At 34.8% G+C, this 144179-nt stretch overlaps 2 protein-coding genes across 3 annotated transcripts; both read right to left on the bottom strand.

Moving 5' to 3' along the window:
* Positions 1-10378: 10378 nt before the first annotated feature.
* Positions 10379-17780, bottom strand: LOC138715623 (uncharacterized). 2 transcript variants are annotated; one of them, XM_069848698.1, is made up of 4 exons: positions 17720-17780; positions 12695-13550; positions 10775-11866; positions 10379-10567 (listed from the first exon to the last, which is right to left on the bottom strand). In XM_069848698.1, the coding sequence occupies exons 1-3, from the start codon at positions 17720-17722 to the stop codon at positions 10842-10844; spliced, it is 1884 nt and encodes a 627-aa protein (XP_069704799.1). In that variant the 5' UTR covers positions 17723-17780; the 3' UTR covers positions 10379-10567; positions 10775-10841. The 2 variants fall into 2 exon arrangements, with proteins under 2 accessions (XP_069704799.1, XP_069704797.1); XM_069848696.1 differs by having other exon boundaries at positions 10775-13550.
* A 21161-nt stretch (positions 17781-38941) lies between these two features.
* On the bottom strand, positions 38942-119913 carry Proc (Proctolin). Its single transcript, XM_069846840.1, has 3 exons — positions 119790-119913; positions 101842-101970; positions 38942-39437 (listed from the first exon to the last, which is right to left on the bottom strand). The coding sequence occupies exons 2-3, from the start codon at positions 101968-101970 to the stop codon at positions 39312-39314; spliced, it is 255 nt and encodes an 84-aa protein (XP_069702941.1). The 5' UTR covers positions 119790-119913; the 3' UTR covers positions 38942-39311.
* Between the last annotated feature and the right edge of the window lie 24266 nt (positions 119914-144179).

The raw sequence follows: 144179 nt of genomic DNA, 5'->3' as shown, positions 1-144179 counted from the left end.
ATCTTCCCACGCCGCTGACCGCTGTCCAGCAGAGATGATGTGTGATTTGCGTAACGTGTCCAGCATTCCACATGCGTACGCACTGTTATATAACGCGTATGTAGGTCTGAAAATCTGCCGCCTCAAGTCACCTGGCTTGCTCAACAGCTGAGTAAGTGGCGCAACGTGGAGACACACTCTGCTCATCACGTGTTGCTGTCCTCTTACTTTGCTCTTTAATGATTCAGTTCAGTATCAAATATCCATAACTTACTAAATTTAGAACTGTACGTAATTTTATTCAGTCTTTTTAATTTTTCTGTTATTTCCAAAATTGTACCTCTCTTCCTGTATCTCTTCTCCTTCTACTACTTTCTCTTCCTACAGAGCTTCTGTTCCCTTTCCTTATTCTTAATTTCTTTCTACTATATTCTCATATCTCTTAGTTTAGTCTTTCTTCCTCAAGTTCCTTTCTTTTCACTACATCTTCATTTTAATCCTTCTTTTTCTATACGCCTCTTGTTTCTTCTTGTTTAATTTTATTATTATTTTAAGTGTTACTAGCATTATATGTTACTAATATTTGTTATATTTATCTGATTCATGTAACCTATAAGATAAAACATTGTAATAAATATAAAAATATCATTTTCGTAATTAATAACAGTGTATGTTTCCACGTAAATGATTTCTTAGCATCGCCACAGAAAAACACTTGATTATACTTGTCACTATCTCTGTCACTAGGGAGCTTTTAAAATTTATATTTTTCCCCGCCATTCATAAAATATTTGTTATGATACCTCTTGTACCAAAGGGGAGATCTGTAACTGAAACTTGAATAATATATTTCAGTATTATTATTGTATTTATCCTGGTAATAATGAACAGTTTGACTCCTAGACACTTTGTTTTTTCAGCATTAACTTCCTATGATTGTAGGTTAGAAGACTCGAAAAGAACGCTAGGATGTAGACCTTCGGCTTCCCCCTCCTACCAATAATGCATAACACAATATAAATACGGCGGTTGCTGTAGTCTGCGACACAACGAACTTTTTTGTTGATTTCGAGTTTGTTTGTTTGTTTGTTTTTTTTTTTTTTTGGTATTATACCTATGCTTATATAAGTTGTTAACTCTCGCTAAGTGATTTTATATTTTATTTTATCAGTCTTAGTTATTATTTTATTGTTAATATTCTTGTTTTATTACTATTATTAATTAATTAATTTGTGTTACTATCTTTGTATTATCTCCGTCACTGTTATTCTATTATTATTATTATTATTATTATTATTATTATTATTATTATTATTATTATTATTACTATTATCTCTATCATCAACATTATTATTGATGTCAGTAAAATTTATGTAGACTCTACTGAACTGTACCCGAGCACGAACATATGCTCATTTCGGGAATCTATTCAAATGTACCGTTTCAAATGTAAATTATGAATATGAATAAGTGAAGCTTCTACTGTACACTTTTAAGGCTAAATTCTACAATCTCTGGCTAAAATTATAAATAAATGTAGTTTAGTCTTTTTAGTCTTTAAGTCCACACTTGTGGAGTAACGGCTAGCGTGTCTGGCCGCGAAACCAGGTAGCTCGGGTTCGATTCCCGGTCGGGACAAGTTATCCGGTTGAGGTTTTTTTTCCGGGGTTTTCCCTCAACCCAATATGAGCAAATGCTGGGTAACTTTCGGTGCTGGACCCCGGGCTCATTTCACCGGCATTATCACCTTCATCTCATTCAGACGCTAAATAACCTAAGATGTTGATAAAGCGTTGTAAAATAACCTACTAAAATAAAAATAAATTTTTAATCTTTAATTCTCACTGTATATATTGCTCTGTGTCACTTATTACTCTCTGCCCGTTCTTTCAACCTTTCCACCCTTAAACTTTCCCTTTCCACTTCTTTCTTGTTCATACCCTTGCATACTATCTTCTTACCTTTACTTCCTTCTGACTCATGCGTCTAACCCAAAATCTTTCGTACCCTTACATTATTTTGCCTTTTTCACCGTTTTCCTTCTTTTTTCTTGTCTTTTGCCTTCCTACCGATCTTTATCTTCCCCTCTTTTTTGTTCCTTTCTTTCTCCTCTTCTAATTACTTTCATTTCATATTTTCGTTGCCTTTTAGTTCTCATTTCCTTTCTTTTCTTCAAGATGTTTTTCTTCTTCCCTTTCTTCACTTTTTATTTCTCTTTACTTTTTTCTTTTGTTTCTCATTTTACCCTTTTCCTTTTATTTCCTTTCTCCTTCTTTTCGTCTTTTCTCCTTCTATTTTCATACCCTTCCCTTTCCTTCCTCTGCGTACTCTTGTTGCTTCTGTTTCATCGCTGCTCTTTTTTTCGTCTTACTTCTACTTCCTCTTCACATACTGGACTCCTAAACCTATATTTGCGTACACAGATTCTGGTACATTGATTCTCTGGTAATCAGCAATGTTTGACTGAAACATCAGAACGTATGGGAGACATGATCACCGACTACGCGGTACATTAAACCTTCACTGCCCTCGTTCCCTAAGAAACGAAGCAAAGTCTTCTGGAATTGTAGATAAGAAAATTATCACTAATAAGATACGTTGAATCTTAATTTAAAATTGGCGTTCTCAGAAAATAATGTTGAATTATAATTAAAAATTATTACGTATAACAATTTTTAGATTAAAAGTGAATTCAGATACGCGCAACGCAAACTGTAACAGTGTGAAATAAAAGAAAAATAGGAAGAAACTCAGCCGTATTTATTCCATCAGCTAACAACCTGTCTCCTATAGAATTCATAGTAGACAGAAAAGGTACAGTCACAGTCTACTATATACAGTCGCGAAGCTCAATATGTAGTAAAAATGCAAACATGGATAGTTGCCCACCACTAGGATCGCTACTATCGCCTCATCATCGCAGATCTCTCTCCTAGCAGACGAGAAAATATGTTACACTTTCGTTGTCGTGTTCTTTTGGAAAAATTAACACCTTGCTTCCATTATTGAAATATTAAATGCATAAAGTTAATTTATTATTTTAATGAAATATATTAAATTCCACCATAAACTCGAAGATACCTGCAAGAAATAGGTTAATATTATTTTTGCTTGTGCAAAACGAACTGAAATATACTATAATCGCTTCACTCATTCAAGATTATAGCGATAATTAACTATTAAACCAATAAATATTAATTTGCATTTCCCTTTACAACAATAATAATGGAAATATGAATTAATGGAGTAACTTACGTGTACCGGTACTTGTAGTGTAGATTTACGTAACTAACAAAGTGGGATGAGGTTAAGCAATAATAATCACACCAGAATTGGAAATAAAACGTGATCAATAAATTTTATTGCAACAGACTTTTTCTATGTCTCTAGTAAAGTAACAAATAAAAATAACAACAAAATTAACAGCTATAATTAAAAACACATCCTTTGAAAAAAAAAAAAAAGTAGGCCTAAGCAATAATAATCCCACCAGAATTGAAAATAAAACGTGATCAATAAATTTCATTAAAACAAACTTATTTTTTCTACGTCTCTAGTAAAATATTATTATTCCAATTATTGTATTTTAGCCATTAACATTTTCATTACAACCAATAACGAACATTTCACAAGCATCAATGTGAAATACGCAACGAGCTAGCACTCGATGGAAATACGGCACAGTCCAAAGTCGATCGTGGACAGTCTATTGTTTCTAGTTGCTAACCGCTTGGAGCGCTTTATCACGAGATTTGCAAAAAATCACCTCAAGCTTCGCGACTGTATATAGTAGACTGTGGTACAGTAGTGGCAAAAAAACCGGACCGACCCTTGTAGCTGATTTCAGAGCCTTGTTCACTCCAGAGCACGATAGACTGGTAACTAAGACTTTCGTGGTTCGAATCCTGACTGGGAAGGAAACTTTTTTTTGTTTTCTTATTCAAATTTATTCCCAATACTTTTCGATTGCAGCGATATTTACTACTTAATTAACTTATTATTCTCATAACGTGAATTTTATCAGCAATCGAAAAGTATTGGGAATAAATTTGAATAAGGAACAAAAAAAGTTTCCTTCCCAGGTAGGATTCGAACCACGAAAGTCTTAGTCACCAGTCTATCGTGCTCTGGAGTAAACAAGGCTCTGAAATCAGCTACGAGGGTCGGTCCGGTTTTTTTGCCACTACTGCACATATTACGTTAGGTAGACAAAATTAACGTGCGGCAGGTTCTATAGAGAATTTTAATTCTTCCGTGAATACTCGTAGTACCTATTCCTCTTACCTTACTGATGACACTGATGATTTTTGGGCGTTAGGGAGTAAGATTAAGTAAAACAGTGACTGGACAAAAGAGGGTACGATGTAAGGATTTTCAGAAGTTTCGTGACTAGAAATGACCAAACAGAGTGCTTGCTGTAATGAAGCGAAATTGTCCGACTTTCCAAGAATAAGTGATAAACATGCGCAGTTGCGTAGCGATTGCGAAATCAGGTGAAATATTTGATTGTCCCAATCTTCTCTCTGTTTTTTTTTTAGAAAAAAATGTAAAGTTGAATATAGCCTATGTTGTATAATATTGCAAAACGTATGTTGCAACGAAGATGGTGCAGCATTAAAATTTAGGAATGAAACTAGTTTGAAGTGCCCCAGGCCTGTCTCTAATTGCTGTACCTGTTAACCCAGATTTAATAAAGATGCTGCTTCTTATAGTTTTGATGCTTACTTCGCTTTCATTCCTCTGATTAATATTTTTTTAGATACATATATAAAAAAGAAGGACGTTGAGAAGTTCCAAATATAAGAAGGTAATCAGAAAGTAAGAGAAAGGATTAGAGCTAGAAGTATTGTGTCACACGGGAATGATTTTGTTCCGTCGAGGCCTGGGATGAGGCTCTCAAGTCCACGACTTGAAAGCCTCTTGAAACTTGAGACGTCAGATCAATAAGGCACTCCATCATATTCGGTAGTTACGCAATATTTGGTGAGGGGATTAAAGCACAAGGTCTTGTGGAACATTTCAGTAAATCAAGAAATTTCAGTGATCAGACTAAAGATATCGGACTACGGTATTTTAACATTAAAATAGTCGAAATTTACAGTTTTTCGTAGAACGATAAAATAATTTGGAACGAGTATAACATTTTCCTCGTTTCACAAACACACGAAGGCCAAAAACATGACTTCACGAATGCCAAAAAGAAAAACTTTACGAACTTATATCATAAATAACTATTTTTCATGATATGTTAGAAATTTATTTTTTCAGTCGTTGACTTTACTACTTTATATATTTTGTTAGATGTTAACCTTTACATAATAAGTTGTGTGATGTATGAACGTTTTCGTTGAGCATTTCAACATCATCAGATATAAACTGTCATTTTACAATATCAATACTCTGTGTTACCTACACAATCTACACATACAATATATGGTTACAATCATATGGGGATAAAACCTATTAAAATTATGTATTGTATGTGTAGATTGTGTAGATAACACTGAGAGTATTGATATTGTAAAATGACAGTTTGTGTCTGATGATGTTGAAATGCTCAACGAAAACGTTCATACATCACACAACTTATTATGTAAAGGTTAACATCTAACAAAATATATAAAGTAGTAAAATCAACGACTGAAAAAATAAATTTCTAACATATTCATGGACTTTTCTGAAAATTACGCAAAATGAATTGCAAAATATTTTTCATGAATTTCGGCTAGGATTCGTATGCAAATGCATATTTTTACTGGCCAGCCGAAATTCATAAAGATAGTCATTTATGATACAAGTTCGTAAAGGTTCTCTTTTTGGCACGAGTGTAAAATTTTCTTTGTTTCACAAATATACAAGGGCCAGAAACATATTGCAGATGTGTATCAAACAATGTTTCTTCTACGATAACAAAAATTTACATTAAATAATTATTTCAAGATGGAGAGGTTATAAGATCACGATGTCATGGCCGTCTAAACTCCATTAATAAATAAGTATTCTTAGAATTACAGCCTGTTTTATTCATGATCACGATTTCATGGCAGTCAAAAACGTCCATAATTAAGAAAGGAGTTAAGAAAAGTTGAATGCTACATCTGGTTGCAATGAAAACTACAGAATATGTAACTTCAGAATAATGCGGGCTGAAATGTAAATACGAATGCTAAATGTCTTGCTTATTTCTGTTAAGTGTACTAATATTTACGTCATGATAGATAGAGATATTGCATTAATTTTTTGTTGAATGAATACTCCATTTTCTTCGACAGTGCGTAAAGTAATTATTTACTTTTCACGCACTAGTGTTTTAAAGGTTCGCTTTACGCACCGGTAACAGTGGGTAAAATGAAACTTTACTCACTATCGTAGAAATACATTTTTGTGCGAGATCGTGCGTATTTGCTTGGTTTCCACACAAAACCAACCCGCGGTAAGTCTAAAATTCCACATTCAGTATTCCCAACCGAACACACAACAATTTTCCTCTTACCGCTTAAGTGACATACTGATTTTACTGCTTTAGGCTTTTAACATATTATTTTTAGAGACGTTCAATATAGTAATAATTATAAATTGGAAACTTACCACTACAATTTCACCTAAATTGCACTGTTAATTATTGTTTTTAAATATTTGAAAGAATTAAGTAAACTCTATAACTCCACTAAAGTTACTGCATTCGTGATGCAAGTAACATTAAGGAAGTCGTGAAAAAATCAACAAATCAACTTGCCGATGTTATTACTGCAATATGTTATATAAATAATATTGTTAAAATATTAAAATGAAAAATAAATCATTACATAACCTTACCGTTTGTTTTAAGTTCGCTCAACTACGTTTCGCTTTTTCAAACTTTTCCTCGAACATGAAAACTTCAACATTCCGCTCTTGTAACGCATATTACTATTATGATACAAGTTCGTAGAGGTTCTCTTTTTGGCACGAGTGTAAAATTACTTTGTTTCACAAATACACGAGGACGAAAAACATTTTGCGAATGTGTATCAAACAATGTTTTTCGTACAGTAACATACTCGTAATTTCGGCCTTATCTCGTCAAATAGCATCTCGCTATCACCAATCGGAGATGGAGAGGTTATAAGATCACGATATCATGGCCGTCTAAACTCCATTAATAAATAAGTATTCATAGAATTACAGCCTGTTTTATTCATGATCACGATTTCATGACATTCTAAACCGGCCGTAATTAAGAAAGGAGTTAAGAAAAGCTGATTGTACATCTGGTTGCAGTGAGTACTACATAATATGTAACTTCAGAATAATACGGGCTAAAATGTAAATACGAATGCTAAATGGCTTGCTTATTTCTGTTAAGTGTACTAATATTTACGTCATGATAGATAGAGATATTGCATTAATGTTTTGTTTAATGAATACTCCATTTTCTTTGACAGTGCGTAAATTGAATAGCAGTGCGTAAAGTAATTATTTAGTGTTTACACACTAGTGTTTAAAGGCTCATTTTACGCACCGATAAGTGGGTAAAATTAAACTTTACTTACCATCGTAGAAATACATTTTTGTACTGTACAAGCAAATGACATGTCACACAAACATAGGTGTAATTCGGAACTACTACTACTACTACCACAGTCTACTATATACAGTCACGAAGCTTGAGTTGTGAGGGTGCTAGAAACAAGAGACTGTGCCGGTACTATTTCGCATTGTCTGTAGTGATGCGATATTAGCGATCCTAGTGGTGAGCAACTATCTATGGATGCATATTTACTAAGTATTGAGCTTCGTAACTGTATATACTAGACTGTGCTATTCTCTCTCTCTCTCTCTCTCTCTCTCATAATTGTAGGGGAACAGGCTACTATGCTCTTTCATGTTCTGCACTGTCCCGATGAGGTGCTCTTAGAAAGTGAACTTATATTTTACGAATGACATTAATTGGATGGCTATTGCACGTCTCGTTTATAACCATATGATGCGATCAAGTGATCAATAAGTCTGTATTAAGCACGTATGGGGCTGCGGTTTGTGACGTTCGCATACGTGCACGTATCGTCTTCACTTCGGAGCGGACGCAGACTTTCTCCTGCGATAATGCGTAGGCACCGAGAGGAACTTGACGTTGATGTCCGCTTAGATTTATTATTTCGTGCCGTAATTATTGATTCGACTGCAGACGTCATTCAGAAAGAGAGAAAGACGGTTATGAATTAAAAAACTGGACTTCGAAGGAGTCGTTTTGACTACCTGAGAAATCTAATTAAACATTACCTCTGAAGAATAAACAAACCAACGTCTGTCTGTTATTTGTCTCAAGTATTAGGCTAAATCAAATGCACAGAATATGTGCAACCTGATGACTAAGCGAGGGTTCGATTCCCGCTTGGGCTGATCACCTGGTTGAATTTTTTCCGAGGTTTTCCCCAACCGTATGGCAAATGTCAGGTAATCTATGACGATTCCTCGGCTTTATCTCGCCAAATAGCATCTCGCTATCGCCAATCGCATCGACCCTAAATAACCTCGTAGTTGATACAGCGTCGTTAAATAACCTAGTAAACAAATACTATCATGTGGAAAACCTAGGCGTGGATGGGCGGACTTCTTCAAACAGAGAGCAGACCAACAGTGGTCTCGAGTAGCAGGAGGAAGAAGTGAATGGACACCAGGTGACCCGCGTTCGAATCACGGTTGGGACAAGTTACCTGGTTGAAGTTTTTTCTGGTGTTTTCCCTCAACCAAATATGAGCGAAATGCTGGATAACTATCGGTGCTGGACCCCGAAGTAATTTCACCGGCATTATCATATTCGTTTAATTTAGATGCTAAATAACCTGAGATGTTGATACAGCATCATAAAATAAAATAACCCACTAAAAAGCACCTCGACAGTCATCTGAGCAGTGTGTGGAAAATGAAACAGTACGAAGATAATCATACATTACCAAGAACTAAAAACTCACTACTGTATAATAAAATTCAATAGAAAATCAAGCACAACTTGTAACGCGAATTAGGTCGCCGCGTTAGAAAAGTTTGTGCTTTCCCTCGAGCAAGAGGCCTTTGCCTTTCACGGGACACAATAGCTATCTTTATCTTTTATCTTTAAGGTTGTCTCAATTCTGTGAATGTTTTCGAATTATACCAACTCAAGCAGATTATGTTCTTGAAAGAACTGGGCTTATTCTAGAACGGTCCGTACCTGTGGAGTAACGGTCAGCGCGTCTGGCTGCGAACCCAGGTGGCCCGGGTTCGAATCCCGGTCGGGGCAAGTTACCTGGTTGAGGTTTTTCCCGGGGTTTTCCCTCAACCCAATACGAGCAAATGCTGGGTAACTTTCGGTGTTGGACCCCGGACTCATTTCACCGGCATTATCACCTTCATATCATTCAGACGCTAAATAACCTAGATGTTGATACAGCGTCGTAAAATAACCCAATAAAATAAAATAAATTCTAGAACCGAATACAAGGAGAAGTTTCTCTCTTTCATCTAAAGAGCAATTACGAGTAATATTTTCATTGGACAGGAAATGTTGCTCAACAACTTGGAGTTGCAATGACTACTGATATGCAAAGACTTTGAAATGAAATGAAAAGTGCAAGTGCAGAATTTTCTCTAATAATTTATAAGGGGCAGAAAGACTGAAATGTTGCGAAGCTTAATGGTGGAATAAACCACAGATTAGTCTTTTTCGTTTTAAAAAAATTTTTTCTCGAATATTTTAGAGATGATTATCCAATTCGACCCTCCCAAATACTAACATTGTAACTCAGTTTTTTATGGTTTTGAGTTAATCCTGGTTAATATAATCTTAAATTGTTTCTTTTCCTTCCAGTACTATCATTGTAGCTCTAAACCTTCCCAATCGTATGTAAAATCTTATTGTTACTATCTGTATACACTGATTTACATGATCATTTTAAAACTTCATTTGCTTCTCCTGAAAAATGGAAGAAAGTAAGTTACAATGTTAATACTTGTGTGGGTCGAATTGTTCTTTTAATATAGTCAATACAAATCTTACTCGTATTTATTATTTTGTTGAGAGCGAATATTGACAACTTCATTAATCGAAAATCTTCTAGAAATTAATACTGATGGCTTTCAGACAGTAAATCATGTTGTTGATCTAGAAATCCAGGCAGAACACACAAGAAAAAATATAACCAGAGATTGTAATAGGCCATTGAAACATAAAGAATAACCGGTTGGTCGATTATGATGATTATATTTATGATGATGATACTGCTTCAAATTTAAATATCATACTTAAGCACCGTTGGCTCAGAATTTACTAAAATCATATACCGTAATTATATTTGAATATCATTAGTTGTGAATGTTTTTTAGGAAATCATGCACATGTGTGTAATATATAAAAAATATATTTATTATAATACTTCTACTGTGAATAGATACAATATACAATAATTATTTACCACATATTAATATAAGTTAGAAGTGTAAGTAAATTCGCTAAATTGCAATAATTGTCCATGTGTACAAGTACAATATACACAAAACCTAGTATTGCAAAAGTCGTCTTTAACATACGTCACAGAACGATGACGCCGGTGAAAACAAATACTGCGATCTGAAAAGAAGATAGAAAGTAAGCATGAGTTTATTACGCTAAGAGTAAATTTGAATTTTAAATTCTAAGCGAACCCGGTTCTATGAATATCTCAGTTAACATAAATTTAACATGTAGTCAAACCGAATGCTACTTTCAATAGGAAGTGTTACCTTTCTTGTTCCTCTTTAGAATAGTTTTCACAAAAAGGAATCCACTTTTACTTACGTGAAACGAAACGCCTTTTGCAAACTGCAGTAGTTGTTTGTACAGCTACTTAAGAGTCTTGTTTTGTTCATCTGTACCCGCTGTGGAAATCTCCTGTTTCTGAATGTAATCTCGCTTCCTCGGAATCCTCTGAAGATGCCGCCGTCGCTGATCTTGACTGTTCATTGTTTTGTAAATTGCTGGTCGATCTTGGGGCGGAGTGATCCGGTTCACGTCCTTGCGTCGCCTCTTCTTTTACCATTTGCTGAGCTCTTTGGAATACTACTCTGGAATATCCGCTCCCCGTAGCAGCTGCCAGTGTAGACGGCTTGAAGTCGCTTTCGTTCGAGAATGGTTCTGAAGGGAGCGTGGTATCAGATCGGGAGTTACCGAAGTACGGACCACCTTGGACATGATTTGATGAATCTGAATAGGATGCTCCCCTTTCTAGGGAGTACCGCAGTGCATTTACACTCTCCTGTGACTGTTGCGGCACTAGATCTGTTTTCAGTGAAACGTCTGTGGCAGAATGTCCTGCATTGCTGTCGATAAAGTGTTCGTGGGAATCTGATCTGAATTCTGAACTTGGTTGACTGTCTGCTATATTGTAGGACAGGGTTGGTTGTCCGTAAGAGTTCACGGGAAAACGAGGTTCTGGTGGAGGATTTTGGGAATTAATGGGAGAATTTTCTGGTTGAGAATTTGGAAAGGCAATTGAGGGAGAATGTTGTTGAGGTGACACTTTTGGTAGATAGAATGCTGCTGGCTCTTGAGGAACTCCATATGTACTTATCGGGGGTGGCCCATAGGTTGATGGCACTGAGGGTGGATATGGTGCCACTTGAGGTGGCCCATACACTGGGGGAGGGTAAGGTTGTAGTGATGGGGGAGGGTAAGGTGGTGATGATGGGGGAGGGTAGGGTGGTGGTGATGCGGGAGGGTAAGGTAGTGATGGTTCAGGTGGTCCGTATTCAGTAGGAGCTGCCGAGCTTGAGTACTTGATGACGTAAGGTTGTTTAACGCCTGTTTCTTGGAATTTAAAATTAGGTGGGATAGAGATAGGAGGTAGTTCAGGCAGTTCTAGCAAATTTGGTTCTGCTTCTGGAGCCGTGCCTAGAAAAAAATTTGAAATAGCACTTAAAATATTTCTTCCTGTCCTCGAAGTGCTTTTTTTATTTTTTAGTTTACTCCCCGTCCCTGCGTCGCCACCAATCACAAATTTACTATCCTCTTCAAACTTGGAAATAATTTTGTTTTTTACACCAGCACCAACTATAAGAGGGAAAGAACCTTTGAGACCCAGTATTTCTTTCTTTAGCTTCTTAAATTTCACAGATGCAATCTTTTTCAAGGGCCATGTAATGAAGGCGTATTTAACACGTTTCAAGTCTTTAGCCAAATTTATAACACTATAAATAAGACGACCCTTTATCACGGCTGAGCCTATGACTAACTTGAGCGGAATGTAAGCCTTGAGAATACCAAATTTAACTAATTTCTTAATTTTAGTTAGAATGAGTGCCTTTACTATTGCCAACTTTCCAACTGTTTTCGCGACTTTGAATTTCCCCACTTTCGCCAATTTTGAAACAATGTGCTTCTTTATCGCGAAAGGAGCTTTTAAAACTGCTGTTTTGAGTGAGTGTTTCAGTAACTTTTTCTTCAAACCAAACTTACCTAATTTTAGTAACTTAGAAACTACGTGACCCTTTGCATGTATTGCAGCCTTCAGTGGCTTCTTAATGACCGTTTTTCCCAGGTCTTCTAATATATCGTGCTCATGTAAAATACCTACTTTTACATCATCCTTAACTAATCCAATTTTACTGTCAGCAACTTGCTTATTTGGTTTAGGACCACCACCTTTAAGATCACCACCTGTTAGGGATTCTACAATAACATTGTTAGGACTTAGATACCGAGCATACCTAACAGACGCACCTTCAGACTCTTCAGAATTCGAAGGCGAGAAAAGTTTCAGCGTGTTGATGAGGCTTGAAATGAATGCAGGTTTCTTGGACAGAATACTCTGAACAGTCGACAACAACGAGGAGTCACCCTGTTGAGGTAGCAGACTGGCCAGAGACGCCAAAGTAGACAGATCAACTCCAGGTGACGGCGGACCGTACTCACTCGCCGGTTCTCTGGGGGACTTCTGTTTAATGAGGTTCGCTAGAGACGCTAGTGCTGATAACTGTTCAGGACTCAAACCCTTCTTTTGTGGAGGACTGGACAGAGAGCCGAGTACAGACAGCAAGGATCCACCAGACGACCCCTCTTGAGGGAGTAAGTTAGCCAGCCCGCTGAGGTTGTCTAAGGCTGAGAGCGCTGCCGAAGTATCTCCGGGTGCTTCTGGACTAGGAACTGGAGGTGGACCATAGGATTCTACGGGTTGCGGAGGCGGTGGTCCGTACTGTGCAGTAGGCAGGGGCACGGGTCTTATGTCTATCCCCTGGTACTTGTGCACCCTCCACAATGGGTGCTTGTTCAAGGGTAGGGCTTCTCCGTCGGCTGGGGGAGTTTCTTTTTCTTCCTCCCCCTTGGATCCTTCGAATATGGAGGATATGGAAAAGGAGCGAGCTTGCGCCGACTTGGGAACAGTTGTGGTGTTGTCAGTGAGAGAATCTTGTGCACCGTGGATGGTTCTAGATGATGCCACCGTGTGTCCATGGCTCTCTGTCAGGTTGTTTCGGACGTCTGTTTTATCCTGGATGTAAGCAACTTGTGACGTCTCTGCGTTCTCTGCTGTGGTGACAGATAACACGAGGAGAGCTGCCAACAGAGTCTGTTGCAGTGCCTGTATCGAATAAAATAGATTAATAATAATAATAATAATAATAATAATAATAATAATAATAATAATAATAATAATGTTGCTCAAGCATATATATTATTTTAAATATTATTTTATTTTATATATTATTTTATTTTAATGTACCGAAGTACATATGTATTATTTTATAATTATTTTAATGTACGAAGTACATATGATATTTCCATGCAGATATTCTGCGTCATCATACGATGAAAGAGTAATGGAACGGAGAATAGTATATATGATATGCGTAAATCACTTCGTGATTTAAGACGGCGCTTATTCCGTCGGATCCCGGCCAACTAGTCACTCATAACGAGTGCACCTCAGCACATGTGTGGACTTCGGTCCTACGTTCATAGGCATCTATGACGTAGTGCAGAGGGCGGCCACTAGAGGGAACCCAAGAGTTGGAGCTTAATCTGAGACGATTCTATCCGACGCTGGGGAGGTATCCGGTGTGGCTTAGTGGATATAGCATCAGCACGTAGAGCTGAAAACTCGGGTTGAAATCCCGGCGCCGGAGAGAATTTTTCTCCGTTCCATTACTCTTTCATCGTTGCTCAAGCAGTAAATATTGTAGCTTGAAATCTAGCAAAGTAAGGTTTATTCACGGTCACCGTTAAAATAATAAAATTATTAGAGGCTTCAGTAATCAATGAGACCGAAAGATAATTGTATTTTGCTCTTTTTTCCCGAGATTATAACTCGGATCCGCTGAGTTGGTAATTACATTAATCAGGGACGTCGCTAGGGGGTTGCGAAAGGGTGCGCAAGCATCCCATAAAAATCGGAGCACCCCTTTCTGCACCCCAAAGGGCAATTTATTAACGAAATACTAGGCATAAATTATTTTGAAGAACAAAAACAAACAAACAATTTCTTGGATGTGAAAAAAACTACGTCCCTTAGTGTATTGTAATGGATGTGATGAGGAATAATAATAATAATAATAATAATAATAATAATAATAATAATAATAGTAATAATAATAATAATATTATTATTATTAATAAACAGATGTATAGTATGCGCGCAAGTGCATGAGAGAACATTTTGGATTTTTTATGTACCACATTTTTACAGCTTGCACCCCATTTTTAAATCTCGCACCCCATCCGCACCCCCCTTGCTCTGATCCTGGCGACGTCACTGACATTAATTACCACAAAAGTCATGTCATAGCAGTGGAATTATTTGTGCTCCAATGTACAGCTTATGATCAACTTATGATCAGTATTTTTTAAGTCGTTGTTCCTTGAAACATAAATGTGTAATAGTTAGTTACACTCACAAGAAATATATATTTAACGTAACAATATTATTTGGTAATGTTCATTTCATAAAGGAACATATGATAGCAGTTGAAGTTTCTCTGGCTGGATTATTTTTGGAACATGGGAGGAGGCAGTAGGAGGAAAAAGAAAAACTTAACAAATTTACAAAAATTTAAACGAATGCAGACTTCTGAGCAACTCCTAATATATCGAACTACGTATTTTCACAACTGCATTACTTTCTTCATTGTTCGTTAGGAAGAAAGTAGAAACGGGCGGAATTTTAAGTAAAGAGACATTTATTCGTTCGAATATACTCGTAAGACATACTTGTCTCTCTTACTTTATTACTTCTGTTACACACAAACTTCACTGTAAATGATGTTAGTTCTCCTTTACCAGTCCTGATATCCCGAGTCACTTCCCCCAGTCTACTGTAGCAAGAAAAAAATTTAAAAAAGGAAGAGGAAGGAAGAAAATCCGCTCACAGGTCATTAGTTTCTGGAAATCATGACTGCCGAACAATGAAAGTCACGACAAAGAAAGAAACAGTCTGCCTTGATTCGAAAGTGTTAACAAGGTCAAATTAGCAAAAAATAGTCTAATTTAATTTGATATTAGTAGGTTATTCAAATTAGCTGCACCTTGTTCTCTCTCTAAAGAAAACCCATGTTAACATTTTAGTTAAATCAGTATATTGTATGATTGTTTTGCAATTTTTTTTATAAGTAACTTTCTCTATAAACCGCAAAATACAACTAGAGAAGGTTCAATCCAATCACAGTAGTCTAATTCACTGTTAAGTATGAATATTAGTAGCAGTGGTTTGGAAATTACCGTTTTCCATAGGAAGTGAAAACGACTTTTGTTCTAGGTTTATAGATTAAAAATCTAAACTCTGAAAAAGAAACGAACGTCGACAATATCGACCATTTCTAAAGAAATGAACTCGTCATTTAGCCAAAATTTGCACTGAGATTCATATGAAGTCGTGAAAGCAATAAGCTTAAGAAGAAGAATTGGTGGTGGTGGTGGTGGTGTGGTAAAGTTCCTGGGTAGGTCAGTTAGTAGAGCCTTGGTGCGTTTAGCTAAAGGTCCCGAGTTCGATACTCGGTCCCTGAACAATTTTTTCCTTGAAATTATTCACAAAAATACATTGGTCTATAGTTAATTTGCGATTCATTGCAAGAAACTAGCAGTTATTGCATAGAGACGCAACCCAACACAGTAAAATAAAACAAAACAACAAGACATGCCATCGGAAAAATAGTTGATCTACCAACATGGTTATCAACCCACCACTTATTACACCAGCTATTCGTTTGTTCAAGTTATGACACCTGTATATGCGTACAAGTATGAAACCTAAGAACGAATATTGGGGAAAGCGACTTTTGACCCACCTCGTATTTTACCCATTGAAGATGATCTGCATAAATCTACAAGGAAGTAGGCACTTGAATGCAAATGTCAGTTATGCTTTTATAAGAAGGTTATGAGAGAAATGACGTGCGTCCATACAATATAAAAAAATATATATATATGAACAAATTTTGACAGAAGGACAAGTTCTGTGATTGAAAAGATAAGTAATAATTTAGATTTTATGAGACATGTCGTACTTTCAGCTGATGAAACTTTTTGTTTAAATCTCAGAGTCAATCGTCATAATTTTGTGTGTTAGTCTTCAGACAGTCTTGATTCGATGACGAAAGCGCGCAATGAAAGTCGATGCGTGAACATGTTTAGCGGGAAATTGCAAAATTGTTTATTTTTATACATAAAATCTAATGCTGATTTAAAATACAGGCACTTTAAAATAAATTACATGTTATTAAATATTTTTTTCACTCTCTATACGTGAAAAAAATATTTAAACGCTTGCAAAATAATCATTTATATCGAATACATGTTGTATGGATCATTTTTTGGTAAAACTAAGAAGCATATAATTACAAGAAATATGCAGTACTTTTCATACACCCTATGTAGCACATTTCTAAGAAACAGCGGTGTGTTTTTTTCGATGCTTCTATCTTAATGTATTACAGTTTAAATGTGTTAAAATATTGCAGCTCACGTTGTACCGCTAAGACTATTTCGTTTGTATGACGTCATTCCATTTTCGGTCATTGAAGTGTAATGAAATTTTGAATTACAACCAATTACATTCATACATCGCGATAATTTCTGCAGCTCGATTTATCACTATCAATTTATCCCAGAGTCGTTCTTTTGTTTAGTCAGTGTCGCCAACTGTCTCCACGTAAATCGATGAGCATGAATCCATTGTACTAAATAAAGTGCGACATCCTACTTCCACATATACAGTACATTTTCATATTCTATTCCATGTCCATTGTATTTAAAGAAAATGACACTCCTTCATAACAATTTTTCATTTAATTAATGTATTAATCAGGTTATTTGTAATTATACTATAAAATGTTCAAATTGAACTATGATTTCAGCAGATAATGAAAAAGTAGTTCTGTTATAATAACAAGGAAAAAGCGCAGTACATGTAATTAATATTTTTAAACCTCTATTTCACTTTTCTCAATTGGTATCACTGAATAGCATTCAATTTCTTTTTTGCGGTAATTGTTATTCATCTATTTCGACTTCACAATGTCTGAATAGGTTAAGTATTCATAAATATACAATTATTTATTAACATTTTATGAGCGAATTTTAGGGATATATTATTTACATTTTTATTTTATTCACGAAATAGTCCTAATAAATGTCACTCGAGGTCTGAGATTTCCCAAATAAATCCACTCACTTCGCTCGTGGATTGATTGTCAAATCTCAAGCCCCTTGTGACATTACTATAGATAATTTCAAAAAATACTTTCGGCATCTACTTACCATATCAATTCAATGGCGCTACCTTGACACACTCTGTCCACAGACTTTACATAAACTATTTAAGCGAGCGCTTACAGAACATGTCTTATATATATCCTCCGTTAGAAATTTGCAGGGTGTTTCCAACCCCGTTTGAGCTACAAAACTAGGTCTCTCGTTGTAACTTTTCCCTTGGAAATGAGGTCGTCACATAACTGTGAATTTATAGTGACTATCTAGAACTAAATATTCTAATATTAATAATACTTGTTTTATACAAAGTTTTCTATCAAATTATTACTTAGTTTGTTTGAATTTATCTTCATTTGAATCGTTTTGTTAACATGATATGCCTTAAGACTTGCGGGTAGCCTGAAAATCAATTTTAAAGCTATGTGGAACTTTCAATTAAGAATTTCCTTCACCTTCGAAACATGAACATTTGTCTATTGTCTGAGCAAGATCCTGTTTCGTCTTCGGTGGAAGCGCAGTGTAATTCACACTTAACGGTTCAGAAGTTTCACTGTCCTTACGGTTACTGTAAACACGAGAAGTAACAATAAATATCTCCTTAAGGTGAGCGCTCACCAACCAGAACGGATTCGTTCGCCGCGTTCAGATTATTATTCTTTGCACTATTTTAAATGGAGCATCGTCAACTTGGCCATATCGCCTCTGCCCGCATGACCAGATTCCGTCCAGAATAAAATATGGCCAGAGAATTCTAGAGAGTTTGCTTACGGGCAAAGATTAAAATAAAAATGTCATAAAAATAATTTTTAAAATGTACACTAGTTTTATTTTTAAAATATAAATTTACTCTGTTATTTTAATAATTGCTTCGATTCACATTGATGTGATTGTTTGACGCTTAGGCCTAGCGCGTACGAGCGGATTTTTGTCCGTGCGGATATTTAGCCGCGGCGGTAAGAAAACAGCTCTCTTAATTTGAGTGGGCACACGAACGGTGAAAGAACAGCTGTTTTCTCAGTCTAGCTCTAGCAGATAACACCCAAGAAGAATTGTGGGAAATCTGTAATATGTGCTTTATATTACGTCTCCGAAAACAGCGAAGAAAGAGGAATGTGCGTCCATCCCCTCTTAAACCAAAGACTACTTAAGGGACAGATTCATTGTACAGATACGGAATTAAAATTTGGAGCGAGTCTTGATGGGAGTCCGCCTGTATGTAGGCCTAGGCAGTAATTTCGCACGACTGTTCACAAGTACCATATATACAGGGACTCTTGTTTACTGTACAGCGTGCGCAGTGTATTGTAAGCGAAACTTACACAATAAGGGAGCTCCAAATTTTATTTCCATCAAATTTTATTTCCATATCATATCGTAAGAAACTGTCTGGATATTTTAGAATGAGTAAAAATTCATTCAGCGTATGTATTATTAAACTTCATACAGCAACACACAGCTTATGAGGTTACGAACAATTATGAAAAAAGCAGTAGCACCAGAAGAAAGACTAGCAGTCACCGTCAAGTTTTCGAAAATTCGGCAATAATAAGAGCAAGAAGGATTTATCTTCATCAATTTCTTCTGTTCTACCGTCTTTCAGAATTTGTATGTGGGATTCTTCGAAACTAGGCTTCCTCGACATTAATTTCTTTTGCCTCTTTGTTTCCTTACTTGTCGAATACTTTCCATTGCGTTGGGATAATATATTACAACTGCATCATTAAGCGGTTGTTTTGCAGCTCGTGTGCACACTAATATATTGTGACACGTGTTTCATAATATTGCGCGGTTGGCGCTCCGCTCAGAAAATAGAACATGTTGCGTTTTTAAAACCGCTGCTGTAAACTATCCGCTCGTGAGTTCACATCAATTTCAAGCAATGTGTTCTGTCAAAGCGGTTTTCTAACCGCGGCGGATAAGCGGACGAAAAACCGTCCGTGCGCGCTAGGCCTTTAAAGGCCTTGCTCGCACGGACGGTTTTCCGTCCTCTTATCTGCCGCGGTTAAAAAACCGCTTTAATAGAATGCGTTGCTTGAAATTGACTTGAACTCACGAGCGGATATTTTATAGCAGCGATTTTAAAAACGCAACCTGCTCTATTTTCTTTTAGCGAGCGCCAACCGCGCAATATTATGAAACACATGTCAGAACATAGTGTGCACACGAGCTGCAAAACAACCGCCTAGTGATGCAGTTACGAAATAATATCCGAAGATAACGGATAACTGATAATAATCGAAATTGAGAGAAGGCCATCTCTCTACAACACACATTTGAAAGAATATAGTGACGGAAATGTGAAAGAAAAATAATGGACAGAGGTACACGAGACGATTGTATAAAACTGACGTCAGCTGGACGAGGAAGAAAGAGTTGCATTGTATTTGATATTTTAACACTGTATTACATGAAATGTAACATTATACAGGACGCTGTTTCCTTTTTTCTAATAATAATAATAATAATAATAATAATAATAATAATAATAATAATAATAATAATAATAATAATAATTGATAGCCGTCCCAACCAGGGTTTAATAATCGGCCTCCTATTCAATTCTAAATGAATATTTATATTTAATTTAATTTTTTATTTAATAGAGACTCTAGTTAGGTAGGCTATCATTGAAAAATTTATTGGAAATGCAACAAACAATTTAGGCTACAAGACAAATTTCATTTTATAAAGAATATAAATGATGATTAATTATGCAAATCGATGACTTCAGTGCAGTGGAGGATATCATGTGCAAGGTGCTGTCAGGAACTTTTAATTTTCGGAAGACTTCTAAGGACTCCCGTGGGATTGTGCCTCTAGCCCCAATCATAATTCCTATAAAGTCCCATGTCTTGATGTTATATTTTGTCCCCAAATCGCTGCATCATGGCAGATAAATTGCCCGTTTTTCTTTGCAGGCCTCTCTAGGTCGTTCCTCGCTTTTCTCAAAACGGACTGTAGGATCGAGAATGATTCCACAATTTTTTTTTTCTGTGTATAATAATGATATCTGCTCTTCGAGTTGAACCGTCAGCAGAAAGGCACCCAATTTCTTCGTACACCTCATACTTACCAGTCCGGCGAAGTTCATTGGCAATCATGGAGCGAATTTTATTATGACGGTCAGTTCTCAGTAATTCTCCCTTCCAGTACATGGGCTAAGGTTTCTTGCTCATCGCATCTTCTGCAATGGGTAGTACCAAGGCTTCATAACTGAGGCGCTCAGCGCAGAAATGGTTAAGCCACAAAATTAGCATATTGAGTATATTGCTTTATAAAGCTGCTTATATTGTTCTCTTCAAAGTCAAAATCGGCCTAATCATCATTCCCAGTTCTTCAATGACATTTTAGCACAGGTTTCGTGTATGTATCGCATTTCAAGAACTGTTACAAGAAGGTAAAGTGTAGATATAATTTTGTGGATTGGGCCATTTGTGCGCTGAGCACCTCAATTCTAAATCACTGAATTATACGCCATTATTAATTAATGCTGGGACCAAAGGCTTAATCATAAAGCACATATTCCATTTTTTTTTTCACAAAATTAATGTTTCTATTTTTGAAATTATCTGCTAGACTGAAAACATGGCGGCTTTCTTTCCGTTCGTGCGATCATTATAATATATATGGGCTATTTTCTGACCGCCACGCCGCGGCTAAATAACCGGACGGACAGAAATTCGCTCGTGCGAGCAAGGCCCTAGAATTACATGTAACTAAACGTGTCTTCATTTTGATTTTACTACAGTTGTTATTGTTATTATTATTATTATTATCATTATTATTATCATTATTATTATTATTATTATTACTATTATTGGTGTATTGTTCCTGTATTGCTATTATTTTTATATCTACTAAGTGTTCTTGCCATTCTTTGTGGAGGCCCACAACAGTGATCTAGGTGTAAACGGATTGGTGTTTATTCTGTAGCAGTGAATTAAAAATAGAACTCCCTCCCTTCTATGGGAGGCAATTGCCCTTTAGGGGTTTTTTGGTTATCTATTATGTGTTCTTATACTGATTGAGTAGAAGAGAAGGCCTTGTGGCCTGATCTCTGCAGTACAAATACATCTATATCTATACTAATAATAAATCTGTACCGTAGCCGAAATTTTTCTGGTAATTTTCGATTTTCCAAAAATAATTGGTCCTAACATATATAATTAACTACCCTGAACCCGAAAATCGCTTTTTTGAAATTTTTGTTTGTATGTATGTATGTCTGTCTGTCTGTATGTTTGTTACCTTTTCACGCGATAATGGATGAACAGATTTCGATGAAAATTGGAATATAAATTAAGTTTGTTGTAACTTAGATTTTAGGCTATATGGCGTTCAAAATACATTATTTAAAAGGGGGGTTATAAGGGGGCCTGAATTAAATAAATCGAAATATCTCGCTTATTATTGATTTTTGTGAAAAATGTTATATAACAAAAGTTTATTTAAACATCATTTCCGATAAGTTTTACTCTTTGAAAAATTTTGATAGGACTGATATTTAATGAGATAAATGAGTATCAAAATTAAAATAACTGCCATCTAAGGCCATGTAATGAAATAAAAAGCAAATGAATTAGTCTATAAGGGGCCTTGGACAACAACAATCGAAAGTATGAAAGATAGCCTACAGAGAATGTTTCTTGTTTGTATGAAGTAATATCGGAAGCTAAATTAACCGATTTGTATAATTAATTATTATTTCACCATTGGAAAGTGTAGTTTCTCTAGATGGACATAATGCTATAATGTTATTACAGTAACTTCTGAGTGAATTGAGGACAGGTAAGATTAAAATAGCTTCTTATGCACAGAAAACTTGATAGGTTATTCTGTATATTCATTTCCTGTATTTATTAAAATAATGTTCATGTACACATTCATTTAAATCTAAAGAATTAACGAACAACGAGAGTGTGTTGATTTAGTACGCAGTAATAGTATGTTAGCTTAGCATTCCATTATTTTATAATCCAAATTTTAACTGTGCTCAGTTGAAACGTGTTAAAATACATAAAATCCATATGAATTAAATGCAATGCAATAGTGGGCCAAGCGTTATTTACTGAATACGTAGAAAACAAGGGTTAAAATTAAGTTATTACCATAATTCAATGGAAACATATAACAAGTAAAATAAAATATACACATTAAATCTAAATGATGTCAATGTTCATTAAACTATGGTTGCATGTAATAAAATTTAAAAAAACATGTTAAAGGAATTGTCATTGCACCAAATGAGTGCTCTCTAGACTAAAATGATCGCATTTTAATTATTTGAGTACAATTTAAATTAAGTAACATATTAAACGATTTATCCTTCTATCAGACACGAATGTTCCCTGGATCAAACGTCCTATTTTAATTATGTAATTACTTTATATTTATTTCTAACGGGTGCAGCGGAGCGCACGGGTATGGCTAGTAATAAATAAATATATCGCAAGGTCTCCAATGGTGATAATCCAATCAGGAATGCAGGAAACGCGGTAACATGGAAGGGGATTTTATGGCTGCACTTACCGGCGTCGAGCTTTCAGCTTGTTATTTTTATCGATTGTCTTTAAATTGTTGGCGTTTCCTAGGTTTCAGTATTAATTTTATTTGCCTGATATATTTTCTCCTTTCTTCCAGCCTATGTCTCCTTGAAGTCTACGATAGTACATAGCCGTAACGTTCTAGGTAAGTGTTCCATTATGCTCATTTTTATCAAGTTAAATGTTGTTGGTATTTAATTGCAGATGTTTGCGCATTTTTTTCAGTAATAATAGTAAAAGAAGCTAGATTTGAAACCAATTCTTTTCAGAACGCATGAATGTACTCGTATTTTATATTGTGTTACCAGTATTTCATCGCAGTAGATTGTCTGTTTTTTACAAAATAAACGTATAAGAAGTCAGGATTGAAATTGATTACTTTTAGAAAGCATGAATGCGTTGTATGTTAAGACTTGCTGACAATTCATTATAGAAGACAATGTTGATTAGGCCTACTTAATAATATTCGTATAAGAAGTATGAAATGAAGTAAATTATTTTCAGAACTTAACGTATTACAGTGTAATGTAACTCAGAAAACCATACAAAAATAGATGCTGAAATTGACATTGTAGTGCAGTAGTGTCAGAGTTGTAAGCTCCGAAACCGGTTGTGGTGCTAGAGACGTCCAGTCGGAGTGTGAACTTGCTTATGTCTGTGGAATCACCGGAGCTCGCAACGAGTTATAGTGGAGCGCTCCGCTCCGTTTAGGCTGTGTCTGACAAAGCTGCTGTAGTGAGTAATATGAATCATTCTAAGAATTTTAGTAGCTGAAGAATGACTTGCACACTTAGATCTTTATTTTTGTCTTGAAAAACGATTCTCAAACTTCATGATTAGGTAGGTACTAATACGGTTACAATATTTGCAGCAGTTATTTATAAGAAACAAAATGTTGTTTTCTAGACGATAATAGTGTAAATCTTGAAAATATAGCTTTACTTCTTCATCAGAATTAAATATGCAAGTACGTCCACGATACAATGTATGGAAAATCGTTGACAAAATTATCACAGAATTATTTTCGCATATAGGCCTATTGCAGGTTATTGTAGGCCTATTCATATATCAGGATTGTAGTGATAGAATGTCATGACATGACAGATTAGATATTACTATGATTTACTGAAGTACATATATTTCCGTGCAGAAATTCTGCATTACCATATGGTGAAGAATGGAGAAAAATTCTCTCCGGCACTGGAATTCGAATCCGGATTTTCAGGTCTACGTTCTGACGCTTTATCCACTAAGCTACGCCAGATTCAAGTTCCGATGCCAGATTGAATCGCTCCCATTGGTCAAGTATACACAAATAACATCAGAATGTGTAATATCGACTTTACATTTCGTTATTGGCATACATATCGATATGCATAGTCGTTTCCGTTCTCGGTTTATTGTGAATTTTCACGTACACGTCCTCTGCTTCTCGTTCTGGTACTCGTTCCCAGTTTATTGTGGACCAGCATTTAATCATGAGGTAAAATAAGACTGACGCTGCTTCGAAATTGCGTAGTGGCGAAGGTCGTCCCAACGTGGATGTTCTAAAAAATTGAACCTACGACCGCCAATATCTCCTAGCTTCAACTCCTATGTTTAGACTCCGCGTATGTATATTGTGGCTGTATTTAGGTAATATTCTGTGTAGGAATGATTCGGCAGTTATGAAAACATGTATCTTTTGTATGAAAGCCGCTAATTGGAAATCGAATTGGCTGAAGGAGCTGGAACAAGAAATAAGCAGATTAGGTCTAAATTGGCTATGGAGAGAACTAGGGTCTATAAACACGAAAACTATTGAAAGAATAGTAAAAGAGAGGGCAAACGAAATTTCGAGACAAGATATTTTTAGTAATATTAAAGACCTAGGATCACTAAAATACTATAGGGAGGTTAAGCAGTTTTGGGAACAGGAAGAATAAGTTAGACTAAATTCAAGGGAAGAGAGAACAGGAATGGCATGGTGGAGATTAGGTATCTGGAGACTCAAGAATAAGAGAGGGAACGTAGAGAAGGATAAATGTCCTTTGTGTGGACAAGCTGAAGACGCAATGCATATTGCACTAAAGTGTCAGGCAACGAATGTTTTGAGACACAGTTGGGTAGATAAAAAATTTCTACAAATAAACGCTATAGTAGCTTATAATATTTATGGTACTTGTGAGGTAAGTGCATCTTTATTGCACGAGTGGAAAGATTTAAGCACGAGGCGTCAGCCGAGTGCTTAAATTACACGAGCGCAATAAAGATCACGCTCACAAGTACCATACGTAATTTTATCCATGACTATAACGAAAAATTATGTTTTATAAAAGAAAATATGTTGAAAATAAGTCCTCATGTAATCACATAGGCCTACCATGGCATGGATTTTAGAATCAATACGTGTACTAGGTAGGTCATGATGTAGGAGGCCATGATTAGTAAAGAATGGTATCTAAGGCGTTGGATAAATAAGAAATTATAATTAATTATATAATTGTAATATATATTTTTTCATTTTAAACGTGTACTTTCGTCTTTTTGAAGTTTCAGGGATTATTTAGAAGTGTTCACGGAACTAATGTGATTAAAATAATTTCACATTTTACTTCTGTAAGCTTAAGAGGAATATTAAAACTTAATTAATTATCGTGTGTCTGTTTAGCTCAGTTGGCTAACGCGTGTTCTTTTAAAATCCTATAAACCCAACTTCGCAGGTTCAAGTCTCCTCGCATCCCAAAAGGTAAATTATTACAAAATTTTAAAAAGATGCATATTAGATATGGATGAAATGTACAAATTACGACGTAGCAGATAGAGAAAAGAGAAGGAGATTGAGTGTATGTATATTTAAGAAATGATAATAAAGAGGTAGAGGTAGTGACATCTAGTAACTAATATATTAACTTCTTGAGTAATAGTTCAATGGAAAATATACGTGTGTACCCGGTTACTAGGAAAATACTAATGAACTGTGAGATAAAGTTCAAACTGTGAGGTAAAGTCTTTATCTCACTAGTGAAATAAAGTAATGTTGAATAAAAGCCTACTTTACAAACGCAAAAGTATTTAGTAAAGGCATGTTTTTCGTTATGGTCATGGATAAAAAAATGAATGGTCACCTAAACGCCAGCAATTTGCATAAATTAGGAAAATTTCTTTTTAGAGTTAAAATTAAATGGGAAGAGAAAGTCAAAGCTCTAACGGAGATGGAATTATAAATATTGAGTAGTCACACGATAAGAAACTACGAAGAGTAGTCAATGAAGTTAACAGAATAATTCTTAAGAGATTGAGCTTAAAAAATGAAGAAGCTTAGGTAGGAGTTTTAAATACATGAGCTATAATTATTATTAGTGGTGTATTATTATTATTATTAGTTTTATTATTATTATTATTATTATTATTATTAATATTATTATTATTAGTTTTATTATTATTATTATTATTATTATTATTATTATTAGTATTATTATTTAAACAGAGGATGCTTATAGGTTCAATATGTATTAGTTTTTGTTATATTTGTATAGAGAGTGATGGCGGATTAAGAACTGGAATACATCTAATCCGCCATGACGTGAACAAAGATTGATGAAATAAATAAATAAATATGAGAGTAGAACAGAATATATGAGAATAGGACAGTATATGAGATTAGACTAGAATATATGAGAGTAGAACAGAGTATATGAGAGTAGAACAGAGAATATGGGAGTAGAGTAGAATATATGAGAGTAGAACAGATTATATGAGAGTAGAGTAGAATATATGAGAGTAGAACAGAGTATATGAGACTAGAGTAGAATATATGAGAGTAGAACAGAGTATATGAGAGTAGAGTAGAATATATGAGAGTAGAACAGAGTATATGAGAGTAGAACAGAGGATATGGGAGTAGAACAGAGGATATGGGAGTAGAACAGAGTATATGAGAGTAGAACAGATTATATGAGAGTAGAGTAGAATATATGAGAGTAGAACAGAGTATATGAGACTAGAGTAGAATATATGAGAGTAGAACAGAGTATATGAGAGTAGAGTAGAATATATGAGAGTAGAACAGAGTATATGAGAGTAGAACAGAGGATATGGGAGTAGAGTAGAATATATGAGAGTAGAACAGAGTATATGAGAGTAGAGTAGAATATATGAGAGTAGAACAGAGTATATGAGAGTAGAACAGAGAATATGGGAGTAGAGTAGAATATATGAGAGTAGAACAGATTATATGAGAGTAGAGTAGAATATATGAGAGTAGAACAGATTATATGAGAGTAGAGTAGAATATATGAGAGTAGAACAGAGTATATGAGAGTAGAACAGAGTATATGAGACTAGAGTAGAATATATGAGAGTAGAACAGAGTATATGAGAGTAGAGTAGAATATATGAGAGTAGAACAGAGTATATGAGAGTAGAACAGAGGATATGGGAGTAGAGTAGAATATATGAGAGTGGAACAGATTATATGAGAGTAGAGTAGAATATATGAGAGTAGAACAGAGTATATGACAGTAGAGTAGAATATATGAAAGTAGAACAGATTATATGAGAGTAGAGTAGCATATATGAGAATGGAACAGAATATATGAGGGCAGAACAATATATGGGAGTAGAATAGAATATATGAGAGTAGAACAGAGTATATGAGAGTAGAGTAGAATATATAAGAGTGGAACAGAGTATATGGGAGTAGAACAATATATGGGAGTAGAACAGAATATATGAGATTAGAACAGAGTATATGAGAGTAGAGTAGAATATGAGAGTGGAACAGAGTATATGAGAATAGAATAGTTAGGCCTATGTGCCATTATTATTATTACTATTATTATTATTATTATTACTATTATTATTATTATTATTATTATTATTATTATTATTATTATTATTATTATTATTATTATTATTGGAAACAGAGGATGCTTATAGGTTCATTATGTATTAGTTTTTTATATATTTGTATTGAGAGTGATGGCGGATTAAGAAATGGAATACATCTAATCCGCCATGACGTGAACAATGATTGATGAAATAAATAAATAAATAAATAAATAAATAAATAAAATAAAATAAATATTGTGGCTGGTTAAAAAATATATTTGCTCACTTTTTTGTCATTACATTTTGCTTTCTTCTCGCAGTTATGAGCCAATTAAAGTGAGAAAAATAAATCCCTTCTACCCGCCAGCTATTAGTCTTGAGATTGATGTCTATTTTTTTTTCGTAAATAGATGTTACATCACGAGGGGCAGAGGTTGTGACCAATGCGTAATGCGTTATCTTCACGCTCCTTACAAGAAGACCCCATTAATAGAGTCGTCTAGATGTAATGGACATTGTTAGATCACCACATCTACTATGACGCAACAGCTTCATTTCACATCCATTATTTTCTTTGCCTCGTCTTAAAAATTATACGTTGCGCAACAGGTCACCGTCTGAAACAATTTTCCGCACTTATATCAATCACAGACTTACGTAATGGGACAGAAAATTACAGTTATATCGGATATCTAATCGACATGCAGAATTTCGCCCTTTCAGTTCGGTTTAAAGTTGATACTTGAGATCTGAATCTAATTTCAGCAGCTGTGATTGAAAACTCTCAACTTTAAGGTCATATTCTCATGCTCTCGCAAGCATAAGCTATCAATTCAACTCATTTCAATTCAATTCAATTTATTAAACACGTAATGGGCTCGTCAGATATGATACATTTAAAAAATACAAAATATAAATAAAATTAATTAAAACAATTCACACACGATATATTAATTACTAACAAAATGTAACTAAATTGATTTATTAAAAAAGGAATAGGGTTCGTCATTTGAAAACACAAAAATATATTAGAACTACAAAAATTAATTAAAATAATTTTAATATATTAATAATAAAAAATGTAAATAAATTATTTTATTAAAAAAATTTTCTTGAGAATTTATGTTGAAAAAACTCACCAACGGAGTAAAAAGGATTTTTTGATAACCAATTATAAAATCTAGTTTTAAAGCTTATGATTGGTAACTCATAATATTGACTGGGAAGCTTATTACATAATTTCATCCCCATAACAGAAAAGATTGTTTTAGTCTTACGTAATCTACAGTGTGGAATATTAATATGTTCACTATTTCTAACTTCACGATCATGTATTTTATATCAGCCACTAATGAGTAATTTGTCGATATTATGTCGAGTGTAAAGGACTAGATCATATATATATACAAATTGTATGAAAAGTGGTCGACAATGATCGAAATAGTTTGATTTACAGCTGAGGAGTCCACACCTGTGGAGTAACGGTTAGCGCGTCAAGCCGCGAAACCAGGTGGTCCGGGTTCGTTTCCCGGTCGGGGCAAGTTACCTGCTGAAAGCAGTAAAATTCTACCGGATTGCATTCTAGAGGGAAGAAAATGAATTTTGAAGTTATTTTGTGCCTGGTTCCTCGAAAATCTTGTTGGCTCCTAAATTTTCAGTCAATTTGTCTAGTTCTGCTCTATATATATTCATAATCTTTTCTTCCTTTATTCGTTCCTTCCTCATTCACTTTCTTGATCATTTCATCCTTTGTTCATTTCTTCTCTGAATTCTTTCAAACCTTCCTTTATTTCCCTAGTTCCGTCATGACTTCTACCTTTCCATCTTTTTATGTAAGTTCTTTTACCGTCATCATTTTTTCTTTCTTCCTGCAATCCTCCACTTCAACCCCTTCTTCTCTTTATTTGTACTTCTTACCCTCCCTTCGCTTTGTCTTTTATTTCTTCTTTATTTTATTCTGTTCTGATTTACTGTATTTCATCGTAGCTATATGTAAAAATTACAAGACTTTCGTACTTTAAATCTGACCTAAATGCAAATTCTATCCGCGCGCGGAACGATGCAATAACTGGTTGTCATTGTGTTGGACTATTACACTGTTCATAGCATTCATGTTACGTTGATGTAGAATGTCGCAGTTGAGTTTGTACAATGGCTCAGAGTAATAATTGTATCCATTAAATTCGGCTCCCAGTGTCTGGCTGGCAATCATGACAAGAGAGACATTTGGCGACCAGGAAAAAAGTTTCTCGGGTGAGGAAATTGTTGGCTATAGCTGTACACGTTTGTAAATAGCGTGTGTAATAAATGCTAACGAGGCTGCTGTCTTACACTTCTATGCATAAGCGATTATCTATTTTGTTGGCTCAAGCCACTCGCTCACAAGCACTTAATAGTGAGCACGAAGAAGAATCCTCATTTGAGGATCATCCTTTCAAAATGAGCTTTCTCCATCTTAGTATTACTTTTTTCGTGGGGTGAAAAAATCTGATCTGCTCCGACCAACACTTCTTTTTAAGATCATATTAAGATGAGAGACAACTTTTTTTTTTACGTTATATTTGAATTCTGCGTTCATAGAATGTAGAAAAATGCTACTTGTTCGACTTTTAAGAACGGAAAAAACACGTTTCGTAACGATGTTCTGCTTGTCATTTGTTCAGAGTAATTCTAGGACTTGCTGCGTCCTCTATTCGAGCTTTCGTGTGTAGTTTTTCATTCTTTTGTGCATTAATTCTTCATTCGCGTGTGCATAGATTTTTCATTCGCTCGTACATTGACTTTTCAATCTCGCGTTAATGAAAAATTTCATTTTCGCGTCCATTGAATTTTTTACTTGGATGTCCATTAATGTTTTTCATTTGCGTATCTATTGCGTTTTTATCCACTCCTCAATTGATTTTTTATTCGCGTGTCCATTTCATTTTTATTCGCGTGTCCATTCCATTTTTATTCTTGTCCATTCCATTTTTATTCGGGTGTCCATTGCTTTTTATTCGCGTGTCCATTCCATTTTTATTCGGGTGTCCATTGCTTTTTATTCCCGTGTCCATTCCATTTTTATTCGTGTCCATTCCATTTTTATTCGGGTGTCCATTGCTTTTTATTCGCGTGTCCATTGCTTTTTATTCGCGTGTCCATTCCATTTTTATTCGTGTCCATTCCATTTTTATTCGGGTGTCCATTGCTTTTTATTCGCGTGTCCATTCCATTTTTATTCGGGTGTCCATTGCTTTTTATTCGCGTGTCCATTCCATTTTTATTCGCGTGTTCATTCCATTTTTATTCGGGTGTCCATTGCTTTTTATTCGCGTGTCCATTCCATTTTTATTCGAGTGTCCATTGCTTTTTATTCGGGTGTCCATTGCTTTTTATTCGCGTGTCCATTCCATTTTTATTCGGGTGTCCATTCCATTTTTATTCGGGTTTCCATTCCATTTTTATTCACGTGTCCATTCCATTTTTATTCACGTGTCCATTCCATTTTTATTCGGGTGTCCATTGCTTTTTATTCGCGTGTCCATTCCATTTTTATTCGTGTCCATTCCATTTTTATTCGGGTGTCCATTGCTTTTTATTCGCGTGTCCATTCCATTTTTATTCGGGTGTCCATTGCTTTTTATTCGCGTGTCCATTCCATTTTTATTCGCGTGTCCATTCCATTTTTATTCGGGTGTCCATTGCTTTTTATTCGCGTGTCCATTCCATTTTTATTCGTGTCCATTCCATTTTTATTCGTGTCCATACCATTTTTATTCGGGTGTCCATTGCTTTTTATTCGCGTGTCCATTCCATTTTTATTCACGTGTCCATTCCATTTTTATTCACGTGTCCATTCCATTTTTATTCGGGTGTCCATTGCTTTTTATTCGCGTGTCCATTCCATTTTTATTCGTGTGTCCATTCCATTTTTATTCGCGTGTCCATTCCATTTTTATTCGCGTGTCCATTCCATTTTCATTCGCGTGTCCATTCCATTTTTATTCGGGTGTCGATTGCTTTTTATTCGCGCGCCCATTATTTTGTTATTGATGCGTACATTGTTTTTCTTTTATTGGCGCAATCATTGACTTTTTATTGGCGGATTCATTCATTTTCTTCAGTGGTGGGTTCGTTGATTTTTTCAATGATGGTTCGTTGATTTTTCTTTTCAGTGGCGCGTTTCTTGATTTTTTTTTTCTCCAGTGGCGCGTTCGTTGATTTTTTTAGTGTCGGGTTCGTTGATTTCACTCACTCGCTCTTCGATTTATTCAGTTGTGCTTTCGTTAAGTTTATCAGTGGCGCATTCCTTGATTTTTTTCGGTACCACTTTCGCTAATGTTTTCTGTGGCGCGTTCGTTGATGGTTTCAGTAGCGGGCTCATTGGTTTTTCAGTGGCGGGTTAGTATTTTTTCTGGGCATGTTCGTTGATCTTTCTGTGGCGCTTTCGTTGATTTTATTAACTGGCGCGTTGTTTATTTTTTTCAGTGACGGTTTCGTTGATTTTTTTCTGTGGCGTATTCGTTGATTTTTTTTTTTCAGCGCAGCGTTGTTTTACATTTTCAATGGCGGTCTGTTTGAATTTTTCACTGGTGCGTTGTTTAATTTTTCAGTGATGCGTTCGTTGATTTTTTTCAGTGGCGGGTTTCGTTAATTTTTTTCTGTGGCGTATTCGTTGATTTTTTTTTCAGTGCAGCGTTGTTTGATCTTTTCAATGGCGCGGTCTGTTTGAATTTTTCACTGGTGCGTTGCTTAATTTTTCAGTGATGCGTTCGTTGATTTTTTTCAGTGGCGGGTTTCGTTGATTTTTTCTATGGCTATTCGTTGATTTTTTTTTCAGCGCAGCGTTGTTTTATCTTTTCAATGGCGGTCTGTTTGAATTTTTCACTGGCGGTCTGTTTGAATTTTTCACTGGTGTGTTGTTTAATTTTTCAGTGATGCGTTCGTTGATTTTTTTCAGTGGCGGGTTTCGTTAATTTTTTTCTGTGGCGTATTCGTTGATTTTTTTTTTCAGTGCAATGTTGTTTGATCTTTTCAATGGCGGTCTGTTTGAATTTTTCACTGGTGCGTTGTTTAATTTTTCAGTGATGCGTTCGTTGATTTTTTTTCAGTGGCGGGTTTCGTTAATTTTTTTCTGTGGCTTATTCGTTGATTTTTTTTTCAGTGCAGCGTTGTTTGATCTTTTCAATGGCGCGGTCTGTTTGAATTTTTCACTGGTGCGTTGTTTAATTTTTCAGTGATGCGTTGGTTGATTTTTTTCAGTGGCGGGTTTCGTTAATTTTTTTCTGTGGCGTATTCGTTGATTTTTTTTTCAGCGCAGCGTTGTTTCATCTTCTCAAGAGCGGTCTGTTTGAATTTTTCACTGGTGCGTTGTTTAATTTTTAAGTGATGCGTTCGTTGATTTTTTCAGTGGCGGGTTTCGTTAATTTTTTCTGTGGCGTATTCGTTGATTTTTTTTTTCAGTGCAGCGTTGTTTGATCTTTTCAATGGCGCGGTCTGTTTGAATTTTTCACTGGCGCGTTGTTTAATTTTTCAGTGATGCGTTCGTTGATTTTTTCAGTGGCGGGTTTCGTTAATTTTTTTAGTGGTAGGTTCGTTTGTTTTCAGTGGCGCTTTCTTTGTTTTGTTTCAGTGACGCGTTGATTGACTTTTTCAGTGGTGTCTTTGTGATTTATTCAGCGGCGGGTTCGTTGATTTCTTTCAGTGACTGGTTCGTTCAGTTTGTTTTTAGTGGCGCGCTCGTTGATTTTTTTCAGTGGTTCAGTGATTGATTAATTCGTGTATGTAATCATTCCTTAATAAATAATATAGTAAATTTGTTCACTTGGATTTGCTTAGGTCTATATGGGCACTTGTATTCTGCAAGCTGTAAGTATGCATGTATGTCGTTTCCACTTCTTCGTTCCACAGAGGTTTTTCATCAGGCGCGCATAAGTTCAGTTTAAAGTATTGAAATAACTTAGTTATAAGATTATAGCTTTGTTCTAGTGAGCATCATCGTACGAATTGGAGAGCAGTGTTTTCTTAATCTCTTGAACCTAGATTCCCTCCAAATTGTGTAAGAAGTCCAGTCCTGATATAAAAAAAAATCCCGTTCTCATACCATACTTAAATATCAATAAAACAAAGCTCTTAGATTGTCTTGAAATGTCAAACCAATACAGCTTTGAGAAACAATGCAGATCCTAGGTCTACTCAATTTAACAGATAGCAATAATCTATTAAGCTTCTATGTCCACGCTTTTTGTTGTGAATGAAAAGTCTGCATAAAAATTGTAAGACCATCTTAATTTTATTTTGATTTTCGTCTCTCACAGTAAACATATCGATGATGTTGAACAGCAACCTCGTAGTATGTCAAAAATATGTGACCCGTTGCGCGAAAAGGGACCTAAAGTCGTGAAAGGAAGTTTTACAGAACAAAACAACTATTTTGCTGTGTATAAACTGCATTTCTATGTTTTGACAGTGCTTCTTAAATACCTAAATCTTTCTTATAGTTGCTAAGAAAACAAGTGAAAACTTTAATTGCATTTTTCTCGGTAAGTACATAATAAAATATCAACATTCAACAAGCAATATATTAAAAACTATAGCACCTAGAATCATGAATTTTTTTTTAATTCTCAGTATTTCATTCTCTTTTTGAAACCACAAAAAAAAAACAAAAAAATTAAAAAATCCGACTTTAGGTCCCATTTCCTGCATATAGTCACATAATCAGTTTTATAGAAGAGGGGGGAAAAAACCATTTTAATATCTTAATAACGAACAAATATCTGACATAATAGAATATGTAAATATCTTCTGCTTTGACATCAGATGTGTTTGCAGAAAATTCAGATTGAGTTTTTTTTGGGATTAACTGAAATCTCATTTAATTCTTTTTTTTTTTTTTTTTTTTTTTTTTTGGCATACCGGTATGATGTTGCTGTTGAATACCATCGGTATTCTATGTTCAATTCAAAAAACTTTCTTTCACTTATCTTGTTTTTTCTTATGCTTACATTATAAAATTACATAGACAATTTCTTAGGTTGAATTGTAATGAACATTCAAGTGTAATGTGACCCCTTAAAATAAAATATGAGTAAGACGAATTTCTACCTAAGCGTGAATATGATATCCATTCTTGTAGACGTGCAGAATCGCTCTGTATGAACGGTCAAAATAGAAAAGCAATTGGTGTGAAAGGTATAAATAACATTAAAAATCTTGAAGTGAACATTTATATTACGGTAACATCATCGCTGCTAATATTGTAAGTAAAAATAAATAATACATAATATACTAAAAATCCCGAATTTGACCTCTTATTGCAAAAAATTCCCACCTTCCCTACCCGTACCTAAAATTCCCGTTTTGTAGAACTTTTCACGCCATCTGACAACACTGTAACGGTGAGGCTCACAAGTACAAGACGTGAAGTGTAAATTAAGAAATTGCAACTGTTGCCAGTGAAGTGCACTTGTTACTTTGCTTTGCTTTCCCTATATGAGCTCATACGGCGCTGTCACATAATTCAATTAACACTCTAGATTCAATTAACGCGCACAGTTCGTTAGAAAGTTCCGCTACACAGCGAAAGTTGAGATTTGTTTGGTTCGGAATTTCCATAGTTACATTTAACGAAAAAACCCCGTTAATTATGCGTTGAATGCGGACTTCCAGGGGTGAGGGTGAGTGAATATGTGTGTCAGGTACTGTTATCGAGAGCCGACAAACACGCTCTTACCCGCGACGGCAATGTATACAAAACAAGTCGGTTGGCCTTGAGCATCTTGCAGGCTTTCGTATCTAAGTTCCGTAATCAAGGTGATCTATTATGATGTGGGCCATCAGGGCTTTTTTCTGTACTCTAAAAGTATTTTATTTGAATCTGCAACATTGGTATATAGTCCCACAATTAATTTATTTCATAATTGTATTTCATTTCGTATCTAATCTGTTATAATTTGACTAATATGACTTCCTTTCCTGTAGGGAATAAGAGATTTTTAAATTTGATGACGAATTTTATGAAATAGGCGTGGGGTACTCTGGTAGTACAGTAGAACCCCGATTATCCGTCATACTATTAACCGATTGGCGGATTATCCGACTGTCTATATCTCGCGCTTTTTTTCTTCAGAAATAAATAACTTATATAAAGTACTGTTTTGTATATCATATTAGTAGCACAGTCTAGTATATACAGTCACGAAGCTCAATAAGTAGGGAATATGCATCCATAGATAGTTGCTAACCACTAGGATCGCTACTACTGCCTCATTACAGACAATACGAAAAAGTACCGACACAGTCTATTGTTCCTAGTACCCACACAACTCAAGCTTCGTGACTGTATACTAGACTATGTTAGTAGGTTCTACATATGTTTTTGCTATAGTGTTTTATTGTTATATTACCGGTTGTTCTTTATGGTTGTGAAACTTGGACTCTCACTCTGAGAGAGGAACATAGGTTAAGGGTGTTTGAGAATAAGGTGCTTAGGAAAATATTTGGGGCTAAGCGGGATGAAGTTACAGGAGAATGGAGAAAGTTACACAACGTAGAACTGCACGCATTGTATTCTTCACCCGACATAATTAGCAACATTAAATCCAGACGTTTGAGATGGGAAGGGCATGTAGCACGTATGGGCGAATCCAGAAATGCATATAGAGTGTTAGTTGGGAGACCGGAGGGAAAAAGACCTTTGGGGAGGCCGAGACGTAGATGGAAGGATAATATTAAAATGGATTTGAGGGAGGTGGGATATGATGATAGAGACTGGATTAATCTTGCACAGAATAGGGACCGATGGCGGGCTTATGTGAGGGCGGCAATGAACCTTCGGGTTCCTTAAAAGCCATTTGTAAGTAAGTAAGTTATAGTGTTTTATTACAAGCCTTTATCGTCACACAGCATTGTTTACTGTTCGAATTGCCATTATATAATATAACTTGTATATAAAATGTCTTCCACGGATGTTAACAGAAAATGTGTTGCGCTAAGTATCGAAAAAAAATGGAGATAATTGAATGGTTTGAGAAAGAGAAACTGTGACTCATCTCGCATCAGAATACGAGGTTGGAGTTACAACTGCGCGATTTAATAAAAAAAAAAACAAGGATAAAGAGTAAAAAAAGTATGTAAATCTACAACATGAGACCTCCTTCATTCATATCTTTCCTGAGGCAGTCATTACAAAGGGCTTCCTTGTCCTTTAAAAACTCGTCGTTTATAACCAGATTTAAATTAGTGAACTTCTGATCCACTACATAGCGAGTTAAATACAAGACCATGGAGGAAATTACAAAATCTTTCACGGTACGGATTATCCGATTTTTTCGATTAACCGTTCAGTCCATCACCTTCATTACGACGGATAATAGAGGTTCTACTGTATAGCAATTGACTACGAACTGGAAGGTTCCGGGTTCAATCTAGAATTGCTAATTCCAAACAAAAAAAAAACCGGATTTATTTTGCATCAATTGACAACCGGACACACCATTACGGTCAGGGTTGCCACTCGTCCCAAATTTCCCGGGACTTTCCAGAATCTGAGGAAAATTTCCTGCGTCCCGAATGAAAGCCTTTTGGGAACTGATTACACTGCTTTAACTAAATGCAGTTAAGTTCTTCGAAGATTCAGACTCGTAACTGTTTTTCAACTTACATACAATTGGGACAGTCATCAAAGATAACTCTAAATTTATATAAGACACTGCAGCCAACATAAACAAATATACTTCTTTCACGCAGTGAAATTCCTTTGATAATTATTATATCGTAATATAATTTTTCCGAGAAAAGCTTTTCGTTATTTAATGACGCTACATCAACTACTAGGTTATTTAGTATTGAAGAGATTGGTGATAGTGAAATTGTAGACTTATCTGCACAGACTTGCTTTCAGGGAGGTATGTCTGAATTGGATGTCCACAAAGAAGTCGTCAAAAGTCGTTGAAATCAATAATTCCCTGTGGAGAAATGCGATCACTCGAGAAACGCCATTCCTCCATGGTTCTGTGTTCATACAAATGTGTGACAATTGTTTCTCAAATCTGTACTTTGATATATTGCCGTCATTTCTCTACAGACAACTTCTTGAAAAACAAAACAATGACAAAATCTTCACCACATGCTCGACAACATAGTTTGTTCCTATGTCTATTTTTTTCTCCTGCTTAATTTGGAGAGCGCTACAGTTGGCAATAATCAAGCAGCCGCAGAACTCTGGAGACTTACCTCAAGGCCGAAGTCTTAATACTTTACGCCCAGACACGAGGGGATTTTTCTGTGGATTTAAGTTTGTACAGTCTTACCTCCAGAAAAGTACTCTGAATGTATGTGATCCTTAAGGGAGACAAGTTTCCTGTCAATGTTCGAGAGATATAGAATGTTATGTATCAGAAAGACTATTCAAAATTACACTCTAGAATAACATTCCACGTTTCTTCGAAATACGAACGTGATTCAGGATCAGAAACGAGAAATTTGGATAGAGGATTCATGATGTGTAGGTTGGAAGTATAATGACGTTAGGATTATAGGAATATATTGAATTAACATGTGGAATGCATGCAAGTTTATTTAAGGAAATCATTAAATGAAACATTATAACTACTTTATTTTTTCACATGTTAATTTCTTCAACACAATGACAATAGTTGTCTCAAAGATATATTTAAATGTGACTTATAAAAACTGAACCTACCCAACAACACATTGCCTATGTGTAGAATATTCTCTGACTCCAGTTCATAGAAGTCAAGGCCGAAATCTGTTTATGAAAAGTTGGGACGGCTGTACATTTATTAAAATTCAAATTTTGAGGGAATTGACACGTATGATTTGACTTATTGAGAACATGAACTTCCATCCAAATCAAATTCCATCTTCTGTATTATCAGAGGAAAAATTATTTAATTTTGACTGACCATTCAAGGTAATGATCCTTTATTGCTCAGTTTGCTTTTAAAAAAGCGTCAATGAATCCGAATAAGTATTGCTTTTGAAAATGAGGGCTTTGCACTTGATATTGAGTGTTAAATGTCATTCTGCGACGATATTTTGTTTCGTAATATCAGGAACACTGCCTCATGGAATTTCGCTTTGGGCGGAAAATTGTACAAAGTTATTTGTAACAAGTTTAAGTTGTTTTAAAATCCATTATACTCTTTTCCAGTCTATATTATTAAACACATAAATACACAGAAATTATAAAATATTTTTATTATATCAGGTTTATTTTTCAGAGAAGTAGCTTTCTCGTTTTATTCCATATCACTGGCCATGTCGTCAACCGTTGTCGGATTTCATTGTTGTGCAGACACGAGTGGCAACTGCTGCTGTTCTGTGGCAATCATTGGGACTTCCCTTTTGTACAACATTCGCCTCTCGTAGTTGTTGACGTTGGACTTCTCAATCTCGCTCTCTAGAAGCTGGAACAAAAGAATGAATCATTGTTACTTTGATTGTAAAAACTATATTTGGATCCTTCAAGGTTAAATTGAATAGTGTGATCCCAAAACTCGTTCAGTTCATTTTTATGAAAGATCTGGGCTAGTTTTTTTTATCCACTGTCTACGGACAGAGCAACTTCTCAAGTGACATGCACAATACCACAAATTTTTGGAAGAAAACAAGCTTAAAATATAATGATTGAAGTATATAAAAATAATATATATGTAAGATCATAAAAATGGCCAAACGGACTGAGCGTGTTTTGGGCTCACATCACACCCTTCAACTGCAATCTCTGCTAATGCCACTACTGTTTCAATGTCTCCCGGAGAAATGATAATTCTGCTAAAAAGTATGAACAAATTAATTATTTGGTTTAGTGCAAAACGGCTCTTCAATAAATTCCCAGTTAAAAAAGGTGGTGACAATTCTGATGAAGTTGTCAAACTTCTTGGTTTTTACATTGATAACAAACTCTCGTGGACTCATCATACGTAGAATATTTATAAAAAAAAATTGTCCAGAGTTCTTTATAACTGAAGAAACTTTTTTTTTACTAATGGCGGGTACTTGACTTTTCGTCATTCACTCACATGAATTCAGGGACACACATACGAACCTGTCTTATATATATATATATATATATATATCATTGTTCTATGATACTGGTCTCCCAACTTATTTTCTTTTACCTCATTGTACCGGGTACACCTTGGCTATAATTGCAAGCATGGTAATCATTAGGATTTCTCGGACAATAATAATATGATAAAGTGACACGCAATATAATATCGAAATGAAAATGTCTTTAGGAAAAAAAAATTTATTCTGAGAGAATTCTACCACGCAATTACATTATATATCAGAAACAGGGGTTTATTTCAGGCTAGGTAGACATTATTTTTCGAAGTCGGGAGATGGGCAGGGCACTTTTCTTATTTTCATATTACTGTCAAATTTTGAATTTACAAGAAGCCAAATTTTATTCATATTTAATCAATTCCATAATGAAATCTTCTCCACAGACCTAACAACCTACATATTTAGATTCGAGCCATGTATTTTCGTCTGACATTCCACAAGTATTCCTGTGGAAATGGTGAGGGTGATGATGATGATGATGATGATGATGATGATGATGATGATGATGATGAAAGCGACGATGACAGACAACTACTACCGATACTACAGAAATCCCTGATCCAAGTCATTTTTTTGTTTAGAAATACACCACTGATTAAAAATCTCTTAGAATCTATCGAATGTCAAACCCTCTGTACCTTCAGTCAGACGTCACCACTTGACTGAGCTACATCCGATCGGGTTCTTGTTTCTTTAATATGTCTTTCGGCGTGTAAGAGGGTAAACGTTATTAACTGACACTACTGAAGAGTAAGTGATGTTAGCTTTGCAAAATTATATTATATTAAATGTCATAATGGACTCGTCATTACAGACACTATAGCTAGTACTTATAGGACTAACGTCAAGTGATGTTAAAATTGCTATGCGGCGTTTCAACGACTGAACAATATCGACGAAGAAGTAAGACTCCTCCCGACAGGTCAGGTCAACGTAAGAACTGTTATTTACCTGTTGCACACCTGGAAATAATGGTGATAGCCTTATAGGTGCACAAAAAGGAATGTAACTGCGTTGATTCAAGGAACAACTTGCACGTCTTATGCGGAACCTATTATAGCAAATGCGCTGTATTCAAGACAGTACGTATCATTTACGTAATGCTTGACGAAAGCATGGTGATGTATGTCGAACGTTAACAATATACTCGTATTTCCTGGTTATCATATTTGGTTTCGCCCACAGTCATGTTGGACCTAAATTATCTGGCTCTTGCCGAAAGATTGTATGCTATTTATTATATATTTCAACAGTGAACCATTATAATATTGAAGTTAAAATATATATTTTTGATCTATCGCTGTTCAATTGTATTGTTCAACGTTACTTTATGATAAATGTCTGTTTTCAGGTCGCAGTGACACGTTATTTATAAAAATTGAATGAGTGTTATGACGATAGCAACTGTTTCCTACATCGTTGCATGAGAAACTGTTGCTATGCATTCCGTCGACTTTTAATTTTCAATAGCCGTAGTAGAATGTAATAATTATTTGTGCGAGATCGTGCGTATTTGCTTGGTTTCCGCACAAAACCAATCCGCGGAAAGTCTAAAATTCCACATTCAGTATTCCCAACCTAACACACAACAATTTCCCTCTTCTTACCGCTTAAGTGACATAGGCCTATTGATTTTACTGCTTTAGGCTTTTAACATATTATTTTTAGAGACATTCAATATAGTAATAATTATAAATTGGAAACTTACCACTGCGATTTCACCTAAATTGCACTGTTAATTATTGTTTTTAAATATTTGCAAAAATTAAGTAAACTCTACAACTCCACTAAAGTTACTGCATTCGTGATGCAAGTAACATTAAGGAAACCGTGAAAAAATCAACAAGATTCCATAGACTGGGGGGGGGGGAAGACAGACTTATATCACGGCCTGCTGGAGTATAGTAAACACAGAAAACATTTTAAAGCAACAATGTTGAAGATAGATATTTTTGTTTTGCAAATTTGCCGTCATTGAACAGAAACCAAGATGGAGATTTCATTGCAACTAATTCGAAATTCCTCTTTTAGGTATGTAATAAACGATCTTCGCACAAAATAATGTACGATACACGAGCGGTATGTTTTCTTTCAATTCTCGGAAATTAATAAAGCTCTACTACGTTTCGCTTTTTCAAACTTTTCCTCGAACATGAAAACTTCAACATACAGCTCTTGTAACGCATATTATTATTACGATGAGTAATATGAAGTTACGATAAGTATATCGTACAACGTTTTATCCACATCGATAAAAAAATTAATTTTGTTATAAAAGTAATTGTATTATTTTTATTAGTTTTGAAAATTTCTTTTGTGAAGAGGCGATTATATTATTACTAGTTTCTTCCTGCGTGAGGAGATTCGTTTATGTTTGTTTCATTAGTTTTGAACACGATATATTTTCGTTTATAGTAGAAGAACAGCAGTAGGGCTTACTAGAATAAATAAAGAAGCATTGTTAAAACGAGTCCAAACGCGGATTCAGATATTGAAAATACTGCAAATTCTACTATTCAGTCTTTTGTAGCATCATCAACTGCAAGAATTAATATAAGAAATTTTGAACATATTGTTGTTGATGTTTATAATAAATAAAATTAGTTGCATTTTAATTTAATATGTTATTCACATTATGCAACCAGTTAGGTAATAGCAGTATCATTACTTAACTTGATAGTTGCATACTATAATATTATGTTATATGACGAACAGTTTAATAGAATCAGTAAAGTAATGCTATATCTGTGTGTGTTGTTTTTGTAAAATTATATATTCATACGTGCAAACTAATTGATTATAAAAAAAGAGATGGATTAAAAATGTAATCCGCGCTAGTACTTGTCACAAATTTTGTCGCGAGCACTGAAGGGTTAATTAACTTCGTCCAATATTACAATCATTATATGCCGCTACTTCACTTTTTCATTCTTGTAGTTCAAATATTTGTTGAACAAAATTGATGACAATCTAGGTACCTCCTTGTTTTACTCTTTGATTTGTATTGCTTCATTTCGTGAATTGTGTTTCTTCTTCTTTTCCTTTATCATGCATTAGGCTTAGTGGCCTGTTACGGTCTCAGTCTATCGTTTCATCGGACGTACAAAGAATCCTATCTCGATTACTATTCTGTTTCCATACCTTGTATCGCTTTTATCGAATGTTATAGATATCAATAATTATTGTTATTGGTATTTGTGATACCGTATTACGATTTTCACGGATAAACGCTTTTTCATAATGTACGAAAGCCAGCTATGTCTGTTGGTTAAATTCTCTGTTTTTTATTATTATTTTATTATATCGAATATTTTATATATACTAAATAGAACAAATAGGAGCAACAGTAACAAATATAAATGATACTCGGGAGGAAATTAAACGCAGAATAAATATGGGAAATGCGTGTTATTCGGTTGAGAAGCTTTTATCATCTAGTCTGCTGTCAAAAAATCTGAAAGTTAGAATTTATAAAACATTTATATTACCAGCTGTTCTGTATGGTTGTGAAACTTGGACTCTCACTCTGAGAGAGGAACATAGGTTAAGGGTGTTTGAGAATAAGGTGCTTAGGAAAATATTTGGGGCTAAGAGGGATGAAGTTACAGGAGAATGGAGAAAGTTACACAACGCAGAACTGCACGCATTGTATTCTTCATCTGGCATAATTAGGAACATTAAATCCAGACGTTTGAGATGGGCAGGGCACGTATGGGCGAATCCAGAAATGCATATAGAGTGTTAGTTGGGATACCGGAGGGAAAAAGACCTTTAGGGAGGCCGAGACGTAGATGGGAGGATAATATTACAATGGATTTGAGGGAGGTGGGATATGATGATAGAGACTGGATTAATCTTGCACAGGATAGGGACCGATGGCGGGCTTATGTGAGGACGGCAATGAACCTTCGGGTTCCTTAAAAGCCATTTGTAAGTAAGTAAATAGAACAAATCATGGCTATCCTTGATAACAAGTTATTTCCTTAAATTAACTCAAGAACAAAAACGTATTTACGACAATATGCAGTATATCGGAAACGCCGGTTCCACTGGTACTTCATTATTTTGGTAATAGGAGGATGTAATGGAACTTTTACAAGCTCCAGCCATTTTTCAATCCTTTGATAAACAGAGTAGGCTACTCAATTTTATAAATACAGAGTGTACCGTTAAGTTATGGAAATCGTAAAATACATAAAATCTCGTCTTTACTTGAGTTTCAACCTAAATTCTTAAGATCCATTAACTGTCATTAGCTTCAAAGCTACACGTTAAAAGAATCTTCCGTCTTGCACCACAGTTATGTAATAACAGCATAGGAGGAAGATTAAATTTCTCCTTTCTTTTTTCGCCGTAGAAATTGCACGCAAATTAATTCTGGTGAAATGTTGAAAACAGATAAAGAAATGGCCAGTAAGACATCATGCAGAAATAGCGGAAGGAAGCAGGATGTTCGAATTAATACCGTAGATGGAATGAAAAAAGCGCGTCTGTACATTACAGGATTGGAAAGTCGGCATGTGCATGTGTCTATTAATGCGGCGCAGTACAGTAATTTGAAGACAATAATAAAGAACAAGATCTGCGGACGAAGCAACTGTATTGCCTCTTTATTACAACGCTATGTGCAATGACTGTCACGTCTATGATGATGCGCTAACGGATACCCTTCGGTTGATCGATATATATATATATATATATATATATATATTTGAAGGTACAGTCACAGTCTAGTATGTACAGTCGCGAAGCTCAATACGTAGTAAATATGCAAACATTAGATAGTTGCTCACCACTAGGATCGCTAATATCACCTCATTACAGGCAATGCAAAATACAGTAGAACCGTCACAGTCTATATTGTTTCTAGCATCCTCAAAACTCAAGCTTCGTGACTGTATATAGTAGACTGTGGTACAGTAGTTATACCCAACTGGGATGTAAGCAATAAAAAGTAATGAGTTATGGCTTCAGAGTACTGGTGAACCATCTGAAGAATCACTATCCTCTTGATGTTCATGAGTTCAATTTGCTTTCAAAGCTCTTTAATTTTGTTTAAAAATGTATCGTGCTTGCAAATAGAGATATACGTCAGTGCAGAAAAATGGCAGAAGCGAATAAGCTAATCATGGTTCCAGTAGGCCTACTCAAAAGCAATAGAACGGAGGTAGCAGAAGGAAGATTTATAATAGTATTTAAGAATGGAAGGATAATAAGAATAAAGCAATAGGAAACGTCAGGAAACCCATACATAGTAAAGAACTTGACATTTAAGGGAAGTCCGTCCCGAACCTTAACAAACATTGTAACATGTGTTCATGTGCTTTCTCATAATATTATGTTATAATATCCTTATTTCTGTTAACCCTCGCAACTTAGCTGCTCTAAAATTTCATGCTACTTACCTGGAGTCTTTTTTGACTCCAAGGAATATATTCGTTAATAAATAATTAGTATATTTTATAGCTTAATGGATTTTATATAAGTACAGTATAAGCAAATTGGAAGTTTTTACTGCACCGATTTACTCATTATGTCTAAACAATTAATGAATGAATTGAATTAGTTTAATGACTGACTATTTATTCTGTATCTGTGCTTTTTTTCATTTTATCAGAGAACACATTCGCTTTCCTTGAAATAAAACAAAAAAGGATATTGTTAGTGCATCAAGTGTTAATTATTATACTTACCACTTTTATTCACATTATTATTATTACTATTGTTATTATTATTATTATTATTATTATTATTATTATTATTATTATTATAGTAGCGGTAGTGGTATAGTAATAATAGTGTATTAGTTTTTAAGCAATTTATGTAAATATCAGGAATATTGGACACAGTGTACTGGAAGAGAAAATAAAATGGACAACTTAATAAAGAGAACAAAGATAAATGTAGGACATAATAAAATGTGAACCAAACATTCAGAGGACAAAATAGCACAATGGACATTTAAATTTGGACGAAATAATAGTGGACATAAAACACCAGAGGACGAAAAAATATAGTGGACATAATATCAAAGGGACGTACGAAATAGTGGACGAAATATTCGTGGACATAGCGTCTGGGAACCATTAATTTACTTAGTAAATGGAAGCAACGGACGATATTGTATAGCCAACATTATTTTTGGAATCTTTAAATTGTATTTAAATCCAGTCTCATAAAGTATCCCAACAAAGAACCCACATAATAAAGTAAGAGTAAGCGCTTAAACGGCTCGGAGAACCTTAATCTAAGTCCACATCGGGACTTAATTTGGACATAACATTATTTTTTATAAATACAGGAAAATTCTCCACTAACAGTCAGCACGTTGCCACGTTTTCGTCAGGATACCGCATTATCAAAGTACATCCATGTTCATGAGTATGGTTTCCATACAACGTTAATGACTACTGTGAGAATTGGCCGTTACTTACACTGCTAAAACCAATCAAAACTCGTTCAATTTCGTTAGACTAGAAGTAAGGTGACCAGACGTCCCGATTTGGCTGGGACATTTCCGGTTTTCAGAGTCATGTCCCTTTGTCCCTGCCAGGTTTGGCCGGGACGCTTGGATGTTCCGGTTTTCAGAGTCATGCCCCTTTGTCCCTGCCAGGTTTTGCCGGGACGCTTGGATGCTCCGGTTTTCAGAGTCCTGTCCCTTTGTCCCTGCCAGGTTTGGCCGGGACGCTTGGATGTTCCGATTTTCAGATCCTGTGCCTTGGTCCCTGCCAGGTTTGGCCGGGACGCTCGGATGTTCCCGTTTTCAGAGTCCTGTCCCTTTGTCCCTGCCAGGTTTGGCCGGGACGCTTGGATGTTCCGATTTTCAGATCCTGTCCCTTGGTATCTGCCAGGTTTGGCCGGGACGCTCGGATGTTCCCGTTTTCAGAGTCATGTCCCTTTGTCCCTGCCAGGTTTGGCCGGGACGCTTGGATGTTCCGGTTTTCAGAGTCCTGTCCCTTTGTCCCTGCCAGGTTTGGCCGGGACGCTTGGATGTTCCGGTTTTCTGAGTCATGTTCCTTTGTCCCTGCCAGGTTTGGCCGGGACGCTTGGATGTTCCGGTTTTCAGAGTCGTGTCCCTTTGTCCCTGCCAGGTTTGGCCGGGACGCTTGGATGTTCCGGTTTTCAGAGTCCTGTCCCTTTGTCCCTGCCAGGTTTGGCCGGGACGCTTGGATGTTCCGGTTTTACCAAGTCAAATGAAATAACCAATGGTTTGAGACTTAAACAAAATTGTTTGACTTTCTACACTAGTGAATAGTTACGAGTATAGGCTGAGTTAGGACGTTAGTGTTAGATTAAGTCGTGGGTAAAAAAACTTGTGTCTTGACGTTAAATTATATACGGGCGTAATAAAAGAAGACATATCTCACGTAAAAGTATTTCGCATTTCATCAAGTAAGCCCAATTACAAAAATGAATCACTAGTAAAATTCCTGGTATGTTATATATGCCACTTTTGCATTTAATAATAAAACATGACATTGTTTAACCAATTTTACTATCATAACCCATAAGATAATTCGCCCCCGTAAAGTGCAGAAGCATAGAGGAATCAAGAATCAGTTATAGCTGCGTGTAGAATAGTATTGTACCTGATCGGCAAAATTACCAAGAGCAGAGGGGTTCTTGCGATAGTTACCTATTTGGTACGACTCTGAGGAATGTGGTCACTTTACTAGAAATGTGAGCAGATATTGCGTAATTTTATTACTCGAAGTGGTTTACTTCAGTTACCGGTAATAACATTTCTGTTGCAAGTTCATTGTGTGCCTGCACTTCTACTGGAACGCTGGTAACGACAAATGAAAGGCGTCTAAACATTTAAACCAAAGAGGGATGACTTGCGAGAACAATGGAGAAAGTTACATAATGACGGTCATGATGTGTCTACGTCATTAAACAGTCTGCAATATTAACATTGCGAGTGACGCATCTACGCCTACTCATTACATCTTTTAACACCCTTTGTTGCAATCCAACACCAAGAACTGTGTCTTCACTTAGCTGCAGAAGAGTGACAATGGTTTGCAACAAAGTAGGTGGCCACCCTGTTCTCACGTAACTCCTTTTCTTGTCTGTCGCACATACGGTGGCGTTTGTAGCTGTACATTTAGCGGATCCTGTTTCAATGCTGTCTGGGAACTTGAGATTTACAGTTCGTACCAAAAGCTTGACACCCCTTCAAAAGTGATGTTTCACTCCTATCTTTATACTTATGTGAAACCCTCTGATGCCTATACAGGGATCAAATATCTGTGAAAAATGAAGTTTTTACTGCAAACAGCTTCCAAACTGTGGATTTTGTAACTTTTTTTTGTTATGAAAACTTATTGAAAAATTAAATTTTTTGTAGGAAAAAAATTAATTACTCCAGGATGGATTTACTTACATCAGTGAATTTTGGGATAGAGTTAGACATATGAAGAGTCCACTGCAAGAATGATGGATGTCACTTTCTTGTCGAAAATGAACCAAGACTGTCAATGCATAGCTTAAGACATAGAGAGTTATATGGCATTAACACTGATAGTCATTGTCCAGTAATGATCGGAAAATCACAGTTAAGCTTTGAGCGCTAAGCATTTCAAACTTTCAATTGCTTCTCCTGCAAAATGTATTCCAAAGGACATCCATCATTCTTGCAGCGGACTCTTCATAACTGAAAGACTTCTTGTGTAATGATTATTTTTTGTTTAAAAAAACTTATGATAGCTCGTTCACTCATTATAATCCACATTTTTCTTTTTTTTCCTTTAGGACAAATTTTCATCTTCTAAAATTCCCTTATGTTTGAAATTCGCTGAAAATTGACTCGGGACCGCTACTGCCACTTACATCATAACGTTGAGAGTTGGTAATATTGGTCAATCAGTTTATTCCCTCCATATGTAGAAATCAGCTGTGGAGTTCGCTACAAGTGTAGGAAGGTTAGATTTCTTCCTTGAAAAACCGAAAATGGATCGAAATTCATTGAGTGTGGACAGGAAGTGGCAGATTATTGGGATGTGGAGAAATGACTAGAGATAAAATCTCTCTATCAAAATTCATTAATCTAAGTACATGTCCACACCTGTGGAGTAACGGTCAGCGCGTCTGGCCGCGAAACCCGGTGGCCCGGGTTCGATTCCCGGTCGGGCAAGTACCTGGTTGAGGTTTTATCCGGGGTTTTCCCTCAACCCAATATGAGCAAATGTTGGGTAACTTTCGGTGCTGGACCCCGGACTCATTTCACCGGCATTATCACCATCTCATTCGGACGCTAAATAACCAAAGATGTTGATAAAGCGTCGTAAAATAACCTACTAAAATTAAAAAAAAATCTAAGTACATCCATTCTGGGGTAATTAACTTTTCCCTACACAAAATGTGATTTTTCAGTAAGTTTTCATAACAGAAAAAATTGTTATATAATTCAGTTAAGCTAGAAATATTGGGTTTGCAGTAAAAAACTTAATTTTTCACAGGCAGTTGGTCCCTGTGTAGACATCAAAGGATTTCACAGAAGTATAAAGAGAGAAACATCTCTTTTGAAGGGGTGTCCTTAAACATTTGGTAGAAGCTGTATCATCCTTATGCAGGAACTAAATTGTGCGCTATGTCTCTATGCACTGTACTGTGCCTGGTCTTATCGAGAGCCTGTTTGTATGTAAGAGACATAACGAAGTACCGCTAATTGGGAATGTCTAGTTAGTTTCATAATCGTCTGGATAGAAGATAACAGAACACAGTTCAGGTTGGATGATGATAATGAGGAATAGGAGGAGGAGATGGAGGAGGAGGCGGCTGAGATTGTTTACGACAGGCCGAGGTTGAAAATGTTATATAACGAAAGATTATGATATGGATATCAAAGCATGTGCAACGAATACCAGATTACCTAGATGGGATGAAGATAAATGCAAATAAGACGAAGAGCATGGTCATAGGAAGAGAAATACAGAAGATAAACTTGCGAATTCTAAATGAGGCAGTAGAGCAAGTGGAGAGCTTCACATACCTGGAGTGTACTATAAGCAGTAACATGAGTTGCTGTCAGGAAGTAAAAAGGAGGATAACAATGGCAAAGGAAGCTTTTAATAGAAAAAGGAGCATCTTCTGCGGACCTCTGGAAAAAGAACTAAGGAAGAGACTAGTGAAGTTCTTTGTATGAAGTGTGGAATTGTATGGGGCAGAAACATGAACATTACGACGAAGTGAAGAGGAGTGACTAGAAGCATTTAAAATTTGGATATGGAGAAGAATGGAACGTGTGAAGTGGACAGACAGAATAAGAAATGAGGCTGTGTTGGAAAAAGTGAGTGAAGAAAGAATGATGCTGAAACTGATCACGAAGAGAAAAAGGAATTGGTTGGGTCACTGTTTGAGAAGAAACTGCCTACTGAAGGATACACTGGAAGGAATGGTGAACGGGAGAAGAGTTCGAGGTAGAAGAAGATATCAGATGATAGACGACATTAAGATATATGCATCATATGAGGAAACAAAGAGGAAGGCAGAAAATAGGAAAGACTGGAGAAAATTGGGTTTGTAGTGAAAAATCTGCCCTTGGGCAGAACATTAAATGAATGAATGAAGTATTATTTACGTATTATTAAGTGATAATTATTCATAGGTGGAGGTAAACCTTTCGTTGCTAAAGAAAATGGAATATAGGTAGGTAGTTTTATTTGTATTTAAGGACAGGAAATTAAAATGAAGCCAATTTTTCACTTCGTTAATTCCAATGTTAGAATTTAAATAAGTTTTATCTCAATTTTCCCCATTTAATGTTAGTACAGTATCATTAACACATTACCACCATATTTATGTAGATCAATTTTCAACAAATTATTAAGATATTATAAATAAGATTGGTCCTAATACTGTACCTTGCAGAATTCCAATATTGATCAATTTATAATTGCTTAAATAATTGTCAGTTTTAAACTATGTTTCTGTGTGTTTGCGTATGCATCACTCCCCATGACAATACTAAACTAGAAACCATAATTGGTTTGTGTCATCCTCTATTAAATACATAAAAGACTTGAGAAATCCATCATAATGTCCATTTCGTCCAGAATTAACTTTGTGTCTTTTAACAACGATTGATTCAAATAGTAATTGATCGAAACTAGAAGACGACATTAATTTTTTTTATTACTTACTTACTCGCTTTGAAGGAACCCGGAGGTTCATTGCCGCCCTCACATAAGCCGCCATTTGTCCCTACTCTGAGCAAGATTAATCCAGTCTCTACCATCATATCCCACCTCCCTCAAATCCATTTTTATATTATCTTATACTAAATAATTATCGGTACGTGGATTTTTGTTTTCTTTCCTTTCGTGTTTAATTTTACAGCATTCCTGGTTTGGAAATAGTGTTAAATTTAATTAGATGCATTTCCACATCAGTCCGTAATTTGAAAGCGAGTTTCAAATGGACTCCAATTTGGGGTATCACCGTTTCTATTGTCTGCAGTGTCACACGTCCGTGTTGTCACACGCTTTTAAAAACTAACGACATGCTGTTTCGTGCCTGGTGTTTTGTGAAATGCGCGATTTACATACACTAAATTTTATTATTGCATTATTTAAAGTTTCACATTTAATCAAGAGTAAACATGTGGCTTCAATTTAATTTCCCAAGCACTCGTGTAATTAAAAGACACAAGCTTGTGTTAATTATACGACATGCGGCATGCAAGAGGTTCTCAAGTCTACTGTGTGTTTTGGCGGAATTGACATCTAGCATAAGGAACCATGCACTTCCTCACACCATTATTATATATAAATAAAGTAACTTATTCCCATGTCTAGTTTCTGCACCCAGTAGAAATTGTGTGAATTTTTTTCAGTTTGTTTTTTGAAAGGTTCTTCCTTAATGGCTCAAGAGGTAGTCTTTCCCCCCTTAAATTTAGCAGACTCGGGTTTGAATTCTTGCGAAGAAATTGTTTATTTAATATGCCTACTAGTATTTTAGAGACACTTTCGAAATGATCCACAAATTTTTCCTTGAATACTTAAAGTATCAGAGACTGGGTTATCTTAAATGCCGTTAATGTAGGCCACAATACGGGACCTACTGATTTACCTCCTATCAAAGATTTTATCGTCTTCTAAATCCTGTCGCCTTGATCGAATTTGAACCTGCGCACTTCGAATTCAGCGGCTAGTATGGTGTCCGTTAGACCAACGAGGATTTCATTCGTACAGAGTTGATAGGGATATTCAGTCCTTTTGAGAGATGAACCAATCCAGTGAGTTCAACGTAAAGTCATTATATTATTGTGGTCTTTTGTGAAAAGGTTTTCGAAAAAGTAGCATTTTTAGTTCAATTTTGGAATGCGTATTCCAGAAAACTGGAAACATTGGAGAGGCGATGTTCGGGGATTTTGTAGAGTAATTATAAACAACTGTGTTCTTTATTGGTTTGTTGCGTAATATTGAAGGTTTGACCATAATTTAATTGAAGATCGGTAAGCAAGTGTGTGACAGGAAAACGTGGCAACCATGTATTCAGTGACTGTAGAAGAATTTCAGAAGTAAGATTAGAGCCAGTTGGAAGAAATGCATAGCCACCATTGTCCCTCTGTGCCACCTTTTCTCCAGTTGAAATGGAATGGAATTTACGGGAGGAGGAAGATCTATTGCGCTGACCCTCAAGCTAGGCGCATTCCCAAACCCACACCGGCTGACTACACTAAGGTTCGCTGCAACCCCAATCGTCCCTAGGCCAGCCCCCTCCGTGCGTCACCAGCCAACGATCGGGGAATGCTATGGAATGATGACGAAATGGAGAAATGATGATAGAATTATCTAGATGCCTAATATGGGGAAAACGGGAGAACCCCGAGAAAACCCCCAACTGCAACCATATCCGCCACAAGTATCATTATGGATTTTTCAATGAAAAATTCCGCGCTTAAATAGGACTCGAACCCAGGCCGCCTGAGTGACAGGCCGGAGGTCTGACCACACAGCCACCGCAGAGTGTATAATTTAAAATTCAACTGTTACTGTTACGTGAAAATATGTTGCAATGTTGCCATTTGTTGGTTTTTATTTTTATAAATATCTCAAAAACCCTTCACAAACAACCCCAATGATATCAGACTTCTGTGTTTCATTTCTCTCCCTGATTCATCTCTCAAAAGGTCATATTAATTAGTCCCCTTCCATAGATATTATCGTATTACATATCCGACCACTTGATTCAGTTTATGGACTGACTCGTCAGTATTGTCTTCCGATGAACCTATTATTAGCTTGTCGTCCGCATATATTCTTCTATTACTTAAAATATCAGCCCATTTCTTGATTTGACGATTATATAGTTTCAGCTTCAAGTTCTTTGATAATAGCTGGTTAAGGGGGAAGATAAGCCATTGCTTGCAAAAACTTAGTGAAACTTATATCTCAGCTACAATAAAAGCTAAATGAACAAAACTTTTCATGCTTAATATACATACACTACACTTTATAAAATACTATTCAGAATATTAAAATAGTTAATAATTACCTGTAAAAATAATGTCAAATTTGCATAACGTTTTTTACAACCGTAAATCATTTACATAATAAAATAATACAATTAATTAAATATCTGCATGATTATTTTACTGGAATACTTTAAAGACCTACATCAACAACATAGTCCAGGATCTTTTACCTATTCCTTCACGAAATATTTTTTTATTAATAAAAAATTTGAAAAAAATATATATTGAAGGTAACGATTAAGAAAAATAATATTTCTGGAAGGAATAGATAAAAGATTCTAGACTGTGTTGTTGATATAGGCCTTTAAAAATTCCAGTAAAAGAATCATTTTATATTTTATTATGTAAATGTTTTGCGGTTGTAAAAAAACTATGCAAATTTGATATTATTTTACAGGTAATTATTAACTATTTTAATATTCTGAGTAATGTTTAAGAAAGTGTAATGTATGTATATTAAGCATGAAAAGTTTTGTTCATTTAGCTTTTATAGTAGCTGAGATATAGAAAAAATGAATTTAAAGAATTTTTGCAGGCCAGTGGTGTATACCTCCCTCTTTAAGAAAATGTGTCCCTAAATGAAGGTCGAGGAACTTAAAATACGAGACCATAGCTTCATGCGTGAATATTTTGAATGTAAACTGTAAGCTTAATGTAGTCCATCAATGTGTACATCTATTCAACATTTTTTGTAAGTTTGACAGTCATATTTAAAAATAGAAAGCGTCCAAGTTATATAAGTGTCTCCAGTTATGATTTCATCTTGAAATAATTTGAGTTGATAGGTTTACTTTCCTATAAAGTACCTGTACGATAACAAACTATCACTTGGGTGTAATTCTAAGTTACATGAAAGAGGAGTAGATGCCCATTTCAGCCATAAGATTGTGATTTATGTGTTTTTCTCGACTTGATGAAGCTCATATTTATTCAAGGCTCAGAACGCCGAAATTGCAGTTACTTAATTTATTCCCAAGATGCTAAGCGATGAGAAATGACCTACAGATATTTGATGACCCCTGTAGTTATGATGCATGTGTATATTATACCAGAGTGCGAGGAACTGAACAGGTTGCTTTAACTTACATACGTGCTGTACGCAATATCTTACAGCTTTACGCTGTATAGAAGCGAGGTCCTAGGTTCGATCTCTCTGATTTAAGTCGGAGAATTCCCATCGCTTGTTCGTGTAGCAAGTCGTGTAAAATAAAACGGAAACGAAGTGGTATCCTTCAAAAGCTGTCAGCCCACGTAATAGTAATATTAGCCTATATACAGCGTAATGGAATTTTAATAACCATTACAAGCTTGAAGCAAGACTCTTCTCCATCACTATAATCTTATCACTGACACAAAGCTTTCAACTTTAAAATGCTATAATATGTGAATGATGGATTGGAAAATAAAACTAATACCTTATTAAATTTCCATTAGTGTTAGAATAGTACTCCTTCTTATATATTAAAAATATAAGCACCAAAACGTCCTATAGAGCGTTCGGAGTGTAGCAAATACCATTGGATATATGAGCGTCTTCTTAGCGGACATCCTCCCCTATTGTAATATAACTAAAATAAGTCATTTATACGCATTTTATAACGTATATAAAATAACAGAAGTTAATCTAAACACTGTAACTGAGCACTACTTCAAATATAATTGCTTTATATTGCTTATAATAGTATATCATGTAACGAGACTATGATGGTAGTAATTAAGACTCGAGTATGTTATGAAACGAGGAAGTTTATTAGTGAAGAAATATATTGACAAGCCATAATAATAATAATAATAATAATAATAATAATAATAATAATAATAATAATAATAATAATAATAATAATAATGTTTTATTTTCGCTGGCAGAATTAAGGGCATAAGGCCTTCTCTTCCACTCAACCAGCCTTAATCAATACAATACATATTTAAATTACAAATATTTACACTACACCTAAAAGGTTCTCCAGCAAAATTCTCCAGTTTTAAAGACTAGTAGACAACATATTTATTTAAATTTAGATAAACCTATAAGGTAAAGTAGTAATTTAATTTGAGATAATTCAATTCAATTAATTATAATTAATTTAATATTTGAGATAGCTAGTAAAATGATGAAAATTAATTTAATATAAGCTTACTAGGACTATGTTACATATATATATATATATATATATATATATATATATATATATATACACGAGGCCTGTCTAAAAAGTATCCGACCTTTAATTTTCCCGCGCAAAGTAGTGATTCTAAGGCGGCGCCACTGTGCATGGTGGAAGTAGGAACCGTAATGCGCATGCTTGAATTTTTTCACCGCATTAGCTTGTGCAAGTCACTGGCTGGTGGTCGCCAAGTAAGGTGCTGTTCTAAGTGTTTGTCGGATTTAGTTTTCTTGCAAGATGACTGAACGAATTGAGCAAAGATACTGCATCAAATTTTGTCAAAAGCTTGGTGATTCTCAAAGTCAAACAATTCGTAAGATTCAGCAGGTGTTTGGGGAAGATGCGATGGGTGTAACACAAATTAAGGAGTGGTTCAACCGATTCAAAGATGGCCGCACATCAGCGGACAGTGAGCAGCGTTGTGGCAGGCCCCAAACTGCTCGGAGTGCAGCTGTTGTTGAGAGGGTGCGAAATTTGGTGATGGCAGACCGTCGTTTGACCGTGCGGGAGATTGCCGAAGAGGTTGGAGTGAGTAAAGATTCTGCACATGCAATTTTGCGTGATGATTTGAACATGAACCGAGTGGCTGCGAAATTCGTGCCCAAGTTGTTGTCCCCGGAACAAAAAGACCTCCGTCGTGACGTTGCACAGGACCTTCTGGACACCGCCAACACTGATCCTGGGTTTCTGGAGATGAGTCATGGGTGTACGGGTACGACCCAGAAACAAAAAAGACAGTCGTCGCAATGGAAGCATCCTGAGTCTCCAAGGCCGAAGAAAGCGTGGCAGGTGCGAAGCAAAATCAAGGTGATGCTGACTGTTTTCTTTGATGTCCGTGGAATTGTGCATCACGAATACGCACCGGAAGGACAAACGGTGACAAAGGAGTACTATCACGATGTTCTCTGGCGACTCCGTGATGCAGTTCGGTGCAAAAGACCAGACATGTGGACGCAAACAACTGGCACTTGCATCACGACAACGCCCCCGCACATTCATCCCAATTGATCCACACTTTCTTGGCCAAACATGGAATTAAAACCGTTCGCCAACCTCACTACTCTCCAGACCTGGCTCCTTGCGACTTCTGGTTGTTTCCAAAATTGAAGACACCACTGAAAGGATCCCGTTTTGAGAGTAGAGAAGAGATAATGCGGAACGCGACGACGGAGCTGAACATCATTCCAAAAGAAGACTTCCAGAGGTGTTTCCGGCAGTGGAAGGATCGGTGGGCTAAGTGTGTGCAAGCACAAGGGGCCTACTTTGAAGGGTATTAGGGTCCCAACCCCGTCAGGTATTTGAAATATTGTTTCTGGCTAAAGGTCGGATACTTTTTAGACAGGCCTCGTGTATATATATATATATATATATATATATATATATATATATATATAAATCTAAAATATATTTCTATAATGAGAATATTAATGTAATTGCCATTAGGGTTTTGTAAATCTATTTGGAGAAATTAATGATAATAATAAGAAGGGACAGATGTTAGTTCCATTATAAGTAACAAATATTAATGAGCAATTAATCTGTTAAGTAAGAATTTATGTAATTTTGACCTAAATGAAGTTATTGTCCAACAACCCCTTACATCACTCGGAAGCGAGTTCCAATTTATTATTTGTAGTTTTTTGAAAATGATCTTACATGATTCCCTAGATTTGGCACTTACTATTATTCTAATTACTCTTTTTTTGTAATAGAAATACACTGTTACTGCCTGTAGAATTTCTCCAGAATATTATTCCAAAACATTACTGAGTGGAAGGATGTAAAGTATATTGTTTTTAAGGTATTGATATTTACTATCTCTTGCATAGATCTGATAGCAAAATATGCTGAATTTACTTTGGGAGTAATCTCTTTCATATGATTTTTTCAATTTAACACATTATCGATTTGTAAGCCAAGAAATTTGGTTGTTGTTGTTCCTATTAGGGACCTATTGTTAATTATTGCGCTTGAAATTTGCGAGGTTGAATTTGAGCAGGATTTAAATTGAATTATGTTAGTTTTGTTACTACTCGTAATTTATTGGCTGAGAACTAAGCACACATTTTGAGGAGAATTGTCTCTGTTGAAGATTGGAATGTGTTGGAGTTATTGGCTGTAATTACCATACTTGTCATCTGCGAATAATATGGGATGACGTACATCTTTTATTAGGGGACAAGATCATTTATGAACACTAGAAAAAGTAGGGGACCTAATATTGGTCCTCGAGGAACTCCATTAGCCACAATTCTCGCAACAACATGGTTCCGAGCCCTAGTACTTTTATGTGATGGTCTATTCATGACATTTTTAGTTTAGAATGCATGTGCTGACATTAAATTTTATAATATTTGTGATTGGGTCGAAAATGTCAAAGGTAACGAACCCGTAATAAAGAATTCTTCCGGGTGATGTCTTAAGAACGCGAAATGTAAGTTGTTTCGAAACTTTGCGAAAATAAATCTCAGTGCATGGTTACAAAATCAGAAGTATTCACCGTAAAAGCCTGACACAACATACTCATGGCGTTATTTCAACTTTCAGATTTTAAATTTGCATTAAATCCCGTTGACGACTGGCAGTTAGCTTGGTTATTAATCTCCTACGAAGTGAGACGCGCATAAAGTCATCCTCAATACAAGTCAATGCAAAGAAAGGTAACAAACGAGAATACATATATTCTACCGTAATGGCTACGCTACATGGCATTTCGCAAAATGCATGCCATATCGTAGTATTCGATTTGGCAGTCGCATCGCCCTGAAGAACAAGCGGCAATTTAAATGCGTTATGCTCCATCGCACACACGCTGTTTTTAATTTCTGACGCGCTCTGTTCACGCACGTGATATTCAGTACAAAACGCATCGCGCGTGTCGTGAAACGTGAAATTTTAATAGCTTTACTTAACGACTCTCTTTCAATCGAATGGCTAGCACATTTACCGGAGACGAGAGTTAAAATTGCTGCGAAACAGAGTTAAAATTTTAGTGAATAAAGTGGGTTGTGAGGCAGGTATTATGAATAATTTCCATTTCCTCTGACATAAATCTACTATTTTTCCATTATTACATTGTCATAGTCCTCAGAGGAAGTACCCGATTTCAGCATAACTTTTACAGGATCCTTTAGCATGTATGGGGCCATCATCTCAGACGAATCATTTGAGCTGAAAAAGTAGAATGAAATACAAAACGCATAATAGTTTTTTTTTATTTATTTTATGCTCGACCATGCCGAAATGTAGTAATTATACACCTGGTAGCAGTCCTTTATTGCATGTCATTAAAGTACACCTATTCATTAAAGTTCAGGTTTTCGATTATTCTCGGATATGCAATCGAAAGACAACGAGGGAAACGTCATGGAGGCTGGAAATCCAATACTGTTGCAGAAGGTTATGTTCTGTTACTATAATAATTAGCGTTAATTGTAAATAATACTCAAATAAATTCAATTTGTCTTCTCGTTTTTCAATTCTAAATCAATTTCCAGGTTATATCAAAATTAGTTCATGTTATTCTGTAGATCATAACAAGGTCAATGACATTATTGTTCCTCGGAAAAAAATCAATACTTCCGCGTCTGCGCACATCTCACAATTTACGAGCGATGCAGAAGGTCACTTCCACTCTTCAGTTACATACGAATAAAATGAATACTTCTGAATAATTTCAAATTAGAAATATGGTCGAGCATAAAAAGTCGTATGAAACTTGCCTATAATGGTAATTAAGACGCTCGTATGAAAATTATGAAACTCGCTTGCGCTCGTTTCATAAACAAACATACTCGCGTCTTATTTACTATCATTATAGGCTCTTTGCATAAAGCACTATTACTGTATACTATTGCCTTCTTCAATCTTCACATTTATATCACTTTTGCCCTTTTAAAGGCCTATAACATTTTTTTTTAGTTCTGAATTTTTATTGCAACGCTTTTTATTTGTTTTTGTAATTTTAATATGTGAAAAATGTACTAACATATAATTCACACTAAAACCTAGAGCAAATATAATTATTCAAAAATTTATGACCAAATTCTGAAAATTTCAAGGGGTAAGACAAAATCTATATTTCATACATATGAAGGGAAAAATAGAATAGAATGGAATGGAATGAAATTCGAGAAAATAGCATGCAACATAACACCATATTCCGACCTTAAAATAACCCTGCATTATTTGTTACCCCCATGGGTTTTAAAAACGGCCTTACTTACTTACAAATGGCTTTTAGAGAATCCGGAGGTTCATTGTCGCCCTCACATAAGTCCACCATCGGTCCCTAACCTGAGCTAGATTAATCCAGTCGCTACCAACATATCCCATCTCCCTGAAATCCATTTTAATATTATTCTTCCATCTACGTCTCGGCCTCCCCAAAAGTCTGTTTTCCTCAGGTCTTTCAAATAACACTCCATATTAATTTCTGGATTCACCCATACGTGCTACATGCCCTGCCCATCTGAAACGTCTTGATAATGTTTCTAATTTTATGTTAGGTTAAGAATACAATGCGGTGCAGTTCTGTGTTGTGTAACTTTCTCCATTCTCTTTAACTTCATCCCTCTTAGCCCCAGATATTTTCTCGAACAATTAACACCTCTGTTGCTTTCTCAAAGTCAGAGTCAAAGTTTCACAACCATGCAGAACAATCGGCACTTGACAAAATTGATTTCTGAAGAGGGGGGAAAAATGAGTATTTTTAAGCATAGAAGTGAAAAATTGATAATTTTGACGAAAATGTCGAAGTTTCAGTCTAACCGCCTTTAAATATTCTTGAACTCCTGCTGCTTCGTCTGCAAGTCTTGGCGGAACAGTTGCAAGCAACAACGTGTCCGCTGAGCTCCAGTTCTTGTCATTTGTATCAATAATTATTAACATAATGGCCGCTGAACTTTCACCGAGCATCGTCACATCTATTCTTCAGAGACCAGAACGTCACTTCCTATTTGAAGTGTGAATAACGGATCTTGTTTTGCTGCTTGATGACTCTATTTCCTGAGAGAGAAGAGGGGAGGGGGTCACGCAGCAGAACAATCCCATGAAAACAGAGGTAATTTCTTTGTGAGGGCCTGGCCACACTGATAAAGCGCCATCATCATTATCATATTGTTGTGTCACTCTTTTGTTTCTTTGTTTTCTCCTCCGCTGAATGCAATGTAAACTTCTTGCGTTACTATTTTCTCGCCTATTTTATTACGGTCTCGGATTCAATGTTGTATTCAGGGTAAGTAAAGTAGAAATTGTGAAATAAAGTTGTAACTAGTCTATTCATTTGAGTAAGTGCGATCAATAAATATTTAAATGGTTTTATCCATGGCTGATATCTAAACTTACTAATCTTTATTTCACCGGCCTTAGCAACTTAAACAATGGCTTTATTTGTAGCAGTGAATTAAGTTTTTTAACTGGAATCTGTGAATTAAATGCTTTTAAATAAACTCTTTCCTTGACAATCAACACATTAGCAACAATAAAATCCATACATTCATTCTTTGTAACTTCTTCACAAATACACATTACAAAGAAAATGACTACAATTTAAAATTAAATTTATATACCAGTTAATAGTTAAAATATTATATAGCACACGAGAGTAAGCAGATTTTATGCTCTCGTGGAAATTCTCTCTCTCGACTTCGCCTATGGCGCTAAACTTTCCACTCGCGGATAAAATTTAATTTTACTTTCTTCTCATACTATAAATTACTGTTGTTTTAATTTGGAAAAGTTACGCTTTCGCTTGCATATAAATGTTATGGAAAGATATAGAGAGTCTGGCAGGAAAACTGGCATATATATATAACTAACACATTTCTTTCTTTTTTATTTCAAAACGAATGATGTAGCCACAATTTGTTATACCTCAAATGTAGAGTAGCTTTGGGAGATTACTAGCCTCTGTAGCAAATGTTGAAAATTATTTATTTATTTATTTATTTATTTATTTATTTATTTATTTATTTATTTATTTATTTATTAGCCTGTAAATTCAGTTAAAGACCAATTTTTAACGTCAAATTAAGCATGAGTTTTGATTCCCTCTTAAGAGATGCGCAGATGTTTACTCTTTATTCTGTATATTTATTGTCGTCAAAATTATTATTCTTTTAGTGATCCACTTGCTTCCAACTTGTTTACCAGTCTCAGTATTGTGTTTCTTTGGGGGGGATTAAGAACACAAAATTTTCTCTGGTATGCCCTTTGAGCAGCTATAATTGATTTCGTATCCAGTATTGCTTTAGTACAAGGAAGAGCCGTTGATTTAATGTGTACTGCATTTTCAGTGGCTAAAACAAAATGTCGAAAATAGCTGCCAACAATAAGGAATTAATATGCGGCGTTCTCATCACAGTTCGCCGTTAAACATGGAAAGAACATAGATTGAAATGTCTTGTCAACCTTAGTTTTCTAAAATAATTGCTATATTTAAAATTTCATTTACTTTGATACTACACTTCTCACATATGGGTCATTCCATTGTTATGGGTGTGGCAAATATTTAATTATATGATAATTTCTTATGTTGTAGGCAATATATACCTCTAATTACCTAGTTATTGATCCATATATATCGTCGTTGTTCCTGCAATAACTGCTATGTGCAAAATATACAATTTTTCAGTAGGAAGAAAAAACACATTTATTTATCCTTGGCAGCCGTACATAGGAGACTGAATTCTTGCATTTTCGAAACAAGGAAATATAATTACATATAAGAGATTTTATTATTTTCTTTATCACTATTTAAGTTATTTAATAGCGGAAAAATCTGAAAATCGATGAATATGTCACATAGGATTTATTGCAGGAACAACGACGGTATTTTGTCTAAGAAAAGGGTGGGGGGATACTAAATATTAAGAGTATGACAAAATTTTCCATTGGCATTGCGTTACTGTTTGATTTTGCTCTGAAAATTAATTATTTTCAAACGAAAACAAACTGTCCACACATATTTAAAATGCTTGGATGTTTCACTTTTTTAACTATGGCAGAAGCTTTCTGCATAGATACATCTTCCTTCTTTGGCCAGATCCATGAACTCCCAATATAACCAACATAGGAAACAGAATCACGATTGAAATTATCAATCAATTAACAAAGTTTAACTGTGCTGTTTATAGTAACACTAGATTTTTGTTTTAAAATGCTATATATACACGTTTCCTGGACTATGTTCAGTGCAAACGTTACTGTTATACTATATTGAAAAGTAATGTAGTGTTTGTAGTCTTATTGTACATATTAAATTAATAAAACAGTTATTAAGGTTACTTTTTGACTCTCGTACGTTTAGGAAAAATTTGATTTACCTAAATCTTTAATAGATGACATTGCTACAGTAGTTTAGAAATAATCATGTCAAGTTTTAAATAATTTACACTCTTAAGATATATTTTAATTAGATTTTAGTATACATATAATTTTTATCTCCTTCTTATTCTACTACTACTACTACTACTACTACTGCTACTACTACTACTGCTACTACTACTACTACTACTACTACTACTACTACTACTACTACTACTACTTACTGGCCTTTAAGGAGCCCTATCCTGAGCAAGATTAATCCAGTCTCTATCATCATATCTCACCTCCCTCAAATCCATTTTAATATTATCTTCCCATCTACGTCTCGGCCTCCCCAAAGGTCTTTTTTCCCTCCAGCCTCCCAACTAACACCCTATCTCAAAACGTATTCCTTTGCTGTGGTCGTGCCAGAGATATTTCTCGAACACCCTTAACCTCTGTTGCTTTCTCAAAGTCAGAGTCAAAGTTTCACATCCATGCAGAACAATCGGTAATTGACAAAATTGATATCTTAGGAGGGGGGGGGGGAGAAAACATGGAAGTATTTTATGGCGCGTCCTCAGGTTGCGGATCGAGGAGACGGCCTCCAGATATGGAGGGTAGCTGTGAATATATTGAATAAGCAGTCGCGGACAGCCGATGAGGGGTGGCCCTCCAGCTTGGGGGTTGGGCAAAGAGCTAAACAACCCATCAGCGTAACAAACAGCTTGTTAAGAAACCTTCTTATTCTACTCTGTAATTATTATTTATATTTGTAAATCATATGTCAGTATACTGAGGCTTAAGACTCTAACTCCGTTGGGAGGCAGTTTGTAATAAATAAATAAATAAATAACTATCTTCAAGTTGACGTCTTTGGTGAGAGTTGAAGTTAAAGATCTCCCCCAAGTAAACTGATAAGAACCTAAATTTTCTGTATAGGCCTACCTACTTTCCATCACAGGTTCCTGAAATGTTATTTGTAACTTGATGACAGTGAAAACACACATCTCTATTAATAGTCAGGAATCTTGCGTTTGTGCGTGTTAGTCTTCCCTCTCTCTCTCTCTCTCTCTCTCTCTCTCTCTCTACTTGCTACAGAAGTGAAATGCCCGGAACTGAAGAGTTTATTAAAACCGACCTACAAGTTGAGTGCGTAGTTGGAGATGACTCCGCGACGTACAGGAAGTGTAATCAAAGCAGTGTCTGATTCGGACACGCACCCTGGCGCTTGCCGTTATTTACGGCTTGCTGATGACGATCAATTCATCCAGTACGCAAGTCATTAAATCACTCACTCACATCCGCATTGTGATGGATATTCGGCCGCTTTCACGCTGGTGATAACAGCCGCGCCAGTATTTCACTGAGGCGCTCATACCGCCCCGAGCGATGGGGCCGATCCGAAGACAGAGAGAGTCTAGATTTTCAATGACAAATTAAGAAGTGCGGGTCACATGGGGCCTTGCAATGTGAAACCGCAAATAACGATCTCAACAGGTGAAATTCCCTTAGTAATTAATACCTTATTCATAGTTATAGTGAGGATCACGTAAAAGTAGTTCCTAAAAGGCTCATTTTTATTTATTTATTTATTTATTTATTCTGGTGTAGTTAAGGCCATCAGGCCTTCTCATCCACAACACCAGGAATACAAATACAATAATAGAAATAAACAGAAAAAAATACTCAAATACAAAGTAAAGCTACACAAGAAATAAAGAGAAAAAGAAAAAAAACACTAAAAACAAAGTAAATCCACACAAAAATATACACAGGTTGCAGTCACACAAACTTTAAATGAGTTATTAAGTATCATAATTAATTGTATCCTAACTAATTAACTAACATAAACAAGAAACTTGCCATTTTAATCTAGATTAAGAAAAAAAAAAGAAAAAAAAACACAAATCAGTACTTCTAGCAATACCTTAGAGCCCACACCTGTGGAGTAACGGTTAGCGCGTCTACCGCGAAACCAGGTTGCCCGGGTTCGATTCCCGGTCGGGGAAAGTTACCTGGTTGAGATTTTTTCCGGGGTTTTCCCTCAACCCAATATGAGCAAATGCTGGGTAACTTTCGATGTTGGACCCCGGACTCATTTCACCGGCATTATCACCTTCACCTCATTCAGACGCTAAATAACCTGAAATGTTGATAAAGCGCCGTAAAATAACTTATTAAAAATACCTAAGAAACATTAACTAAGACAAAATTTTCCAATTTAATTTTGAATTGTGATAAAGTCATTAGGTAACGAATTCCAGAGGCGAGGTATTTCTACAGTATAGGAAGATGAGTCTCTTCAGTGTTGCCAACAAGTACCAGATATCACCAAAGAAAGCAAAGTCACAATACCATGTACTGATACTGAAATAATTAATTAATAATATTATTATTGAGGTATTAACAATAATAATGTGTTGCTTATTTTTATTTACCACAGCTGATCTTTATGTGTAGAGGTGTTTTCTAAATGGTTCAATAATTTTTCAAATAGTACATTTTTCTCCTGGACCTCTCGCACATTATGTTGGTAATTAGTGGATTAGTATAATCTAATATTAAAATAGATTTTGTCTGACAACATAAAATTCATTGCTTTGACTAAACAGTTTACGATTTACAAGACCTAACCTAAAAATGTATTTTGATTCATCACGCGAAATGATTAGTACGAATTCCGAAAACGGAATACCACTTTGAAATATATACCCTACTTAAAATACATACTCCTAAGTCGCTGTCATGCTATTTCCTTTCTTTGACATTTTAATACACTTATCTGAATATAGAGTTGAATTGGAATCACAACGCAACATAACTGAATTATTTATTGATATTAATATTAATACCGGTATTACTAATTAATTATTACGTTCAAAATTCATAAGCTAGTTACTTCCATTTCATCAGTTTCCTATACTGCAAACTAAAATTATTGCTGCCAACATAACAGAAAATAACTGCCAGTTGTATTTTTCAGTATGAAATTCGAAACATAGTTGGTAAAACAAAATTCAACCTGACATGTAGAAAATCACTATAATCCACTGGCATATGTAGTAATGAAAGAAAAATGGTCAGCATTCACCCTTAGGGTATTAAGTAAACTGATCCGTAACTAATAACATCTGTGTCGATAGTCGTCTTGTCAGTTGTCATCCTTTTCTCTTCTTGTTTTTCTTCGTTTTTTCACATTCCTTTGTTTATTTTCCTCGTCTTTTCTAATTCTTCTTTCCTTTCTTTTCCGTCTTCCCTTTCTTCTCCCCTCTAATTTTTTTGTCCCTTTTTATTTTCCTCCTTCGCCTTCTTATTCTTTACATTCATCTCCTTCCAATTCTTTACCTCCTTCTCCTCCCCATTCTTTACCTCACCTTTATCTACATTCTTTTCCTCCCCCTTTATGTCCTCCTTCTCTTATTATCAATATAGTCACTCTTCCATAAGTATCTCATCCTTCTCTTTTTTATATCCATCTTCCTTAAGGCCCGCTTCCACTTAGTGGAATCGAATCGAACAAAATATTTCCCTTCACAATATATTAAAATTTTTTTGTAAGTTATTTTACGACGCTTTATCAACATCTTAGGTTATTTAGCGTCTGAATGAGATAAGGTGATAATGCCGGTGAAATGAGTCCGGAGTCCAGCACCGAAAGTTACCCAGCATTTGCTCATATTGAATTGAGGGAAAACCCTGGAAAAGACCTCAACCAGGTAACTTGCCCCGACCGGAAATCGAACTCGGGCCACTTGGTTTCACGGCCAGACGCGCTAGCCGTTACTCCACAGGTGTGGACTTATTTAAATGGAAGATAGCAGAAAGGGACACGTCGAATCGAACCGAACTAAATCAAGTAAATAGAACTCATGAGCTAGAATATTTATTCCACTGTCGGAACAGAAATTCTTGTTTCGGGTATGATCGTATGTTCTCGTGGAACCTTCGTGAAAAACAAATGAGCAGTATACATTTTTGATAGCGTAATTTGCTTACTGGTAGTTATTGCTGAAAGAGTGCGTAGGCCTATACAGAAAATTACACTTTAATAATATAAACGAAGAAAAAATAATCAATTTTGTTCACAATTAACCGCTAATGTATGAGAAAACGTAAAAGTAGCCTACTACTGTAATAATAATGTCCGTTGAGCGGAAATATCAGGAAAAAATTAAAATTCAAAGAAGCGCAAAACAACGAAATTTTGTTTCATCTCTCAGAAGATGGTAAAAAAAGTGGAAAAATATCATGAATTCGATGCCACCCACGATGCTTTCGTTAATGAGCTTCATTTGTTCATTCATCGCTTCTATTACAACACTGATCAAATGGAATGCGCATCCTATGTCTATTACATTAGCGGATCCATTCTAATTTCTTTTTAGATTTTAAGAGAATGTATACTGTAGGTTATTTCAAATCCATAGAGAGGCTGAGATGTTCCAGTGATCATGTTAGTGAAGCAACTCTCAATCCCTCTTCATTTCTCTCCTCCTGCATTTGAGATCGGTGAATTCCCACACATGATGCAACGGTGACTCCACTTTTTTTGTTTATGATCCATATTTTTTCATTTCAATTGAAATCTATCAACCGTTATTACCTCTGATTGAGGTTCTGGCTGATGTGTACATCTATTATAGGCAGTACATCTCACTTGACGATCTGCATCAGAGGAAGAACAATTGTTTCTATACATCTGAAGTCTGATTAGTGGAATATGTAGCTAATCGGCGATGTATGCAATGGAGGGGAAAGGAACTGGCCACCCTACTCCATTATCTCCTGGCCTAGTTGCCTTATTGGTGTTACTTATGAGGTTCAAACCTGTCTTCGGACAGTTGACTAAACAACAACAGCAAGCATTATTGCGATCGAACAGTAATGCTCATAAGAATTACCAAGCAGAAATAATAAGGAATTAACAGTTCAATTAACAGTATATTCGGTTGTAATTTTGCCTAATGTCAGTTTACAAATATTGAACATTTTTCATACTTACATACTTACTGGCTTTTAAGGAACCCGGAGGTTCATTGCCGCCATAAGCCCGCCATTGGTCCCTATCCTGAGCAAGATTAATCCAGTCTCTACCATCATACCCCACCTCCCTCAAATCCATTTTAATATTATCTTCAAATCTACGTCTCGGCCTCCCCAAAGATCTTTTCCCCTCTGGCATCCCAACTAATACTCTATACGCATTTCTGGATTCGCCCATACGTGCTACATGCCCTGCCCATCTCAAACGTCTGGATTTAACGTTCCTAATTATGTCAGGTGAAGTATACAATGCGTGAAGTTCTGTGTTGTGTAACTTTCTCCATTCTCCTGTAACTTCATCCCTCTTAGCCCCAAATATTTTCCTAAGAATCTTATTCTCAAAAACCCTCAATCTCTGTTCCTCTCTCAAAGTGAGAGTCCAAGTTTCACAGCCATACAGAACAACCGGTAATATAACTGTTTTATAAATTCTAACTTTCAGATTTTTTGACAGCAGACTGGATGATAAAAGCTTCTCAATCGAATAATAACAGGCATTTCCCATATTTATTTTGCGTTTAATTTCCTTCCGAGTGTCATTTATATTTGTTACTGTTGCTCCAAAGATATTTGAATTTTTCCACCTCTTCGAAGGATAAATCTCCAACTTTTATAATTCCATTTCGTACAATATTCTGATCACGAGACATAATCGTATCATAGACAATTAAATTCAACGAAGGGTAAACTAAGCAGAGAAAGGAAGAAGGTAGCACATAAGGGCCATAGTTTTTAACCATCTTGCGTTAAGTAGTTTCCATGAGTGTTATATGGAAAATCAGATGATGTTATTTTCTGTAAAATATGAAAGATAATTTTTTAGAAACAGCAACTAAAACATTCTCGGACTTTTGTACAATATTTCATAGAAGTCGCCGCCTATGACCTCTGTCACTCTCAACTGCTTCTGGATAGATTGTGTATTTGCCACGCTTCACAAATGTAGGCAAAAGTACTTTAAATTGATAATAAATTACTCAAAATCTTTATCCCGTCTTATTTAGTATCAAAGGGAATCCTGTTATTCGTGAAACTGAAGAATCGTCATGGTTAAGAGAGAAGAAGTGTGGACTTGTGCAGTCCCAAAACGAGACTGATTGCATCTTGGAAGGTCGTGAGTTCAACGTCAGTAAGGGAAAGGTATCATTGTCTTCAGGGTCACTTTCAGAACGGTTACGGCCATGCACAAACAAAGAATGATCTCATCTCAACTATCGCTGGAATTCCGTCTTGTTTTCTATGGAGTAAACATTTTCAGTGTGAAGGTAGAAACATCAACACGACTTGAAATAATAGTCCTTTAATGTTTGTTTTCTTAACAATTCTTGTAAAATGCAAGATTATTTCCATTGTTTTCCATGGCAATTACAAGTTCTTGAAGGGCCTTGATTTACGTTCATATTCAGATTTCTTTCTAGACCTAAGACATGGTAAGACTTCTTCGACTTCTTGTTGACACAACGCTAATGCTCTCACTTGTAAATCGCATAGTAATCAAATGGAAAAAATTCAAAACGATTTTCAAGATATCCATAAAAAAAATTCTCATTCGGCATTTAATAACAAAATTTTGTAGAATTGTATGCTTACAGAATTTAATTTAATCTCTTGCCAGTTGTAGATTACTTTCTGAGCAACTTTTATTGTATAAAATATTCAACAGTCTACTGGATAATAACGGGCGGCCGGGTAGCTCAGTTGGTAGAGCAGCTGGCTACGGACTGGAAGGTCCGGGGTTCGATCCCAGGTGGTGACAGGATTTTTTCTCGTTGCCAAACTTTCAGAACGGCCCCAAGGTTCACTCAGCCTTCTATAAAATTGAGTATTGGGTCTTTCCCGGAGTAAAAGGCAGTCAGAGCGTGGTGCCGACCACACCACCTTATTCTAGTGCCGAGGTCATGGAAAGCATGGGGCTCTACCTCCATGCCCCCCAAGTGTTACGGGGATAACTTTACCTTTTTTTACTGGATAATAACGAAATATTGTCACAAATCCAGCTTGACGCTAGAACATTAAATTTAAGAAATTGCCAGTTATTTCCCTACAAACACCCACACCGCAATCATTATGAATGCGAAATGTGCCTAAATTCTGTCAAAATAAATAATTTTATGTTTTAAAGTATCTTGAGTATATTAAGATAGTTTTTCAAGCCGCAATAAAATGCGAAATGTATGTTTCTGTGAAATAAGAGCAACATTACATTTTATGAAACAAATTTTTATGTTTTTGGAAAAAAATCTATGTAAAGACCCCTTCACATGAAGGTTGTTACATTTCTTCAAATAGTTTAGTCACCCCTCTATGCTAGCGTTTACGATATGAATAACAGAGGTATGTGACTATTAAATAAAATTCTACTTTACTACTAAACATGAGTGCATTCCGTCATTCTTGTATCTTACATTAAGCATCTCATCCCGAGAGACATATTCACTCATAAAACATGCGGCTGCTTTTCCGATTGTTTCTTAATTCTGCAAACGAAATTGTTAGTCAACTATCATTCGTACTTGCAGCACGTAACGTGGAACTCATGAACATGTTCAGCTATTGCATAACACTGAAGCTGTTGAACAAGTTACAGTACTTATGTGACTCTTGACACAGCCTGTAGTGTTTTAGCAGGGAACGGAGTGTCTGTCTGTGAGGAAGCTTGACACATTTGACATAATATGCAACACCTACTATTGACCGTGACACACACACGACTGGTTTAATGAAAACTATTTAACTGACTTCTACGTTTAACAGACTTTCGACAGCCAGTGTGCCAGGCTTTCTTAGGCATTGGTTCGAATCCTTCGTGGACTGATTACATGCTTGAATTGTTTTTTTTTTTTTTCGAAGATTTTCCCAGATGCAACGCGAATGTTAGGTATTCTATGGAGAATCCCTGGTCTCATTTGCCAAGTACCATTTTGTCGACATCAATTCCTCTAACGTACTCTTCCCCAAAGAAAGGATGAGCCGACTCTTGATGGTGCCAGTCTATATTTCATAGCGCGATTCGCACGATAACATTCTTTGTTATGGGACTTTGTAGGCTTTCATGGTGACTGTGATTAGAATTAAGCTTTTGGGTAGCCCACCGTGTCTTGAAACTTGACTTGATCACCCAGAAGTCTAATTTTAAACATTATTTGTTGTTAAAAACATTTTAAATTTCGTTATTGTTGTTAAAAATAATAATTACTCTATGTAAATGACAATGTAAGATCTATATTGCAATTATACATCGTCGTTGTTCCTGAGATAACTCATATGTGCAAAATATAAAATTTTTCAGTAGGAACAAAAAACACATTTATTCATCTTATGGCAGCCGTGCATAGAAGACTGTGAATTCTTACTGTACATTTTCGGAACAAAGAAATATAATTACATATAGGATATTTTATTATTTGCTGTATTACTATTTAAGTTATTTAATAGAGCAAACATCTGAAAATTGATAAATATGTCACATAGGAGTTACTGCAGGAACAAGGACGACATGCATAGTATTCTGCCCAAGGGCAGGTCTTTCACTGGAAACCCAGCTTTCTCCAATCTTTCCTATTTTCTGCCTTCCTCTTAGTCTCCGTATATGATCTATATATCTTAGTGTCATCTATCATCTGCTATTTTTTTCTCCCCTAAACTCTTCTCCCGTTCACCATTCTTTCCAGTGCATCCTTCAGTGGGCAATTTCTTCTCAGCCAGTGACCCAACCAATTCCTTTTTCTCTTCCTAATCAGTTTTAATATTGTTCTTTCTTCACCCATTCTTTCTAGCACAGCTTCATTTCTTATTTTGTCTGTCCATTTCACATGCTCAATTCTGCTCCATATCCACATTTTAAATGCCGCTTCTCTTCACTTAGTCGTAATGCCCATGTTTCTGCTCCATACAATGCTACACTCCACACAAAGCACTTCACTTGTCTCTTCCTTAGTTCTTTTTCCAGAGGTCCGCAGAAGATGCTCCTTTTCTATTAAAAGCCTCCTTCGCATCGGTAATTGGGCGGTTAGAGATCTCAGGTTAAGTCACAGTTAATTCAAGCCGACGTTGTTTATGAGTATTTCTCAGAGAATTATTTAGCCTTTATCCATTATTTCATCACTCATCCATATTTTACAATTAGTCTGTGTGCAGCAGTGCAGAAATCAACTGGAAATTATTTCACTGCATATTCTTCCCAAGGGAGATTTCTATGATGTTCCTCGGTGAATGTTTCGTGAAGCAAGTAATCCTGAGAATTTCTGAAGTTTCCAACGAGAGTCCTACCTCTATCTTCAGTTGGGGTAATAAAAAGATAATGATTTGTACCAGAACAATAGGAGTACGTACCTTTCTCTTACTTCCTTACTGAAGTTCATTAATAATATTTTCACTTAAGTATAGCTGCTTATTGTTTTTGTAAAGGAGATCTCGTTTCAATTGATGCCTATTTTCAATTTGTGATCCCAGTGCATGTACAGAAGAGAGATTGTGAAATAGCGAGAATTTTAATCTACCTATTCCCAGACTCCTCAATGAGGGGTCCTACAACCATTAGCGTGGTGGTAACTCTCTTACGAAGAAAGCAATGATAGGCTGGTCATGAAATTTTACCTTCGTCAGTTTTTAATCATGAAAAATGAAATCGTTTACATGCAATATTTCTAGTATGTAGGGCCAAGGATTTATTTCTCATGTAGTGGAAGTCTCAATACTTCCGTCGTCTAATTTACCAACGGTAATAATAGACACATTCACAGTGACACTAAATTACAGAGATATTCAAATTTAGTATAATACCCAATTCAGAAAATCAGAATCTTATATCGGGGTTTCATTCTCTAGAGTGTAGAGGAACTACGGAGTTAAATTTTAAATTCAAACCCATATTCAAATTAATTAATTTATTTATTTAAAACATTAGGCCAGCGGTCATCAGCGCAGTGCACTCTCGAGCTGGCGTCTCTTACTTAGCGGATAAGAGATGCACTAACTTGCAGCCGCGGCTTCTGGTAAGTATGCTTTCTATATCTCCCTTCGCAACGGTGCATATTCAGATACACTCCTTACCCCTTGCCCATTTCAGCTAGTGCTGATGACCACTGCTTTAGATCATCACTACATTAGACATTGCAGCCCGTAAGATCAGAAGCTCGTGTTTGGACGCAGTTCATTTCAGTTGTACAAATATTTTACAAATTTGAAGAGTGTTTATTCATTCATTCATTCATTCATTCATTCATTCCATTCCATAGATCTTACATGAGCAATGAAGCTTTAAGATGTGAAGCAAGTCAAAATTTTACAATATTATAATTACAATTTTTATAGTTTTACAATTTAGTAATTTTCTACAGTTTTTACAATTTTGTGCAATTTTTTACAAAATCTTGGCGAGATGTAGTGAGATGAGGTGAGATCCGAGGATTCGCCAAAATATTACCCGGCATTTGCCTTTCGGTTGGGGAAAACCTCGGAAAACCCCAACCAGGTAATCAAATCAAAGGGACGTAATCAAATCAAAGGGGTTGATGCCAAAGACACAATAACATTAATATAGAGTAAACTACAGATAGCACTTATGAAGCTATACAAATATAGAAACTACATATATACACTTATAGGCTATTAAATTTCAAAATTTAAATTCAACTAGCTTCGGAAAATAGAATTAAATAATTCATCTAATTTGTTTCTTAAACTATGTGTGTCAAGTGTACTTAGCTCAGAGAATAGAGAATAATTTAGCTCAGGGTTAGCTGTAATTAATGAGTTATATTATATTCTGGGTCCAAAATTTCTGCTGTTTTAATTCATCAGTTGTGCGTCATTTGGGGGTGTTTAGAAAGAAACCGCAATTTTGTTTCATACAATAATCATAAGGATCAATTTTAAATTTATATCAAAGGATGTGTCCCAGGTATGCTACTTTCTTGCGATTTATATTTAAAATAATTGACTTTATGTACCCACCTACGTAAAGATTTCACCGTTTACGTGGACTGTTCATGAGATTGATTGTTATTTTTCTGTATACCCATATGTCAAAGGCTTCAACTCGCCGAACGTAGTGCATGAAAAATTCATTTCTGTACAACTAAAAAGTAAAATGTCATTCACTTGTAATATGTACGGTTTAATTAGTTCTGTGAAATTAATTTTGCGATAGCTATACAATGTACTAAATTAATAATTAGTTAATTACATATTGCTACTTTAAACATACATCTTGTAAGCGAGGTAATGTTTTACAGTTTTAATCACACTGAAATTAATTTTGCATGCACTACAGAAAATTAAAATTAATTTATGTCTGTCTTTTCGTGGATAATAGTTCATGAATAGTATAAACTACAAAGAGTAATATTCTTGGTATGAGTAAATGTTGCGAAATGCGTAAAATTTTTGCAAAAAAAAAACTTATCTTATAGCACCTAATTCTTTCTTTAAAACAGTGGGAAATAGTTTTTTAATGTCACGTGACTATTATACATATAAAGTCTAATGGCACATCAACGTCTTGGGTCGACCTGGTTGGCGAGTTGGTATAGCGAGTTGGCCTTCTATGCCCAAGGTTGCGGGTTCGATCCCGGGCCAGGTCGATGACATTTAAGTATGCTTAAATGCGACAGACTCATGTCAGTAGATTTACTGGCATGTAAAAGAACTCCTGCGGGACAAAATTCCGGTACATTCGGCGACGCTGATATAACCTCTGCAGTTGCGAGCGTCGTTAAATAAAACATAACATTTAACATTTCAACGTCTTGGCTGAATTTGACTTTACGTGGACTGGACCCGGGACTGCTCCTTATACTTAGGCATTGACCCATTGTGCGCCATTATATTCGATGATTGTCTAAGCCAGACAGGTGGCCTGGGCGACATTCGTGAATACGACGCTGACAGGTGAGCCATTCTGCCTCGGCCCTTGATAGTCAGGTTCCTGCCTCGCGAACGAGTAGCCTGATAGGCCCCGGAGCCCCAAGCTCTTCCTGAAAAGTTTATCGTTGTAGAAGTAGAGGGATCATTCTATATCAGGCATGTCAATTGATGCCCACAGGAGCAAGCGCGCGCCTTAGAGCCCAGGAGAGCCTGAGCGCTTTACAGCGGAAAGGAAAGAGACAGACGAAAGAGGTGGTATATGCTGTTTGGTCGAGCTATATTCAGGGATGCCCAGCACTGATTCAATAGATGAATGGAAGAGAACTTATTAAAATTCCATCCATGTTAATTTTTAGATTTGCCTGAGAAGTATAAGTGCATTATAAGAATGTAAATTTTAATTTTAATGCTCATTTTTCACAAGTTTGATTTTTTTATTCAAAATAAATATTTTCTCAACTTTTCGTATAGAAAAGTGAAATTTTCAGGTATAGGCGTATTTATTTAGTAGCCTTACAGAATGTTTTCGTAAATCTAATATACCGTATATACGTATTACTGAAGATAGTGTATTGAAAATTTTGAAAATATTCGCATGGAAATTGTTTGTAAGGAAATGAATTAACAAAGCAACTACTTTTACATCATAAGCAAAAGATACGTGCCCATGTGTTGTAAAAATGTCAGCTCTATAGCTTCAGCAGATTTCGAGAAAATAATTTAATATTCTGATGATAGGAAGTTGCTCACAAATATCACCTTAAAAGCATAATGCGATAAGAGTTTTGTTATGTAATATTAGTTACACTTAAAACAGATACAGTACCTAGGTAACTTTGCTTTGTACTGTAATATTGTTTTGATTAGTTTATTGATTATTTTTATAAGACTAAAGATACCATCAATATAAATTCCAACTTATGTCATACTCATTCTCTTTCTATGGAATATCACTTTCTTTATGAATGATGTGTTTCATCCACTTAATACAGTATAATATTATACTACTATGGAATTTAAGTGAATATTCCTTCTTAATTCTCTATTATGTTATTAAGATTTAAAACACAAGTGCAATATTAAGAAATCAATGTTAGTACTTTTGTTTTACAGACAATATAGATAATATTAAACAGAAAGAAGCCATACAAAATAACGACATAAAATTTCACGTTCCGTTTGAAGTTTGTGCACCACTGTTTTCTTAATCCAACAGGTCGTTTCTTCATATACACAACCCTTCCTCTTTCCATACTTTGCGCTTGCTGCCCGCGCAAGACGTCAAGGTCAGAAAAATGCGCTTGCTTTGACATCACTGTTCTATATGATGATGACGATAATGATGATGATGATGATGATGATGATTACTACTCGTTGGCTTGATTCAAAATACTTAGCTGTAAGTCGCAACAACAATGTAATGTTTGCCATCAAGTAAATTTTCACTGTTGGCCACCCTAGCATACATGAAAGGAAGTGCATTCTGGCGTGAGTCTTTGTTGTGGTGACCAAACTGCTGTAATGGATAGCAGCTGCTAATTAAACAGGAGAAAGGTTACAGCCACCCGGGTAGCGATTTCTTAGGAGCATAACATAAACTCATCTCTTCAATTAGCGCACAAGATGTTTTGTTCAAGGACAGCCTTTCACCAGAAAATAATCTGGGAGCAAGATACGAAGCCACGGGAATCAGCATTAATATATATCTTTTGTTTATGCAACGGCTGGTTAACCAGTGTTTCTGTGTCATTGTAAGTTGTTGGTAGATGATTTTTTTAAATTTGTAATACAGCCTTTCTGGACAAACATGTTTATATTTAAAAAATTTGATAAACCTAGTCTATTAATTTATATTACACAATTAATTAGAAAGTGTTATGGCTTTTAAAAGTGTACTTATTTTGAGTAAAATATTTTCAGCTAAAAAAAAAGTGAGTTTGGCACGCCTTTTGTATTTTTGTACAGATTTTCCTGTTAAGTTACTTACCAAACTTTTCGTCTGTAGGCGTGTTAGTTGCACTTAATTCATCTGTAACATAATTCCATATATTTTTGTATGGAAAATCTATATTTAAATATCATAGAAATTGGCATAAAATATTAGATTATTCAAACATAAATAAAAGATTTCTTTTTCTTTATTACTAGACGTTGGAGTTTAGGCTAAGTGCTTATTTTTTTCTATAAACTAGAACTAGTTAAACATATTCATGTTTTGCATGAAATATATCTAAACTTTCATGAGCGGTTTTACGGTGTGTAAAAATGCCTCTCTTGCCCATTTTGACCTATTTGAAGATTTGAGAGTCTAAAAATGCTCACTTCTATTATTATTATTTTTTTTAATTTTAAGTGAAACAATGAAAGATAAAGTTTTGAATATTATGGGGTGGGTTTGCTTCAAACACTTTGTAATAGTTTGATTGTAGGAATGGAGGAATTTCTGGGAAGTGGCTGGTTTTGTTGAGCACTTGAGCAGGTAATAGGCATGTGATGAATGGGGAGGATATACAGGGACAATATTTATTTTTACTTCAATTTTTATTGTACCTGAGTTTTTGAATGTACTTCACTCCCACCCCCTCTACTAATGAAGTTCCATATGTCCTCTACACACAGATCCAAGACCCCATATAGTAAACAGCACTGAGTTAGTGAATATAGTATGTTCCAGAAATATGTTCGCGTTTTCCAGTGACGAAAGAGCTTTCAATATTGAACCATATTTTCGCACAGGTACTGTCCGTTTGCCTACGTCGCATCCCTATTTCCTCCACCTGCTTCTGTTCGCCCCTCTGTAAAAGCAGGGGTGTCTTAGCTCTTTTTTTTTGTGAAAACTTTAATTTCTGTTAGGAATTGGACGTTTACATAATATTATACAACTTTTTAAAATAACTTAAATAAAAGGGCCTCGCTAAGTAATTAACTGTCACGTGATTTCCCCACCCCCTTTCTACGATCCTGTAGCATAACCACGTGGACGGACAGTAGATAGCATGTCTGAGTAATTTTATCTGTGCGGGTCGGGCAGAAGTGAAGATTGAATTTACAGTAAGTAAGGTATTCTTTTATACAGTAGATACAGAATTATTTCAACATGGGTCACTAGTACGAAGGACGAAACTGGCAATTGGAATTAGATGCAATAGTCTACAGTGCGATAATATGCACAAAAGAACTGAAGCCTGTATCGAAATGAACGGCCACCATTTTCAAAAATGTGTTTAAATATTCATATTATGATTATTTTTCAATTTAACTTCTTTCTCTATACTGTACGCTAATGTGCTGTAGAGAGTATAATATACACTGCATACTGAATACGTTCGCATGGCTAACTCAGTTCGTGAGTAAAAACACTTATTCTTAATACAGTACTGTATTTTGATTAAACAAAAACCTAATGCAAATTATAGAACTCAAAATCGCGATATTTCCTAGTTTACGTAAATGGATGAACTACTTTTCTTCCCTCCTATACCTCGTAGAGTGATTTGTTTGTGTTTTACGCCAGTATCATAGCAAACTGTGTTTCCGTTTCTCTAAAGGTATAGCCAGGTTAATATTAAAAATGTTAGTAAAAATAAAATGATGTCCTTGTACTTCTCTCTAATGAAATCAGCATGGCAAATGCTGCTACATTTAAATATGCATTCATTACTTCGGTATAATTGAAAATAGCTCTTTCAGTTTATAAAATGGTTTCATCTTAAAAGAAAAGGCAAATTTCACGACAGGAAAGTAAGATAAAAATTTTGTTACGTATTGCAATGCCAATTATGAATAATTTGTAAATTGTAAATTCAAAGGTAAGGTAATTATAATATTAACATACACATATTAACAGCCATATAGCAATGAGGCCAATGCATTTTTACAGCTGTTGTAGTATTGAGTGGATAGAAACACATTTTAGATGAATGAAATCGTATTTTCAGCTGGTTGAAATTGTATCTTTAAGTACCGGTAGTTAAAACTATATTATAGTGCCTGTTTTGATAATTTAAAGCCTGTTTTGGTGCCTAAAAGTTGGCTTTTAAGAGGATAAAAATACGAGACATATTTATTACTTATAAACATTAATCCTTAGACATTTTGTTCTTGCAGCATTAACTTCCCATGATTGTACGAGGAGATTCGAAGAGAACGGCAGTTACGTAGACTTTCAGCACCCCCCTACTACCATTAATGCACAACACAATGTCAATACGGCGGTTGCTGTCGTCTGCGATACAACGAACTTTTCTGTTGATTTTCGAGTTCGTCATTTTTTCCGGTTATTATATGCTTATTTAAGTTGTGTTAACTCTCGCTAGTGGTTTTATACTTTATTTTATCCGTCTTAGTATTTATTTTATTATTGTAAATATTTTTGTTTTATAACTATTATTATTACTATTATTATTATTATTATTAATGAATTATTTTGTATAACAATCTTTGTATCATTTGTCACGATTATTCTATTATTATTATTATTATTATTATTATTATTATTATTATTATTATTATTACGGTATTATTATTATTATTATTATTAATGAATTATTTTGTACTAAAATCTTTATCATTTCTGTCACGATTATTCTATTATTATTATTATTATTATTATTATTATTATTACGGTATTATTATTATTATTATTATTATTATTATTATTAATGAATTATTTTGTATTACAATCTTTGTATCATTTCTGTTACGATTATTCTATTATTATTATTATTATTATTATTATTATTATTATTACGGTATTACTATTATTATTATTATTATTATTATTATTATTATTATTAATGAATTATTTTGTATTACAATCTTTGTATCATTTCTGTCACGATTATTCTATTATTATTATTATTATTATTATTATTATTATTATTATTATTATTATTATTATTATTATTATTAGTATTATTATTAGTATTATTATTATTATTATTATTATTATTATTGTTACTATTATTTATATCATCAGCATTATTATTTGAACCCTGTAAAGTTTATGTAGACTACTGGACTATACCCGAGCACGAGCATATGCTCATTTCGGGTATCTATTCATATGTATTCAATTCAAAATTAACAGATAATAAATCCAGCAGCTTTAGTCGTAACGAGTTCAGATGTTATAACAAATTGGCGCTTTTGTTCAAATTTAGGCCCAATTTTTTTCTGCTAACGTAAATGTTATCTACTTGCATTTATTAGTCTTCTCGCCTTTTTGGTTTTAGGAGACATTTTGATATTTCTATCTTTAGAACATTAAACACCTAATAAATTTGGTTTGTTCGCATCCACTTTTCTCATTTACTTACTGCTGGCTCATCCACTTCAAGCCAGACTGGACTGCCTCATATTGCTTTATTCTAGAAATAACACGTGCTGTTCGCCCACCTACCTGCCCGCCTATTATTGCTTTCATTTGACGGAAATCACAGCGTTCTGTCTCGCTAGACGGGAGAGCAAATTGTCCGCGGTTAGGGAAATGGCTGTCCTGTCTATATCAAGCGTTCTCAACCTGGTGCTCGCGAATACCATGGCGCTCTTTTAATGACATTTGGTGCTCTCGTCATGCGAGTAAAAATGTGCTCTCGAGGTCCTTATTTCACATTGTTGTACAGCCGGAAGAAATAGTGTTTCTAACCTCCATTATACTACTTCAGCGACCTAATAGGTCTTCCCGTATTTCATAGTGTATAACCCCTTTCAATTCAGTGTTAACGTAATCAGAAAAATAAATATTATTCAAGAGAGTAATGTGGGTGCTTGTGAGGAACTTCAATCAATAGATCTCCAGTCGTTCATAGCGCTGAAATATTTATTTTAAAAGGAGAAATTCATAGCCTTTAGGGAGGGGCAGAAGATACGAAAAGATACTAAATAATGCTGAGTGTTTCTTTAAAGTGTCTGACTATATTAGGAACAACCAATATATTAATTAACATTAATTAATTATTACTTCAATAAATTAATTTTATTGTCTACATGATGTCCCAATATAATTCTGACTCTAGCTTCTCTGGTCCTTTGACAGTTGTGTTCCAAATTTGGTAACCTTACCCTAAGCTTATATAAATATTTTAAATTACATTTCATATGGACAGTTTCATTTAAAATATCTCTCTTTGTCAGAGATCATAATAATAATACTTCATTGTTAGAACAAAATATTGCTTTTTATATAATAGTCACTCTAGCACTCCCAGAAAGCGTAAGTTACATACTCGTGCTCAGGGGGCATTCCACATTATTTTAAGACATTTTATAAAATGACAGAATAAAAAGTAAAAAACGAAAAAGTAAAACATAGATATCACAATAATTGGAACTTTAAATTTTCTCGCTAAACAGTAATTTTAATTGATTTTTTTAAAGGAAGTAGCATTAGCAAATTATATGTTTGGGAATTTAGCTATTTTTTGTTATAAAGCTTTGAACCTGCAGTTCTGCAGGATAATCAAGAGGTTTATTAAGACATATTTTTATTTTTCGGAAGTTACTACATAATTTTATTAAAAACCAACAGATCACCGATATCAGGGCTAATCTGTACTTAACGTTAAATGGGCACACCAACAATAAATACACAGAAGAAACAAACTTCATCCTTTAAGAAGAAAATGGTTGTTATTATTATTATTATTATTATTATTATTATTATTATTATTATTATTATTATTATTATTATTATTATTATTGTTGTTGGTTTCGTTGCGAACATTCATCTAATTGTCCTGAAACAGAGGTGTTTCCTCAATTCTAGGAGCTGTTAATTTTATTTATGCTCGGCCATGCCGAAATGTAGTAATTATACACCTCGTACCAGTCCTTTAATGCATGTCATTAAAGTACACCTATTCATTAAAGTTCAGGTTTTCGATTATTCTCGGATATGCAATCGAAAGACGAGGGAAACGTCACGGAGGCTGGAAATCCAATACTGTCGCAGAAGGTTATGTTCTGTTACTATAATAATTAGCGTTAATTGTAAATAATATTCAAATAAATTCAATTTGTCATCTCGTTTTTCAATTCTAAATCAATTTCCAGGTTATACATTCTCTGCAATACATCAAGGTCAATGACATTATTGTTCCTCGGAAAAAATCAATACTTTCGCGTCTGCGCACATCTCACAATTCAAGAGCTATGAACAAGGTCACTTCCGATCTTCTGTCAGATACAAATAAAATGTATACTTCTGAATAATTTAAAGTTAGAAGTATGGTCGAGCATAAAAAGTCGTATGAAACTTGCCTATAATGGTAATTAAGACGCTCGTATGAAAATTATGAAACTCGCTTGCGCTCGTTTCATAAACAAACATACTTGCGTCTTAATTACTATCATTATAGGCTCGTTGCATAATGTACTATTCTACAACAATCAATATAAAACCAAATAATATAAAACCGGAACGAATTCCCTTATTCGTGTGATCAGTATCCATTTCAGTATTATTATTATTATTATTTATTATCATCATCATCATCATTATCATTAACTCTATTTCAGATAAGAACACTTCCAAGGTTCCTTATCCGTATGACCCGCGAGAACTAAAACCTATAGAATTTAATTTTTGTATGTATAAGAACTTTTAGATATTACTTGAAGATCTATCATTCAGAAGCAAATTTCTTTTATGCGGCGTATGTCTAGGATATGGAGCCTTCGGTTTTACTTTCGAAAAAATACTTGCTACTTTTTTATTGAACTCTTCTGAGTTTCATCCCGATGATCTCGTACCTGATGACAAGCCGATCAACAACAAAGATGCAACGTAAATTAAATGAATTTAACAATTATATTTAACTGTTAATTTTATTGTAATATTATTTAATTTGGTGTAAGAAGTTTGTAATATTTTAGAAATACAGTGAACGAGATTGTAAGTCACATTTTATGAGCATATGTACACGCACGCAGTGCCAAAAGAACTGCTTTAGAAGTGGTTCAACAGGTAGACATCCGTCCTTACGATTGTCTTGAACCGGCGCGGCGGTCAACTCTCTACTGCACTCCTACGTGACAATACTCAGAGCTGCAAGTGAGCCCGCAGGCTTATTGAATTATCTGTGCAGCGGCCTTTTTTCATAAAGGAATGTCTTTGTGTATGAAGCTACATTTTTTCTCAATACTACAGTGAAATGCATGAATGTTAGTTGTTACTAGATACTCTAGTTCCTCGTTAATTAATTGCATGAAAATTATGCATATGTTGGAGATAACACCCGTGACCTGCTTACAAGAGTTATTGAACTTCCGGGTAAGATAATATAGAGCCAGATGTTAAGTTTCACCTCTTTCGGTTTCATCCCGAGTTTCAGGATGTTTGAAGCCCTTGAAGGCATGCAACAAATAGGCCTATCAGATTGTCACATGATCGACTAAAATTAATCTCCTAAGTAATAGTGACACGAGGAAAGCAGAATTTTATAATGCTTCAGTGCTTATTTTTGTCTATGTGGAAGTTTCCGAAAATATATAGAGATTGGGTTGCTTATTTCTTGTCACAAAATTTCTACAAATGTCTACACACGTCTCGTTTTACACGCTCAAACTCTAATCAAAACTTGTTTCAGGTTATATTATATAAAATCATTACCGCTGTTATTTCAATTTTTATTTCCTATTTTCTTTTATTTCATTTTCTATATTCCTCTTATATTAATGTAGGCCTATTATATTTTATAATTTCACTGTAGCTGTAATCTTAATTTTAGTTCCTATTTAATTTAATTTGTATATTCTCTTTTTTCTCGTTGCCAAACTTTCAGAACGGCCCCGAGGTTCACTCAGCCTCCTATAAAATTGAGTACCGGGTCTTTCCCGGGGGTAAAAGGCGGTCAGAGCGTGGTGCCGACCACACCACCTCATTCTAGTGCCGAGGTCATGGAAAGCATGGGGCTCTACCTCCATGCCCCCCAAGTGCCTTCATGGCATGGTACGGGGATACCTTTACCTTACCTTTTTGTATATTCTCTTATAAGCATATTAATTATCTGAACTGCGACCGAACACGAGCGCTGCTCATTCGGTCCTCAAATTTTGTTAATATTACTGTATCTCCTTTTTTATATTGATTGTATTATTTTATTTCTATTTCTATAGTTGTAATTATATTCTGTATTCTGTATATTTAAATTTAAATAAATTAATAAATGAATAAATTTCATATCATTCATCTTCATCTCATTCAATGAACATATTCAGGTCAAGACGCATGTCTTTGTCCGCTTACGGCAGGGGGCGTCCTCTCCGCAACCGTTCCTGGGTTCTCAGTCTTCAGCAATATCTCTGTCAGGATTCATTCCTTAACAGCAATTCCAAGGGCGCTTCGACACCTTGGAAGGGCCGTTGGAATTGATCCTGTGCTGCTTGGTCACCTTGGCGGTGTGAACTTATAGCGGGGGAGGGGGGGGGGTTAGGCGGCCCCCATTGAATGTAGTCGCATGGCAGTTTTAGAGAAAGTAACAATTTAAACCATTTACGTATTCACTTAAGGGGACACTCCACTAAAAAGTGGCATTTTCCCTAATCAATTTTTCAACCAAATTTTGAAAGCATGTCTACTGTGTAAAGGACTAACAAAATCAGAATTAGAAAACTCCTAAATGTTTTTGGCTTTTGATTTTTTATTCTTTTTAGTAATATTTTGAAACCCAAGTATTTAGTAGAACTCAACTTTTAAGCTTCTTTTTTTTTTTTGTTACATTCACAAGATTTAGAGAAGCATTTCTGTGCATTAATTTTATTAAATATCTCATTTATTCAAATTTGGGGAAAAAAATTAAAATTTTAAAAATGTTATTTTTCCTATAATTAATAAAATAAATTATCAGCATTTCTTACAAAATAAATGCATAAAACATGCATCTACCTCATAAATAGTTGCAATAAAAATTTAATCCAGATTGATTAATATTTGACATAAAATGTTAATGTTGAATCAATAAAAATAAACTTACGGGAAAATGGATTTGAAAGTAAAATAAATATTTATGTAAATTAAAATTCTCCAACGCTACATTCATTTAGTAACTTCAGAGAGCCAACTTTAGAACAAAAAAATTCTAGATTTTTAATCAGGAATTTGTGAAAGAAGAATTCTTTGATGAAAAAAATAATTTTTACATTCTTTAAATGTCTCTCCCCCTTACAGCCTTACTAAAAAATATTAAACATATTTTAATCAGAATTGAACTAAGTCCATTTGGGATGTGAAACTATACATTCTAAAGAAGTGAAATAGCCAATAAAATTTTTTGAAAAATTTTCATAATTTTCATTGGAGTCTTCCCTTGAAATCAGTTATATTTTTCTTACAATTTTGCAGTTGTGAAATATCTTCAATTTTCATCTTTGTTTTAACTGTGTACGATCATTATTCTTGAATTTGATAAATTAGAGTTTTTTTTTTAATAATGAAAGGACATTCCTGTTCATTATTTAAGAAAACCTTAAAATTCTGAAGACTAATTACGAATGAGATAATTCTCTCTCTCTCCCTCTCTCTCTCTCTCTCTCTCTCTCTCCCTCTCCACTCTTTGTCCTTGAATGTTATTAATATCTTTCTCGAGTGCAGGTGGTTCCGTGAGGCAGCCCTTAGAAAGTAAACCGAGGTTGACCTTGTCTGGAACATAATGCGATGATTCCTGTTAGAATTAAGTGGTACATCCTTGACGTGGGACTCTGTAGATCAAGAGTGTCCATCCCAAACAAGCTCATTCTTGAAGATACTCGTACATTCTCTTCTTCAATTACCTACGTTCACCCAGTACGATTTTTATCACAGAGTAGACGGAAAGAGATGCCCTTACTTCTTTTGCCTTCAAACATGGACTTAGCAGTAAAAGTCCAAAGCAAAACTGAAGCTGAGGGAACCGAATACCAGTCAACAGAAGTTAAGATGATGACAGTGAATGATTTTGGAAGTAAAACGCTTACGTAAATTTACAAATTCCATCGCGAAATATCAAAGCTTTGAAGAACTTCTATATATTAGCATTAGTCAGATGACTGTTTTTAATTGAGCAAGAGGCACATTAACAAAGGACGCAAACCACTGTTTCATCCTTATGGAGAATCTGAAGACTAAAGTATTACAGTATATAATGCTTGACGCATAATACAGAGTGATTCTAAAGTCTTTCCGGGGTTTCGGTGGCCTATAGAACGGGAAATATGACAGATATAGCGGAAACATTTGTATCAGAGGATAGAGTATCTACCAAAGTTTCGCACATACCTTACAGGTTTTCCATATGCCCACAGTTAGAGATGCGGAAGACATCAATCCTAAAGTCCAATTCCTGCATACACGTCCCAATATCTCACGATACCAGCGACTGCATGCGTGATCTTCTCTCGCAGCTGTGCTAAATAATGTGGCAAAGGAGGGACGAACACATGAACTTTGACATAACTCCATAAGAAATAAACACTTGGAGTTAGGTCAGGTGACCTTGCAGGCCATGGAAGGAGAAGGGAGTCATCTCGAGAAGCACGTCCTATCCAAACGATGTGGAATTCTAGCATCGAGATACTCACAGACGTTAAGATGAAAATGAGGTGGAGCTCCATCTTGGTGATAAATAAAGTTCTGGCTATCTGCCTCTAATTATAGCATCAGCAACTGGTCAAGCATTTAGCAACCGACTCGCATTTAGCAAACTGTAAGACACAAAGGCTTTCTGATTGCCAGTGAACGCCATGTTTAATCAACTGTTATGGCTGCCCTCCAGGGGTAAAATTTACAAGTATGCTATGGCAAAATATACAAACTTTGAATGATACTCTATCCTCTTATACAAATGTTTCCGCTATATCTGTCTTTGTTACTGATCTATAGACCCTGACACTCAGGAAATACTTTAGAATCGCCATGTATAATTATTCCATTCATAACATGATTAGGGGCTGCAAGACAATAAACACCTTTAAAAGCAGCTTAAAAATAACCTTATTAGCATTTCACTCCAATCATACTGATTTAAACTATCACTGACTACATTGTTACTTCTTTCTTTAGACATCATCCTGATAGTGCTGTATTTTCAAAATTGTCTCATAATAATCTCTTCTATTATCTAATATTATTTGAAATATATTAACATCCTATGTATTTTAGCTTAATTCTGCTACACAGTTTATTTCAGTGTTTAATTAATAGTTCATAGTATTTTGTTGTTTAATTCGCAAATAACTCTTGTATACATGTAACTCCCATCTAATTCTAATTGTTGAATTCTTTGTAAGTTCATGCATATGTATATACACTTTTTGCTGGTTGAGTGGAAGAAAAGGCCTTACGGCCTTAACTCTGCCAGCTAAAATAAATCGTTATTATTATTATTATTATTATTATTATTATTATTATTATTATTATTATAAAGCAGAAATATTTTTTGTGCACTGATATTGTTTACCATAAGAATACAACATTTAATTCTAACGACAAATTAATTTTGGGTTCTTTAATTTTATTTGGCACGCAGTAGCGACGAGCCTGAAGGTCGCGAGTTTGATTCCCGATGGGGTCATGGATTTTTCCATTGATCTAATTCTTGCAGCCGCACTATGAGTCTGGAGCCTACTCAGCCTCTAACAGAAATGAGTACCAGGAGTGTTTTCTTGGGGGTAAAAGCGGCGGGAAAGTAGGACTGACATCTCTACTGCCATTAAATGCCGATTGTCTGTACAGATGGGAGCCTTAACTTCTTGCCACACTCTAGGCCGATTTGGCCTGTCATGGGGTTGACTTTACCTTTTGTAGTTTTACCTTTAATTTTGTTTAACGTTTGTGCATATTATAACGCCCGACCATAACATTTGACTTGTGTGGAAGGTATTTTATACACTGCGAACGGATCGTATGCAATTATTTGCAACCAGCTGGCAGTTCCTCTCATTCCACTCTGTTGCGTTAAAATATTGACAGTGGCTGAAGTATTTGTGCAAGTGGTACTTGAAAGGCTACTGACTCCTGGTTGTGAGCGTTTATTTCTTTTTACTACAAGTCGAGTTTTATTTACAGAAGAAAAGGATGAGCCTTCCGGTTATGGAGATGACTTCGAAATGAAAGGTATCGGCCGCTGCGCAGTTCGGAATTCAGTGAAAGTCACTCCTGTTACGTACGCTACGTATCTGTGTTGATGCCATCATGTTCGTTTTTTGTTTTCCCTGTGAGAAAAGAAGACGGAGAAAAGTTAATGATTGTTACATTGCTAGCAAGGACGTCTGTTTCTGAAACCGTGCCGTCACATCAGACTGTGTTCTTCCTGACGTGTTCATCCATTGTTGCCTAGCAGCATGATGGATGAGAACAAATGAATACACATTCTTATTGCAAATCAAACAGTAATTAAACATAAGTGTTCGGAGTCTTGTATTTAATTTGTATTTATTAGAGCTGAAACGTTATAAATGGTCAGATCGCGGAAGAACTTTCCAAATGACATACAAACCCGCTTACAACTGTACGTAGAATAGATGATCTTTCTTAATGAAGGGTCTAAGTAATTGATAACTCGCTTGAAATTGATTTGATGAGCCTTGCGACTGTAGAAACATACAGCAGAATAAGACTTCACCTTTATTATTTTTTTTTTTTTTGCAATCTTATAATGGAGATTTATTGCACATGGCTTTACTGAGACTCTTGACACGGAGTACGGAAGAGGGGAAAGTGAAGTGATAGGTAAACAAGTGTTGTTATCGAACGTTATTTGCTGAAACGATTTGCAAAGAAACTTATCTTTCATAATCTACAGTGCATACATTGTTCATCTATAGTTACTTCTCTCTGTACATAAATATCCTTATTTAATTATTACAAAATATTAATTTTTGTTTTTGGTACTTCAGTTTACATTTTTTCGTAAATGGACGTAATTGTAGGTTGATAAATTTAGCGCAACATAAAGTCTGCGTTTACTTTGGAAAGCATAAATATCAAAATATTATCTATAGTAATCTCAGACCTCGAGTGACATTTATGAGGACTATTTCGTGAATAATATAAAAATGTAAATAATATATTCCAAAAATTCGCTCACAAAATGTTAATAATAATTGTATATTTATGAATACCTAACCTATTCAGACATTGTGAAGTCGAAATAGATGAATAACAATTACTGCAATAAAGAAATTGAATGTTATTCAGTAATGCCAATTGAGAAAAGCGAAATACAGGTTTAAAAATGTTAATTAAATGTACTGCGCTTTTCTCTTGTTATTATAACAGGAATACTTTTTCATTATCTGCCGAAATCTTAATTTAATTTAAACACTTTGTAGTATAGTTACAAATAACCTGATTAATACATGAATTAAATTAATAATTGTTATGAACGAATGCCATTTTCTTTAGGTACAATGAACATGGAATTAGAAGATGAAGATGTAGATGTGTAAGTAGGATTTTGCATTTTATTTAGTACAATGGATTCATGCTCATCGATTTACGTGGAAACATATGGCGACACATACTAAACAAAAGAACGACCATACGATAAATTGATAGTGATAAATCGAGGTACAGAAATTATCGCGATGTATTACTGTGATTGGTTGGAATTCAAAATTTCATTACATCTCATTGGCCGAAAATGGAATGACGTCATATAAACGAAATATTCTTGGGATAATCGTATAATTACATTAAAATTACTCCAAATTTGAATAATATTAGTAATGTTATCAGGAAAATGTGGTATTGAATTTTTATTTTGAAGTGCAAGGTACAGGTGTCCCAAGTATATCATAATCAGTAGAACAGCCCTCTCTGTGCCATATCCTTCCTCTGAAGCACTCCGCAGGCTTCTCTGTCTAAGAACCTTCAATTAGATTTATCCAGGAGTTTTTTTATATTTAATTGTTCAATCTTCCAATAGTCTTGGATATTCCCTTTGGTCCTGTGCCTTCAACTGTTACAGTTAAAATTCTCTTGATGGGCAATTGATAATCTGACCTTGTTAAATGTTTGGCCCAGTTTAATCGTTGCATTTTTGTTTGTGAAGATCTACTCTCCTCTCCTCTACTTTATAGAATTTCTTGTTGTGTATAATTCTTAATACTGCATATTAACGTGCAAACACAGTTCTCAATATTTCTCTTTCCATTTGTCTTCCTTAAGATCCAAGTTTCCGATCCTAATGTTAGAACTATGTTAGAACTATATATTTTATAATCCCTGCACTCGATGCTTACAGTCTTTGCTCCAAGAGAAAATTCTGGTTCTCAGTTCGTAGGAGACTGTTTTACGGCTATGAATTGATAATTACTTAATTAGTTAAATATTAATGTCGCAAGAGAAAATGTATGTGCAACAAATTCATGTAAGACTTGGAAGTAAACTTCATATCGAGGGCTTCATACCAGACGAGCATATTAACAGCGTTATTGAAATATTTTAATAGAAACTGTTTATGTTTGAAAACAAGCGTTTGAGAGTTAAAATGGGCATGGGGAGGGATCACACAATTTACCTTGCTATGTAGATAAGGATAGGAAAAATTATTCTGTATTTAAATTACTCTAAAGCATGGGTGTACAAACCCCTATAGAATCAGAAGATATTGCACGTCAAACATGCTCTGCTAAGGTCAATAACTTTCCATATAAAATAGGAAAAACGACTTTAAAGAATATACGCTGCGGGTTGCTTACGCCAGGGGTTACCTCGTACGAGTTTCAATTGGACATTTATGCACTAACGTAAAGGTGCAGTTTTGTTGGTACTCCCTTCTGGCATGATGCCCTCGATATGATTTCATGTTATTCTTAAATGTTCGGTATATATTCGGCTGTGAATTTAATAGGAACTTAGTTTCTACATCCTATGCTTCTAGTGTTGCACAGAGACCCAGATTGTAGATTACCTGACCGTTGCCTTACCATTAAATTGAAATGGAGTGAGCAACTGTAATGAATTGAGATCCTATCTGAAAGGTAAAACTGCAAACTAAGAGGAAGACGAAAGTTGGCAGACTGTGTTGAGGAGACCAGATTTAAACTAATGGAATGTTTGTACAGATGAAATAGGCCAGTAAGCTAGTTCTGTAATTTATGTTGATGATTGGTATATAAATATTCTGATTGTAACGTGAAACTCGAAGTATTGTCCATAAGACTGTTCAGGTAATCTTGTGAAATTTAAAGGTATTGTATTTTCATATTATATGAACAATGTTCTTGAAAGATAATTTTTTTCCACTTACATAAAATTATGTTGTTTCCTCTTAATTTCTCATGGAATTAAGATTTTTCAAGATGATGATGGTGATGATGATGATAATAATAATAATAATAATAATAATAATAATAATAATAATAAAAGCTTCTTTTCCGATTGTTATCCTCCTTTTGACTTCCTGGCAGTAGCTCATGTTACTGCTTATAGTATACCTCGAGTATTTGAAGCTATACACTTGCTCTACTGCGTCTTTTTATAATTCACACGTTTACCTCTTATATTTTTGCTCCGATAACCATTGTCTTCGTCTTGTTTGCATTTTCCATCATCTCATACTGCCCACAGCTGACATTTAGCTCCAGTAGCATATTCCTTAGTATCGTCTCCTTTTCTGCTAACAACGTTATATGAACTGCAAATCTTATGCATTGTATTCTTATTCCTCCTACTATCACCCCTCCCATATTCTGAGAACAGTTCTTCACTAAATCATCCTAATAGATGTTGAACAGGATAGGTGACAAAGGGCAACCTTGTCGTACACCTCTCCCTATTTCGCTTTCCTTCGCCATTTCTTCTCCTATCCTTACTTTGACACTTTGTTTCATGCAAAGTCACATCTAAAGGGATGGAATAATTGAATGTATAATAAACAATATTCTTGGTTTACGGACTTAGCATTTCACATGAAAAGGCATATTGTAAATGGCATCTAGTATAATTGATCAAATTTAGTTAAAATAGCCTATTTTGTATCATTATCACATCGCTTAATATATCAGTAATAATGAATTCCTTTGTGGTTCCATAAATAATATGACTTTAGTCTGATGACTTTCGTGAGTATTTCAATTATAATTCTGGCAGCGAAACTTTTACGTAACGGGCCGTTCTATACGCATGCAGAGATCAAATGGCCCGCCTTTTAAATGGTGAAATGGAGAAATGGATAATCTTCTTGCCACCAGCAAATCGCTGTGACCACAGGTGAAAATGACTGCGTAACACAATAAGAAGCTTTCGCTTTACCCCGGGGTAAGGCGTTCAGTTTAGTAGTAAAATTACAGAGTGGCTTTCCTAACAAATTATAGAGAAAGTCAATCTATTTGGAAGCTATTGACACTCCCTGATATTACAAAAAGCAGATTCAATCCATATGGAATAGGCTACAGTCTTTAATACAGTTTTAAAAACACACCCTTCGATTAATATCGCCTGTGTCTTTATTTTTCACTTTATATTGTTTCGAAATTCAAGTCACGTTGTAGGATAGGCTACGTTTGTAATTGTACGCATGAAATGTTTCTGTTTTATTACCTACGTTCTAAGAGAAATAAGTTGGCAAATTAATAAAAGTAGTACAACACAATCCGCAATAAGAAAGTTTAACATAGTTTCTTCTACATCAGAGTCATACTTTGAAGTATATAAACAACCAGGCCATTGAATCTACTCAGTCTCAAAGTTTTGGGCAACATTAACAAACTTGATTTAGCTGGAAACCGACGTGGTGGAAACCGTATTCAGTAGGGTTAAAATACACTAATCCCGTTAGTGGTTTACTATCAGCGCGTTAGACTATCATGCAAGCAATCCCGAGCTCAATTCCTGAAGCCTGCGAATATGGAATTAGTGATGGACGAAGCCAGAGTTCATTTATTTATAATGTTCTGGCCAGACAGCTCTTTCACTGCAAACCCAGCTTTTTCCAATATTTCCTATTTTCTGCCTTCCCCTTGTCCCCGCATATGATCAATATATATCTTAATGTCGTCTATCATCTAATATCTTCTTCTGTCCCGAACTCTTCTTCTGTTCACCATTACTTCCAGTGTATCCATCAGTAAGTAATGTTCATGTTTCTGCCCACTACAATTCAACACTCCACACAAAGCATTTCACTAGTCTTTTCCTTATTTCTTTTTTCAGAGGTCCATAGAAGATGTTCCTTTTTCTATTAAAAGCTTCCTTTGCTATTGCCATCCTCTTTTTGACATTCTAGCAGCATTATAAACATATATATTATTATGTGAGTACCGTCTAATTGCTTATCTAAGTGCAATAGTATATTTATTAAAAGATGATTAACGTTTCCGGCATTATGATGCCATCTTCAGATCCATAGTTTCACACAAAATTGATCATAATAAATACAAGGTTTTTTTCTAAAATCATTGAGTAATTGCAATATTTACAATCTATACTAATAATAAATCTGTAGCCGAAATTTTTCTGGTAATTTTCGATTTTCCAAAAATAATTGGTCCTAACATATATAATTAACCGCCCTGAAACCGAAAATCGCTTTTTTGAAATTTTTGTCTGTCTGTCTGTCTGGATGTTTGTTACCTTTTCACGCGATAATGGCTGAACCGATTTATATGAAAATTGGAATATAAAGTAAGTTCGTTGTAACTTAGAATTTAGGCTATATGGCATTCAAAATATTTTATTTATAAGGGGGCTTGAATTAAATAAATCGAAATATCTCCTTTATTATTAATTTCCATGAAAAATATTACTTAACAAAAGTTTCTTTAAAATTAATTTCCGACAAGTTTTATTCCGTGCAAAATTTTGATAGGACTGATATTTAATGAGATAAATGAGTTTCAAAATTACAATAACAACGCCATCTAAGGCGGTGTAATGAAATAAAAAACAAATGACTTCGTCTATAAGGGGCCTTGGACAACAACAATCGAAAGCTATGAAACATACGGTAGCCTACAGAGAATGTTTCTGTGTTTGTATGAAGTAATATCGGAAGCTAAATTAACCGATTTCTATAATTAATTATTAATTCACCATTGGAAAGTGTAGTTTCTCTAGATGGACATAACACTATAATGTTATTACAGTAACTTCTGGCCGAATCGAGGACAGGTAAGATTAAAATAGCTCCTTACGCACAGAAAACTTGATAGGCATTCGTTTCCTGTATTTCCTAAAATAATTTTTATGACCAAATGAGTGGTCTCTGGATCAAAATGATCGCATTTTAATTGTTTAATACAATTTAAATTAAGTAACAAAAAAAAAACGATTTATCCTTCTATCAAACACGAATGTTCCCTGGATCAAATGTCCTATTTTAATTATGTAATTACTTTATATTTATTTCTAACGGGTGCAGCGGAGCGCACGGGTACGGCTAGTATGTAATAAATGTAAATTGTCAGTGTTAAAAATTACAAAAGACGTGATTAGTAGCATTATAATACGGTCTTCAGATCATAATTACACACTATATTGATCTGTTAAAAGCATGATTTGTTTTAAAAATTATATGAATGTACAATATAGTAGAGTTAAATATAAAATTAATGTTGAATGTTCAAATTACAAAGACGTGACTACAGCTTGATATGCAGTAAAGATGTTATACAATTCTTCCCATGGAACTGACGGAAGAAACTGAAAATTGTACTCTTACAAAAAATAGGTTGTACAGTAAGATGTAATAACATAATATCTGAAAGTATGTATGCGTTATATTCAGTAAGTAATTGAAAGGAAAATACTGAGAGTTGAATTTATCATTTTTGACTCAAATACGCGAAGTATGAGCAAAGGTAAGAGACACTTTTGGCTATGGAATGGTAGTACCTTTTATCTCCACTATAAATCGCTTCTTCTTTACGCCTTTTTCACCTGAACACGAAAGTAGATTAAATCTTAGAAATATCACGACTTTCGTATTTCACCAGAAATGAAAGAAGACCAATCCTAACACTTCCCGGAGCATAATCTTCTCTGAACGTGAGCGTCCGTTATCTTCGTTAAGTCTCTCAAAATCTTAGACCTGTTTATTTATCTGCATGGAAAAATTCGGAGAAATGTTAATTTGATGCTCGTTAAAGCAGAATTACAGGGTCAAGTAAGTCAAGTGCTGGATTTCGTCGTGACAGCTGATAATCGTGCCAACTCAAAATTCAGTTTCAAGAACTTTTGTTCCTGGTGCAAACGCATTTTCTACTGCGTGCTGATGGTACCGCCCGCTGTCTCGAAAGTGGTGTGAGCCTTCATTAGAAAGAGTATCTCAGACGAACCCAGGAAGTATTCCTGCAAGATCCCTTTTTATTATAATACCAGCCCGCGCAGTTCTCTCCGGGCCAATCTGTACGATCTCCATGACAACTAGTCATCCATCTAAACAAACCTACTTGAAGCTGCAATCCAGTTCAAGTGCCGTTGCTCCTGCATTTCATACAAGATCAGCACAAGTGTTCATTAGTGTACTGGCGTTTCCATCGCGTGTAGAAAGGTTGGGCAACCTCTGGTTAATCTCTGTCTCATTGGAACTCCTTTTCAAATGGGGATCTGCTAGTCATTCTTCACAAGATATTTGCATAATGGAAGTAGATAATTGCATAATGGGAAGCTTGGCAGGTTGTATTATTCTTATAAGATGAAGTGGTTAGTCTCACAGACTGGAGGACCCCGAAGTTTCATTGTAAACCAAGCCTCCTGAATGCTGGCAGACAAATGAGTCCACACATTTCATTGCCATGACATGTTTCCGTCATCTAACTTACTCTTCACGAAAAAGTCTTTTCTGAAGCTGTTTAGTTGATGACATTAAAGTTTATGGTCTACTTAATTCTTTCTTCAGCGACTCACTGTGTGAATGGTACATAACAAAAGGGAGACAACGCACAGGACACCTTGTCGAGATTCAGTCAGATAGCGAGTATGTAACAATTGGCATTCAGATTTTCTGTCAGTCCTTTGGCTTCTGTGTCCATTGTATTCAACAAAGTTCCGTAATTTTTACAGTTTCAAACATAACAACTTTTCCATCCTTTCCACCCCTTCCTCCTGATCCTGTTTCTCCTTTTCGTTTCTCTGTTTCGTCTTCTCTTTCATCTTCCCCCCGAATTTTTTACATTCTTTCTCTTCAGTGGCGGCTCGTGGATATTAGTCATGAAGGAGCTCAGTTATAAAAGTTATATTTTCTATTTAAATACGTATTACAGTTTCGAAAAAAAAACAACAATTTTAGAACGTGCTCGTATCTTACTTATTTCAAATGGAATTTCATCGACGTTTCTTCTTACAGAATCGTCAGTGACTAGTTTACTGAGGTCAGAAATTTCAGCTGCCTTTGTCTTCTATTATCTACGCAGTTTCTTACTACTTTTAATGTCGTGAAACACTTTTCAGTTTCTGAATTGGTCATTGGGAATGTAATTGATACTTTAAGTCAGGGGTTGTGAGCACAGAGCACGCTGGGGCTAGCCTCTCTTACCCGCGGAAAACGCAATGCACTATAGTGTCTCGTAGCTGCTAGTGGGTATGCTCTCTATCTCTCCCTGTTGCACGACGATGCACACGGGACGGCACCGCGTACCCATTGCACATTTCAGTGAGTGTTGACGACTACTGCTTTAATTGTTTTTCACCAACAGTGTTGGCTACACTACTGAGTTGAAATTATACAATAGTAGGTAAAAATAGCCTAATGATATTGACAAAGAAAATCGAAGCACTCTGAGGAAAATTATTTCACAACTTCTATCTTCCATGACCTTTATGAATCGAATATCTGTCCCATTTATAGGCGTTGTGAATGAACCTGCGAATAAGTTTCAAAAGATAATATTGAATGATAAAATAAAAACGAGATTTTCGCCTACTGTAAAGCATATCTAAGCAAAAGTAAACCTAACTTACAAGTAAACCTATTTCTGAAAGTAATTTCATATGTTATATTTAATAATGGTTTTCAGAATTAAATTCTGGACTCTATTCCTATACCGGAATCAAAATATTTTGACAGGCTGAATTTCATCATAATGTTTCTACTTTAGACACTCCACATTCACTTTATTTCGTGACGACATAGAGTAATGTAATCGTTCTGTGATGTAGGTACGTTGCATGTAGGCCCTCCCGCCTGCATGGTCTCGCTGTCGAGCAGGAAGTAAAGATTCTCAGAAGCAGCAAACATCAGGAAACAAAACGAATATGCCCATGCGGTAGGAACAAAGAAGATGGGAGGTCCAGCTTCGACAACGCATATTACAAAACGCTGCGATGAATAATGTCGGTCTCACGATTGTTGTGGTCGCTACGCAACGCTTCCGGTCATTACGCTCTGAGAGAATGAGGCAGATCTTGATGCTGACCATTGGAATTTCTTCTGCTTTCGTTATAGTGCGTTACCTCTTCTCTAAAGGGATCTTGTCGCCCGGCTTAATTAGTGCGATGAATATTCATATGAAGACGAATAGTGTGTCGTTTTTACTGCGAAAGGCATCGCCTCACTTTCACCAGTAGCACATCCAACTCCCACGCGACGAGGCATTAAATGGCGCTGTTCAGTGAGGACCTGTTAAAGTATGCAGAAAACAAAGACCACACCGCGGCCTGGTTTTCAAGGAAACGAGGCAAAAAAAAGTTCTTGTTTAGTGTTTGTTTGTGCGAGATTGTTATCTTAATGTTTTTCAAACTTCGTGCGAGATTTCGCATTATTATTATTATTATTATTATTATTATTATTATTATTATTATTATTATTATTATTATTATTATTATTATTCGAATTCACTGCGAGCTAAAGCAAGGAGATGCACTATCACCTTTACTTTTTAACTTTGCTCTAGAACATACATGGGCACAATTTTCGGTTACATGAGGCACTCGATTTGAAATAGTTTGTTTACTAGGAGAGGAGATTGCAGAGTAGGATGGGAAATATAAACCGCTGTGACCTGCGTCACCTTACCGTAATCGCTAAGGCTGTCAGTGGCGAATTACTAGGAAAGCGCTTGGTTAACGTGAGAGACTCGAAAACTTTTATTCAATTTGGCAAATTAATTCGGCAGCTTTAATCATAAACCTCTTTACTATTTCTCCATCATTGAATTGATTTAAATCACAGGTTAGAAATTGCGTAACTAGTCAATAATATTCCATCACGTTGTCTACGTTTATTTTCTTGAATATTCTGGCGTTTCTCAAGATTACTTAATATATTTGCACGTTCTAGACCTAAAATAATTTCAGAAAATCATATTTCGTTTTCTACGCACATTTGATATATTTTTTTATAAATTTCTTTTGGAAATAATACGTACAAACAACATTTAATTCCTCGTACCTCTTAATGCAGCTTGTTTAAGGTATAATGTCGTATTTAGTATACTATGCAAATGTTAAGATCATAAATTTTCTTCGGAATAGTACGAAAAATAACATTTAATTTGTCTTACCTTCTAATTCAGCATGTTCTTTATGACATAAGGAGTAATGTCGTTTTATATTAAATTTAATAATGCCTAATAGGATTTTCGAGCATAACATACATCGTATGTTCTCCCCTTCTAAACAGCAAAAATAAATAAATAAATAAATAAATAAAACTCTTCCTCCCATTTCTCATGAAATAATCGTTTTCTAACGCGTACACACTGCTTTGATAATGCCATTATGCCACCACTGATATTGCTTATGAAACTGATATAGAACCTGCCCACGCCTAGGAGCTGCGTGAAGGAGGAACGGGGACTGTGAAGGTAATGTCACTCAGAGCGATAAGCTCTGTGAAGGTCAGTGAGGCACAAATTCTCAATTGAGGCACGATGCCCAAGTATGCTGTAGAATATGCCATTACGAAAGTCCAGGATAACAGAGAGAGTTTGAAATTGAACGAGTTATATCAGTTCCTTGTCTGTGCGGATGACATGACTATGTTGGGAGAAAATCCACAAACTATTAAGGAAAACACAGGAATTTTACTTGACGCAAGTAAAGAGACAGGTTGGGAAGTAAATCCAGAAAAGACAAAGTATATGATTATGCCTCGTGACCAGAACATAGTATGAAATGAAAATATAAAAACTGAAAATTTATCTTTTGAAGAGGTGGAAAATTCAAATATCTTGGAGCAACAGTAACAAATATAAATGTCACTCGAGAGGAAATTAAACGTAGAATAAATATGGGAAATGCGTAGAGAAGTTTTTGTCATGCAGCCTGCTCTCAAAAAAGCAGAAAGTTGGAATTTACAAAACAGTTATATTACCGATTGTTCTGTATGGTTGTGAAACTTGAACTCTAACTTTGAGAGGTTAAGAGTGTTTGAGAATAAGGTGCTTAGAAAAATATTTGGGGCTAAGAGGGATAAAGTTACAGAATAATGGAGAAAGTTACCCAACGCAGAACTGCACGAATTGTATTCTTCACCTGACATAGTACCATTAAATCCAGACGTTAGAGATGGGCAGGGTATGTAGTACGTATGGGCTAATCCAGTTAGTGTTAGTTGGAAGACCGGAGGGAAAAAGGTCTTTGCGAAGGCCGAGACGTAGATGGGAGGACAATATTAAAATGGATTTGAGTGAGGTGGGATATTTTGGTAGAGACTGGAGTAATCTTGCTCCGGATAGGGACCGATGGCGGGCTTATGTGAGGGCGGCAATGAACCTCCGGGTTCTCTGAAAGCCTTATGTATTATTATTATTATTATTATTGTTATTTATTAGGAACATTAAACCCAGACGTTTGAGATGGGCAGTGCATGTAGCACATGTGGATGAATCCAGAAATACATAAAGAGTGTTGGTTGAAGACCTGAGGCACGGCGTACTCTGGATATAAAGGTAATAAATGAGCCTGGGTGAGGTAGAATTTCTGTATCTCAGTCGGTAGAGTGTTGGCGCGCTCAGCCAAAGGTTCCGGGTTCGATACCCGGCCCGGAATAATTTTCCTCTTGAAATTACTCAAGTCAGCTTCACATGGAGCTATACCTGAAAGCCAAATTTGTATAACTCACTTGTTACGTCGTTAAATAACCAAGTAAAAATTAAATATGAGTGTTATTTTAGGACCATAAAAGAAAGGCTACTTTAAAAAAAAGATAAACAGTAGTGGAAGAATCATCTCTAATTCTAAATTGGAGCTCGCCTTAGCGCCTAGTCTTTGAGAGTAAAGAAACTGAAATGAATGTAAGTTAGGCCTCGATTTCTAAGCACTGTAGTTCACACACTGCACGTACTTGATTTATAAAAGTAAAGCATGATGGTATAAATATTCTCACCACGTGGGAACAGTCGCCGACTTTCTCTCGGCCTGCTAACTGACCCATCTGCCCACCCGCCTGCCCGCCCGTAGTAATTACGAGCGCATCCCACCCAAGAGCTGCGTTTCCGAATTACGGGTTGTGATCCCCATATCGCTGAGCCGGTCTGATTGCGCCTCGGGTCTAGGAAGAACCTCGAGCACTTCACACCCAGTGCAGTTCTCGCATTGTACGTATTAGAAACACGCATAAACGAGAATTCACGAGCGTGCTTACTTACCCTTGTATTTCGTCATCAATTGCAAGTCATCGTTGTTTGGATCGAATGGATACGGAAGACAGATTAAATTAAAACTGGAAAAGCACGAAAGATTTTCATTCGAAAAAGGCTCTTGGGCTAATGGTAGAATTAATATTTGAGGACAAAAATTCGCTCCGGCGCCGGGGATCGAACCCGGGTCCTTGGTTCTACGCACCAAGCGCTCTGACCACTGAGCTACGCCGCATTCAATCTACAGCACCGGATCGAATTCTCCTCCTTCAATGTTTCCCTTTATGGCCTGACTCCATGTTAGGCATATATGTATGTTGACGTATATGTGCAGTGTCAACTGCCATTATACTAGGAGCGCACTCAGCTGAGTGACTTGTTGGCCGGGATTCCGCAGTTAAGTGCACAGTAATCTATACAGACATATGCACTGCTAGCTATGAGAATATTATAGATTTATTAATTTGTCATACAGAATAATATCTGTAATATTGACAATTAATATTTGAGGAGAAAAATTCGCTCTGGCGCCGGGGATCGAACTCGGGTCCTTGGTTTTACGTACCAAGCGCTCTGATCACTGAGCTACGCCGAATTCAATCCACAGCACCGGATCGAATTCTCCTCCTTCAATGTTTCCCCTTATGGCCTGACTCCATGTCAGGCATATATGTATGTTGACGTATATGTCCAGTGTTAACTGTCATTATACTAGGACCGCACTCAGCTAAGTGACTTATTTGGCCGGGATTCCGCAGTTAAGTGCACAGTAATCTATACAGACATATGCACTGCTAGCTATGAGAATATTATAGATTTATTAATTTGTTATACAGAATAATATCTGTAATATTGACAACTAATATTTGAGGAGAAAAATTCGCTCCGGCGCCGGGAATCGAACCCGGCAGTTGACATTGGACATTATACGTCAACATATATGCGTAACTTGGAGTCAGGCCACAAAGGAAAACATTGAAGGAGGAGAATTCGATCCGGTGCTGTGAGTTGAATTCGGCGTAGCTCAGTGGTCAGAGCGCTTGGTGCGTAGAACCAAGGACCCGGATTCGATCCCCGGCGCCGGAGCGAATTTTTCTCCTCAAATATTAATTGTCAATATTACAGATATTATTCTGTATGACAGCTTAATGAATCTATAATAATGGTAGAATGTCAACTTGAAATCTGTCAACCACTTCTCTCGCTAGAAGATTTTATTCTTCTAGTAATGGAAAAAAGAATTTTAGGAAAAGCATTAATTGGAAATGTAATCCAATAGAACATGGCATGTAAAGACGTTTGCAACTTACGAAGAAGGCAGTCATAGATTATTCGGAAGAATATTGGTTCGGTCATTTTTCATTCCTTGCTACTTACATCTCTGAGAAGTTCTCGGAGTCTGTCCAAGCGGTCGTCCTGACTCCTGGTTGGGAGGTAGCGTGCTTCCGTCGCCGCGTACAGGGCCACCAGCACTAGCGCCAAAAGAATAGCCTGACGACAGCACATCTGTAACAGAAAAAATGGCATATTACTTGTAAATTACAATTTTTCTCGAAGTACATATTATGCAGTGGAGGATGACTATTCTTTGTGAATTTGTGGAAATTTTACTCTTTTTAGAAGTTGATAAAATATGAACATTATATTTTAGTTGGCTAATACATATTATAGTCCATGTATTGTGGGTCCCTATCACCACGGCATGGCGCGTCCTCAGGTTGCGCACTATCACCTTTACTTTTTAACTTCGCTCTAGAATATGCCATTAGGAAAGTTCAGGATAACACAGAGGGTTTGGAATTGAACGGGTTACATCAGCTTCTTGTCTATGCGGATGACGTGAATATGTTAGGAGAAAATCCACAAACAATTAGGGAAAACGCGGAAATTCTTGTTGAAGCAAGTAGAGCGATAGGGTTGGAAGTAAATCCCTAAAAGACTAAGTATATGATTATGTCTCGTGACCAGAATATTGTACGAAATGGAAATATAAAAATTGGAGATTTATCCTTCGAAGAGGTGGAAAAATTCAAATATCTTGGAGCAACAGTAACTAATATAAATGACACTCGGGGGAAAATTAAACGCAGAATAAATATGGGAAATGCGTGTTATTATTCGGTTGAGAAGCTTTTGTCATCTAATCTTCTGTCAAAAAGTCTGAAAGTTAGAATTTATAAAACAGTTATATTACCTGTTGTTCTGTATGGTTGTGAAACTTGGACTCTCACTTTGAGAGAGGAACAGAGATTAAGGGTGTTCGAGAATAAGGTTCTTAGGAAAATATTTGGGTCTAAAAGGGATGAAGTTACAGGAGAATGGAGAAAGTTACACAGCGCAGAGCTGCACGCATTGTATACTTCACCTGACATAATTAGGAACATAAAATCCAGACGTTTGAGATGGGCAGGACATGTAGCACGTATGGGCGAATCCAGAAATGCATATAGAGTGTTAGTTGGGAGGCCGGAGGGGAAAAAGACCTTTGGGGAGGCCGAGACGTAGATGGGAAGATAATATTAAAATGGATTTGAGGGAGGTAGGATATGATGGTAGAGACTGGATTAATTTTGCTCAGGATAGGGACCAATGGCGGGCTTATGTGAGGGCGGCAATGAACCTACGGGTTCCTTAAAAGCCAGTAAGTAAGTAATGCATATTATAGTAAAATAGGATACTAATGGATATGATACTGGAGCTAAATGATAGCTATAAGCATTATGGAATGAAAATAAATTCTTTGTGAATTTGTTTGTGGAAATTTTACTATTTTTAGAAGTTGGTAAAATATGAACATTATATTTTAGTTGGCTAATATATCTTATAGTAGAAGAGGAGATGATACTAATGGATATGATACTGGAGCTACATGACAGCTATAAGCATTATGGAATGAAATTAAATTCTTTGTGAATTTGTTTGTGGAAGTTTTACTATTTTTAGGAGTTGGTAAAATATGAACATTATATTTTAGTTGGCTAATACATCTTAAAATAGAAGAGGAGATGATACTAATGGATATGATACTGGAGCTAAATGATAGCTATAAGCATTATGGAATGAAAATAAATTCAAACAAGATGAAGACCATGGTTATTGGAAGGAAAATAAAGAAGGTAAACGTGCCAATTCGAAATCGCGGAGTAGAACAAGTGGATAGCTTCGAATACTTGGGATGATAAGTAGTAATATGAGCTTCTGCCAAGAAGTCAAAAGGAGTATAGCAATGGCAAAGGAAGCTTTTAATAGAAAAAAGTATCTTCTGCGGACCTCTGTAAAAAAGAACTAAGGAAGAGACTAGTGAAGTGCTTTGTATGGAGTGTGGCGTTGCATGAAGGGCAGAAATATGGACATTAAGACGACGTGAAGAGAAACTATTATAAATAGTTGAAATGTGGATGTGGAGAAGATTGGAGAATGTGAAATGGACAGACAGAATAAGAAATGACGCTGTGCTAGAAAGAGTGAGTGAAGAAATAATAATGTTGAAACTGATCAAAAAGAGAAAAAGAAATTTACTGACTAAGACTAAACTGTCTACTGAAGGAAGCACTGAAAGGAATTATGAACGAGAGAAAAGTGTGGGGCAGAATAGGAAGATATCAGACGATAGATAACATTAAAATTTGTATGTAAGGATACATCCATGTCCCACACTTTACACCCAATATCACATTTTATAAACGCTATAACGTAATTTCTCTTCACTTGAATTGCTTTAATTTTAAATAGGCTGTTTCTGAAATAGTTTATATCATTAGACTATCTTTCAAGATGTTAAATTATGAACACTACGCTTACTTCTGTAACAAATTATAACGAAGTGTAATTTGAACGTCATTAAAATTCCACGACGATGCCAAAGAAAAGTAGAACATTGTTGGCTCGAAGGAACAATGAGCCATTACGTGTATTACATCACACATGACTGTCTTTTGTCTTATTTCAGTGCTCTACACCTTCTAACTACGGGCGCAATCAATTGGAGAGCTTTCGACATAGATCAACGTGAGGTAGTTCTTGGAGCAGTAAGTGTCGATGGCACATAAGCGTAATGCAATAACGTTACACATAGTCGAATGTTTTGTCATTACTCGTCCGTCCGTGTAGTTATTTTTACGCATCTATATATATAATTTGAACTGGTAATGGAAAACGGCTGAACGGATTTTAATGAGTGACCCCTCATTTTCATGCCTGGCATCCAAAGTTTTTCGGAAAAGCAGTAGTTTTCAGTGAAATGTCAATTTTCCTACATAATTTTCCTATTTTCCAAAATCCATCTGTTGTCAGTTTTGAGAACTAATTTTATTGAATCACGGCCGACTTGATTAAATTTCAGAACAAAACGCACACTACAATCAACAATAGGCTACTATACGAAGGCCATGATCTGCAGGATTGCCGACATATTTAGAGCTCAATTCAATTTGTTATTAAAAACTGATTCTGCAGTGTATAATTTTCTGAGTACAGCTGAGTACTGGATATTCAAATCTACGAAACTTGAGGTGGTTTGATGACATTATTACCATTAGAAATTAAATATTATTAGAGTTAATATCATGATTCGTCTATTTTCCATTAATTGTACATAATATTGATGCTATATTGATGACATGAAAGTGAAACGTTTTGATATTATGCAAGTAAATGTAGAGAATATCTTAATTTAGATCTTCATTTCTATAATTTACTGAGTGACTGCTATAAAGAACTACAAAACTTAAGTAAGATAATAATTTTGTTATTAAAAATCAAATATTTTTATACTTATTAACCCAGTGGGGTTGGGTCTTTTTCATATACTTAATGGCGGTGTACTGTAGATACTGATACGTGTCATTGTCTTCAGTATTGGCTCGAGAGAGCGCAAAAATTACAGTTCCTAAGGAAAGATAAAAAGGTATTACTTACTGATAAAATAAGAGGCCTAGAAAATTTTGTAGTCTCCAGATCATTTCAGCAAGATCTCTTAGTAGGATAAAATGATTTTACGCTCTACATTTCAAGTTCTACATGCAGCAGCTATACGAAAATGCTATTGTTCGAAAGCTTAGAAAACTTGACATTTTTTTAACTTTTGCCTACAATCCACAATGACCTGAAATAGCTACTGCTATCGTCCTGACATTGATACTTGCGTTTTCTCGTTGAAACTCAAAAACTGAAGTTGGATAGGCTCAAGAAAAAGTATTTGGCCTAAAAAAATCCATTCAGAGGGAGTATGTTTCATTATTATGGAAGCAAATAACTATCAAAAAGACAAGTATTCTTCATAGAAAATAAATCTGAAAAATTTTTATTTGAACGTCTAACGAACTTAGTTTGCAGCAGCATTTGCTGCACAAGCCACTAGTTTATTTATATTACTATTCGTCACATATTCTCTGATTGAGGTTCTAGCTGATATGTATATCTATTATTATCAGGCAGTAGGCCTACATCACTTGACGATATGTGTCAGAGAAAGAAAAATTGTTTGTATACATCTGAAGTCTGATTTGTGTAATATGTAGCTAGTCTGCGATTTATGCAATGGAGGGAGAAAGGAACTGGCCACTCTACCTCATTACCTCCTGGTCTACTTGTCTCATAAGTGGTGTCTTCTTGTGAGCTTCAGACCTGTCTAAGGATAGTTGACTAAACAACTATTCGTCATCTACAGAGACAGCAGAGTTCTTTAGTCCATTCCGAAGCCATTCCTACGTTTATTTATTTATAACAATGGAGCGGATTTTAGCATATTTGCATATTTTATTCCTTAGTTCAAAACCATATGCTACTATTATATAATAGTACATTATGCAACGAGCCTATAATGGTAGTAATTAAGACGCGAGTATGTTTGTTTATGAAACGAGCGCAAGCGAGTTTCATAATTTTCATACGAGCGTCTTAATTACCATTATAGGCAAGTTCCATACGATTTTTTATGCTCGACCATATTTCTAACTTGAAATTATTGATAAGTATTCATGTTATGGTTATGTAAATGAGGAGCGGAATTGACCTGAATTGTGAGATGTGCGCAGACGCGAAAGTATTGATTTTTTTCCGAAACACGAATATCATTGACCTTGATATAATCTAGAGAATAACATGAACATTAGGCTTGATATAACCTGGAAATTGATTTAGAATTGAAAAACGAGATAACAAGTTGAATTTATTTGAATATTATTTACAATTAACGCTAATTATTATAGTAACAGAACATAACCTTCTGCGACAGTATTGATTTCCAGCCTCCGTGACTTTTCGCTAATTGTCTTTCGATTGCATATCCGAGAACAATCGATACTTGCGGTTTTATAATGGTACAATCAGTACAATGCTGATTTCTCATTGGCTGAACAACTGAATTATAATGAATAGGTGTACTTTAGTGAGGTGCATTAAAGGGCTACTACCAGGTGTATAATTACTACATTTCGGCATGGTCTAGCATAATAGTTATTTATGGTAATTGTGAGGTAAGTGCATCTTTATTGGACGATTGGAAAGATTTAAGCACGAGGCGTCAACCGAGTGCTTAAATTACGCGAGTGCAATAAAGATCACGCTCACAAGTATCATACGTAATTTTATCCATGACCATAACGAAAAATAATGTTTTATAAAAGAAAATATGTTGAAAATAAGTCCTCATGTAATCACATACAATGGCATGGATTTTAGAATCAATACGTGTACTAGGTAGGTCATGATGCAGGAGGCCATGATTAGTAAAGAATGGTATCTAAGGCGTTGGATAAATAACAAATTATAATTAATTATACAATTTTAATATATATTTTTTCATTTTAAACGTGTATTTTCGTCTGTTTGAAGTTTCAGGGATTATTTAGAAGTTTTCACGGGACTATTGTGATTAAAATAATTTCACATTTTACTTCTGTAAACTTAAGAGGAATATTAAAACTTAATTCATTACCGTGTTTGTTTAGCTCCGTTGGCAAGTTCGCAGGTTCAAGTCTCCTCGCATCCCAAAAGGTAAATTATTACAAAATTTTAAAAAGATGCATATTAGATATGGATGTAATGTACAATTTACGACGTAGCAGATAAAGAAAAGAGAAGGAGATTGAGTGTATGTATATGTAAGAAATGGTAATAAAGAAGTAGAGGTAGTGACATCTAGTGACTAATATATTAACTTCTTGAGTAATAGTTGAATGGAAAAGTATACGTGTGTACCCGGGTACTAGGAAAATACTAATGAACTGTGAGATAAAGTACAAACTGTGAGGTAAAGTCTTTATCTCACTAGTAAAATAAAGTAATGTTGAATAAAAGCCTACTTTACAAACGCAAAAGTATTTAGTAAAGGCATGTTTTTAGTTATGGTCATGGATAAACGCATTTTAAGTTATTTGTAACCAAAAGTCAAGATTTTATAGTGTATGTAGTCTACTAGGGCATTCAATAAGTAATGGCAACAGTTCCGTAAATCTGCGCTCCTAGCGGTGAGCATCAGAAGCTTTTAGTACGTAATAAAGGAGCGATTGTTGCATAAATGTGAATATTAAAAGTCTTCAAGTGCATATTTTGTGAATAGAGGGTCTGTTTCTGATTTGGAAGGTATATAAGCAACTCGATTTGTTATTTATTTAAAAATGATTATGGAAAAAAGTTATGAATGACGTGTGCAATGATGTAGAAATCGAAGAGGCTTGGATGACTGGATGTGCTGAAGAATTGCATTTAATAATTATATAAATTGTAGTGTCACGATAAATATTTCAAAATTGTATTGTGATGAATCAAATACTCTACAATGATTGTTATAGAGTATTTGGATGAATTTAGTTACGGTACTAGTGCTTTGCCAATATTTCAGCATTGAGATTTCTTTTGTTTCTATAGCAACTAGATTACATGTGGGAATGTCATCTTACGATGCATATCAACAATATGCTTAAGTACTAAATAGTAATATGCGTTACAAGAGTGCTATGTTGAAGTTTTCATGTTCGAGGAAAAGTTTGAAAAAGCGAAACGTAGTTGTATCGTACATTATTTTGTGCGAAGATAGTTTATTACATAACTGAAGAGGAATTTCTAATTAGTTGCAATGAAATCTCCATCTTGGTTTCTGTTCAGTGACGGCAACTTTGGAAAACAAATATATCTATCTTCAATATTGTTCCTATAAAATGTTTTCTGTGTTTACTATACTCCAGCAGGCCGTGAAATACGTCTGTCTTCCCCCCCCCCCCCCAGTCTATGATGAGTCTGGAATTTTGTTGATTTTTTCACGGCTTCCTTAATGTTACTTGCATTACAAATGCAGTAACTTTTGTGGTGTTGTAGAGTTTACTTAATTTTTGCAAATATTTAAAAACAATAATTAACAATGCAATTTAGGTGAAATTGCAGTGGTAAGTTTCCAATTTATAATTATTACTATATTGAACGTCTTTAAAAATAATATGTTAAAAGCCTAAAGCAGCAAAATGAATGTGACGCTTAAGCGGTAAGAATAGGGAAATTGTTGTGTGTGTTACGTTGGGAATACTGAATATGGTATTACGTACCGCGTATTGGTTGTGTGCGGAAAGCAAGCAAATATGCACGATCTGGCACAAAAGTAGTTACATCGTCCAAAAAAGATTTAACGCCCACTGAACGTAAAACATAAAAATCGTAATTCGATCGTAGATATCGACTTAGGAACTATGTACATGCGTATAAGATCTCAAATCTGATGGACATGCAATCTTCACATTAGGAGAAACCGAGTTACTACCGAACGTATGCAATTTGTAGCCCATAACGAACCACACTTTATGAAACTGCCCTTCCCTTCGTCACGGAACTAGGACTGCTTTTTTGTTTCAATTTTCTCGTCTTGTTGTTAAGGAAAGTTTAGGAACAGGTTCGTTCAGACGCTCTGTTGTTAATTACACCACTGACTACTGTTATCTGGGAAACTGGACACTATCGTTTTCATTTTTTCGCCCATGGGTTCGAACCACTTCTTTTATTGATGGGCAAGATCAAGAGGTTAAGAGAAGAAAGTTGCCCTGAACTTTCCCTTCGGGTGAATACGTAATGTAGCAGGCCACCGGTCAGTGTAAGTACGTGCGAGTGATCGACCCTTCTTCGCTTCTTCATTGCGCAAAAACAAAGGACCCTGTCCGGGCATGCCTTCATGTGGGTCATCAGCGCTTCCTGGACAGTGGTTAAACCGGATCTAAATATTTGTAGGTACTCTATGCTTCCAATCTGAACATAAATTTAGTTTTGACTGACTCTTCTTATCTCCACACAGCTACGAAGGTCTGGTAATAAATTTGCGAGTACCGGTACGTCGAAAATTAATACAGGGTTATTTCAGATTGAATTTTTCCTTTAATACTTGTTGCTTCATTAGGCCTATATAATGAATTAAAGTTTTTAATCATTCTTTTATCTGTTCATTGAAGCATCCATAATAATAATAATAATAATAATAATAATAATAATAATAATAATAATAATAACAATAATAATAATATTAATAATAACAATAATAATAATAATAACAACAATAATAATAATAAATTTAAATAACCCATTCAATTCCAAACCCTCAGGATAACAGAGAGGGTTTGGAATTGAATGGGTTACATCAGCTGCTTGTCTATGCGGATGACGTGAATATGTTAGGAGAAAGTCCACAAACGATTAGGGAAAATACGGGAATTTTACTGGAAGCAAGTAAAGAGATAGGTTTGGAAGTAAATCCCGAAAAGACAAAGTATATGATTATGTCTCGTGACCAGAATATTGTACGAAATGGAAATGTAAGAATTGGAAATTTATCTTTTGAAGAGGTGGAGAAGTTTAAATATCTCGAGCAACAGTAACAAATATAAATGATACTCGGGAGGAAATTAAACACAGAATAAATATGGGAAATGCCTGTTATTATTCGGTTGAAAAGCTTTTATCATCCAGTCTGCTGTCAAAAAATCTTAAAGTTAGAATTTATAAAACAGTTATATTACCGGTTGTTCTTTATGGTTGTGAAACTTGGACTCTCACTTTGAGAGAGGAACATAGGTTAAGGGTGCTTAGGAAAATATTTGGGGCTAAGAGGGATGACGTTACAGGAGAATGGAGAAAGTTACATAACACAGAATTGCACGTATTGTATTCTTCACCTGACGTAATTAGGAACATTAAATCCAGACGTTTGAGATGGGCAGGACATGTAGCACGTATGGGCGAATCCAGAAATGCATATAGAGTGTTAGTTGGGAGGCCGGGGGGAAAAAGACCTTTAGGGAGGCCGAGACGTAGAATGGAAGATAATATTAAAATGGATTTGAGGGAGGTGGTATATGATGATAGAGAATGGATTAATCTTGTTCAGGATAGGGACCAATGGCCGGCTTATGTGAGGGCGGCAATGAACTTCCGGGTTCCTTAAAAGCCAGTAAGTTAGTAAGTAAGTAAATATACACATTAAAATACAGTGGATCGCGAAATAGCATTGCTTGTGTTTGGGAGTCAGTTCATTAGATGCAAACATTTAAGCAAAGCTATAAAAAAATCTACGATTTTGTCTTAAAAAGGAAAAACAAATTTTAGTAAAAGCAAAATATAGAGCCATTTTTTAAAATCCATGGCGCTACAGCCCATGAAGGGCCAAGACCGACCAGCCGGCTGCTGGCCTCACGTCCATATGCCGAAGCAGAGGTGGACGATCATCCAACCAGAATGGAGGTATCTTATGGTTAGTACGATGATCCTCCCAGCCGTTATAGCTGGTTTGCGAAACTTGATTTTCGCTACCTATCTTAGCTCCCCAAGTGCATCACGATACAGGGTGGGCACCGGTCCCATACACTGGCCGAAATTTCATGAGAAAATTTCTTCCCCCCCCATGGGAATTCGAACCAGCGCGCATTCCGTAACGCGAATCCTAGGCAGGTTGCCTTAGACCACGACGCGGAACACAATTAGGCTATAACCATTTATTAATTATCAATTACAATTAGTAAATATTTATTTAAAAACTGCCCCCCATTGAGGGTAGCCCTTAAGGACTCAGTAGCCTATATCTTAAAAAAATATATACACACATACATTCATGTAAACATAGGTAATCGAATTAAACAAATAAGAAATAAAATACAGTAAAAACGAAGTAGAACCATTTAATAATTATTAATTATAATTAGTAAAAAATTAAATTAAACATAAATAAATTAGAAAGTATTCTATAAGAAGTGCATTATTTCTTTCTTAAGGGGAGAGGATACTAAAAATTTGAAATCCCTTGTTTTCTCCTTGAAACACAATTTTTTGTGTGCTGAACAACCGTGCGTACAAAATCTAAACTTGAGTGTTAGATTAAAAAATAGCAAAAGGGGACCCAAATTTGGCAATAACCTCCATTTAGGACTATTTACAAAAATTGATATAACTCAGTCAGTACCTATTTTAGATATTTGATAAGTTTTCTTACCATTAGATTCACAAGAAGATTTACTACAAATTGACTTCACTTGAATTTTAATATTCTTTACTGAAACATTATAACTGATTTCAGAATATCATGAATTTCAGTTTTCGAGTCCACTTCTTTACATATAATTATTTTCATATTCAATTTGAACATCAAATTTATAATCAAACGAAATCTTTTTAAATAGTCTTTTTAAGATCTGTATCAAATTTGAGCTTCCTATTTTTGATAGTTTCTAAATTATGTCAATTTATGTTGAGCACTGTGACCAAAAAGCAATTTACGGGGAAAATCATAATTATCTAAAGAATCACTTGATATAAACTTACGCTTTAAAGGCCAGGGAATGATTATTGTGGGCTTTTTTTTTTCTCTCGTACGGAGGAGGGACCCGAAGGCTTACACTGCAGGCTGAGGCTTATTGTGCTTACCACTCTTATTCTGTGAATGATTGGGTAGTCGAACGGCCGCGCTCTTGTACAAGTACAGAACGCCGCACCGTGAACTATTGTATGGATGACGATATGTGAATTAATAATGGCGAAATGAATCTGAGGTCCAACGCCGAAAATTACCCAGCAATTCTGCTTCAATTTGTTCAGGGGGAAACCCCGGAAAAACCCCTAACGAGGACCTGCTCGTTTCATAGCCAGACGTGCTGACCATTATTCCACAGCGGTGGACGTTTTTGTGGACTTACTAGATTTATTATCCCTTTACATTTTCTCCCTTACTTTTTATATAGCTCCGGTTTTACTTAACCTTTAGCAGAAATGAGTATGAGGAATATTTTCAATGGGACAAACGTGGACATTGACATCTCTACTGCTACTCAGTACCGATGTCTCGTGAGATAGAAGCTTTAATATCGTACCACCCTAAAGGGCCTTTCAGAACCTGTAAAGGGATAGCTGATTCGATGATCAGAGAGACCCCCCAATTGTGAGATTTCTAGTGTACGATTTGAAGAATAGCCTTCCCCTTTCCGTAATGATGTATAAGTCGGGAAAAGGGGGGTTAAATAGACTAAGAAAGAAGAAAGAATAAAAATAAGTCATAGTTGGAGACGAATTTATGTCCTCTGCATTAATTACGGCATTTCAGATAGTATAATATTAGGATTGTAAGTGCTCTCGATTGAGTAATTCAATTTTAGGGGGTAACAGAGATGAAAATTGTGATTTTATAAACTATACATGTTACAAATCTACGTTTTTTCACAGATTGTCTATTTAACACTAAAAGTAAAGGCCCATTCACAATGAAAATTAAACGCAAGCGCAACATAAACGCAAGACCTTGGACCCATGTTATTTAATGAAAGCATTCACAATGAAATACGTAAGCGCAAACGCTAACATAAACGCAAGAAAAGTTTGCAAACTCCAAACATTTGCGCTTGCGTTTATGTTATTTTTAAACAAAACACGATCGCAGAGCGCTCTTTTTACTAACACCATCTGTTGGCTGTTTCTACAAACCGAATTTTTCATCAAACCCTGCTTCAGAACGTTCCAAATAAATAATTTTCTTTTGCTACGGAATGATTTGATGAAATATTAATTACTTTGTATCAAGAACAGCATTGTCTTTATAAGAAACGTATTATAAAGGCAATGCAACTTGCATGGACATAAATTGTACAGATGAATGGTCACTTATGTAATTTGTTGCAATTTATATAGTTTCGTAATATATAGACGCCTTTTCATCAGATAATTCAGTAGGCATAACCTTTCCAAGTTAATTCTAGGAGGCCGTGCTAAGTTCTAGCGTTAACGCTTACGTTTTCATTGTGAATGGTATCACGTCTTTATGTCTTGCGCTAACGTTGGGGTAACGTTTGCGTTTTCATTGTGAATGGACCTTAACTGTGGCAAGTTTGATCTCAATATCTCAAAATGTTTTTGAGATATAATTTTTGTTTCTTTAAATTAAAAAAAAAAGAAAGTTACAAAAAATGAAATGTATCTTCTCACACAAAAATTAATATTATGCCCTATTTTTTATTTTCAATTCTTTAGTATGTCACGAATTAAATGTCCGATGGAATTTTGAATATATTTTTTTAGTACTGAAGAAAAAATATTGAATGGTAAAATGGAAGTGATATAACTATGCAGATTGAAGGGGACGATAGAATATATTGAATTAAATAAAATACCTATTATGCGTTTTGTAGTTAAGTGCAAGGTTAATTACGAAATTAGACTGAAAGTCTGTGTAGTTTGGCAACAGCGCTTCGCCGGTTCACGTACGAAAGCACACACGCACTCGGACTGAACAGCTAAGTTCCGTCCCTTCAGTGGCCCAGTAGAGTTGTCAGACTTCCTAATGGCAGCAAATAAAGATAGTACGTGGTAATCTTTTTATTTAATTTGCAAGAAAACCGTCCATTTATTGAAAAACTGCAATGGGATAAATTATTCCTCGTCAGCTTCTCTAATGATGAGCGTAAAGATCATAATCTTACGGAGAGTATTATCCTGAGAAAAGTGTTCAATTGGGGACTGATATGGTATTAGAATTTTTTGTTATATTCTATCCAAGGAATGAGCTGTTAAAATCTACATAGTTGCATTACTTTCACCCCTATATAGCTAGTTTTTCAATTGCGAAAAGTCTTCCATCTCGTTTCTGGTATTTGGATCATGAATAGAAGTCGCCTCTAAGCAAAGCAATAAATGTTTTGTTGTATTATGAATTGTATGTGTAACTGGATGAAGTCGATGGCGCCGGGGGAAAAAAGAGATGCCAGGCGTCTGGATCTAGTCCAAATCTGTGCGAGAGTGGCGCCGCTACGTGACGACCTACATAAATTATACTGCGAGAGAGATAAAACCAATTATACCATTTTATTGTTCCAGGGATGACGTTGCGGTGATTGTATCACACTAATAATAGCTGCGAATAAGGCTAATTGAAGTATGGCAACGACAGTTTACTGTCAAATAAACTTCATACAAGTTTCATTCTCATCACCTAAACACTTTCAATGATTAGGTCAATTGGTCCACTACGATCTTGATACGAGCCAACACATGATTTTACAGCATTTAGGAATTATGAAATTAAAATTATACTAGTGGCTTGTGCAGCAAATGCTGCAAACCAAGTTCATTAGACGTTCAAATAAACATTTTCCAGATTTATTTTCAATGAAGAATACCAGACATTCTGAAAGTTATTTCCTTCCATAATAATGAAAGATACTCTATCTCTCTCTCTCTCTCTCGAGCCAATACTGAAGAGAACCACGCATATAAATATCTACACCACATCGCCATTAAATATATCAAAAATACCCACTTGATTAATAACTATAAAAATATTTTGTTTAATAATATTATTATCTTACGTAAGTTTTATAGCTTTCAGTAACATATACTATATATATATATATATATATATATATATATATATATATATATATATATATATATATACACTACATAGCCGCTACTCAGTAAAACATAGAAATCAAAATCTAATTTAAGTTATTCTCTACATCTACTTATATAACCCCAAAACTTTTCACTTTCATATCATCAATATAGCATTAATATGTATAATTAATGAAAAATAGTCACATCACGGCATTAACTACAATAATATTTTATTTCTAATATTAATGATGTCATCAGACCACCTCAAGTTGTGTAGTTTTTAATATCCAATACACAGCTGTACCCAGAAAATTACATACCACAGAATCGAACCTGTAAATTATTTTTAGTAAGTTAAGTTTTTAATAACCAATTTAATTTGACCTCTAAATATGTCAGCATTCTTGCAGATCATGGCCTTTCGTGTAATATTGTTTACTGTAGTATGTCTTTTGTTTTAATCTGAAATGCAACACGGCCGACTTGATGCTCGCTTCGCTTCTCCTGAATGCAATTAGCTAGTTCTCAAAACTGACGACAGATGATTTTGGAAAATAGGAAAATTATGTAGGAAAATTTACATTTCACTGAAAACTACTATTTTTTCGAAAAACTTTGGGTTCCAAGCTTCAAAATGAGGGGCCATTTATTAAAATCCGTTCAGCCGTTTTCCCGTAATTTCCATTACCAATTCAAATGTTATATATATATATAATATATATATATATATATATATATATATATAGGGATTTACAACTGTTGTAAATGTTGGTAGTACAACCAAGTTTACGCAATAGTGGATTTTATTTCTATGGAAACGTTAAAACAAGATTGACATTTTAGTGTTCAAAACTGAATTATTTTATACGGTAAATGTTAATATAAATGGACTGAATAAATACAGGTACGAAGATTTACAAATATTAGTTTATAAAAGTGTTGGTTAAGATTCTTCTTCTCTGAAATATTTCAAAAACAGTTTACGCTAACTTATGTTATTCTCTAAAATTTCATTTGCTAATTTGTGAAATATTTTTGTATTCATAGGCCTAATTTTCATTTCAACTTAGATGATATGCTTCATCAAGAGATGACGAGTTTTTGTGGTGCATGCAACATAGATAAATTTTATAAATAATCTTCGAATGTAGCGTGAATGAGATGAGTGTTTTTCGGGCTAAGAGGTCGTGGTTTACTAGCGATTTCATGTCCAGACGTTTTGTCTACAGCTGCGATAGACATTTTCAGTGGCGAGACATTCGAGGGCGTAGTGTTCTCAGCGTCCCTCATGCCAGGATGACCGCAGCTATAGACGACACGTCTGAACGTAACATCGTCAGTAAACCAGGCCTCTTAGTCCGAAAAACACTCACTCTTTATAAGTGATTGTTACATATTTCTTTATAGATTACAATTTCAAAAATGCTTGTAACGAGCGCACAAATGTAGTGAAAATATTGAAACTTAAATTCCAGTTAGTTTAAAATAAAGCTATAGGGCTAACTCGATCATGTGTGTGTCTTTCAAATATAAAAGTAAAACCTTCGTCCTTGCCATTGTCTTATGTAAAAGTCCCTATGATTAATGTATTAACAGGCATAGGCCCTATATGTTACCGTCTGCATTTTTAATCAGATTAATGTAAATTTAATGCTTTTTATATTTGAAAAGAAAAGGATAAAATTACTGTTTTCAGTATTTCGGCCTAATGGCAGTAGTTCTGAGTCAGTTTTGGGACTAGTAACGACGCCACCTTTGTGAATTTATTTCTACCTCTGAACTCTAGAGTGCGTAAATTTTAGAAAAATTCTTGTTTAGTCTTCGGACAGTTGACTAAACAATAAGGCAAGAAACTAATTGGAAGAAAATTTGTGGCTTAGTACATAGAAAAATACTTACTTTCTTATGAAAATGTTCTTAATTTTCTACTTTTTCGTAATTATTAAGTCCCCGTCATTGTATATTTTCCCTTAATAACAGAATGGAATAAATGCTACAAATTATTGTGGTTTTATGTAGATTTTAGAAAGTGTGTAAGCTATTCTGTTGGTGCAAGTGCTTACGGAAGAAGAGCAGTACACAGTATCGTCGGTAATATTTAATCTCAAACGAGAAGCCGGAATATTCCCGCAACGTTAAGATTAGCGTTATCTACCGCTCCGCTTATTACAATAGCGCATGAATCTTGATTCTGATTGGCTCTGAAATTAATGACGTCACAATAGCATTAACTCCCTATTATATGTTTTTAAGAAATATTATTTCAAATTTTATTTCATTTGTCTCAGTCCCTATTAAAATGACTACCTAATGAATGTGAACATGAATACTTCGGTTTAAATCAATTATATACACACGAAAGGTGTGTTTCGAAATTAGGGATGATGGAAACATCTACTTGCGTATAAATCTATTTTTACAGCTCCTACAATTTTTTTCGTACTTCATATAATTTCTTTCTTCGCCTTGTCTTAATTCTTACAAGGAAGTGCCGTGGAAAAAAGAAATCTAATCATGGATTGCTTAGATAGGAGCGCTTACTCTATCCACTAAGCTTCCGTGTTTTTGAACGTGAATTATGTAGAAGTTATCCTATGCTGCAAATAGCTTACACACATTTAATGATAATAATAATAATAATAATAATAATAATAATAATAATAATAATAATAATAATAATAATAATAATAATAATAATAATAATAATGTATTTCTCTATAAATAAACTTACTTAATTTGCTTACTTAATATTAGCTTATAAAATTGTTGACTTATAATAAGTTATTTAAATTATTTAATTTTACGACTTTAAACATTACAGTACCAATAGTAATTATTCAGTCCTCAAAATTCTTGTTTGGTTTTTAAGGAATAATTGCTACAACTTATATTCTGAGGATTAATAAGGGATAAAATGGTTAGCAAGAATGTGAAACCGTTTCAGCGAACTTCGCAGAATTTGATGTTATGAGACATTACGTAAGGAATGAATACCTGTTAAGCCAGTACTTTAAAAAATTAAGACAGGATCAACGAAAATAAAATAAACGTTTAATGAGATTTCATTTTCTTACACTCACAGAACATTTCGGTAAATTTTTAGTCAAATGATAACTCCTATATTAATCTCAAGCATTTTCTGAAATGCAAGTACGGTATGTAACTCTGAAACCAAACTGAAAATATTGCTGATGGGAGACAGAAGTTTGGTTTTATCTTTTTCGGCTAAGCGATATTTAAGATCTATTAAAATGCCTAAAGTCTGAAGTACTTTTCAGGCTAACCCCTCATTTCAAATTAAGAGTCTCAATTTTTACCAACGTCTGAAAGTAGGCCTAACACACATATCTACAATGGACAAAACACTTCGTACAATTTATAAAATTGAACTATTCTTACAATGTAAAGAAACAAGATAACATTAAGCTTTGTTGAGTTTAAGTAACCCGTGGAAAAAATACCCGAATTGCCGAACGAATATCGCAGAGTTTAGGCACTGAATAAACAAACAATTGATACTCATCAAAATGAGATTCTTTTCTTATAGAACTTCTGGAACTAAACAAGATTATTTTATCAGACCAACACTTTCTGAAAGAAATCACATTCAAACGATGACATATATCGAGAATTGCGGCGGAAAATTCACATTTTTGGAATTCATTTTAAGAATATTTACGACATAGAAACCATTTTAATATTGATCGATAAGAATACTTGTCTCTAGGCATTAAGCCCACAAATTTGTACACAATATATCTACCTTCTTTAGTTAATAGATAAAAGTTTAATGTTCATTACTCAAGTTTTTATTATGAGTATTTTATAAGCTAAATGTATAAATTAATTATTATTTTGCAATAGATTCCATCTTTAAAAAGTATGATTTTAATCATATTTTTACGTTAAAACTTCTAATAAGTTAGCAGTTAATTAAGTGACGATGAATTTTGTGTAATTCGGCATTAATCTATATCATGCTAATTATTCGTAATTACAAACATTTACTAATTGATGAAAACTCGGATATGGACTATGTTTACAGGAAAATACTACTATGAATTCAGAACGTTTGACATGACACAGTCTACGGAGCACTTATGTTATTCAGGATTATTCTTTATAGAAAAGAAACAGAAGTAAATAGGTAGGGAAAATTTAAAACAGCTAATATTTCGTGAATTTTTTCTCAGCAATTTAATAGAAATTATTATAAAAATGATTAAATTTAATGTGTATTTACCGACTATTTTAATGTGTTTAATAAGAACATAATATTATGCTCTATAATTTTAAAGACAATTCTAAACGGCCAGAATGCGAAAAAGCACTTTTCATTTTAATAGATATATTAAAACTTTTGTTTCCAGAAAGTGTAACTTCACCAAGGAGCGTCTTCGCTTAAGTACAGTATTTATGCTTCGCTCTGCTTACGAATTCCTATTGCCTTAACATAGCCGGAATACAACACTACATACCTTGGTGTTGTGAGGGTTGCGGTGCGGTTAGGCTGCTGGCAACGATGTATCACAGTCAGAACGCTATCTCCATTCACGTGGGCCTGCGCTTAATCTTATATACGGTCCCGAAACCTACACATCCCGCCGCGGGGATGGCTTCTCTTCGGGGTGAGGGATGCATGGGGGTGTTGCAGGAGATATCAATGGAACACATCAAAATCCATTTCAGGGGTTGGAGGAGGGGGAAACGGAGATCCTGTAGAATGGAGTCCAGTAAACCAGTGAGGGAATAGCTACTATGGATAGATAAGGGTGGAGGGGAGGGGTGGACCATGTGACGGCGTGGGCCGCGAGGGGAAGTGAACAATACAGTGACGACGCCAGATAGTATTGGACCTTTATTACACGATCAAAATTTTTCAAACGCCTTATCTGACTCTGTCTTCAATATAATTGTTATCGTTTCCTAAACTTATGGCTCTTTTCCTCGAGGTCAATACCCGTTACTAGGAAACGAGAAAAAACTGAAATTGCTTCTTTGTAATTCTGGAAACAGATAACACCTATAAAACACCTAAAACTGTTACCGCATGCCACGATTTTTATCTCCGGGTGAGAGACTGCGAGAAACTCTGCCAGAGATATCAATGCAATTTTCTTAGACGATTTAGAAAACACTTTACATTTAATTTATCAAAATTTTACATACAAGTGAAGCCGACAGTTTTGTATATAGTGGCTAAACATCTTACGTTTACATTGCGTTTAAGACACGGTTTATTTTACCATGTTTTTATCAACTGCTATGGTTATCTAGCATCTAAGTGTCATGAAGGTAATAATACCAGCGAAATGAATCCAAGATCCAGCGCCGAAAGTTACCCAGCATTTGCTCTTAATTAGTTGAGGGAAATCTCCGCAAAAATAGTCAACCAGGTAACTTGTACCAACCAGGATTCCAATCCGGGCCAGCTCGTTTCACGGTCAGGCATGCTAATCGTTACTCAACAGCAGTGGACTTAATCGTATTGTTAACTCGACTTTTTGTAGTGTAGGTTGAAGAGATCTGAAATAGGGACTTAAAAGAGTAACTCCTACTATGGATAAGACAGTGACATGGAATTTAAAACAGAATTCGAAAGTAGTTTGCCAATACTTCTTCTAAATCGTAATTCAATATGTCTCAAATTTCCACATTTTTGCTCCTTATTAACAGGGAAAGAATTGGATTTTTAATGGAAAAAATTTTTTTCAATTTATTATCTGATTTTTTCTCTTTGAAATGATATATGACATATGAAGGGTCAGAGAAAAAAAGTCGATGTCCACCTTTTGACATTTTTGAGTTAAGTAGTACACTTTGTTGTTCTTCAGCGATACTACGAGCCTGTCGAGTCGCCGTTCGCTAATAAGCAACGCAGTCCTCTTAAAACAGATTTGAAGATATGTATTGCGGGGAAAGAACAGTTGATGTCAACGCGTTAAAACGTCATTTTCTCGGAACAGCTTATTATGGATATCGATGTTTCTTTCCCCTAACCCTTCATATGACTACATTAAAATTGTATACATTTTAATTTTTCGATTTTCTGAGGAGATGTATGCAAGTTTTAGCTTTAACGCTTATTTTCGAAAAATTTATGGATTTTTGGTGGAAAACTATGTTTATTTTTCAATTTATTCTTTTTTTGTTACTCTTTAAAATGGTATATATCACGTGTGATTATCTAACATTGTATTCATGCTTATTTTCCGTTTTTCCTGAGGAGCAGACATAGGTATATACGAGAGAGAAGCAAACATATTCATTTTCAGACAATACACTTCATATGACAAAAACTTACATCTCTGCAAAGAAAGCATGAAAAATGTTTTTTGTAGTGAAATATTAAAGATTATTATTATTTTTTTTTTGCTATCGATTCATATAAAATTTCACCAGAGAAAAATCTTCGTTTATTACAGAGACTCATATTAGTACCATTTTCTGAGAATGGACACGTCCGGTTTTGAATGTTTCTTCCTCAATCTTGCAACTAATAGAACTTTACAGCACTTGAGTTAAAGTGAAAATTTATAGCTACACCGACGTCGCATTCAAAACTGTCCCACAACAATTCCTACTGATATTTACGATACACGAAACTATCAACATATGTATTTCCGTTGGTTTTCTGCCTTATGACAAAAAAATACGAAGAATCTTACTCAAAGGCTCATGAACAAGTAAAAGCACAAGTGGTCACACTGGGATACCACTTACAACCAGAAATGGTAATGGTGGACTTCGAGTTGTCGAATATGAATGCTACAAGATAGCATTTTCCAAATGCAAACGTTAAAGGATGTATTTTCCATTTTACTCAAGCAGTCTACAGAAATGTAATTAATTTGGGTTTGCGACAGAAGTACCAAAACATTCAAGAACCATAATATAGACAGCAGATTCAGGAACTAATAACGTCTTTGGTGATTTGTATGGTGACATAGACGATGACCTTTTGGAACCCGCAGATTAGGCTACATACAGCATGTCTATTTGTTAGGACGACGCGAACATAGACAAAGGAGAGCAATCCGCCGAGATTTCCCCCACCACTATGGAATAGGATGCTTGAACCATACATGGAAACCACCGGACTAACAATGTGGTTGAGGGTTTTCATTGAAAATTTCTGAGGATGATGTCGGCACATCACGTCAGCATTTGGAATTTTTAGAGCATATTAGAGATGAACAACATTCTACAGAGAATTCAATTATACAAGTTCTAGGAGGATATATCAATATCAGAGAATTAATAAATAAGAGATACATCACAAATCAACGCAGGATTGAGGGAATAGTGCGGACATCTATACTAATAATAAATCTGTAGCCGAAATGTTTCTGGTAATTTTCGATTTTCCAAAAATAATTTGTGTTAACATGTATAATTAACCATCCTGAAGCCGAAAATCGCTTTTTTGGAATTTTTGTTTGTATGTCTGTCTGTCTATCTGTCTGTCTGGATGTTTGTTTTTTCACGCGATAATGGCTCAACCGATTTATATGAAAATTAGAATATAAATTAAGTTCGTTGTAACTTAGAAAACAGACTATATGGCATTCAAAATACTTTATTTAAAAGGGGGGGTTATAAGGGGGTCTGAATTAAATAAATCGAAATATCTCGCTTATTATTCATTTTTTTGAAAAATGTTACATAACGAAAATTTCTTTAAAAATGATTTCCGATAAGTTTTATGCTTTACATAATTTTGATAGGACTGATATTTAATGAGATAAATGAGTTTGAAATTAAAATAACGCCATCTGAGACGGTGCAATGAATTAAGAACAAATGGCTTCGTCTATAAGGGGCCTTGGACATCAACAATCGAAAGCTATTAAACATAGCCTACAGAGAATGTTTCTGTGTTTGTATGAAGTAATATCAGAAGCTAAATTAATCGATTTGTATAATTAATTATTATTTAATCATTGGAAAGTGTAGTTTCTCTAGGTGGACATAATGTTATAATGTTATTACAGTAACGTCTGAGTAAATCGAGGACAGGTAAGATTAAAATAGCTTCTTATGCACAGAAAATTTGATAGGCTATTTTGTACATTCGTTTTCTGTATTTCTTAAAATAATATTTATGTACACTCATTTTAATCTCAGAGAATTAACGAACAACGAGAGTGTATTGATTTAGTATGCAGTAACAGTACGTTAGCTTAGCAATCCATTATTTTATAATTCAAATTTTAACTATGCTCAATTGAATCGTGTTAAAATACATAAAATATATATGCAATAAATGCAATGCAAAAAAAATTGGGTAATGAGCGAAGCAGATTATCTTGCGCTGTTGTAAAAGTTGTTCCCTGGATCAAACGTCCTATTTTAATTATGTAATTACTTTATATTTATTTCTAACAGGTGCAGCGGAGCGCACGGGTACGGCTAGTATGAAGAATATAAAGACAGCAACAGCAGTAGACAGTACCCCCGTGCTATTTCCTATAACTTAAAATTAAATGTCGATCAGCAATTGTCAGATACGGAAGAAGACTCATAATGATTTTGACACAGGCTACAGGACTTACTTGTAACATGGACATTTTTGCAATAAAATTTATAGACCTTTAATACAGTGGACGCTTTATTGTCACGAACGTTTTATTTTAGTGGACATTTACGTACTGAGGACTTTTTAGCATAGTGGACGGTATTGTGGCTGGACATTTTACAATGGATCTTTTAACTCTGAATGGACTGGTGCACATAAAACCTTTCTTTCGTCACTTGCCAATAGTTACCGGAACTCGAATCCAAGACCTAGCCCTTCATGATTGGGATATAAAGTAATTTGCAATACTCTCTACTTACTGTTCACACAGTATTTTAATATATTATAAACCTAGGCCTACTTTCATTTATTCATATTTAAAGAAGATACCGTATAACAATGTAACTTTTGAAGGCCTTCGAAAGTCTATATTATGTCCCCAGCTTAGAAATGTTCGCAAAAATAGAAAAGTAGTTCTCATCATTTTTGTAAATTTTACATCTTGCAGAGTTTTCTGTGAATTTCACTAGTAAAATTACACTAACAATAAGCATTCAATATTAAACTCTATGATACACACGTTATAAGCAGGGAATTTTTCCAAGAATATAGTATAGACTATACGAATTCATATAATATATGGAAATAAACAAAGAAAAATATTAATCACAATTATCGAAAATAATCAGATGAAAATAAAATATGATCTTTTATTAATATTTTTATTTCAAGTAATGTTTTGAATTCTATGTGTAGCCTATGTTACTAATAATTTATTTCATAAAATATAATGTCATGATGGAATTAATAAAAATATAATAATAATAATAATAATAATAATAATAATAATAATAATAATAAACAATAAATAGTCTTAATATAGTACATATTCATATATACATACACAGTATACACATATGATAGTGACATAATTACAGATGAAATGTAGTTCGTAATAAACCTAGCAATGTGTATGAAATTTCTGAGAACGAGAATTATAACAAGGTAAAATAACCGTAAGAAGTTTGTGTTCATTGTTACACTACTACTGTAATTTGTAATATTACATTATACATGAGCTAAACGTTAGGGGGAGAAACAATAAGGACATAAAAGGGATCGTGTGAGACTATCTTACACTACTACCAAAATTGGCAACGGAAAGTCTAGAATGAAACATTTTGTGACGTCAGCGATGGTGGGGCGTGGTTTTCAATGTGACGTCACACCGCGTCCCGGCGCCGCATCCATCACACCTGCTAAGCTCCGACTTGGCAGGTATTTCTCGTGATGTTGCTATTGGTTATCTGCAAATAGCATTGCAATTTAAATGTTGCTGCATGAAATTCAGATTAATTTGCAACCATGCTTGATTTGTTACGTGAGATATGCCATTATACCCACACAGCCTACGGGCTTCACTGCGTGGGTCGTACGGGGAATTCCCCGAGCGAAAACTATGCAACTCTTTGGTCTGCCAAAAAGGGATGATATTTACGAATATATTTCTTTCTAACCTGTTAGTTTTATGAACAAAACACACACTGAAATTAAAAGTATCTAGTTATTAGGTCAAGTGGTGTGAATATGAAATGGAGATTAGTGTGACATCAGGATTATTATTTTCATTTAGAATGGAATATAATGCCATCGCATTATCATTATCATAATCACAGTACTTCAAGATTTTAGACAGTGTGATCCGTTTCTGTACATAAAATGAAAGAAATTTATCAGGCGTTATGAAGATCTTCCCTGTCTTCCCTTTACTCCGAGTCGGTAATTCAAAATTAATAGAGGGATTCTGTTGTCACCCATTCTAGTAGGTCTATAGCCTATATTGTATCCAGTTTTGTTTGTAATTTCTAATTATTTATAAAATACATGTAGTTAGACGTATGTAATTCTTTTAAAATCTCATCATTTGTTTTTTATACACCAGCATTAATAATAGTATATTATAAAGCAAGTTTGTAATGTTTTACTTTATTGAACGAGTCAATGTTTACGGAACGAACGAAGCGAATAATTGTATAATATTATAAACGTGTTTCATGCGTTATTTTTTTGCACGGCAACATTATAAAACAATTAATAAAGAAATTACATAAAATTTATAATGATGGGTACTATAATATTATGGTTTATGAAGAAAGTGGTTGCTATGACAACTATATTGAATATTATTGCACAGCAAATCGTTTCTTAATAGAATATTAATTTTATGATACAAGTTATGCTGTCATACTAGACGTCATGACATTTTAGTTGGAATGATAATATTTTGCGGCACTGGCACAATAATGTGACATTATGCACCATATTCAATAATTATATAAAAAGTGTTTATAATGCTGAAGTACGAAAAAATTAATATTATCCATGACGGTCTTTCTTTCAGCGCCCGTAGCAACTTAAACAATGGCTTTAATCACAGCACTGAATTAAACAATTTTAAGTCATTCTCTCCATGGCAACCAACACATTAACAACAATAAAGTCCATACATACACACATTAAATTTATTTGTTTGTTTGTTTGTTTATTCATTTATTCATTTATTCATTCATTCATTCATTCATTTATTTATTCATTCATTTATTTATTTATTCATTCATTTATTTATCCATTTATTTATTTATTTATTCATTTCTTTATTTATTCATTCACTTATTTATTCATTCATTTATTTATTCATTTAGTCATTCATTTATTTATTCACTTATTTATTTATTTATTCATTTATTTATTTATTCATTCATTTATTTATTCATTTATTTATTCATTCATTTATTCATTCATTCATTTATTCATTCATTCATTTATTCATTCATTCATTTATTTATTCATTTATTTATTTATTTATTTATTCATTCACTTATTTATTCATTCACTTATTTATTCATTCATTTATTTATTCATTTATTTATTTATTCATTTATTTATTTATTCATTTATTCATTTATTCATTTATTTATTTATTCATTCATTCATTTATTCATTTATTTATTCATTCATTTATTTATTCATTCATTCATTTATTCATTCATGCATTCATTTATCATTCATTTATTTATTCATTTATTTATTTATTTACTTATTTATTTATTTATTTATTCGTTTACTTATTTATTCATTTACCTATTTATTTATTCATTTACTTATTTATTTATTCATTTATTTATTTATTCATTTATTTATTCATTCATTCATTCATTTATTTATTCATTCATTTATTTATTTATTCATTTTTTATTTATTCATTTATTTATTCATTTATTCATTCATTTATTCATGTATTTATTCATTCATTCGTTTATTTATTCATTCATTTATTTATTTATTCATTCATTTATTTATTTATTTATTCATTCATTTATTCATTCATTCATTCATTTATTCATTCATTTATTTATTTATTCATTTATTTATTTATTCATTCATTTATTCATTCATTTATTTATTTATTTATTCATTCATTTATTCATTCATTTATTCATTCATTCATTCATTCATAATTTTTTCACAAGGAACGCATTACAGAGAGAAGATCTGCAATAATTTAAAATTAAATTTAGATAGATGAAAATTTAGATATCAGTAATGGATAAAATATTGTATAAAACACGAGAGTGAATAGGTTTTATGCGGCCGTGGAAATTATCACCATCGTCTCATCTACCTTTCCACTCGCGCATAAAATCTAATTTTACTCTCTTATACTATAAATTACTATATGAAACGATTTGCTGTGCAATATTTAATACACCACCGCTGTCATAGCAAACTGTTCCTTCATATGGTATCAAACTAACTAGCATTACAATTTCGTATGTTAAATTTTCTTTAACTTAATTGATTGATAATTATGTCGTACAAAAAATAGCATATGAAACACGTTGTTGCATTCGCTTCGTTTGTTCCTTAAACACTTGACTCATGCTATAAAGCATAACAGCATTGTTTGGTATATATATTCACGAAGCTCAATATGCATTCATAGATAGTTGCTAACCACTAGGATCGCTAATATCGCCTCATCACAGACAATGCCTGCACAGTCTATTGTTCCTAACACCCTCACAACTCAAGCTTCGTGACTGTATATACTAGACTGTGATAACAGTATAAACCAGTTTCATAATATGCTATTATGGTCTAACAAACTCTCTGTACCTATTTTTTTCTTAAAGAGTTACCTCTGCAGTTTTTAATATTGTTAAATCTTGTCTAAGTGTCCAAATTTCTCTTCCATATATCAATGTATCAAAGTTAGTTTGCTTTGGACCATGAAACGTTTAATAGCTATGTGTATGTGCAAACATAAATTTAACATTTTTAAGAAAATAGATCGGTTTGAACTTGAAACATTTATTAACGTTTTAATTGTAGAGAATGTTTTTAGAATTAGAAGCTGAATACTGTAACTACTTGTTTAGTGTTCCTTCTGTGACTTATTTCTTTGATTGTCCCATTGAATACTTATTTGTTTTATTGTTCCTTTCATTACTTAGTTCTTTGTTTCTTTGGTTATTTGTTGGTTCCTTTGCTTATTTATTTGTTTGTTTCGATTGGTTGTTTGCTTTTATTCCTTTTGTTACTTATTTGCTTGTTTCTTTCGTTATGTTGCTGTTCCATTGGTTATTTACTTATTTGTTCCTTTGGTTACTTACTTTTGCTTTTCATTACTTATTCATTTGTTAATCATTTATATATTTTTATTCCGTTATTTATTTATTTTTATTCCGTTATTTATTTAATTTGTTTATTTATTTTTTAATTCGTTTATTTATGTATTTATTTCGTTTATTTATTTGATGTAGTTAACCCTTAATTAAATTTCACTTATATTACGCCTACTATTAATAAATTGCTTCTCTGTTCGTGAATTTTCCTTGGCCCAATACAGAAATACTTACTTACTTACTTACTGGCTTTGAAGGAACCCGGAGGTTCATTGCCGCCCTCACATAAGCCCGCCATTGGTCCCAATCCTGTGCAAGATTAATCCAGTCTCTACCATCATATCCTACCTCCCTCAAATCCATTTTAATATTATCTTCCCATCTACGTCTCGGCCTCCCCAAAGGTCTTTTTCCCTCCGGCCTCCCAACTAACACTCTATATGCATTTCTGGATTCGCCCATACGTGCTACATGTCCTGCCCATCTCAAACGTCTGGATTTTATGTTCCTAATTATGTCAGGTGAAGTATACAATGCGTGCAGCTCTGCGTTGTGTAACTTTCTCCATTCTCCTGTAACTTCATCCCTCTTAGCCCCAAATATTTTCCTAAGAACCTTATTCTCGAACACCCTTAATCTTTGTTCCTCTCTCAAAGTGGGAGTCCAAGTTTCACAACCATAAAGAACAACCGGTAATATAACTGTTTTATAAATTCTAACTTTCAGACTTTTTGACAGAAGACTAGATGACAAAAGCTTCTCAACCGAATAATAACAGGCATTTCCCATATTTATTCTGCGTTTAATTTCCTCCCAAGTGTCATTTAGCTTTGTTACTGTTGCTCCAAGATATTTGAATTTTTCCACCTCTTCGAAGGATAAATCTCCAATTTTTATATTTCCATTTCGTACAATATTCTGGTCACGAGACATTATCATATACTTAGTCTTTTCGGGATTTACTTCCAACCCTATCGCTCTACTTGCTTCAACAAGAATTTCCGCGTTTTCCCTAATTGTTTGTGGATTTTCTCCTAACATATTCACGTCATCCGCATAGACAAGAAGCTGATGTAACCCGTTCAATTCCAAACCCTCTGTGTTATCCTGAACTTTCCTAATGGCATATTCTAGAGCGAAGTTAAAAAGTAAAGGTGATAGTGCATCTCCCTGCTTTAGCCCACAGTGAATTGGAAAAGCGTCAGATAGAAAATGGCCTATACGGACTCTGCTGTAAGTTTCACTAAGACACATTTTAATTATTCATTACTTACTTATTCATTTGTTAATCATTTATATATTTTTATTCCGTTATTTATTTATTTTTATTCCGTTATTTATTTAATTTGTTTATTTATTTTTTAATTCGTTTATTTATGTATTTATTTCGTTTATTTATTTGATGTAGTTAACCCTTAATTAAATTTCACTTATATTACGCCTACTATTGATAAATTGCTTCTCTGTTCGTGAATTTTTCTTGGCCCAATACAGAAATACTTACTTACTTACTTACTGGCTTTGAAGGAACCCGGAGGTTCATTGCCGCCCTCACATAAGCCCGCCATTGGTCCCAATCCTGTGCAAGATTAATCCAGTCTCTACCATCATATCCTACCTCCCTCAAATCCATTTTAATATTATCTTCCCATCTACGTCTCGGCCTCCCCAAAGGTCTTTTTCCCTCCGGCCTCCCAACTAACACTCTATATGCATTTCTGGATTCGCCCATACGTGCTACATGTCCTGCCCATCTCAAACGTCTGGATTTTATGTTCCTAATTATGTCAGGTGAAGTATACAATGCGTGCAGCTCTGCGTTGTGTAACTTTCTCCATTCTCCTGTAACTTCATCCCTCTTAGCCCCAAATATTTTCCTAAGAACCTTATTCTCGAACACCCTTAATCTTTGTTCCTCTCTCAAAGTGGGAGTCCAAGTTTCACAACCATAAAGAACAACCGGTAATATAACTGTTTTATAAATTCTAACTTTCAGACTTTTTGACAGAAGACTAGATGACAAAAGCTTCTCAACCGAATAATAACAGGCATTTCCCATATTTATTCTGCGTTTAATTTCCTCCCAAGTGTCATTTAGCTTTGTTACTGTTGCTCCAAGATATTTGAATTTTTCCACCTCTTCGAAGGATAAATCTCCAATTTTTATATTTCCATTTCGTACAATATTCTGGTCACGAGACATTATCATATACTTAGTCTTTTCGGGATTTACTTCCAACCCTATCGCTCTACTTGCTTCAACAAGAATTTCCGCGTTTTCCCTAATTGTTTGTGGATTTTCTCCTAACATATTCACGTCATCCGCATAGACAAGAAGCTGATGTAACCCGTTCAATTCCAAACCCTCTGTGTTATCCTGAACTTTCCTAATGGCATATTCTAGAGCGAAGTTAAAAAGTAAAGGTGATAGTGCATCTCCCTGCTTTAGCCCACAGTGAATTGGAAAAGCGTCAGATAGAAAATGGCCTATACGGACTCTGCTGTAAGTTTCACTAAGACACATTTTAATTAATCGAACTAGTTTCTTGGGAATACCAAATTCAATAAGAATATTATATAAAACTTCTCTCTTAACCGAGTCATACGCCTTTTTGAAATCTATGAATAACTGATGCACTGTACCCTTATACTCCCATTTTTTCTCCAATATCTGTCGAATACAAAAAATCTGATCAATAGTCGATCTATTACGCCTAAAACCACACTGATACAGAAACACTAGTATTAATAGTACGGTAATAAAAATATTATTGTTTTTATTATTGTTATTATTATTATTGTTATTATTATTGTTATTATTATTATTATTATTATTATTATTATTATTATTATTATTATTATTATTATTATTATTGGGTTTAATAATTCATTTGGGAGAAACTGAACGATATTTTGTAACTTTATGTGCCTTCAGTTTATTTTATTTTGTGCTTGGTTATTCGACTATATCTGTAAAATGTACGAATATCCATTATGACTTATCCGGCATCGATCGTGATCTGAACTACATTTCCTTGAAATGTAGAGCCGCAGTTTCTTAGCGACTCCAAGCTATAAACCCAGAGCCTCCTCGAATCACTTCCGCAATCTGGAGCTTGCAGAGAGAGCAAGGAAGCGTCCTGATAATAAAGCTCTGGATTGCATGTAATAAAGTGCACTGTGCAAGTCACCATATTCCTTTGTGCCGCTGCGCATCTTAGGATTGCTTTTCTCAAACTTTCCCACACTCTATTTTTTTCTTAAAGTCCCTTATGTATATTAGGTCGCTAATTTATTTGTACAAAAAAACTCCCGTGTTGGTTAGAATTGTATATTTTGTAAATAACGATCTAAAACTATTTACTCATCTTCGTGAATTGTGATCTGTTATCCTTTTAGCGTGAAAACTGAGAGAGAAGTGGAACAGTTCTACCAGCATTTAGAGAAAGTGTCATGAATCTTCAATAAATTTACATAATAAAGCTATGATGCTTGTGAATCACAGACAAGTGACAGCGAAATTTCAAGCATGCCCTTAGTGATGTCTGGTAATATTCATTGTAGGCCTATTCATGTGATCGACAGAAAAGCTAGTATCGAGATACGGTCATACTTTCTCATTAAAGTACATTTTGTGCATTCCAAAACAGTTTATATTCTTATGTTATCAATTTCATTGCTGTGTATATTATATAAACGTATTTTTACGTTATACAGTGTCTTTCATAAGTAAAAATTAATTATTTTGGATATTTTTTTTAATTATGTTCATCCTCACGAGAAAGAACCCTTCCCAGTGCCTTACAGTCGATTTGGAAACAAACACACACCCCCCTTCCCTCCCCACCAGAGCTATTAAACGAAAGAATGGTTAGTGTTTTAACCTTTATTAAAACACATAAGTTTAAAAACAGTTTCAGTTGTTGACGAATTATGGTGTACATTAATCAAAATGTCTTTCATTTTGTTGAATGCACAAATGTAAACGACGTATCAACTCTTCATGGACTCTAGTTAGCATGTTAGGCGAAACCATTTGTATCGTGTGTTCAATTCGTTCCATTAATTCAAAAATGGCGAGTGGCTAGTCGCCTGGACAGGATCCTTGATGAATCCCCAGAAAAATAAGTCCAGGGGAGTCAAGTCAGGTGATCACGGAGGCCACGGATTGGGCTAGTGCGACCTATCCACCTGCCTGAAAACACTTTGTCTAAGGAATAAACGCATACTTTAAGCGACACTGTTTCCAAGTTCAAACCAGGCAGAAATTTTTATCTTCTGCAATAACGTTAAGCGGCTGGGTGGCATTTTATCATTCCAATCTATCACAACAATGTGTGTAGGCGTGGCCTTATGGCATTATCCTTAGCGTATAGAAGGCCATGCTCCAGGTCATTTTAAGTTGGCATCAGATGTACATTACACATGGATGAGTAGCTTCCTCTGGCTGCGGGGGAGGGAGTGTTTGTTCCCAAATCGACTGTACGGCACGGGAAGGGTTCTTTCTCGTGATAGTTGATTTTTCGATAGACTCGTCACTTATGAAAGACTCTGTACTTTATATTCAGTCTTCGTTAGACACACACATCAGGATACTTCCGAACTCCCATGCACAGACTCCCAAATTCACATGAAATAACTGTTTATCTGAAGCAATAACAGTAATTAATGTAACCGAATCGTAGGAAGCATACCGGGCAAAACATTTCATTAAATTTTTCATCTTGTGCAAAAACAAAAATTAAAAGAAATGGTTTCCATGGATTTCGGGCTCACTGGTCCTTTTATGTAGTTCTGATCTATACTAATAATAAATCTGTAACCGAAATTTTTCTGGTAATTTTCGCTTTTCCAAAAATAATTTGTGTTAACCTGTATAATTAACTATCCTGAGACCGAAAATCGCTCTTTTGACATTTTTGTTTGTATGTCTGTTTGTATGTTTGTTACTTTTTCACGCGATAATGGCCGAACCGATTTATATGAAAATTGGAATATAAATTAAGTTCGTTATAACTTATATTTTAGGCTATATGTCATTCAAAATATTTTATTTAAAAGGGGGGTTGTAAGGAGGCCTGAGTTAAATAAATCGAAATATCTCGCTTATTATTGATTTCTGTGAAAAATATTACATAACAAAAGTTTCTTTAAAAACGATTTCCGATAAGTTTTATTCTAAGCAAAATTTTGATAGGCCTGATATTACTATGATGTACCGAAGTACGTAATGATATTTACGTGCTGGAATTCTGCATTACCATATGACGAGATATATCTGTTGTAAAATAACAATGCTTTTTGTATCATTGCCTCATCAGATTAATATACGAGTAATAAAAATAAAACAAACGACTCTGCATTTATTTAAGGCGGCCTTGTACAACAGTGAGATTAATATTTAACAACCGTTTTTATACGGGTGATATTCATGTGTGTTTACAATATACTAAATATTAATTTAAAGAGAGGCAATCTCAGGAAATTATTTAATACTTTTGAATAATTCTTTCATCATTGGAAAGTGTAGTTCCTTTAGATGGACGTAGGCTTTATGTCATTACAGAAGCTTTAGAGTGAATCGAGGACTGGGCACAAATGCATATAAGGTAGGACTAAACAGAACCTTACGCACAGAGAACTTTATATACCTACTGTCGAAATTAATAATTAGCAATATGTACTACAGTTAAATTTAATGTTATTTGAAGGTACCGTACTGAAATTTTGCATTGCGTTTTTTTTTTATGGAAGAATGAAAATTAGAGCTGGAATAATTTTACAAATATACACGCGGCACATATTAAGTATTAATTGTTCAGTAACATAACAGTACATTTTTTTTTGTTTAATTACGTATTTTGGTGAGCTACGGTAATGTATACTTAATAGATAACAGTTCTATGCAGTGTACAATACGGTAGTCTACTCCATATTGAATAATTAACAAACCAACCTCTTTACCATTGTAGTCGCAACAATTTGATTCCTCAACAGTAATTAACTAATTATTATTGATTTTATTTCTCATATATGTTTTATATTTCTTGAAAATAACTCTTATTTTTGTCAGAGAAATTTTGAAATTGAATTATAAATAGGGGAAAATAAGGAAAGATGTTAATATATGCATTTACATATGCAAAATAATAGTACATTATGCAACGAGCCTATAATGATAGTAATTAAGAAGCAAGTATGTTTGTTTATGAAACGAGCGCAAGCGAGTTTCATAATTTTCATACGAGCGTCTTAATTACCATTATAGTCAAGTTTCATACGACACTTCATGCTCGACCATATTTCTAACTTGAAATTATTCAGAAGTATTCATTTTATTTGTATCTGACTCAAGATCGGAAGTCACCTTGTGCATAGCTCGTGTGAGATGTGCGCAGACGCGAAAGTATTGATTTTTTCCGAGGAACAATAATGCCATTGACCTTGACGTAGAGAATAACATGAACTAATTTTGGTATAACCTGGAAATTGATTTAGAATTGAAAAACGAGATGACAAATTGAATTTATTTGAATATTATTTACAATTAACGCTAATTATTATAGTAACAGAACATAACCTTCTGCGACAGTATTGGATTTCCAGCCTCCGTGACGTTTCCCTCGTTATCTTTCGATTGCATATCCGAGAATAATCGAAAACCTGAACTTTAATGAATAGGTGTACTTTAATGACATGCATTAAAGGACTGCTACCAGGTGTATAATTACTACATTTCGGCATGGTCGAGCATAAAAATATTTATGCATTTAAAACGTAAAATCCTCGGAAAATGCATTTATGCTAAATGAAGTTGCCTCCATTCGAACATAAAAATCATGATCGACAAAGATTAACTTTTCTTTTTCAATATGCCAAATAAATAAAAACATGCAATTGCATGAGGTTTCGCGGTCTAATTATGAGTATTGAACTGACGAATGACGGTGGAATGATGAAATCGCGAGGACCCCGAGAAAACCATTAAAATCCTTGACTCTGTCCACCACAAATACGACTCCGCTATCGCCGGGATTCGAACATAAGTTCGCAGTCATCATAAACTAATGCTCTGCCAACAACATTACCGAGGCCGTTTACCTCAATTATTAGTATAACATACAAAATTAACATTGCACGGCTTATGCTACTGAATACGTAATCTTAAATTATCGCATTTAAATTACGATGGCTCTAATGTCACTGTTGCTATTTCAGAGTTTTGCAGTTTCGTTTCACCACGGGTGACGATTCTACTCCACTTTGTATTAAATTACTACACTTACTTTCTTATGAATATGACTATGATTGATTGCGGTTATGTTATGAAATTAAGGAAAGAATAGAATCAGGAATTTCTTTGTGTGTGTTTTCTTTCAACTCCAAAGCCGTTGTCTTGTCTTCTGTCTCGCACATGATTAATGGATATAATGCATAAAACATTTGTCCCCCCCCCTCTCCTTCCAAATGGATGCGAAAACTTCATGCTTTATCTGAGTAAATTCGAGATTAAAGTGCCAAGGAAAATGGATATGAAAGATAGCAAGCTAGTACAGGAGAGCTACTGTACGCATATTTCATTTCTTTTACGTATTAGACTGGTCTCCAAAAATGAAACAAGTCTTATATGTAGGAATCCTTCTCTAATAACACACAAAATACGTATAATTAATTTTTACTTCGTCGCTTTCCCCATTACTTTTCCATCTTATTTTTTTCCAAGGTTTGAAACGCCTTTAAACTCTAGAGTTTCACTGATTCCTTCCACTATTTAAAATTGTAATAATAATAATAATAATAATAATAATAATAATAATAATAATAATAATAATAATAATAATAATGTTTCATTTTCGCTGGCAGAGTTAAGGCCATAAGGCCTTCTCTTCCACTCAACCAGCCTTAATCAATACAATACATATTTAAATTACGAATATTTACACTACACTTGAAAGGTTCTCCAGCAATATTCTTTAGTTAAGTTTTAACGACTATTAGACTACATATTTATTTAAATTTAAATAAACCTATAAGGTAAAGTAGTAACTTAATTTATGAGCTAATTTAATTCAATCAATTATAATTAATTTGAGATTTGAGATAGCTAGTAAAATGATGAAAATTAATTTAATATAAGCTTACTAGAACTATGTTACAGGGAGAAAAAAATATATATAAATGTGAAATATATTTCTATAATGAGAATATTAATGTATTTGCCATTAGAAGTTTTGTAAATCTATTTAGAGAAATGAATGGTAATAATAATAATAAGAATGGACAGATGTTAGTTTCATTGTATGTAATAAATATTAATCAGCAATTAATTTAAGTAAGAATTGATGTAATTTTGACCTAAATGAAGTTATTGTATTAAATTATATAAAATGGAGAATTTTCTGCTGATCTCTCAAAAAGCTAAGGAAGAGGCTAGTGAAGTGCTTAGTGTGGAATGTGGCATTATGTGGAGCAGAAACATGGACATGACGAAGTGAAGAGAAACGACTGGAAGCATTTGAAATGTGGATATGAAGAAGAATGCACCGTGTGAAATGGACAAACAGAATAGGAAATGAAAGAATAAGTGAAGAAAGAATAATACTGAAACTGATCAGGAAGAGAGAAAAAATTGGTTGGATCATTGGGTAGAGAGATACTGTCTACTGAAAGATGCATTGGAAGAATGGTGAACAGGAGAAAAGTTCGGGGCAGAAAAAACTATCAGATATACAACATTAAGATATATGGTATTATATGCGGAGACTAATAGAAAAGGGGAAAATAGAGAATGCTGGGTTTGGATAGAACATTATGTATGATTCAATGAATGAATGAATGAATGATTGGATGTCTCTTCTAATTCATTTGCTGCCATTCAACCCTGGGCACAACGGGAAAGTGAAAGGGAACGGAGAAACCCCCACCCACGTCTTTTTCGCTTACACCGCCTTACAAACAAACGCACAGTAGTCCACTGTGCAGCAGTGGTGAATTTCAGGCGACCAGCGAGAGCTGAAAGTTTTTAAAAGCTGTGATGCCTACTTTATACAATCCGTCACTGAGTAATGCTTACCTTCCTTTCTACTCGTATCGGGCCAAAACATTACTGTCTCAGCCGGGGAAGGCGGAGTGCGGAATGACTCGATTGAGGTAGGCTAGTAGTGTGCCCAGACCTGCTCTCAGATATACTTACTTACTTACTTACTTTTAAGGAACCTGGAGGTTCATTGCCGCCCTCACACAAGCCCGCCATTGATCCCTATCCTAAGCAAGATTAATCCAGTCTCTACCATCATATCCCACCTCCCTCAAATCCATTTTAATATTATCTTCCCATCTACGTCTCTGCCTCCCTAAAGGTCTTTTTCCCTCCAGCCTCCCAACTAACACACTATATGCATTTCTGGATTCGCCCATATGTGCTCTCAGCTATTCCCTACGTAACAGTTACTCGTTAAATTTTATTTAATCTTCAAAGTTAGGAATTTGTCTACGGAATAAATAACCAAATTCGACCAAAATCTCTGTCTTCTAATTTTTTCTAAGATCACTAATAGAAATATACTGCTTCTCTTCCCAACTGATATGCTCTAAAGGCGCGTCTCCACTATTAAACATTTAACAACAACATGTTAAATATAACATGTTGAATTTAACATGTATATGGACATTTCAAGTCTCAATTGACTTAACATGTTTACCAAGTATGTTGAATTTAACACTTTTAACATGTTGGCGTGTTTTCCAGCAGAAATGGAAAACATGTCAAGTCAATTCATTTGCTCGTGCAGCGTCGGTACAGTTCGGCAAAGTTCGTACAGTTTCCATAGCAACAACTATAAGTTCCGATTTTGTGGCGCATATCTTGATCATTTTTATACTATCATTAGCCGTACCCGTGCGCTCCGCTGCACCCGTTAGAAATAAATATAAAGTAATTACATAATTAAAATAGAACATTTGATCCAGGGAACATTCATGTTTGATAGAAGGATAAACCGTTTAATATGTTACTTAATTTAAATTGCAGCCAAATAATTAAAATGCGATCATTTTGATCCAGGGACACTCATTTGGTGCAATGACAATTCCTTTAACATGTTTCTTAATTTTTATTACATGCAACCATAGCTTAATGAAGATTGACATTTAGATTTAATGTGTATATTTTATTTTACTTGTTATAGGTTTCCATTGAATTAAGGTAATAAATTAATTTTTACCCTTGTTTTCTACGTATTCAGTAAATGGCGCTTGGCCTACTATGGTTCTGAATCCTTCAAATAACTTAAATCATATTAAATATTATATTACATATTATATTATATATTATATTATATTATATTATATCAGAAGTTACTGTAATAACATTATAGCATTATGTCCATCTAGAGAAACTACACTTTCCAATGGTGAATTAATAATTAATTATACAAATCGGTAAATTTAGCTTCCGATATTACTTCATACAAACACAGAAACATTACCTCTAGGCTATCTTTCATAGATTTCGATTGTTGCTGTCCAAGGCCCCTTATAGACGAAGTCATTTGTTTTTTAATTCATTACACGGCCTTAGATTGCAGTTATTTTAATTTTAAAACTCATTTATCTCATTAAATATCAGTCCTATCAAAATTTTTCAAGGAATAAAACGTATCGCAAATTATTTTTAAAGAACTTTTGTTATGTAACATTTGTCATAATAATCAATAATAAGCGAGATATTTCGATTTATTTAATTCAGGCCCCCTTATAACCCCCCTTTTAAATGTATTTTGAATGCCATATAGCCTAAAATCTAGGTTACAACGAACTTAATTTATATTCCAATTTTCATCGAAATACATTCAGCCACTATCGCGTGAAAAGGTAACAAACATACAGTCAGACAGACATAGAAACAAACATTTTCAAAAAAGCGATTTTCGGGTTCAGGGTGGTTAATTATATATGTTAGGACCAATTATTTTTGGAAAATCGAAAATTACCAGAAAAATTTCGGCTACAGATTTATTATTAGTATAGATTGGTCCTTGGTGTTAGCTGTAAGTTGTTCGAAGTAATGGAGTGGACGAAAGAAAATACATTAGAATAAAATTAATGCACTGATGGAAAGGCCTTGTTTGTGGGATGTGTCTGCAAAATAATACACGGGAAAAACTAAGAAGGCCGATTGTTTTAGAGAAATGAAATTATTATTTATTTGTTCTCGAGAATACAATAGAGAGTTTTCGCACTCTCGTCGTACGCTAAACGTTAATGCTATGTTGACGTCAGTAATGGTCGTATTTGGTGATGTATGTTAACGTTCGTAAAACTTAGGAAAGAATAATTATACGATATTATCCACGCCTTTAACATCTATCATGTCGTAGGTCCTACGATAATCAATCGCGCTGTAATTTTTTTAATTGAGATGAAATAGCTGCTCTTAAATTGCGTATTTCTTTGATGTAACAGGAAGTATTTTTGCAGCGCTATATTGAAATCGTGTTCTGACATTCTCAGCAAGTTTTTGAATCCAAATCGATACTGCATTCAACTTTAAGCTCGTTTAGAATGTATCCTGCATAGTGTCTTTTACTAAGATATTGCCGCATCCACATTCTCATTTTCTTCCCTTTCAAAGCCTTGTAACAAGCAATAGAGGCAATTAAGAAAGTCAGATCATCATCTGAGTCCATTGTCCAAGGTTTGAAAATAAAAATCTATCTATATTAAAATCTCATAGATTGTTTATGGTGGACTACGCAAAGAAAGTAAAGTTTAACATGTTTAACAGCGTGGACAAAGTGTTAAATGACATTAGCATTAACATGTTCAATCAACATGTTGGGATATTAACGGTAAACAATTTAACATTTAACATGTTGTTGTTAAATGTTTAATAGTGTAAACGCGCCTTAACCTTAACCTTATAAGTGCAATTCTTTAAATATAAGAGCTCTCGGGAAAGTGACCAGTATTGAACGACATCTCTTGTCTTCTAATAGAAGAAGTAATTTCATTTCATTGCTGGTAAAATTCATGTTCTGGGAATAATAAGTTAATTAAGTAGTAAAATATCGCTGCAATTGAAAAGTATTGGGAATAAATTTGAATAAGGAACAAAAAAAGTTTCCTTCCCAGGCAGGATTCGAACCACGAAAGTCTTAGTTACCAGTCCATCGTGCTCTGGAGTGAACAAGGCTCTGAAATCAGCTACAAGGGTCAGTCCGGTTTTTTTTTTTGCCACTACTGTACAGTCTCCCTTACTTCTTAATTTACTTGAAACCAGTGCAAGACCACCATGCACTTCTTCAAACTTAGGTTGGACGCGTGTAACTGATTTCAATTCTATAAGCTATGAAACATAACTTTTTGTTAAATCTTGTCATTATTTCCAGTCTCTTTTGACAACTGAATGTGTTTATCCGCAACATTGATGCCGTTATGTTAGAAACTTAATGCCTCTTTTTCAGACATAAAATAACTGTGGTATTCATACAATAGTTTTGTCATTTGTACAATGTACCGCTACTGTTCGCAAAACATACAATACTAATAGCTGCAATTAAAATTTCCAAGTTACAGATAACATTTAACTTTTACAATCAGCATTATACGAGGGTCAGATAGAAAGTATTGGCAACACTGCTGCTGCGTCAGCCACATAAAGGTACGGTCACATATCGCTACTTTTGCAGCGCAACTTTTGTACTGCAGCTGCAAAAGTTGCGTGTCGTGTTCACACGTAAGCCAAAAGTAGCGCGCTGCACGCTATTTTTCGTGCTGCGCAACCCGAGCGCTGCAAAAGTTGCAACTGGAGGTTGCGAGTCTGTTCACACACAAGGCGCTACTTTTGCAGCCGCAGTCATGCTGCAGGTTTCCATCTCCGTGTTGACTTCTCAATATACATTCTGTGGTTATGTTCGCATTATTAATAAACTCATGCGAAAGCTTACTTGTCTATTATTTGCTTTTCTGTCGTATCTAGTATTCAGAAATTGACATTATTTTTACTGTAAAGCTTTTAAAAACGCCTATATACTTAAATAATAACCAACAATATATTCACGTAATCAATGTTGGCAACCCTCCTGTTTGGAACTGCGCTACGGAAAATTTAAAAAATGAATTATATCGTCAGCAATTATGCTCAGACTGTGTTGTGTATTTAATAACTGTTACAAATAATTTATTTTCATCACATTTAACATTAAAATATGTCCAAACAATAAAAGTATCAATGGCACATTTGGGTGGTAACACTGATTGCAACCGCAGCAAAAGTTTCAACAAAACCGATATCAAAAATGCTGCGGCTGCAACCCTGAGAACCCTGTTCACACGTCGCTACTTTTAAGCTGCGCGCAGCATGGAAAAGTAGCGGGCAGCAGGTTCGGCAGCCGCTACTTTTCGGGTTGCACCGTTGTTCACATGTCGCAGTACGAGAGTTGCGCAGTTTTTTCTACTGCAGCGCTGCAAAAGTAGCGACGTGTGACCGTACCTTAAGTCAGAGCTGAGAACTGAAATTCAGACGAGCTGTAGTGCTGCGATGGTATCGGTTTGCGATATTCAATCAAATACGGCAATGTATTGTATTAATTTCTCTTTCAAATCTCTATTCCAAAAACTCGTTCATAGCAGATATCAGTTATGTATAGTTCCCCCCCCCCCAAAAAAAAGCGAATGGCCGACCTAATTTTACCAACTTCTAGATACAACGCATAGCGCATTTGCAGTAAACAAGAGCGCCTGTATGCATGCTACTTGTGAACAGTCGTGTGAAACTTGTTGCCTACATACAGGTGGACTCACATCAAGACTCGGGCTATTTTTTTTTTTCTGGAACTGTACATAGATGGATATACAGCGCTCAATAAATGGTGTGGTGGTAACGTTCCGAATTTCTATTACTAAAGTCTTGCATTCTAATAGAGAACTTAATACCTCGAAAGTTTCCCCTTCGCCTCTCTCAATTCGTTCTTCCATAATTGATTTCTCTTTTGTATTTTTCTTCTTTTCTTCTCCATCATTTCTATATATAGGCCTATATTGCGACCAAATTTTGGTGCGAGTTCCATACGGCAATGACCATAACTAATATATATATATATATATATATATATATATATATATATAATTTGAACTGGTAATGGAAATTACGGGAAAAGGCTGAAAGGATTTTAAAAAATGGCCCCTCATTTTGAAGCTTGGAACCCAAAGTTTTTCGAAAAAATAGTAGTTTTCAGTGAAATGTAAATTTTCCTATATAATTTTCCTATTTTCCGAAATCCATCTGTCGTCAGTTTTGAGAACTAGCTAATTGCATTCAGGAGAAGCGAAGCGAGCATCAAGTCGGCCGTGTTGCATTTCAGAATAAGACAAAACACATACGGTACTACAGTAAACAATATTACACGAAGGCCATGATCTGCAAGAATGCTGACATATTTAGAGCTCAAATTAAATTGGTTATTAAAAACTTAACTTATTAAAAATAATTTACAGGTTCGATTCTGTAGTGTGTAATTTTCTGGGTACAGCTGTGTATTGGATATTAAAAACTACAAAACTTGAGGTGGTTTGATGACATTATTACTATTAGAAATGAAATATTATTGTAGTTAATGCCGTGATGAGACTATTTTTCATTAATTATAGGCTACATATTAATGCTATATTGATGATATGAAAGTGAAATATTTTGGGGTTATACTGTATAAGTAGATGTAGAGAATAACTTAAATTAGATTTTTATTTCTATATTTTACTGAGTGGCGGCTATATAGTATATGTTACTGGAAGCTATAAAACTTACGTAAGATAATAATATTATTAAAAATCAAAATATTTTTATAGTTATTAATCAAGTGGGGTTGGGTCTTTTTCATATATTTAATGGCGATGTGGTGTAGATATTTATATGCGTGGTTCTCTTCAGTATTGGCTCGAGAGAGAGTATCTTTCATTATTATGGAAGCAAATAACTTTCCGAATGTCTGGTATCCTTCATTGAAAATAAATCTGAAAAATGTTTATTTGAACGTCTAATGAACTTAGTTTGCAGCATTTGCTGCACAAGCCACTAGTGTATATATGTATGTATATGTATATATGTATGTATATATATATATATATATATATATATATATATATATATGGATTTAAAAAGTTTTCTTTTTCACATAGTTAAAGCCTCGCTAATATTTCTCCGAGTTTCTTTATCTCCTTCCTACACATCCTCTCTTTTCTCTCAAGAAGATTGAAAGCACTGATGTAAGCATTAGGCTGAAAGAGTATACAGGGATTTTTTATCACCCTGTAAATCACTGGATGAATGGATCGCTGATTTACGAAATGAGTCGAAGAAGAAATAGCAAGGAAGTGAGTGGAAATAATTCAGAGGCTGTGATCTGCCGCCTACATACGACCGGATACGAAGTTTCATTTATTAGTGTCGAACTCATCGCACAACTCTGCCATCTATAGGCAGCAGCTTCAACTACTTGCACGTTACTGCTGTTGAAATCCATTGAAGCTTAGAAAGGATATAATTAATTATCTTTAAGTTGCATTGGAGCTTTTCCACGAGTATTTTTTGTGGTAATGTCTGCTGTCCATTCACAAAATGTTGCGATGCCCTTCACGGTAAGATCAACAGTTTTCATGAAAAAAGA

Source organism: Periplaneta americana, chromosome 15, assembly GCF_040183065.1.
Source record: "Periplaneta americana isolate PAMFEO1 chromosome 15, P.americana_PAMFEO1_priV1, whole genome shotgun sequence".
Lineage (NCBI taxonomy): Eukaryota > Metazoa > Arthropoda > Insecta > Blattodea > Blattidae > Periplaneta > Periplaneta americana.
This window is presented reverse-complemented; position numbering and strand designations above follow the sequence as displayed.

Coding starts and splice junctions, on each gene's coding strand:
- Proc (XM_069846840.1), bottom strand. CDS start 101,970: ATGTGCTGTCGTCAGGCTATTCTTTTGGCGCTAGTGCTGGTGGCCCTG. Junction 39,438..101,841: donor TCCGAGAACTTCTCAGAGAT/GTAAGTAGCAAG, acceptor CTTTTGTTCCAG/CTTCTAGAGAGCGAGATTGA.